This window comes from Schistocerca nitens, chromosome 6, assembly GCF_023898315.1.
Source record: "Schistocerca nitens isolate TAMUIC-IGC-003100 chromosome 6, iqSchNite1.1, whole genome shotgun sequence".
NCBI lineage: Eukaryota > Metazoa > Arthropoda > Insecta > Orthoptera > Acrididae > Schistocerca > Schistocerca nitens.
The window spans coordinates 257,729,283-257,873,461 of NC_064619.1; the positions used below are offsets into that span (position 1 = coordinate 257,729,283).

A 144,179-nucleotide genomic window follows, 5' to 3' on the forward strand; every position below is an offset into this window, starting at 1 on the left:
AAATCCCTGACAAAGCATATCAAATAAAACAACCCTAATCTTTGCTAACACACATGGGCCTCAAAAAAATCTACGTTTCTATCCGTTAACGCCGTACTCTGCCAGGAAGAATCAACAAGTGACACAGAAATCGCAACAACAAATGAATGAAAATACGCTACTGGCCATTAAAATTGCTACGCCAAGAAGAAATGCAGATGATAAACGGGTATTCATTGGGAAAATATATTATATTAGAACTGACATATGATTATACACTCCTGGAAATGGAAAAAAGAACACATTGACACCGGTGTGTCAGACCCACCATACTTGCTCCGGACACTGCGAGAGGGCTGTACAAGCAATGATCACACGCACGGCACAGCGGACACACCAGGAACCGCGGTGTTGGCCGTCGAATGGCGCTAGCTGCGCAGCATTTGTGCACCGCCGCCGTCAGTGTCAGCCGGTTTGCCGTGGCATACGGAGCTCCATCGCAGTCTTTAACACTGGTAGCATGCCGCGACAGCGTGGACGTGAACCGTATGTGCAGTTGACGGACTTTGAGCGAGGGCGTATAGTGGGCATGCGGGAGGCCGGGTGGACGTACCGCCGAATTGCTCAACACGTGGGGCGTGAGGTCTCCACAGTACATCGATGTTGTCGCCAGTGGTCGGCGGAAGGTGCACGTGCCCGTCGACCTGGGACCGGACCGCAGCGACGCACGGATGCACGCCAAGACCGTAGGATCCTACGCAGTGCCGTAGGGGACCGCACCGCCACTTCCCAGCAAATTAGGGACACTGTTGCTCCTGGGGTATCGGCGAGGACCATTCGCAACCGTCTCCATGAAGCTGGGCTACGGTCCCGCACACCGTTAGGCCGTCTTCCGCTCACGCCCCAACATCATGCAGCCCGCCTCCAGTGGTGTCGCGACAGGCGTGAATGGAGGGACGAATGGAGACGTGTCGTCTTCAGCGATGAGAGTCGCTTCTGCCTTGGTGCCAATGATGGTCGTATGCGTGTTTGGCGCCGTGCAGGTGAGCGCCACAATCAGGACTGCATACGACCGAGGCACACAGGGCCAACACCCGGCATCATGGTGTGGGGAGCGATCTCCTACACTGGCCGTACACCACTGGTGATCGTCGAGGGGACACTGAATAGTGCACGGTACATCCAAACCGTCATCGAACCCATCGTTCTACCATTCCTAGACCGGCAAGGGAACTTGCTGTTCCAACAGGACAATGCACGTCCGCATGTATCCCGTGCCACCCAACGTGCTCTAGAAGGTGTAAGTCAACTACCCTGGCCAGCAAGATCTCCGGATCTGTCCCCCATTGAGCATGTTTGGGACTGGATGAAGCGTCGTCTCACGCGGTCTGCACGTCCAGCACGAACGCTGGTCCAACTGAGGCGCCAGGTGGAAATGGCATGGCAAGCCGTTCCACAGGACTACATCCAGCATCTCTACGATCGTCTCCATGGGAGAATAGCAGCCTGCATTGCTGCGAAAGGTGGATATACACTGTACTAGTGCCGACATTGTGCATGCTCTGTTGCCTGTGTCTATGTGCCTGTGGTTCTGTCAGTGTGATCATGTGATGTATCTGACCCCAGGAATGTGTCAATAAAGTTTCCCCTTCCTGGGACAATGAATTCACGGTGTTCTTATTTCAATTTCCAGGAGTGTATTTTCACGCAATTTGGGTGCATAGATCCTGAGAAATCAGTACCCAGAAGAACCACGTTTGGCCGTAATAACGGTCTTGATACGCCTGGGCATTGAGCCAAACAGAGCTTGGATGCCGTGTACATTTACAGCTGCCCATGCAGCTTCAACACGATACCACAGTTCATCAAGAGCAGTGTATTGTGACGAGCCAGTTGCTCGGCCACCATTGACCAAACATTTCGATTGGTGAGAGATCTGGAGAATGTGCTGGCCAGGGCAGCAGTATCCAGAAAGGCCCGTACAGGACCTGCAACATGCGGTCGCGCATTATCCTGCTGAAATGTAGAGTTTCGCAGGGATCGAATTAAGGGTAGAGCCACGGGTCGTAACACATCTGAAATGTAACGTCCACTGTTCAAAGTGCCGTCAATGCGAACAAGAGGTGACGGAGATGTGTAACCAATGGCACCCCATACCATCACGCCGGGTGACACGTCAGTATGACGATGACGAATACACGCTTCCAATGTGCGTTCACCTCGATGTCGCCAAACACGGATGTGACCATCATGATGCTGTAAACAGAACCTGGATTCACCCGAAAAATAACGTTCTGACATTCGTGCACCCAGGTTCGTCGTTGAGTACACCATCGCAGGCGCTCTAGTCTGTGATGCAGCGTCAAGGGTAACCGCAGCCATGGTCTCCGAGCTGATAGTCCACGCTGCTGCAAACGTCGTCGAACTGTTCGTGCAGATGGTTGTTGTCTTCCAAACGTCCCATCTGTTGACTCAGGGATCGAGACGTGGCTGCACCATCCGTGACAGCCATGCGGATAAGATGCCTGTAATCTCGACTGCTAGTGATACGAGGCCCTTGGGATCCAGCACTGCGTTCCGTATTACTCTCCTGAACCCACCGATTCCATATTCTGCTAACAGTCATTGGATCTCGACAAACGCGAGCAGCAATGTCGCGATACGATAAACCGCAATCGCGATAAGCTACAATCCTACCTTTATAAAAGTCGGAAACGTGGTGGTACGCATTTCTCCTCCTTACACGAGGTATCACAACAACGTTTCACCAGGCAACGGCGGTCAACTGCTGTATGTGTATGAGAAATCGGTTGGAAACTTTCCTCATGTCAGCACGTTGTAGGTGTCGCCACCGGCGCCAGCCTTGTGTGAATGCTCTGAAAAGCTAATCATTTGCGTATCACAGCATCTTCTTCCTGTCGGTTAAATTTTGCGTCTGAAGCACGTCATCTTCGTGGTGTAGCAATTTTAATGGCCAGTAGAGTAGAAGCAAGCAACGTACAAAAATTTACAAACAGTAAATTATTTAGCACCAGCAATTCTTATGGTTACCCGTCAGCTGTTGCCAAATTGCTAGACTAAACTGGTCTTGCAGTTTGTTTTGAAAGACTGTGGGTGACTATATGATTACACCATGGGAACACCCACTTTAACTTGTAAGCCTTCCACATGTCTACCTGGCCATGCGGCTGCTAAATTGATTCTGGCCGTTGTCGATGGTGGTTGATGCTAGCCTGCATTAGAGATTATCACTTTTATCAGTCATAAATAAAACTTCAATGTAGGAGTAATTTAATGAAATGGTGTTCATGTTATTATTGTAGTCAATTATTGATGGCAGATGAATATAGGAACACAGGATTAATCTTTTATAAAAAAAAATTGGCAATCGTTTATTGATCATAAAATAAGACAAGCAACACAAGCGTGGTGACAAACAAATCACGAACTGTTGGCAATACAAATAGGCTCGGGGAGGCGGTTGGTTGGCAAAGACCAAAGTTTATCAGTTTCATCTGTTTACTCTGGCTCAAGACGAGGATAAGGCAATCTGAAAGTATCTAACGCTGAATAGACTCTGTTGGATTCATTCTAAGCAGAATACTACATTGCTGCAAATGAGAACAAGTGGCGAGACTGTGACTGTAGTATTTGCTCTGACAAGCCGGAACAGCATTACTACATCCCTTTCTCGATGCGTAGTGCTGTCTCAGGAAACCGTCGTGGTGCAAGCGTCTGCCGAGTAGCGGAGTGCGGAGCCGGCAATTCTCTATCGCGGGCAGCAAATATGCAAAGCTGCGAGCTGGCGATCGCATTTATCCTCTAATGGAGACCTGAAATCTTGGGAGATTCCAGCGTGTGGCACTCCCGGCCATATCACGCACCAGTTTCACTCACAGACACGCAGTCGCACAAGGATGTTTGGTTTTATGTTTGGATTGTGGATCGCTCAACTGCGCGGTCATCAGCGCCGGTACAAATTACCAATCTATACACAGTCCAATCTAGCCACTTTCACGACACGAATGGTGATGGAAGCGCACAAGGAGATCAAACGTCGCGGCGGCAGAATGATAGAAATAAGTTTGTCCTCGGTACAGCGAGTTGTCCGAGATGACTGAGGTCTAAGCTGTCAGTACAGCTAAGACTTCAACATAGTCTCCCCTGTCAATACCAATGCAGTGCGAAGTCAGACTCCAAACGAGCGTCCCAAGAACAACCCACTCACAACAAGAGTCAATCCAGCAGCTCGTCTCCAAACGGGAGTCTGAATCAAAAGGCTACACCATACTGGTGTCTGAATCAGAAGACCAAGTTTCCCAGCGTCTTTCTTTCCATCAAACCTTGGTAAACTCGCCAAAAGCATTCATGCCACCGCTCCTACAATGGTTTCATGCCGAAGACTCCATGAGCTCCATGACTCCCCTCTAAATCATTGTCCTATCCACTGGCCAATCCTAATCAAGGTTAATAATATTCTTTTCTTTTCTGGAGAAACAGCCAATCCCTGACTCGCAAATTCCAGTGTAGGGAGGAGAAGACATTACACCCACGACTTGTTTTTCCCACAGTCACTTTATGCAGCATGTTTAGAGTTTCCGTTTAAGCCTAAAGTGAACAACACATTTATCACAGAGATCATTATATGGGCGTGTCTGACCAGGGGCCCTGGCTAAACTAAGACAACTGCTTTTGTGTATCAACATAGACCATATCAGAGCTGCCGCAAATGTTGGCATTCCATCCTAAAAAAATTTCCGATGGCCTGAGGTTTCCAAAAACTCGGAAGGGAGAGGGGCGACGCCATCTGATGCTCCCTCGATAGCATCGGGCCCAAGCTGAACGTGGGAACTGGCGAATTTTTATGGCCGCAATCCTTTTATACAATGGGTGTTTAAGACTATTAAAACGGCCTGTGTTCCGTCCACTGCGTCACCTAGCTTGGAATACGTTTCTGGATATTTTCTCGGCGAATAGAATATACCATCATCTTTTGGACAAGCATTCTGAATAGTATTATTTCTTCTTCCAGTATTTCGGCCATCTCAAGATGACTCACCGACAGAATTTAAACAATACTCAATAGCAAATGCTCATGCGTCAGAGATAACGCTGACAACAACAAGAGCGTCAGTCGTAGATACGAGTATACTTCAAGCAAGTGTAGAGTCAATAAATGCACAGTGCATACGAGTGACATGAATGGCTTATGTTGGAATTCCAGGCAGTGAAGTCTCAGAAACAAATTTTCTCTGAAAGTGCAGAGTGGTTTTCATGAATTCTCGAACTGGAAGCCCTCGTCTGGGTTAAACAAGTCGACTGCTAATTGTATTTCTACAGCTGTCCTGACCGCTGAATCCTGGCAGCATGGGACTGTGGCCAAATATCTTGACTTTTCAGTGATCCACAGAATGGCAGTGGAAGTACAATGTTCAGCCACAGCAGATTTGATGATTTGTAGAAGGCGAGAGTGTCGCTGCTGTTCAACACTCCGTTCTTTTGCAGCAGATATATATATATATATATATATATATATATATATATATATATATATATATATATATATATTGTCTTATATAACTGCTCAACCGAGACCGGGGTTTCCAGCTCGATAAATCGTGGAAAACACTCATTTCACGTATCCACTGTCAAAGGTAATGTTTTTCTGATTCTTCACTACCTGGTATTCCCACACATGGTATCAATTTTAGTAGCCAGCCACTAATTCGTAAGCAGTGTAGATTTGCTGACTGTATACTTGCTTTCTTCTACTCTTAGAAGCATAAAGTATTGTCGACTGCCGTTCTTGTCGCTGACAGTGTTATCTCTGACGCAACAGCGTTACACAATAAACACAAAACAAGACAGAAAATTCATCGATGACATTTTTTGACCCTCTTTATGTCTGACCGCTTTAGTATTTTTGCCACTTTTGTGCTTTTTCAGAGAGCACTTATCCGCCTATGTAACTGAAATACAAAGTGTCCCACTGATTGCGCTATCATTTTTACGATGGTAAACAGACACTGACTCCAGCGACAACGACAGTGATAAAAGGAACTGCTCGTTCTATTCTATGTCCACATGGCTGAGTAAGTATTTAAACATTTTCTGAATTTCACTGCCTGACGATTTAAATACGGTGGCACGCACGATGATTTCTCCTAGAATTTCCATGACACTTAGGAACCTTGAGTTTAAAAATTGCAAACAAATTCTGTTATCGCTACATTAACATGTCAGTAATTATAGTTTAAAAGCTCTTAACAACACATGTTTTCCATATATTATATATGAATCATTACGTTATGTTCTGTCTTATATGCCGATGAAAGGTTAAAACAATCCGAAACTTATTCGTACTAATTGGTATACTTAAACGCATCTGTTACCCGAACATGCACTTACGAATCTCCTATACAGTAAACCTCAGTTGTCGTATGAAAGAAATTTTGCTTAAGAAACAATTCCATTTATTATCTAAATATATTAGTATAATTAGCGAGCTATTTTATGGTATTGAATAAGCAACTGATGGTTGTATTGTATTGTATTGTATGTTAACCGGGGACCTAGAAACGATGGAGCGGCTCCGTCTCCACGGCAGCCGCAGTGGTCCACAACCCCACGACGGCTACCGCAGTCCACTTCAACCCTCCGCCGCCCCACACCGATCCCAGGGTTATTGTGCGATTCGTCCCCCAGTCGCCCCCCCCCCCTACCCCCAGGGAACGTCTCACACCAGACGAATGTAACCCCTATGTTTGCGCCGGCCGAAGTGGCCGAGCTGTTCTAGGCCCTACAGTCTGGAAGCGCGCGACCGCTACGGTCGCAGGTTCGAATCCTGCCTTGGGCATGGCTGTGTGTGATGTCCTTAGGTTAGTTAGGTTCAAGTAGTTCTAAGTTCTAGGGGACTGATGACCTCAGAAGTTGAGTCCCATAGTGCTCAGAGCCATTTTTGAACCCTATGTTTGCGTGGTAGAGTAATGGAGGTGTACGCGTACGTGGAGAACTTGTTTGCGCAGCAATCGCCGACATCGTGTAACTGAAGCAGAATAAGGGGAACCAGCCCGCATTCGCCGAGGCAGATGGAAAACCGCCTAAAAACCATCCACAGACTGGCCGGTTCACCGGACCTCGACACAAATCCGGCGGGCGGATTCGTGCCGGGGACCAGGCGCTCCTTCCCGCCCGGAAAGCCGTGCCCGCACGACCAACCGGGCGGGCAACTGATGGTTTGTAGAAAACAATACTGCCCTCTGAGTTCCTGACGGGGACAATTTAACGTAGACAGAAAATTGTCCTGAAAAGAAAAAAAAAATAGTTAATGTTGGTGGAATATGCTACTTGTCACCGTAAGTATATTTCTAGAACACTATATTAACAGTCTAAAGGAAGTGGTTTTGAACCTGAGAGCCGGTTTCAGTACCCCAGTGTTTGCTAAGTGTAGTCCTAATGAAGATGACATGTACTTCGTCCTAACTTCCATCTCACACTATCAGCTATGGGAGATCTAGATATTAACCTTAAGTGAGAACCAAGTTGCGACTTGGTCTTTGACCCGAGACAAAACTTGTCTTTTCCTTGAGCATAAAATACGCCGAGAGGGAAAAATACAATACCCTATTTGATCAAAAGTGTGCAGACATCAGTGTGTAATGCGAAACTGAGCACTAGATGTTACTAGAGGCGCACCTGTCAGTACAAAAGGAGGCGGGGAGTATGGTGTCTCACTGGAGTAGCAAGACCATCAGGAACATTTCAACCCTTCTAAAGCCGTCCGTGTCGATTTCTGTGACTTTGAAGTGGAAACACGAGGGAACAATTACTGCTAAACCAAGAACATGCAGACGTCATGTACTGGCGCACATGAGACCATCGTAAAAAAATCGAATGCAATCAACGTAAGGAATCGCTCGCGAGTTCCAAAGTGCTATCAGCAGTCCAGGTGACACAGTAACTGTACCTAGGGAATTAAAACGATTGGAATACAATGGTTGAGCAGCTCTTCATAAGCCAGACATTTCTTTAGTCAATTATATGTAACGCCTAAGGTGGCGTAAAGACCGGCGGCACTGGACGGTGGATGAGTGGAAACAAGCGATTTGGAGTGATGAATCATGCTGTGCGCTATGGCAATCCGATGGAAGGGATTGAATTTGGTGAATATTTGGAGAACGGTACCTGTCATGATATGTACTGGCAACAGTGAAGTACGGAGTATGGAAGCGTTTTTTGTGGTGAGGGAGTGACCCCGTTATTGGGCTTAGTACAACGCTAAATGCCGAGAGATAGGAACACATTTTGCAGCATTGTGTTCTGCGTACAGTAGAGGAGCAGTGAGAAGACGATGACTGTTCACATGAGCATGAGGATGCACCCTGCCATAAAGAGCATCTGGGAGGCAGTAGTCTGTGGACCCTAACATTCCTGAAATGGACCGGTCTGCTCAGAGTCCCGACCTGAACCCAATTAAACTCCTTTAGGATGCGTTACAAACGATTTGTGCCCAGAAGCCAGCATCGGATATCGTTACCTTCTCTGGCTACGGCTCATGAGGAAGAACAAACTGTCACTCCTCAATAGACACTAGGATACGCCATTGAAAGTGTCTCCAGTAAAGTTCAAGCCATCACAAAGGCGAAGAGTGGTCACACCCCATATTAATGTCCACTAATACGTGCCTGGATGCTTTTGATCAGATAATGTATTAAAGAGTATCCCGGGGTATAAATTGTCAAATCTTTCAATGAGCAATATACCATTTAAGTACCTGAGCCATCGATCAAAGGGAATGACGTAAAAACAGCATTTCATGGTGCTGCTGATGGTTGTGGTAAGTGTGGTGTCACCGCCAGACACCACACTTGCTAGGTGGTAGCTTAAATCGGCCGCGGTCCATTAGTACATGTCGGACCCGCGTGTCGCCACTGTCAGTGATCAGACCGAGCGCCACCACACGGCAGGTCTCGAGAGACGTACTAGCACTCGCCCCAGCTGTACGGACGACATTGCTAGCGACTACACGTACGAAGCCTTTCTCTCATTTGCCGAGAGACAGTTAGAATAGCCTTCAGCTAAGTCCATGGCTACGACCTAGCAAGGCGCCATTAACCATATCTGGAGAGAGTCTCACTTGTATTATCAAGAGCAATGTACCGCAGAAGTGAATTAAAGTTAAGTAAACCTAAGCTCCGTTCTTTTCTTTATAGCATTCACTAAGTATCCTGTTTCAGACTTCACGCCAGTCGGCGTGTGTGTACGCGTGCCTTTCGGTTACCCGTCACTGTGGACTGGCCGCCTTGTCAGTCCACTACAGTAAGAGCTCTGTATGTAATGGCATCGCAGCACAAATGTGAGAAAGACTATCTGAAATGTTTAACTTTCTTACAAGGGAACCTCCCCATCGCACCCCCCTCAGATTTAGTTATAAGTTGGCACAGTGGATAGGCCTTGAAAAACTGAACACAGATCAATTGAGAAAGCAGGAAGAAGTTGTGTGGAACTATGAAAAAATAAGCAAAATATACAAACTGAGTAGTCTACGCGAAGATAGGCAACAACATGGACATTTAGAGGTAAGGATTTTGCTTATTTTTTCATAGTTCCACACAACTTCTTCCTGCTTTCTCAATTGATCTGTGTTCAGTTTTTTTTTTCAAGGCCTATCCACTGTGCCAACTTATAACTAAATCTGAGGGGGGTGCGATGGGGAGGTTCCCTTGTTAGAAGTATTTGCCCTGTTGGATGATCATGGCAGGCGAAAAGGAGAGAGAGAGGGGGGGAGGGGGGAATGCTGTAGCTTTGTGCATCAAGTATTTTGACGTATCTATGCGAGGGGCCACAACGAAGCAGAAAAGAAAGCATATCGCCAAACTGCCGTCCCAGGTGCCTCCACAAGCTCTACTGTAGCTGCTAGAGGGATGTCATGCTTGTGTATGGTCTGTGGTACTGCATAATGAATTAACCCTACCACTGCCTAAGCACCAGGAAATTGCTATCTTATGAAACATCGAGTTTTTCAGAGAGATATTGCTGAAGTAGTAATTGTTGTTGGAATAACTTCAAGAAAAATGAGTTTTTTTTTAGTGTGAGAACAGTGGGGGGGGGGGGGGGGGTTGCTCAAGGGCAGCTAAATATACTAATACATAATTCGATTAGAGAGGCAAGTAACTTTAGCCAGTCAAAATAATTGATAAGATAAAAGACGAGTATGCAGACTTTCATGAGAGACAAGAGAGTTTGATATAGATTGCTGCCGTTTACAAGAAAACGCTTATGCATCTGCATATTAAATTTTTATTTTATTTATGCAACCAGACGCGTTTCGCATTTTTACAAGCAAGCTTCAGTGAGTGTCAGAATGGCGCCAGATTCATTATCTGAAAACCGTGCAGCTCTCACTCATGTGAGAAACAGGTTAAAAGCCTTCACCTTTTCGTGTTGTCAATGTGGTTTTCTAACGTAACTTTTAAACTAACAGGGTGGCCCTAACCAACTGTTAACGAAGGTACAAACATACTGAGTAGATTACCAGACATGTGAATGACTCAAAGACTTCTTAAGTGCCGGCCAGAGTGGCCGTGCGGTTCTAGGCGCTACAGTCTGGAGCCGAGCGACCGCTTCGGTCGCAGGTTCGAATCCTGCCTCGGGCATGGCTGTGCGTGATGTTCTTAGGTTAGTTAGGTTTAATTAGTTCTAAGTTCTAGGCGACTGATGACCTCAGCAGTTGAGTCGCATAGTGCTCAGAGCCATTTGAACCATTTAAACTTCTTAAGTAATAGACGTTGTCTTCGACGGACAGTGTTCATCGGAGACAAGAGCATCATTAAAAGTGCCCCAGCGAAATGTGATAGGACCGCTCTTGTTCTATATATAGATAGATGATCTGACGGACAGCAGTCTGCGGCTGTTTGTTGATGATGCTGTGGTGTACGGGAAAGTGTTTCGTTGAGTGACTTTCGGGGGATACAAGTTAACTTAGATAAAATATCTAGTTGTTGTGATACTTCGCAGCCTGCTGTAAATCTAGAAAAATATGAGATAATGCAGATAAATAGGAAAAACTATCCTCTAACATTCGAGTACAACATTAGTAGTGTGCTGCTCGACACGGTCACGTCGATTGAGTCTAGGATGCTTCCACGATGATATTAAAAACTCTCATGGATGATGGAGAAGGGCAAATACACTGAAGCGCCAAAGAAACTGGTACAGCCATGCGTTTTCAAATACAGAGAGGCAGAATACGGCGCTGCGGTCGGCAACGCACGTATAAGACAAAATGTCTGGCGCAGTTGTCAGACCGGATACTGCTGCTACACTGGCAGGTTATCGAGATTTAAGTGAGTTTGAACATGGTATTATACTCGGCGCACAAGCGATGGGACACAGCATTTCCGAGGTAGCGGTGAAGTGGGGATTTTACCGTACGACCACTTCACGAATGCACTACGAATATCAGGAACCCAGGAATCCGATAAAACATCAAATCTCCTACATCGCTGTGACCGGAAAAAGATCCTGCAAGAACGGGACCAACGACGACAGAAAAGAATCGTTCAACGTGACAGAAGTGCAACCGTTCCTCAAATTGTTCCACATTTCAATGCCGGGCCATCAATAAGTGTCAGCGTGCGAACCATTCAACGAAATGGGGTTTCAGAGGCCCGCTCGTGTACCCTTGATGACTAAACTATACAAAACTTTACGACTCGACTCGGCTCGTCAACACCGACATTGGACTGTTGATGAATGGAAACATGTTGCGTAAATGGACGAGTCTTGTTTCAAATTGTATCGAGCGGATGGGCGTGTACGGGTATGGAGACAACCTCATAAATCCATGGACCCTGCTTGTCAGCAGGGGACTGTTCAAGCTGGTGGAGGCTCTGTAATGGTGTGGGGCGTGTGAAGTTGGAGTGATATGAGACTCCTGATATCGTACGTCTAGATACGGCTCTGACAGGTGACACGTGCGCAAGCATCCTGTCTGATCACCTGCATCCATTCATGCCCGTTGTGCACTCAGATGGACTTGAGCATTCCAGAAGGACAATGCGACACCCCACACGTCCAGAATTGCTGTCGAGTGGGTCCAGGAACACTCTTCTGATTTTAAATACTTCCGCTGGCCACCAAACTCCTCAGACATGACCATTATTGAGCATATCTGAGATGACTTGAAACGTGTTGTTCAGAAGAGTTCTCCACTCCATAGTACTCTTATGGATTTATGGACAGCCCTTCTGAATCCATTGAGTCAGTTCCTCCAGCACTACTTCAGACGTTAGTGGAGATCATGCCACGTCTTGTTGCGGCACTTCTGTGTGCCCGCGGGTTCCCTACACGGTATTAGGCAGGTGTACCAGTTTCTATGGCTCTTCAGTGTATATCAAATAAAGTTATAGGTGCCGGCACCTGTAAATGTATGTAAGTACAGGCTGATACCGTGATGATGTTACAGACTTTCAAAGATCATGGAAAAGGATAAATGTACCAATCTTAGGTAAGAGATCCTTGTCCGAAAACGACCGCATCGAACATTATAAGCGAAAATGGGTTTGATACCTCTGACACTGAAATGCGTGTACTGGTATTGTTATTGCGAAGATTGTGGGGCATACAACTTTCAGAGGCGGTAGTACGGACCAAAGGAAGAAAAAAAGTCCAGTAACCATGGGCTCTAAAGTGCATAACTTAAGAGATATGAGCACTTCTTCATCTTCGATACTGTGAAACAAAAGTCTTGCATTACAGACTCCTTGCCTTCCATATTTAGGGAGAAGGTAGTGTATACCAAAACAAGAAAAAATGTTCAGTAAACATGGGCTGCAAAAGTCATAACTGAAGAGTTATGAGCAGCTCTCCTTCTTCGATACTGTGAAAGAAACTTTTCCACTTCAAGCTCTTTGCTTTCCATATGCTGGGAGGAGGTAGTGTATACGAAAATAAGAAAAGAAGTCGAGTAAATACGAGCTATAATATACCTAACTTAAGACCTATGGGCACTTGTTCAGTGAGAAAGAACAAGTGTTCATAGCTCCTGAAGTACCGCCATGCATTTTAGAGACCACGTTTACTTGACATTTTCTTCTTGTTTTGGTCCATACCACCTCCTCTGGTCCATACCACCTCCTCTGAATGTTGCCTATTCCGTGATCTTGGCAACGACAATATTGGTACATGTATTCCACTGTCAGAGATATCACAACGAATTCGCTAATAACTTTCGAGCCACGTGGGGTAGCCGCGCGGTCTTTGGCGCCTTGTCACGGCCCGCGCAGCTCCTCCCGTCAGAGGTTCGAGTCCTCCCTAGGGCATTGGTGTGTGTGTTGTTCTTAGCGTAAGTCAGTTTAAGTTAGATCAAGTAGTGCTTAAGCTTAGGGACCGATGACCTCAGCAGTTTGGTCCCATAAGCCCTTACCACAAACTTCCAAACAACTTTCGACTCCGCCATTTCCGAACCTGGGTTCTTGCCTCAAATTGACACCTTTACCGTTCTCCATCATCCCCGAAAGTTAGTCCTCCTCCATCATCCCCGAAAGTTTGTAACATCGTCACAGAATAACCCCATATCTAAGTGTAACTTTGTAAGGCGATATGAAATGGGACGAGCACGTAAGGACGGTTGTGGGGAAGACGAACGGTCGAGAATTTTAGGAAGGCGTGGTTCATCTGTAAAGGAGACCAGTTGTAGAACAATAGTGCGACCCTTTCTTGAGTACTGCTCGAGTGTTTGGAATTCCCACCAGGTAGAGGGAAGACATCAAAGAAATTAGGAGACGGGCTGCTAAATTTATTACCGGAGTGTTAGATCAACAGACGAGTAGGAGACGCTTCATAAACTCAGAATGGTGTCTTTGAAGGGAAAGTAACTTTCTTTTCGAGGAACACTATTGAGAAAAATTAGAGGAGCGGCATCTGAAGTTGACTGCAGAACGATTCTACTGCCACCAACGTACATTCCGCTTCAGGATTACGAAGATTAGAGAAATAAAGATTTGTACAGAGTCCATTACACAAACGTTTTTCCCTCGCTCTGTTTGCGAGTAGGACGGGAAAGGTAATGACTAGTGGTGGTACAAGGTACCCTCCACTATTCACCATACGATGGCCTGCAGAACATGTATGTAAATATAGATTTTCGGTGTCGGTGCCATTCTTCTTACGTAGACTACTGCAATTTACATACAGCTGCACCGAAAAACGGCCACCACAAGAAACCTGTATTTGATATACCATGCTATGGGACACTTTGTTGCTAGAGCTGGCCTGGGACAGAGTAACATCTGCTGTAAGGACGCTCAGGACGTTAGTACTGGGAATAAGTAATGATAAACATTTGGTGTCATTGCTGATAAACACCTGATCAATTCTTGCTGGGCTGCAGGCACACACAGAACAGCTGGTGCCTGCCATCTCGCAGTGAAAGCTGCCAATCACTTTGCGTCAATACGCTAACCACTCGCCGCCTGATATGCATTAATACACCCAGAGTAACTAATACTCAGAGAAGCACCTCTGAGGTTAGTATTGGGAACATAATACTATTTTGAATCTTAATGAATGATGGAAATATGTTAGTTATTTTGGTTTAAACGCTTTAGTGTAATAATATGGGGTACTTCAGTACTTATCTACTACTCAAGTGATCCATTTTATCTGTATTGTGACAAAACTAACGCATCCAATGCAGTGAATGGTATGTACGATCATGTTTCTGGACATGTACTTACAACATCAATGCTTTCATACTGTCTGGTCTGCTAAGAGCCTGACAGTGACGTTTAACGACTCTGAAATCGATTGTCTTTGAATATATATCCATCAAGAACACAGATGATAATCGGAAATATATTTTACGAATAGGGATAAGTGAATTTTAGAATAAAACATGTAATAATGTTACAAAAATTAATTACCTTCTTTTGAGTCATAGTCAAAACTGAATAACTCGCGTTGAGGATCATGATACAAGTATACTGATAAAGGGTCCAAACACACATATACGTCTGACAGCCTTATAACTGCTTCATAGAAAACTCGTACAAAAAAAAGAAAAGTTCAAATGTGTGTGAAATCTTATGGGACTTAACTGCTAAGGTCATCAGTCCCTAAGCTTACACACTACTTAACCTAAATCATCCTAAGAACAAACACACACACCCATGCCCGAGGGAGGACTCGAACCTACGCCGGGATCAGCCGCACAGTCCATGACTGTCTCGTACTACACAACTACGTATAAGTCAAAGTGACTAGTAGATGAAAGAAGTAAAGATCATTGGACACACACAAGATGAAACTCCATATGTTAAATTTCCAGACGTACTGATGGATAACAAAGAGGATAAGTCAGTCAAAAAACTCCGTTCTGCCTGCTTTTCAGGGTGCCGTGCCTCAATTGGTGAAAACGGAAATCTTATATGGGTTCGTTTTGTTGACCGTCTGTCTGTCCTACTGTTAAAAAACATTTTTCTGAGGAAAGAGTAGACGTATCAAGTTGAAATTTATGTCACATACTGAGGTGCAAAAAACTGACGCTTCTAAATCAATGCGATCAAAATATACCGCCAATTATGTCATATATTTTGACACTCGCAAACTCACTCATCAAAACCTATAGGGTACTTCCTGTTGATCCAAAATGATGAACTCCGCAAGAAGTAAGATTTCACAGTACAAGTAAACGAAAAAATCAGAAAACAGTTAATTTGTAAGTATCCGACAAAAAATTTTCTTTTGTAATTCATTTTGCGACGTCAAACTTGAAATTAAAACAATCAGTTCTGCATTCAGGCTGAGTCGCAGTGGTAAAAGTCAGACATCGGCAAGGAATGACTTTATTGCTCATATGATGCGTATCGGAATTTATCCATAATCAGGTATCCAGGAACGATTACTGCACGTAGATATGGTGTTTCAAATTGTATGTGAAACAAATATTCGTAGACTAGCAGTACGTATCTGAATTGGTTCGATGTCTTCTTTTAATTCAACCTTGTAGGGAACCCAAATACTACGACAGTGCTTAAGAATGGGTCGCACAAATGTTATGTGCATCATCTCTTCTATAGTTAAGCTACACTTTCCTGGAGTTCTTCCAATAAACCAAAGTCGGCCATTCATCTTCCCCACTACCGACCTGACGTGCTCGTTTCCTTTCACATATCGCTTCGCAGCTTACGCCTATATATTTAGTCGACTTGGTTGTATCAAGCAGTACACCACCAATACTGATTTCGAACATTACAAGATTGTCTTTCCTACTCATGTGCATTAGCTTACATTTGTCTGCAAGCTTTCACTACACCAAATAGAACCTCTAAGTAAGTAATCCTGTAGCCTCATACAGTCGCTCAACGAAGTCACTCTCCAGTACAAGGTAGTGTCATAAGCAAACAGTTGCAGATTGATGCTCATCCTGTCAGATCGTTTAAGTTTACAGAGAACAAGAATGGTCCTATCACGCCTCTCTGTGGCACTCCTGACGATAACCTGGTCTCTGATGAACACTCACCGACCAATACAATGTACTGGGTTCTGTTACTTAAGAAGCCTTCGAGCCACTCAAGTATATGAGAACCTTTTCGTATTTCTGGACCTTCGTTAACAGCCTCCAGACTTAGTACCTTGATTTATAATGCATTTATAAAAGTTGTAAGGTTTCCAGATGTTTCCTGCTATTGTAAATAATTCAGCTATACTCTACTGGGACAAAGATCAATGAGCGATCTGTATGAGTTGTTGATAAGATCCTTGACTTTGTCTATAGTTTTACTTGTGGCTGACTTGCTTGTGAGTCAGTTGTGCAGCACTGGAGCATTCTTATTTGAGGCATAGTAGCAAGCAGTTGAGTTTTTCGGAGAATATGACCTGCTTCCTGTGAATCTGGAAGAAGATGTCTGTAATAGTTTGTTACAGAGATCGTTCTTTATATTGATGGGGAAGATTTTGAACGAATTTTAAAAGTACTGAAGGCATAAGCAGAAAAGAAATGTTTGTTGGAACATGGTTTTATGAGATGTTTATCCCTCAGGTAACTAATTACTTTCAATATTAGTGTTACTTTAATCTCTTTATTTTTCATTTTGTCACAAATAACTCAAGTGGTTGAAATGTTCGTAGTTTTTTTGTAATGATAGAATTTTGTAATTGTTAGAGTTTTCTCATGCTGTGCAATCTTTTTGTCAATAATCAGAGTCTGACTTCCCAAGAACGATTTTCTTTCGAGTAAAACCCACCTCCATGATTCACAGTAAAGTTGTCAAGATTTTCTTGTGTATCCATTGCACCTTACACAACACAAAGTCACAGTTTGTTTCTGTCAAGGAAAAGAAAGAAATTATTGGGTGAGTAGTTTATTTTCCTTTTACTGCTGATATATACTGTATTTGCTTTCGAGAATATCAGAACATCAGACACAAAACAGCAGGCTGAGCAAGAAGTAAGTCACGTTTGTTTCAGGGCAGATCTCACCTTCCAGATCTCTTGAGCAAGGTGTAGTAGGGATTTTCAGGTGTCGTGGTAGGAAGTAGAGTGATTTTCGGTGAACAGTATTGGTAATTTTCAACAGTTATTTTATTCTGAGTAGAGTAGTAATTTATTTTTGAGGATTTCCGAAGTCAAACATTGACTTTATGTCAAGCAACATTCATAATGTATTTCGGTGCTCAGTTTTAGTTATATAGTTTTCACTGAGTACACAGTTAGATTCTATCGGCCTTTAATTAGGACCATTTTCTTTATTTCAAATTTTGCATTTCATTAAGTTTAATTTTATTCCACACAACCGTTCACATGCACAACACAGAGCCAACCAATAGTCGGTTTTGCTCGCCAATTGAACACGCTATCTAATAAAGGAATCATTACATGAGAAGAAAGTTTTTGAAATCAATATATTCAGCTTTCTCACACACAGACAATTTTTTATGTAAATCTTGCAATGTAATCTGAATAATCTAGAAACTGCTCCATTAATGTTACCCTTTCTTAAGTTGCACGTGTAAGAGATGATGAGCATTCGGAGTCATTAGTGCCAAACACCTGATCAGGTCTTGCTCGGCTTGGGCTGCAGGCACACACAGAACAGCCTTCAGCTGTCAGTAGTGCAGGCCAGACATATCACTTTTAAAGAAGCGCTTTCGTGCCTTCAGCTTCACGTGTAACAGCGGTTTCTTTTTTAGACTTTAAGGTCGATTCTTCGTTTTTCTTTTTAACGCCCAGAAAGACGTTCGTGCGTCGCCGACGGCGGAGAATCTGCTGCTTTCCCATGAGTGCCAACTAAGCGGGATGACGTCCGGCGCCGGCGAGAGAAACTGCTCCACATACAGGGGATGTCCGGTGACTCGGCAGCCGCTTCCTTGTCGATCTCCGCTCTCCTCTGGGCCAGCTCGCACCGTGGGAGTATATGCTTGCCTTTCGCCTCTTTCGCACTCAGTTGCCATCCCACTGTATGATGCTGCAAAGTTTCGTTCGGAACTCTTCTGTAGATCACTTCTCGGAGAAAATGCACTACATCTACATGTCTCAAACATTAGGGCCAAAATTATGCAGAAGATAGAAGATCCTAAACTGAACACTTTGAGATAAGGAATTTTTGTTGTTGTTGTTCTTGTTGTTGTTGTGGCCTCCAGTTCTGAAGACTGGTTTGATGCAGCTCTCCACGCTGCTCTATCCTGTACAAGACTCTTACTGTTCCATTACATTTCGGACGTGCAGCCTCATAAATTTATGCGGCTGTACGCCCGAAATTTTATGGAACAGTTCTTGTGACGCGAAAATATGAAGATTCACAAGCCTTTTACTCTCTGCAAAACTACTGCAACGTACATCTTTCTCAGTCTGCTTACTGTACTCAAGCCTTTGTTTCCCTGTAGAATTTTTAACCCCATAGTTCTCTCCATTACCAAACTAGCACTAGGCGCTAAATGGTTGGATGTTCAAGACTCTTGAGAGAAAATATGTGCCCTGTAAAGTAGTATAGAAGGTTATCTGTCGCATCTGTGCCGAAATAGCAGAATGCTGGCGCACCCACAATTGTTTCGGAGCACACCGTTCATCGTAAATTGTTGAACATGAAGCTCCACAGCAGACCATCCCTATGTGTTCACATGCAGACCCAATAACATCGTCAATTACGATTGCAGTGGGCAAGGGAGCATCGGGGTTCGACCGTCCGTCAGTGTAAACATGTCGGTTCTCGGGGTGAACCACATTTTTGCTACACTACGTCGATGGTCGTCTCCACAAACACCTTCATCGAGGTGACCGGCGGCTCGAAACGTGCAGCGCACCACCGACGCATGGCTGATCGGAGCAGTATTATGCTATGGGAGACGTTGCGCGTGCATTGGACTTGTGGTAGTAACCGAAGACATGCTGACAGCTGCCAACCACCTGCATCTCTTCATGCTTGATGTCTTCCCCGTCGGCGATACCATCTTTCAGCAGTACAACTGTCATTGTATCGGAGCCAGCACAGTGCTACAGTGGTTTGAGCAGCATTACCGTGAATTCGCGTTGATGTCTCGGGGACCAGTTTCGCCCGATATAAACCAAATGGAACCCATCTGGGTCCCTATCGGGTGCCACCACAGCGTACGCAAATCAGCGGCCAGTTATTTATGCGAATTACGTGACCTGTGCGTAGACATCTAATGCCACATACCTCCACAAACCTACCAACAAACTGTCGGTTCCCTGATACGCATAATCAGTGATGTATTTTGTTGCAAATACAGTCAAACAATCTGTTAAGCAGGTGATGATAATGTTTCGGCTCATCGGTGTATACTCCGCTCCCTTCTTTTGTTCAAGTTTAGCCATAATTTTTGCCCCAGTTTGATGCATCTGTTGTTCGATCTACCCAGCTAATTTTCGGCATTCATCTTCAGCACCACATTTGAAAAACTTCTGTTACTATCTTGCCTGAACGCTTTACTATACATATTTCATTTCTGTACAAAGCTATACTCCAGACAAATATCTACAGCAAAGACTTCCTAACACTTAAATTTACACCCAACATTAATAACCTACTCTTTTTCGTAAATAATTTTCTTCCTATTGTCAGTATCATTTTATATCCTCTGTTTCGGCCATCATTAGTAATTTTGTTGCCCAAATAGCAAACTCATATACTAATTTTAATGTCTCATTTCCTAATTCACTCAGAAACCCGTGATTCAATTCGACGACATCGATATACAATTACCCTTGTTTTCTTTTGCTAGCTTTCATCTTATAATATTTTTTAATAATCTGTTTAAAGAAATCACTTGCAAATAATCAGCATGTCGCCATATTTGCAGAATAATTTATGAAGTGAATATAAAATGACTTGTTCCGCATCATTACAATTCATCATGCTAATGATCTATGGCGCATCAGATTAAGTAACCAACTAAATACCTAAATAACAAAACACTATCCATTCCATTCTGCTGTTTTTGACAGAATTAAGGATCATGAACCAACTTCAAAATTTTTACTTCTTCTCCTTGAACTTTAATTCGCTTTCTAAATTTCCCTATGGTTTCAGCCATTGCTTGCTCGGTGTACAGAGTAACAACATTGGAGAAAGGCTATGACCACATCTCCCTTTTCTCTTAACTACTGTTTACCTGGTCTGATGTACAAGGTAAGTTTTCGCTCTCCCTGCATTTATGCCAGATACCATCAAAATTTCAGGGTGTATTCCAGTCAACAAAGTCATTCTCTAAGTGTACAAATTCTGTAAGAGTAGGCTTGCCTTTCCGCAGATTATCTCCTAAGCAAAGATGGGAAAGCAGAAAGGTGGAAGGAGTGTATAGAGGGTCTGTACAAGGGAGATGCACTTGAGGGCAATATTACGGAAATGGAAGAGGACATAGAGAAAGAAGAGAAGGGAGATATGATACTGGGTGAAGAATTTGAGAAAGCACTGAAAGACCTAAGTATCAAGAAGGCCCCAGGAGTAGACAACATTCCATTAGAGCTGTTGATAGCCTTGGGAGAGCCAGCCATGACAAAACTCTTCCATTTGGTGAGCAAGATGTATGAGACAGGCGAAATACTCTCAGAATTCAAGAAGAATGTAACTACCCCAATTCCAAAAAAAGCAAGTGATGACAGGTGCGAAAATTACCGAACTATCAGTTTAATAAGTCACGGCTGCAAAATATTAACACGAATCCTTTACAGATGAATGGAAAAAACTTGTAGAAGCCAACCATGGCGAATATCAGTTTGGATTCTGGAGAAATGTAGGAACACGCGAGGCAATACTGAAGCTATGACTTCTCAGAGATGATATGTTAAGGAAAGGCAAACCTACGTTTATGGCATTTGTGGACTTAGAGAAATATGAATAGAAGGTGTCGTAGATGTGGTCTTCAGTCCAAAGACTGGTTTAAAGCAGCTCTCCATGCTACTATATCCTGAGCAAGCCTCTTCATCTCTGAGTAAGTACTGTAATCTACGTCCCTCTGAATCTGTTGACTGGAATACTTTCTTTCAAATTCTAAAGGTAGCATGGGTAAAATACAGGGATCGAAAGGCTGTTTACAATTTGTACAGAAGCCAGATAGTAGGTATAAGAGTCGAGGGGCACGAAAGGGAAGTAGTGGCTGAGAAGGGAGTGAGTCAGGGTTGCAGCCTATCCCCGATGTTATTCAATTTGGATATTAAGCAAGCAGTAAAGGAAACAAAACAAAAATTAGGAGTAGCAATTAAAGTCCACGGAGAAGAAATGAAAACTTTGAAATTTGTCGATGACATTGCGATTTTGTCAGAGACGGCAAAGGACTTGGAAGAGCAGTTGAACGGAATGGACAGTATCTTGAAAGGAAGATATAAGATTAAAATCAACAAAAGCAAAACGAGGGTAATGGAATGTAGTCGAATTAAATCAGGTGATGCTGAGGGAATTAGATTAGGAAATGAGGTACTTAAAGTACTAGATGAGTTTTGCTATTTGGGAAGCAAAATAACTGATGATGGTCGAAGTAGGGAGGATATAAAATGTAGACTGGCGATGGCAAGAAAAGCATTCCTGAAGAAGAGATATTTTTAACATCGAGTAAGGATTTAAGTGTGCGGAAGTCCTTCCTGAAAGTATTTGTACGAAGTGTAGCCATGTATGGAAATGAAACATGGACGATAAACAGTTTAGACAAAAAGAGAATAGAAGCTTTTAAATTGTGATGCTACAGAAGAATGTTCATGATTAGATGGGTAGATAACGTAACTAATGAGGAGGTACTGAACGGAATTGGGGAGAAGAGAAATTTGTGGTAAAAGCTAACCAAAAAAAGGGATCGGTTGGTAGCACACTTACTGCTGCATCAAGGGATCACCAATTTAGTACTGGAGGGAAGCGTGTGGGATAAAAATCGTAGAGGGAGACCAAGAGGTGAATACACCAGATTCAGAGGGACGTAGCTTACAGCAGTTACTCAGTGATGAAGAGGCTTGTTCAGGATAGAATAGCGTGGAGAGCTGCTTTAAACCAGTCTTTGGACTGAAGACGACAACTACAACACTTTCTATATATATTACAAAATGAAGGCCCCAAACATTTTTTCTGTCGCTTTGTGAAGGCTAATCTCAGGAACTACTGTAGGTATTACAGTAGATAGACTAATTCATGAAGAAGGTTTGTGTAAATAATTTATTAGCGCTGCTCTAGATACACTATCTGGTTGTAGATACTTTATGTAAGCCATGGGAAGCTGAGGCGGATCCCTAGTCTACGATAAGTAGTAGGGTTGGACAGCAGATCAAAGCAGACCGAAGGGCACCATTGACTTAACGCTGGTTGTAAAAGGTGACTCCGAGGCCAGGTAGGACAGCGTTCGGAGAAGGCTGCTGTATGTACTGGATAGGACGAGGTGGCGCCCGTCGCGAGCCGACACAGTGCAGACAGCAGGTAACATCAGGACCATGATGAGTAGTCATTAGAATCCTGCATGAGATGTCTGCCCTGATAGGAGAACAATATACCGGTTGACACTATGCTCGTTCTGTGGAAGCTACAGGTATGTAGGGCTCTATGCTCACGGCAGAACACGGTAAGCGAGTTGTGAAGATTCTGTAAGTACGAGATTACAACTTTCTTGCCCAAAAACTACCTCTAGCTGGCCCCACATATATACAATGAAGAGCCAAAGAAACTGGTACATCTACCTAAAATCATGAAGGGCCCCCGTGAGCACGCAGACGTGCCGCAACACGACGTGGCATGGACTCGACTAATGCCTGAAGTAGTGCTGGAGGGAACTGAAACGATGAATCCTGCAGGACTGTCCCTAAATCCGTAAGAGTACGAGGGGATGGAGATCTCTTCTGAACAGCACGTTGCAAGGCATTCCAGATATGCTCAATAATGTTATGTGTGGGGAGTCTGGTGGCCAGCGGAAGTGTTTAAACTCAGAAGAGTGTTCCTGGAGCCACTCTGTAGCGGACTTGTGGGGTGTCGCATTGTCCTGCTGGAATTACCAAAGTGGGAATTCACAATGGATGTGAATGGATGCAGGTGACCAGATAGGATGCTTGCGCACGTGTCAACTGTCAGAGTCGTATCTAGGCGTATCAGGGGTCTCATATCACTCCAATTGCTCACGCCCCACACCATTAGAGAGCCTCCACCAACTTCAACAGTCCCATGCTGACATGCAGCGTCCATGGATTCATGTAGTTGCCTCCATACCCATACAGTCAATCCGTTCGATACAATGTGAAACGAGACTCGTCCGACCAGGCAACATGTTTCCAATCATCAACAGTCCAATGTCGGTGTTGACGGGCCCAGGCGAGGTGTAAAGCTTTGTATCCTGCAGTCATCAAGGGTACACGAGTGGGTCCTGGGCTCTGAAAGCCCATATCGATGGTGTTTCGTTGAATGGTTCGCACGCTGACACTTGTTGATGGCCGAGCAGTGAAATCTGCAGCAATCTGCGGAAAGGATGCACTTCTGTCACGTTGAGCGATTCTCTTCAATAATCGTTGGTCTTGTTCTTGGAGAAGATTTGATGTTTTACTGGATTCCTGATATTCGTGGTCACTCGTCAAATGGTAGTACGGGAAAATCCGAACTTTATTGCTACCTCGGAGAAGCTGTGTCCCATCGCTCGCGCCCCGACTGTAAACTCACGTTCAGACTAACGTAAATCTTGATAACCTGCCGTTATAGCAGCAGTAACCGATCTAACAACTGCACCAGACACTTGTTTTATATAGGCGTTGTCGATTGCAGCCCTGGTTTGATGCAGCTCTCCACGCTACTCTATCCTGTGCAAGATTCTTCATCTCTGAATAACTACTTCAACAGACATTCTACTGAACCTGCTTACTGTATTCATGTCTCGCACTGTCCTCCAGTATTACATTGATAATCTCTTGATGTCTCAGAATGTGTCCTATCAACCAACCCCTTCTTCTAGTCAAGTTAACGCCACAAATTTCGTTTCTCCGCAGTTCTATTCAGTACCTTCTCATTGGTTACACTTATGAGCCAAAATATTATGACCATCTGCTTAATAGCTTGTTTGTCGTCTTTGCAACGAAATACATCTCTGATGCTGCGTATCAGGGAATTGTTAGTAGGTTTGTGGAGGAATGTCGCATTAGACATCTACGCACAGGTCATGTAATTCGCGTAAATAACGGGCTGCTAATCTGCGTACGCATTGATGGCACCCGATAGCGACACAGATGGGTTCCTTTGGATTTACATCCGGCGAATTCCGTCGTCGAGTTATCAACGTGAGTTCACTATAATGCTCCTCAAAGCACTGTACCATGGTGCTGGTTTCGAGACACGGACAGTTATATTGCTGGAAGATGACATCGCCGTCGGGGAAAACATCAAGCATGAAGGGAAGCAGGTGGTTCACAGTTGTCAGTATGTCGTCGATTACTACCAAAGGTCCCATGCAAGAAGAGGAAAATGTCTCCCATGAATAATACTGCTCCAACAACCATGCGCTGCACGTTTCGAGCAGCCGTTCACCTCGATTACGGTGTTTGTGGAGACGACTATCGACCTAGTGTAGCAAAAATGTGATTTACCTGAAGAAAGACATGAATCCCGGTGGTCCCTTGCCCACTGCAATCGTAACTGACGATGTCGTTGGGTCAATATGTGAACAAGTAGGTGTGGTCTGCTGTGGAGTTCCATCTTCAACAATGTACGATGAACACTGTGCTCCAAAACACTTGCGTGTGCAGCAACATCATGCTCTTTCAGAGATGCCACAGATTACTATCTGTTTACTTTACAGAGCAGGGAAGCCTCAGAATCCCTCGTTCTGTGAAGAGCTGCGGACGTCCAACCATTTAGCACCTAGTAGTACTTTCACTGTCATTCTACCTCTTTCCGTAGATGATCACGACTGCAGCACGCGAACATTCCACCAGCTTCCCCGTTTTCGAGATATTCGTTTACAGGTTCTGTGTAGTAATAATCTGCCCTTTGTCAAAGTCGCTTATCTCACTGGATTTCCCCATTTGCAGCCCATGTCTTCGCTAGAGTGATTCACCGTCCGCGTCTGCTTCGCTTACATACTTCTGTTATCGCGTCACACACCAGGCGGCATCCAACGTCGCATTGGTCAGTGGTCATATCGTTTTGGCTGATCAGTGCACATGATCTATCCATATAACCTGCAGTATTCTTTTGTAGCACCACATTTCAAAAGCTTCTATTCGTGCTGAACTGTTTGTTGCACACATTTCACTTCCATACAAGGCTACACTCCAAGGATCTTCAAGACTTCCTAACACTTAAATCTTTATTCAACGTTAACAAATTTCTCTTGTTCAGAAACACGTTTCTTGCCATTGCCAGTCTATATGTTATATCCTCTCTACTTGAGGCATCATCAGTTATTTTACTGCCCAAATAGCAAAATTCATCTACAAGTTTAAGCGTCTCGCTACCTAATCTAATTCTCTGAGAATCACTTGATTTAATTCAATTATATCCCATTATCCTTCTTTTGCTTTTGTTGATTTTCATCTTATATCCTACTTGCAAGACACTGTCCATTCAGTTCAACTACTCTTCCAAGTCGTTTACTGTGTCTGACAGAATTATAATGTCTTCGGTAAACCTGAAAGTTTGTACTTTTTCCCATGAACTGTAACACATTCTCCAAATTTTTCTTTGATTTCCTTTAATACTTGCTCAATGTAGAGATTGAACAACATCTCACTCTATTCTCAATCTCTGCTTTTCTTTCATGCTCATCGTCTCTTATAACTGACGCCTGGTTTCTGTAGAAGTTATATACAACCTTTCGCTCACTCTATTTTACCACTACTACTTTGATAATTTCAAATAGTGTAGTCTACTCGTCATTATCAAAAGCTTTCTTCAAATCTACAAAAGCTGTAAGCGTCGGTTCTCCTTTCCTTAACCTGTACCATAAGATAGGACTAAGTGTCAGTACTGCCTAGTGTGTTCCTGCATTTCTCGGAAATCCAAACTCCTCTTCGCCGAGATCGGCTTCTACCAGTTTTTTCATTCTTCTGTAAATAATTTGCGTGAATGTTTTGCAACCATGACTTATTAAACTGGTAGTTTGGTAAGACTCACACCTGTCATTACCTGCTTTCTTTCGAATTTTAATTATTACATCTTCTTAAAGTTTGAGGGTATTTTGCCTGTCTCATACATCTTGCATACCAGGTGCAATAGTTCTGATGCAGATGGCTCTCCCAAGGATATTGGTAGTTCTGAGAGAACGTCGTTTACTCCGGGAGTGTTGTTTCGACTCTGGTCTTTCAGTATCATCTCATCTTCATCGACTTTCTCTTCTCTTTATATAATAATGCCTTCAAGTGCATTTCTCTTGTAAAGTCCTTCTGTATGCTCCTTCTACATTTCCTTTCTTTTCTTAGGACTTGTTTTCCACCTGAGCTCTTGATATTCAAATAGCTGATTTTCTTTTCTCCAACTGTCCCTTTAATTTTCCTGTAAGCTGTTTCTACCTTTCCTTAATTATATATGCTTCTGTATCTTTGCATTTGTCCTCTAGCCATTCCTGTTTCACCATTTAGCGTTTCCTGTCAATCTCATTTTTTACACATTTATATTCCCCTTCGTCTGTTTCACTTGCTGCAGTTTTATATATTCTCCTGACATCAATTAAATCTGCTGTGATATCCAAGGATTTCCACTAGCTTTGTCTTATTATCTATTTGATCCTCTGCTGCTTTCCGTGTCTCGTATCTCACAGCTATACATTCGTCTTTTGCTATGTTCTTTTCCCATGTTTAGTCAACTGTTGCCTAATGCTCCCCGTGAAACTCTCAACAACCTCTGGTTCTTTTAACATATCCACGTCACATCTTAATTTCTTGCCTTTTTGCAATTTCTTCAGTTTTAGTCTACAATTCATAAACAGTAAATTGTGACCAGAATCCACATCTGCCCCTGAAAATATCTTACAGTTTACAATCTGATTGCTAAATATCTGTCTTACCATTATATAATCAGTCCGATATCTTCCGATGTCTCCAGGCCTCTTCCACGTACACAACCTTCTTTCATGATTTATAACCAAGTGTTAGCGATTATTAAATTATGCTCTGTGCCGAATTCCACCAAGTCGGTTCCTCTTTCATTCCTTTTCCACAGTCCATATTAACCTATCATTGTTTCTTCACTGGCTTTTTCTACTATCGAATGCAACAGTCCCCAATAACAGTTATGTTCTACTCTCCCTTAACTATCTGAATTTTTTATTCTCACATCAGTTTTGTTTTCCCCGATAACGTCATCCTTCCGAATAGTCCCCACCCGGAGATCCGAAAGGGCGACTATTTTATTTCGGGATATTTTACCCATTTTATTTACTCATTTCTTTTAATTTAAGCATACAGTGCAGCTGGCTGTCCTCGGTAAAAATAACATCTGTAGTATCCAGTAGAACTGCAGGCCTTGGAAAAAGATACCGGTTGAAGTTTCCTCTTGCTGTCTACCGTTCGTAGTACCAGCATAGCGTGACCATGTTAGTTGATGTTACAAGGCCATATCAATCACTCATCCAAACTGCTGCCTCTGCAAACTACTGAAAATGCTGTTGCCCCTCTTTAGGAACCACACGTCTTTCTGGCATCTGAATAGATACCCCTCTGTTGTGGTTGCACCTACGGTACACCTGTCCATATCGTTGAGAAACGCAACCCACCCCACGACGGTAAGGTCCTTGGTTCATGGACTGTGGAAATGAGGATAGGAAATGAATATTTCCTTTTTTTAATTGGTGTATACAACTTACAGCTTAAGCTCAGCATCTATTCATAATGACCACAGACAGATTCAACGACACATAAAACTTAGCCGCACTCATTCAGACACCCTTGTTGACCGTTGCGCCGCTGTGCAGTGAGTCAAGCAGCTAGGAACCTAGCGACTTTTTCGCCTCTAGTCTCTACCTGTGAGGGGGTTTCATAAATAAACGACAGAGTACGGTTTTGAAGAGCTTAAGGCACTAGAATCGCATTAAGGAGACCTGCGGTTCAAAGACATGTCCGGCCGTCCAGATCCAGGTTTTTCGTTGCCTCCCTAAATCAGCGAGGCAAATACCGGGGTGATTCTTTCGGAAAGAATAGGACCAATTCCTTCCTCATCCTCTCCCAGTCTGAGCCTGTCTTCTGTCTTCAATAACTTTGTTGTTGATGGGGCATTACGTCCTAACCGTCCTTCATAAACCAACGTCTTCCTGTAACATTATAGGTACAGAATCTTCCTGGGTCACATCACAGAAGAGTGTGTATTGTTTAGCGAGTTAATGCCATCAGTGTAGATGAAAAAGCCATAAGCACTCTATAAACATGTACCTCTCTCGCATTGGTTTTTCTGGTCCTCGGACCACATCAAACAATGATTTGTGATCTGTTGTTTCTATTCTCAAAACACTCAGTTTAAGATTGTCTACAACATGCTCAATTCTGATCTTAAATTATAGATGACTATTGATGTCTACATGGTGGCCCATAGCTGTGGAACCACCCTTCTAAAGCAAAAATATGTAAACATAAATTTAAAGTCTAGTAGTATGAGATGGGAGACGGGAAAGACTTGTGAGGCTGTGTCACCAACATAGCAGCCATTTTGGAAGCCGCTGTCTTGGATGAAACTCGTCATTTTGTGATAGAGAGGGGTCACGTGACATATTAAAGAGATACAGAATCACACGAGAAGAAAGTGGTGTCTTTCGTTAGAGCAATGCTCTGTTCCTTCTCGTGTTAGGTCGAATTTTGTACAGAATACAGCAAATGCCAATGCTGCAAGACTGTCTTCACATGTCGAAACAGACAGAAAGCTAATAGAGATAAAAATTACGAGCTGTATCTAAGTTAGCAGATTCCATAATGGCCAGCATGTTGCTAACATAGCCTCACAAGTTTTCACCTTCTTGGTCATCTCACACCACTTAACTCCAAACTTCTGTTTACCCATTAGTTTTGTGTTGAAACAGGAAGCACTTATAAAGGGCATTGAAATAGGGTCATTTTTGATCATCCATACCATAACGTTCGTTTTTACGCTATGGTGACAAAAGTCATGACTTAGCAATATATACAGATGGCTGTAGTATCGCATACATATGGTATAAAAGGACACTGCATTGTCAGAACTGTTGTTTGTACTCAGGTGAGTCATGCATGAAGATTTCTGATGTGATTATTACCACAAGATGGCAACTAACAGACTTTGAACACGGGGTGCATGGGAAATTTCATTTCGGAAACCGTTAGGGAATTCAATATTCCGAGATCCACCGTACCAAGAATGTGCTGGGAATACCAAATTTCGGGCATTACCTCTCACCACAGACCACAGTCTTCTCTTAACGACCGAGAGCAGCGGCGTTTGCGTAGAGTTGTCAATGCTAACAGACAAGCAACATTGCTCAAAATAGCCACAGAAATTAACTTGGGAGGTGCGACGAACGTAACCTCGTCGACAATGGAGCAAAATTTGGCATTAATGGGCTTTCGCAGCAGACGACTGACGTGAGTGCCTCTGCCTACAGCAAGTCTAGAGGCATTACAAGGACGCCCACTACACTTACTCACTGACTTTGATGTTTCATTTCCACGGCCATTTCTATGCTGCAACGTTTATTAAATTTATGGTGACATTGTTGTTTGGAAGCATGTATTGTATTTATTCATAGAATTTACAGCTTTGTAGATGTATACGTTCTGTTAACAAGATTAAATCAGTTGTACGAGGGTTGAATGAAAAGTAATGCCTCTACCTTCATTAATAGGGTTTGGATGGGAATATTTGAATAAATCAAACGCAGAAATAGTCCTTAGAATGTGATCTTTAATTATCAATATTCACTTTTCCACATATTCACCAGCCAATTGGATACATTTCTGCCAACGATGAACAAGTTTTCTGAAGCCATCACGGAAGAAGTCGACACTCTGTTTCCACAACCACAGTCTCACAGTTCTCTCAATGTCTTCATCAGAAGCATAATGATGTCCCCGCAGATCATCTTTTACTATCAGAAGCAGATGGAAGTCAGACGATGCTAAATCTGGACTGTATGGAGAATGCCGTACGGTGGTGGGATTCAGTCTTTGAAGTTCTGCTCTAGTGGCACGAGAAGTGTGTGGTTTGGCATTGTCATGATGCAGGAAAACATTTCCCTTTTCCTTTCGGACCCATGTTAGCCGTCGTTTCAGAGTTCGCGGTGTTGTGATGTAACGCTCGGAATTCATTGTTGTTCCACGATCAAGGAAATCAACATGGATAACACCATCTGCGTCCCAGAACACTGTGGTCATGACTTTTTCAGCTGAGGGCTGCGTCTTGAATTTATTTTACTGGGGCGAGTCTTTATGTCGATATTCCATAGACTGACGTTTCGTCTCCGGGTCGTAATGGTGTACCCACGTTCGTCTCCTGTCGCAACTGAATGGCGAAAGGTGTCACCTTCATTCTCGTAACGTGAGAGGAGTTGCTGGCAAATTTCAGGTCTGTGCGCTTTCATTTCAGGATTCAGCATCTGGGAAACCCATCATGCCCAGATCTTCTGATAGCAAAGCAAAGCAATAATGTGACCCACGCGTTCTTGCGAAATGCCGATCGTGCTTGCAGTTTCTCTCTGAGTGATACAACTATCGTCCTGAATCAATCTGTCAACATTTTGCTTATGAAACTCGGTGGTTGCTGTCACAGGACGTCCACCTCCTTGTTTGTCTCATAGGTCAGATGGTCCTGCCTCAACATTTTTAAACTTACTCGCCCAACGACACAAAGTACTCACATCAACACTATCGCCATAAACTGCTTTCATTCTCTAATGAATCTCCTTTGGGCTGACACCTTCTGCTGTCAAGAATTCAATGACTGCACGTTGCTTAAATCGCATTGACCGACCGTCTGCGCAGGGTTCCATAATTTATGTTGTAACAACTCAACTGGTTATTGCTAAGGCTTCTCGCCAAATAAAGCTAGAGAGAAGAGGCTACGAAACAAGCCAGTACCTGCTGCATACCTATGCTGCCAAAGGTTGAAGAGTTGTGAAGGTGGAGGCATTACTTTTCAGTCAACCCTCGTACAAAGCCTCAGACTTTGTTCCATGTTCAAGGATCAGTATTCGTATTTCACTTATTCATGGTATACATTACCATCCCATTTGTTTAATACCACTGTGGAAGTTTAAGATTATGTGTGACTCCTTTTTGTTCTGATCAAGTCCTTTGTGAAATTGTACTTCATGTGGTCTGTTAGAGGACAAATGTGACCTTGATACTGTATTTCTCTCTTGTTTATTGAATAATAATATGAAATTGTTCAAAATTTTCTTTAATTGCTTTGATCCCATAGTTATTTCTGAAAATTATTGCGTTTTTGGGGCTGTTTCCATGTGCTTAAGTCAGTAGTTGATCTGAGCCCAATGTAATACACTCCTGGAAATTGAAATAAGAACACCGTGAATTCATTGTCCCAGGAAGGGGAAACTTTATTGACACATTCCTGGGGTCAGATACATCACATGATCACACTGACAGAACCACAGGCACATAGACACAGGCAACAGAGCATGCACAATGTCGGCACTAGTACAGTGTATATCCACCTTTCGCAGCAATGCAGGCTGCTATTCTACCATGGAGACGATCGTAGAGATGCTGGATGTAGTCCTGTGGAACGGCTTGCCATGCCATTTCCACCTGGCGCCTCAGTTGGACCAGCGGTCGTGCTGGACGTGCAGACCGCGTGAGACGACGCTTCATCCAGTCCCAAACATGCTCAATGGGGGACAGATCCGGAGATCTTGCTGGCCAGGGTAGTTGACTTACACCTTCTAGAGCACGTTGGGTGGCACGGGATACATGCGGACGTGCATTGTCCTGTTGGAACAGCAAGTTCCCTTGCCGGTCTAGGAATGGTAGAACGATGGGTTCGATGACGGTTTGGATGTACCGTGCACTATTCAGTGTCCCCTCGACGATCACCAGTGGTGTACGGCCAGTGTAGGAGATCGCTCCCCACACCATGATGCCGGGTGTTGGCCCCGTGTGCCTCGGTCGTATGCAGTCCTGATTGTGGCGCTCACCTGCACGACGCCAAACACGCATACGACCATCATTGGCACCAAGGCAGAAGCGACTCTCATCGCTGAAGACGACACGTCTCCATTCGTCCCTCCATTCACGCCTGTCGCGACACAACTGGAGGCGGGCTGCACGATGTTGGGGCGTGAGCGGAAGACGGCCTAACGGTGTGCGGGACCGTAGCCCAGCTTCATGGAGACGGTTGCGAATGGTCCTCGCCGATACCCCAGGAGCAACAGTGTCCCTAATTTGCTGGGAAGTGGCGGTGCGGTCCCCTACGGCACTGCGTAGGATCCTACGGTCTTGGCGTGCATCCGTGCGTCGCTGCGGTCCGGTCCCAGGTCGACGGGCACGTGCACCTTCCGCCGACCACTGGCGACAACATCGATGTACTGTGGAGACCTCACGCCCCACGTGTTGAGCAATTCGGCGGTACGTCCACCCGGCCTCCCGCATGGCCACTATACGCCCTCGCTCAAAGTCCGTCAACTGCACATACGGTTCACGTCCACGCTGTCGCGGCATGCTACCAGTGTTAAAGACTGCGATGGAGCTCCGTATGCCACGGCAAACTGGCTGACACTGACGGCGGCGGTGCACAAATGCTGCGCAGCTAGCGCCATTCGACGGCCAACACCGCGGTTCCTGGTGTTTCCGCTGTGCCGTGCGTGTGATCATTGCTTGTACAGCCCTCTCGCAGTGTCCGGAGCAAGTATGGTGGGTCTGACACACCGGTGTCAATGTGTTCTTTTTTCCATTTCCAGGAGTGTATATGAATGTTAACATCAGCAGAATTGTTTACTATCATGAGAAATATTTTCAGTTATGAGCATTCATTTTACAATAAGTACAAGGCAGTTTTGTTGGAAGGTGTCAAACGCACCTTGCATTGAATTCCTGAAACAATTCTGGTTAAATCGACATGTCACATGACATAGTTACGTGAAAGTGTACAAATTTTATTGATATGCAGGTCAAACAAACAAACCAACATCTCGTGAATATAAACCACAAACACTCACGCTAGTAATTGTAGGCAAGTAATTTCCCAGACACTAGCTACGAGAAGCAGTTCTGAGCGAAGGATAATTTTACGACAGCACAGCCGTCTTGTATTGAGGTGAAACCTCACAGTGGAACACCTAACGGACACAATGAGACGCTGGAGCCACTGCGTAGGCCATCGGCAAAAGACGCCCCTTTTCCCTGCTTTTGACGACGACCCTCCAGAAAGCCTTTCTACAGGAACATGGCCGGAGATGGAAGGTAAACGTCCGGAGAAACCCAACTCAAAACACTGGTGACTCATTGTAACCACCTGTGTTAAAACTCGCATGAAAGAAAAAGCTGTTTATCTCAGTATTACGCAGCAGAAGTCGAACTCCGCCCTAAGAAAGGAACGACGTCTGCGATTGGCTACAAAAACTCTAGTGGGTGGAGTTATAACAAGTATGAAAGCTCTGATCGGCCAGAAAGAAAATGTGTTGCCACCAGCTTTGATATAAGCAAATTTCAAACAGACTAATTCTCTTCCCCTCTTGCAGAAAATCGTCGAATATTTGAGCACGGTGACTCGCGCTGGACTGACACGATTCCGAGAGTCATTATGTGAACACTTGTTTACAGGCTCATCTTAACTCATCACGAGTTAAACTGCAAAAGTCTCCTGGTATGGAGTTGTGCACCAAGCACTGACAGTTAACGCTTGTGAGCGATTTGAAGGCAACAACATTCGCACTATTCCAGCCAAATAGGGTGTACTTTGCCAATTAACTTAGCTATTGAGTAACTAGGAGTCTTGGCCCCACCGAAGACGTAGGAAATGTATTAGACTGATGTTTAACAGTCGAGAGAGATTTAGAATAGATTCTTAGGTTCACAGCTCGCGCCAACAGCAGCCACTGGCGCCTCCGACTAAAGATACACACTCGTGCTTGTGCTACGCCAGCAAGTAATATTCAATTGACACTCAGAACTGCGGTCGTCTTCATCTCTCTTATTTATTTTATTTATTTATTTTTTATTTATTTATTTATTTATTTATTTTTTTGTACATTCAACCATGACCTGTAGTCAAACATACGATTGTCGGGCTTAATTGAAGTAGAAACACAAGATATCCGATCTAACGAAAAGGATTGATCAGCCACTGTAGAGTGCTTTATATCATGGATTTGTTGAATTGTTTTAATCGTGTACTTCTTTTTGATTGCTCTCTACCTACCCCCATTCGATTTTGGGTATTTTCATTGTGCATTTTAGCGTAATTGATATCTCTGGCTACAACTGTATTTAATTTATTTGTATTTTATTGACCCCCAGACATGGTCATCAAGCACCTTCCCATTAAAGAACATTGTAATACAAGGGCCGTTCAGAAAGTAACCTCCGGTTGATTTAAAAAAATACACCAAGTTAAATAAAAATATTTTAATATATACATCTTACAACTACATCTTTGCACTATTTTCCTACATAGTCTCCATAGCGATTGAGGCACTTATCATATCTCTTCACAAGCTTTGAAATTCCTTCTGCATAAAAATCACCCGCTTGTGCCTGGAGCCAGCCTGTGACCGCATCTTGGAGCTCTTCGTTGTCATCAAACCGCTGTGACCCGAGCCATTTCTTCAAATGCATGAAGAGGTGATAATCACTTGGCGCCAGGTCTGGGCTGTAGGGTGGATGGTTGATAACGTCCCACTTGAAGGACTCAAGAAGGGCCGTTGTTCTGCGAGCAGAGTGAGGACGGGCGTTATCGTGCAAAAAAACGATACCGGAAGTCAGCATACCACGGCGTTTGTTCTGTATAGCCCGTCGTAACTTTTTTATTGTTTCACAGTACACGTCTTGATTAATGGTCGTACCATGTTCCATGAATTCAACCAACAACACCCCTTTGGCATCCCAAAACACCGTTGCCATCAGTTTTCTGGCAGAAAAATCTTGCGAGGCTTTTCTTGGTTTGGTAGGCGAATTTGAATGTGCCCACATCTTTGATTGTTCTTTTGTCTCAGGGTTCACGTACTTAATCCAGGTTTCGTCACCGGTCACGATTCTGTTTAACAATGGTTCTCCTTCGTCCTCATAACGTGACAGAAAGTCTAATGCAGAGGCCATTCTTTGAGTTTTGTGGGGGTCGGTAAGAATTTTGGGCACCCATCGTGCACAGTACTTACGGTAACCCAATCTTGCTGTCACTATCTCGTACAAGAGAGTCTTAGAAATCTGTGGAAAACCAGTAGACAACTCCGACATTGAGAAACGTCGATTTTCACGAACTTTTGCATCAACTGTCTGAACGAGTTCGTCAGTCACCAATGATGGTCTACCACTCCTCTCTTCATCATGAACGTTTTCTCGTCCACTTTTAAATAAACGTACCCATTCACGGACAACTCCTTCACTCATAACTCTTGGTCCGTACACGGCACAAAGCTCACGATGAATAGCTGCTGCAGAATATCCTTTGGCTGTAAAAAACCTTATGACAGCACGCACTTCACATTTGGCGGGGTTTTCTATTGCAGCACACATTTCAAACTGCCACAAAAACTAAACTAGCGCAGGTACGACGTTCACTCGACCACGGCTTGATGCCGACTGACCTGTTGAGTGCGTGAACGCACAGATGGCGTCGCTACTCCCCCCACAACCCGCACTGTGACCAATCGGAGGTTACTTTCTGAACCGCCCTCGTAGTTAGTAATTTCGCTTCACAGTTGTCAACACAAAATATCAATATTTTACCATCCTGTACCTAATTCTGCTAACATTGCTGTTTCATGAAGTCATACTCAAGAGTAAAAATAAACGTTAATAACGAAAATCTAAGATTTTCATTTTTGCTAACATATAGTTAACCTTGAACCCGTGCACTAATTTCTGTTAGCAATAACGTTTCCTCTACAGGGAGTGTAGTGGAACCAACATTTAGATCATTGTTTGATTACATTACTGTCCATACTGCTGCACCCTTCTGAACTCTGCATTTGTGAGATGGTATCTTCCTACCTAGCAGCCCATAGGTTCAACACCAAATTTGAAAACCACTCACAGAGTGTCCTTGTGCAACTGTGATAGGAAGATAGATCTGAACCAGTCTCACACATGTTATATTGTGCTGATGAGAATTTCTAAAACTCCTGCTGATCTTAAATATGTTTGGTGTGATTACTGTGATTCACCTTCCCCGAGAATATAAGTTAGACCATACAAAGTGATATTTTTCAACCCCATTGCACATACAGTATTTATAAGGTAGTTTACAGAAGTACTTTCAGATCCTGTCAGGAGGTTAGCGTGTGTTGATCGTAATGTTAGAGGCTCTTACTGTGAGTATTTCCTACTTCTGAGTATATCAACCATGTTAATCAAATAGATTCAGATCGCGTTATTATTCATTCATGGGTCAAATTTTTATATAAAAGAGGGAATATATCCAGGGCATTTTCACTGAAGTCATACCAGTTACGTATTCAGTTTAGTTCAAAAAAGGAGTAGAAGGCCTTCATCATGCACCCAAGCAAGCTGTTATTTGTCTAATTTTTTTAAAGTAATTTATGTAAGTGATGAAGAATGGAAAAGAAAGCTGAGGATGTGTAAGATGACGACCAGTTTGGCTTTAGGAAAGGTAAAGGCACCAGAGAGGTTGTTCTGAACTTGCTATTAATGATGGAAGCAAGACTAAAGGAAAGATCAAGACACGTTTATAGGATTTGTTGACCTGGAAAAAGTGTTCTACAATGTAAAATGGTGGAAGATGTTCGAAAGTCTGAGAAAAATAGGGGTAAGCTATAGGGTTCAAATGGTTCAATGGCTCTGAGCACAAACGGAACTTAACTTCTGAGGTCATCAGTCCCCTAGAACTTAGAACTACTTAAACCTAACTAACCTAAGGACATCACACACATCCATGCCCGAGGCAGGATTTGAACCTGCAATCATGGCGAACGCGCGGTTCCAGACTGTAGCACCTAGAACCGCTCGGCCACTCCAGCCGGCAAGCTATAGGGAAAGATGGGAAATATACAATATGTACAAGAGCCAAGAGGGAACGTTAAGAGCAGGAGACTAAGAACGAAGTGGTCGGATTAAAAAGCGTGTAAGACAGGCGTCTTTTACATCTTCTGTTCAATCGATACATCGAAGAAGAAATGACGGAAATAAAAGAAAGATTAACACTTTCAACACTGCCCTCTTTACACCAGGCACTTGGCTGTGAACTGGCATATTTAATGGATGTTTGAAATTAGATTGCAAAGAACAGGAAAATGATAGGAATATGGTTGTTGCATCATTTAAAAGGAAAAAGTAAGAGCGTTACATGAATGTGAGTTTATTTTACAATATAAAATACAAATTGGTGTTATAATTTAAAAAAAGAAAACACAAAAATATCGTGGATAAAAAAGTTTTACATGATCTCTCTCTTGAGCAATGCCATAATTACTGCATCGAAATTTAAAACAATATTTCACTGGACTGTCTAACTGCAAGTACCTGTAAACTAGAGTATTTTAATAGTTCAGATGCAGTTAGCCTTTGCGTGAAAATCCTGGTAACACTGTGAGACGCAAAGGCCAACGCCACAGTCCTTGCACCACTATCTACTTTCCTTCCTGATACGCTTACCTATATCTTTCTTCCCCCTGTCTGAACATACTTTGCAATACCTAGTAGTATTCACCTTGTTTGCAGTGGGTGGGACCTTCTCTGGAAAGTGCCTTGCAAATGTCCTCTCAATTTGTGAGGATGAAGCGGCTTGTTGCTGAAAAATATTTCCGCCCTTATCAGCCAATTTCTTCCCTACTCTGTGAATAAAGTCTACTAGGGATAAATTCTCCCTAGTGCTCTCTTTATATAAAATAAAACTGTTGACAGTTGACATGATAAACAAGTGGAAAAACAGCTTTTAACACCACTTCAAAGTTTTTCGGGCAAACGGATAGTAGCTGGAGAACTGATCTGCTCTGTCAACTCCAGCTTTATTCTTATTGTAATCAATAATAACGTCTGGCTTTACAATTTCTGCTATTCCACCTTTGGCCCTCACTTGAATGCTAGTGCTGGTAGACTTATGCTTTGTGGAAAGACAAAAAACATCTCGTTTTGACTTCCACTTCACTGTCAAGAGATAGTGTTTCCTTTCAAAAACTATCTTTTTTTTATAGTTTTAGTGTTCTGAATATTCGTCGCAAATCTTTCCTCTTTTTCATTATAGTTCCCACTCCAAGAGCTTTTTTTTTTCACAACATGTCCAAAAGAGATGGACTGGTGTAGCAACTATCCATATAAATGCAATGTCCTTGCCAAAGTACTGTGAACTAAACCTTTTTACAAGGCCTGGATACTATTGTCAACACTACCTGCAGAACCTGTATATACATCACAGTTTAGCATATAAGCAGTTGATGAATCGCAGAGAGCATACAATTTTATTCCATATTTATTGGGTTTGTTTTTAACGTATACTCTGTAGCATGTTCTACCACGAAAGGGACACATTGCCTCATATATTGTCAGATTCATGCCTGGACGAAAACTAATTTTGCTTTTATTCACAAAGAAATCAAACAAAGGCCTCACTTTGTGAAGTGGGTCGTGCTTTTCTTCGCCTCTGCTAATGAACGTAGCATTATCATACAAGTGTAACATCGACAATGTAGCGCAAAATCGATCGCGACTCAACAATTTACTCGCAAATCCTGTCTGCGGAAACGGGTCTGTTGACCAATAATCACTGATTTTCGACAATTTGACGACGCACATATGCAAAACAATACTGAGAGACCAGTAAACCTCTTGCAATTTTACTGCAGACCACTGATGCCAAACAGAGTTTATTTTCAGGCTACCTTTGCGTTTAATTGTCGTAATAACGTTACCAGCGTACCGATTCGTTTAGCTTTTGATGAGCCAAATAATGTCGTCATCAAAGAAATAACTAAAATATCGAAGCTCCTCAGTGGCATCTGAAAAATGCGATACTACGCCGACTACTTTCTGGAAATCCGGCAGTACTGGCTGATCGTCTAGTTCCGACCAATCTTGTGAAAGGTGGCTACACTGAGCCACAGCGCCAGAGATCGCTAGAGAGCATTGTTCCGCCGCCTCCACTGGCACAGTGAGTGTTGAGATGTGGTAGTAGTCAGTGCTTGTCCAGGACTCGTAGTAGTCAGTTCGTGTTGAGATGTGCTAGTAGGGTGTGCTTTCTGAGATGTGATACTGAAAGGTTCTTGTTGAGATGTGGTAATAGCGAGTCGGTGTGGAGATATATTGTAATGATTAGAGTGATTTTGGTCAATATATGAAGGTAACGAAACTTGATTTATTTTTCATTATTTCCATGTTAAATAATGCGTCATTACAGGTTCAGTCAACAAAGCATCTGGCTTGTGTTATTGTATTAGAGTGTAATTCTGGTTTTCTTGAGTAATTATGGTATTTTTATTTTCTTTAATTAATTCAGTATGAATGATATTTAAAATTTCTTGTGTTATTGAAGAAGAACCGTGCCAGATGCGTACGTTGAGTCATACTTCCACACACAGAACAGTTATACTTGTGCTTTGGTTTCGTAGGTTTTATAGTTGCTGGGGACTTAATTAATTAATTAATTGTGTTAATGAAAATTTCCATTTCATTCTTTGTTGTTGTTCTAAGCAGTCAGATTGCGTAATAATAATAGTCAGGGCCAACCGTTACGAGACTTCGTAATCGGACAGACAGCTACTAAAGCAAAAAAAATTAAAATTATTTGCATTAATATTTTTATTAAGCCCCCATGCACGTGGCGACCACTGCTTCGGATCGTCCCTTGGAATTCTTCTGATTGTAAAAATAGTGGACAGTAGCATTGTTGTTGTAATTTGTAGTTTAGTAATTATAGTCTATTTTGCATGTGTAGATTTGGTAATTGTCATTCTTATAATGGTATTTTTTTCTCTGAATTTGATTGTTGTCTTGTATACGCGTTGACGATTTAGCGCAATTATTTCAATTGTTCGTTAATCGTGTTTTTTGGGAAACATTTCGAGTGAATGGTATTGTTGATTATAAAGAGTCATTGTGTGTAATTTTCGTACTGTGACGAGTTTTGTATGTTTTGTAAATGATTACGCGATCGATGAAAAAGGCAAAAATGATGGATAGTCAGAATGACGAAATTGTTGACATGGCGAACTCGCCAACACAGGACAACAGTACGATAAATAATGAAGTTGAAAACAATTTAATAAGCAGGGAAAATAGTCCAGAACCCTTTCAAAATTTTGCTCAATCAGAAAATTTAGAGAATACGAGATTAACGATAGAAGATTCTGGAATAGTATCGAACACAGATAGCTTTACAGCTATGACGAAGGAAACTGGTTTTGCGGGAAATGTTAGGGGCGAAAAGAATTTCGAACCGGCTATTATGGAGCAGTTGTTGGGTGCAATATTAAATTTGGGATCACAGTTACGATCTGAATTGAAAACAGATAGGGAAACAATGGGATCACAGTTACGATCTGAATTAAAAACAGAGATTGGAACTTTGGCAACACGGTTAGACTCACAAATAGGAACAATTAAAACTGAGATAGGAACAATGGAAACACGATTAGATTCACGAATAGGGACATGTTTCAGAAACATGAAAGATGAATTAAAGAAAGAAATTAGAGAGGAAGTACAACCGATTTTGAATTCTCACAATAATAGATTAATTGCAGTAGAGATTAGACAAAGGGAACAGGATAGAGAACAGGAAGAAAGAGATCGCGTGATAGTACAAAAATTTTCAGAGCTAAATTTACAATGTGCACACGATAAGGAAGAGATATTTGAGAGAATCGAGGAATCCGTACCAAATGACAGAATAAATAATCTAACACAACAATATGAACAGTTAACTACCAAATGTGTCAACACTGAAACCCGAGTCGCGGCACTTACGGAAGACGTAAATAAACAGAAAGAACAATTAGGTGACTTATCGGAAAGAGTTGAGGAGATTTCAGATAAATTGACAAATCTTAGTTTAAATGGGGATAGAGATTCAGATGATACAGCTCCATTACCATTTGCAGAAACCGAAGAGTACCAGAACATAAATAAGCATGTTGAAAATCAGGGAAAATTTAATGAACGCGTTAAAAGGGAAGTTGAGGCATTACGAAAGCAAGTCAAACAAATTGAAGGCGAAATCGTAGGAAAAGACAGCAGAAGAAATTTAGAATCACAGATAGCAGAGGGGTTTGAAGAAAGTAATTTATTTCATTTACGGGACACAACAAGAGAGCGCCAGGCGCGCGAACTTGACAATAATCGACATTCAAACTGGGACAGACGCGGTAGGTCTTTGTCGCCACGAGGCGAAAACTTTGACTATAAACACTTTTTGACTGTTCGGAAATTTAAGATCTTCCGCAATTCTAAAAATGACATACATCCATGTGCATGGTTAGATCAATTTATGTATGCACTCCCACCAAATTGGCCACTAAGTCACAAACTGGAATTTATGTGTGGATATTTAGAAAACGAACCGGCGACGCGGATGCGTGCACTCATTAGAGATTGTAATAATCTGAATGATTTTTATCATGCATTTCTATCGGCATATTGGTCCGAAAACACGCAAGACAGAGTCAAACACAGTCTTATTATGCAGCGTAATTTCAAACAGTCTGAATTCCGCACGCCAGCAGAATATTTTGAAGACATGATTCGAAAGAATCAGTTCCTTTCCAACCCTTACAGTCCGACTGAATTAATTCGCATTTGTTTAACTAAGCTGCCACAATCCATAAGACAAATTGCTTTAGCCGGAAGATGTAAAGACGACATTGAGACTTTTAAGACTTTGCTACAAGAACTTGAGTATGACAACGACGACGGGACTTCTTGTAATTTTTTCAGTAGCAGTAATTACAATACATTTTCAGAGAAAAGGGATAGTGATCGGAACGGACGTTATTTGGGTAACTTTGAGAATGACAGACGTAACAGACAGGACAATAGATACCAGCCTTATGACAATAACAGACGTTCTAACAGAAATTACACAGACAATTATAATAACGGTAATTCCTACCGGAATGATCAACCATACGGAAACAGTAATCGGTATCATCAAGATAGAAATTATTCATACAATAACAGAAATTCTTACTACAGAAATAACCAGGGTAGTAGATACAACAATAATTTCAGAAGTGACAGTCGAAATTACACAAGAAGTAGTTATGCAGACAGACAGGAAAACAGAAATTTTAATAACAGACACAACCAAGAATTTGCATCTAACAGACAGGAAGGACCTAATTGGCATCCTCCACGTGACAGAACTTCAGAGAGACAAGTGCAATTAGTAGAAATTGATCCGCGAAATGACGCGAATAATCAAAGACGTGACGCAAACAATCGACAATGACTAGCAGCTTCGGCTTCTGGCAGCAATATAGACGGTTCAGAAAGTAATGACACTTCGACTTTACACTACGTACGACTGGAAGACATGAGAGACATTTTGTTAGACGAAAAGGAAAATAATGTAGACGCATTTTTACATCCTGTTATTGAAGTATGTGTGGGTAAGAATAAGTTCACTGCAGTTTTAGATTCTGGGAGCCCATTGAACGTCATTAGTGAATCAGTTTTTCGTATATGTGAAAGAACTATTGCCTGTCCTGTGTTACCTATTTCTAAAACTACAATTCGAGGAGCGATTTCTGGAAAAGGTGTGGAAGTTAAACAACAGACCAACCTAAATTTCATTTGTCAAGGATACGAATTTTCGGCTAATTTTATTATTGTTCCATTACTCAGTACACAGATTATATTAGGTATGGAGTTTCTTAACACACATAAGGCAATTTTGAACTTTAAAGAAGGAAGTGTGAATTTGAATGTTGCCGGTATGCCGAAATGTTTGAAATTTTTCGAGTGTTTAGCAAGATCTGAATCAGATACAAAATGTTTAAGGTTTCTTACTTCTGATGCTTTTGTTGAGCATTATGACGACAGTGTGTTTATTCATGACAATGACAATAGATACAGGGACGCGATGGATGATGTAATTAATAGCGAAGAATTAATTAATGAAAAGGTTAAGAAAGCTGAAGTGCCAGATGACGTTGCAAGAGAAGAGCTGCACCATATTTTGACTTCACATGCTACAGTGTTTAGTCATCACACAGGAACTATACAAGGCTTACAATATTTATTTAAAGTAAAAGAACACACACCATTTCGCGGAAAAACGTACGCTATTCCTTTGGCTTACAGAGACAAGGTTAAGAATGAACTTCAATACATGTTAGATCAGGGCATTGTTGAGCCAGCAGTCAGTCCTTATACCAGCCCATTACACGTTGTTCTTAAAAAGGATGGGTCAATTCGTTTGGTTCTGGATTCCAGACAGATAAATAATATTATTATTCCTGAAACTGACCGTCCACAAAATTTAGATGAACTTCTTCAACATTTCCATGGAATTAAAGTTTTATCCACGATTGATATGCGCGCAAGTTTTTGGCAAATAGAACTCCACCCTGATGGTAGAAAATATACTGCTTTTTTAGCCTTTGGTAACTGTTACCAGTTTCGGAAATTACCGTTTGGACTTACTGTATCTTCAGCAGCATTCATTCGTAGCTTAAATGAAATTTTACCTGTTTATCTTCGTGACAATATTACTTCTTATGTTGACGACATTCTTATTGCTAAACGTTCTTGGAGTGAGCATAACAAAATTTTGGATTCATTATTACGTATTTTTGCACGAGTTGGCATGACAGTGAACTTGGAAAAATCTGAATTTGGTCGTTCTCAGGTGAAATTTCTCGGTCACATTATTTCTACAGAAGGTATTCTCCCTGATCCAGAGAAACTAGACGCTATTCATAATTATGCTGTTCCTACCACAAAACGTGATGTTCGTAGTTTCCTTTGTGTCTGTAATTTTCTTAGACGCTTTGTTAGATTGGATGATTTGGCCACACCTCGTTTACACATTTCAGTTATGCACATTTTGGTCCCAGAAAATGCTTTCATAAATTACGAGAAAATTGCTACTTCAGTAATATGGAAAAACGTATTCGATCTGTTCTTGCCAAATGCAAATTATGTCAAAAGGCTAAGCCGCCAACAGTTTCTCACAGAGCACCGTTGTTTCCTATCATTCCAGCGAAATTAAAGGAGGTGGCTGCAGTCGATTTGTTCGGTCCAGTGGTTCGTTCTACTAATGGCTTTGCGTACATTTTCGTAGCAGTGGAACTGACATCAAAATATGTGTGTTTTACACCGTTACGCAAAGCAACAGCTCGTTCAGTATCTAACGCTTTCATCAAACATTTTCTTAAAGAAGTTGGTCATGTTGATAAGGTTATATCAGATAATGGATCACAGTTTCGCTCTAAAATTTGGCTTCGTACTCTACGGTGTCGGAAGATTAAACCAATTTTCATTTCACTTTTTCACCCTCAATCTAATGCTTCAGAGAGATGGATGAGGGAAATCAATAAATTGTGCCGTCTTTATTGTCATCAGAATCACAGAACGTGGGATCAGTATCTTCATATTTTTCAAAACATTCTGAATGAACTTCCTAATGACTCAACTTCTTTACCGCCTCTATTGATATTAAAAAATAAAGTACCAACAAATCGCATTTCTGAAATCGTTCCTTTTCCGCCTTCACGGAAACTGCGGCATTCTGAAGTTGTCAACCTGGCTCTACGAAATATTGCGTCTGCGGCTGCAAGAAGAGAGAAATCAGCTAAGCGTCCTGGTCGTTTAAAAATCTTGTCAGTTGGCCAGAAGGTGTTAATTAAGTCCCACCGTTTATCTCATAAAGGAAAAGGCTTATGTCGCAAATTTTTTCTGCTTTATAACGGTCCGTATAGAGTTCGCAAAATTATTCATGATAACACTGTTGAAGTAGAAACTCTTAAATCTCGGCGCTCTAAGGGAATACATCATATATCGAACGTAAAAATTTTTGTGGAATGACATACTTTTGAGAAACCAACAGCTACATGTAAACACGAAGAGAGTACAAGGATACCACGCTGTGTTTTGGCGGCGGCACATACTCAAAGCAACAGTCAAGTCGGCGCGCCGCACAAGGCAGTCGTTAACCGCAAACAATCGCTTCCTACGTCACGCGCCTACAGCTGATCGAGCGCTCAGTGCGAATGCACTGACAGACGTAAACAAATACACAGTCTAATTTCTCCAAGTAAATTCTGTATAAAGCTATGGTGACTTTATAAATTATGTTATTAACATTCAGTATTTTTCAGGATACGGTTGTGTAAAATATTTAAGACCTTCAGGTAAAGTCTGTGCGTGTCCGACGTTAAGACGACTTGCTATGGAGAAAATTTCAGGAAGAATGTAATTTCGAAAAAAAAAAAAAGTAATAAATTAAAAAGGGTAACTATTAATTGAGTTTATTTTTCAGGTAACATAATTCCACTTAGGTACGTACTTCAGACGTAATTTGCTGCTTGCGATTACGTGATTCATACTTTGTGCTAAATTTCATGTTCTATGAATTTACTTGTGAAGCGACGTGCTTGTGTACATTTGCTGATTTTGACAATTATTGATTAATGAACAGTGTTATTACTTGTGTATATTATGCATCGCTTGGCTGCTATGCTTTTTCACTGATGTCATATTTTTCTATTATGTGCCTGCTGTGCTTATTTATTTAAATTATAATTGTCACCTGATTAATTGTGCTGATGTGGTTAGATATGTAAGTTATACTTTGTGATTTATCTGCTTGCGCCTTCATGTTTACTTATTAAGATTACATATAAACATTTATTTGCTTATGCTGATATGATGCTAATGACCTGTTTATTATGATAGATAACATATTTGCTGCCTTGCTTATGGATTGCATATTTACACATTTCTGTTTTGTTGTCATAACTACTCTTCAATCTAGTATATAGAAATGCTGATATACTGTGTACAAATATAGAGTTTAGGTTACACTGTGGTATTAATTATAGATTGTTCACTTGGCAGAGCCTCGCTGTAGGGATTGTGCTGCATCCACTTGTTGACATTCTGTTCTCTACTGGTATATTTACTCGCTATTGCATGTTTTGCTTACGCTCAGTGCCTTATATTTTTAAGATACGAAAATGAACTGCTATAATTCGACGAACGACATTAGTACAAGAAAGTCATAGAAGTCACATGAGCTGAGGTTTTATGGAAGCTGTATAAATTTATGCTAATAGGAAGGAAGCTAACGACATGACAGACCAAAACTAGGTTTAGACCATTGACAGTATTACACTGCATTTTCGTGAGCAATTGAAATAGGAAGTGACACTTGACACAAAAAATACTCCACATGTTTGCTTCTGCTATGATTCTTGAAGTGGTGTACACACTGTGAAATATTATGATCATTCACACTCCGTAATCGTACTTAATTACTGAGAGTTATTCGAACTAAGTCTGTTAGAGGTCATGTATGCATTTCTTTTATTTAATGATGGACAAGGAACCAAAATGTATCTTATAATTTATAATGAGTAGAAAATTTGGGTCAGATGGATTACACAGAGGTTGTGTGTTGACACTGTATCTTCGGATTGTATGGATGATGAGGTTTGCATTAGGATTTTATCTGTACTGTTCGAGGAGACTGACTAGAGGAAGGAGTTGCTGTGGAAGCGAAATGATATTGGTGCTGAGGTTTATATGTTATCGACGTATTATTGAGGTATTGAGATTGGGTGAAGTTGATGATTATTGGAGTTTTGGTGGATAAGAGGTAAAGTAAGTGAGGAAGATTAAGTGATGATGATTGGAGTTTTGGTGGATAAGAGGTAAAGTAAGTGAGGAGCATATTCTTTTTGTTGGTCCATATGGAACAAGGAGGATGAAGATGGCAGACTAGAACACCCAAGTAGAAAGAAGATTGCCTACACACACACTTTGTTAAATCAATAAGCAGTATACACTTTTTTTTTGAAGAGAGGAAGTATTTGCATATCTTGGCTCACTGACAGTTGTTCAGCAACAGTACAATGTGATCTGGCTTGGCAAACATTGGTCTTGACATGATGACTATGACGTTGACTTAACTATTATTGACTGTTATACATTGCTGCCACTAGTACTTGGTACACATGATGAACATCAAATCTTGGACAGAGTTACATTTACACAGTTAACACTATTCAATTACACAGTAGTACTTAATGTGGATGAAAGATGAGTGGATGTGTTTTGTGTGTTTTCCTTTTCTAATCCTACCCACCTATCTCCTAAATATTATTTTATTTGTTGGTAGTGGCTTGCACTGACACCCATAAATGTTATAGGTTTACTGGTATTTGTGTATTGTAATAGTTAATGTGACAATTAACTGATATCATTTGTGTGTTTATTATGATTTGTATGTTTAGTGTAAGAGCATTGATTATATTTTGTTAAAGAAATTGTATGTGCATTCAAACTATTGTTCATGACTGAACTGTCTCAGTAGTTATGGTGAATAGTATGGACTGTTACTTGCACCTTTTCTACATGATTGGTGCTACAAGGATATGTTTAATTTCTGCTGATGAACTGTGTGATCAGTGATTGTAAAAAAATTATGGACTGTTACTTGTACCTTTTCTACAATATTGGTGCCACTAGGACATGTTTAATTTCTGCTTATAAACTCTGATGAACAGTGTGATCAGTGACAGTGTATTTTATGGAACTGCTTCTGCTGAGAAATGTGACTTGTTGCTGTGTGTACCTGCTCAACATTGCTGGGTACCACTGATGGACTGCTTCTACTCAAATGGTGTTACTTGTTGATGTCTGCACCTGCTCAACATTGCTGGGTACCACTGATGGACTGTTTCTACTGAAAAGATGTCACCTGTTGATGTCTGCACCTGCTCAACATTGCTGGTGCCACTAATGGACTGCTTCTACTGAAATGGTATTACTTGTTGATGTCTGCACCTGCTCAACATTGCTGGGTGCCACTGATGGATTGCTTCTACTGAAATGAAGTCACCTGTTGCTGTGTGCACCTGCTCAACATTGCTGGTGCCACTAATGGACTGCTTCTACTGAAATGGTATTACTTGTTGATGTCTGCACCTGCTCAACATTGCTGGGTGCCACTGATGGATTGCTTCTACTGAAATGAAGTCACCTGTTGCTGTGTGCCCCTGATCAACATTGCGGGTGCCACTGATGGACTGCTTCTATTGAAAAAATGTTACTTATTGGTATTTGCACCTGTTGACCATTGCTGGGTGCTACTGCTGGAACTGTCAACTGCTTATTCTTGGGCTATGGAAAGCGTTTATGTTAATATTTGTATAAACTGATTTTTTGTGTATTACTGTTTGTGGAAAGTTATGAGACCCTTACCTGCACATATTCGTCATTGCTGACGCTATTGATTGAACTGTTTAACCACATAATACTTGTATAAACTGTTATGTAAAGTCACATGTATGAAAGAATTTGTATTGCTTACTGTATTCTATATAATAGGTTATTGAAAGGTCAGTGCAAAGCCAAAATTTTATCTAGTTATATGATATTTACATATTAATATTATCTTTTATTTTTGTCTATATTTTTTTGACGAATTTGGTGGTATTTTCACCACCAATGCTGGCAAAAATACCATCAAATTCTAGCCGTGGAGGAAGGGCATATGAAAGGTGGCTACACTGAGCCACAGCGCCAGAGATCGCTAGAGAGCATTGTTCCGCCGCCTCCACTGGCACAGTGAGTGTTGAGATGTGGTAGTAGTCAGTGCTTGTCCAGGACTCGTAGTAGTCAGTTCGTGTTGAGATGTGCTAGTAGGGTGTGCTTTCTGAGATGTGATACTGAAAGGTTCTTGTTGAGATGTGGTAATAGCGAGTCGGTGTGGAGATATATTGTAATGATTAGAGTGATTTTGGTCAATATATGAAGGTAACGAAACTTGATTTATTTTTCATTATTTCCATGTTAAATAATGCGTCATTACAGGTTCAGTCAACAAAGCATCTGGCTTGTGTTATTGTATTAGAGTGTAATTCTGGTTTTCTTGAGTAATTATGGTATTTTTATTTTCTTTAATTAATTCAGTATGAATGATATTTAAAATTTCTTGTGTTATTGAAGAAGAACCGTGCCAGATGCGTACGTTGAGTCATACTTCCACACACAGAACAGTTATACTTGTGCTTTGGTTTCGTAGGTTTTATAGTTGCTGGGGACTTAATTAATTAATTAATTGTGTTAATGAAAATTTCCATTTCATTCTTTGTTGTTGTTCTAAGCAGTCAGATTGCGTAATAATAACAGTCAGGGCCAACCGTTACGAGACTTCGTAATCGGACAGACAGCTACTAAACCGAAAAACTAAAAATATTTGCATTTCATATAATTAAGCCCCCATGCACTTGTTCTTTGTGCTCAGTGAGCCACACACGACCAGGTACCACAGATGGTGACTGATGGTCTGTACCACAGTTTGCATAGAAAAAAATAATGCTAAGATTGGTACTAAAATGTACTAAATGCAAGTGAAGTAATGAACATTACTCACAATACAAAATGCGGTAATGAACTCTTCACTTTATGAACAATTGAGACATATACATAACTGAATCATCACTTGTACTTTCGTCTGGAGAGTACGAATCCTCTTTGCCAGAATCGTCAGTTTTGGATCCTCCATCTCCATAAAGAATATCTAAGATCTCCTGCCTCCGTCAACTCGCTGCGCGATATTTTCACGATCGTAAACACCTGTGAATGAACTGCAGGTAACTTCGTCTTTGCAGTGCTCACAGTCGCTCCCAGGATGAGATAGCCGATAAGTGCTTGTCTCTTGCGGATGAAGAATGAAGTACGTCCACATTAGTTGACGAAACTGCTTCGGAGACGCGCTAAACGCGCTTACGGAGCCAAATAAAGGCTCGCCCGTACGGTATACGGGCGCCGTCGCCAACGTCAGGGCGTCCGCGCTTGTATGGCGTATGGGCACCGTGCTGTAAGTGTTAAAGAGTGGAATTAAAATTTAAAGTGAAAAGACATCAATGATAAGATTCGGTGACGACATCGCTATCCTCAGTGAAAGTGAAGAAAAATCGCATGATCTGATGAATGGAATGAATAGTCTAATAAGTACAGAGTATGGATTGAGAGTAAATCGAAGAAGGATGAAAATAATATGAAGTAGCAGAAATGATAACAGCGAGAAACTTAACATCAGGATTAATGGTCACTAAACAGGTGAAGACAAGGAATTCTGCTACCTAGGCAGCAAAATAACGCATGACGGATGGAGCAAGGAAGCAGACTAGCAATGACAAAAAGGGCATCCCTGGCTGAGAGAAATCTACTTGTATCAAACACAGGCCTTATTTTGAGGAAGAACTTTCTAAAAACGTACGTTTGTAGCACAGCATTGTATGATAATGAAACGACGACGGTGAGAAAACCTGAACAGAAGAGAATCGAAGCATTTGAGATGTGGCACTACAGAAGAATGTTGAAAATTAGGTGGACTGTTAAGATAGGGAATGAGGTGCTTCTCTGGAGAATCGGCAAGGGAAGGACTTTTTCAAAACACTGACAAGAAGAAGGGACAGGATGATAGGACATCTGTTAAGACAGGAGAATAACTTCCATGGTCCTAGAGGAAGTTGTAGAGTGTAAAAACTGTAGAGGAAGACAGAGACTGGAATACATCCAGCAAGCAACTGAGGACGTAGGTTGCAAGTGTTAGTCTGAGATGAAGAGGAATTCGTGGCGGGCCGTATCAAACCAGTCAGAAGGCTGATGACTCAAAAATAAATAACTGATATTCACTCATGACGAATATAATTAGAGATATCAGCTATGTAGTAGAGAGAGCGCTCCCCTGGCCAAGTCGAATGAAGCAGTTCGGCGTTTCCACTTGGCTGGAATGTTGTCATTCTCGCCGCCAGCGAGGCAATTGAGTTTAAGATGGGCAGGAAGTGACATACCAGCGCATCCGGCCGCGTCCGCTCGGTAGGACTGGGTGATGTGGCGCACTGATTAGGCCAACTGACTCACAAGTAAACCTTCCCAAGCGATGTATTTCAATTTTGATCAGCTTTGAGCGTGTTGTAGTGTAGAGCGTGATAAGAGACACAAACTTCCTATACGAGACCATATAATCGTTAAGTAGGTGAAACACCCCCACACCACCAGTTCATCATATATGGGTGTTGTGGTCTTCAGTCCTAAGACAGGTCTGATGCAGCTCTCCATGTTACTCCATCTTGTGCAAGCCTCTTCATCTTCACGTAATTACTACAACCTACATCATTCTGAATCTGCTTACTGTATTCATCTCTTCGTCTACCTCTACGATTTTTACCCCCCGCCCTTTCCTCCAGTACTAAACTGATGAACCATTGATGTCTCATAATGTGTCCTTTCAATCTATATCGTCCGCTGTACAGGTTGTGTTACAAATTTCTTTTCTCCCCAGTTCTACTCAGTACCTCCTCATTAATCACATGGTCTACCCATCTAATCTTCAGCATTCGTCTGCAGCACCACATGTCAAAAGCTTCTATTCTCTTTTTGTCTAAACTGCTTATCGTCCAAGCTTCAGTTCCATACACGGCTACACTCTATACAAATACTTTCAGAAAAGATTTCCTGTCACTTAAATCTGTCTTCGATGTTAACAAATTTCTCTTCCTCAGAAACGCTTTTCGTGTCATTGCCAGTCTACAATTTATATCCTCTCTACTTTAGCCATCTTTAGTCATTTTACTGCCCAAATAGAAAAAGACATCTACTGTTTTAAGGGTCTCGTTTCCTAATCTAATTCCCTCAGCATCACTTGATTGAATTAGACTGCCTCGCATTATCCTTGTTTTGTTTTTGTTAACTTCATATTACAGCCTCCCTTAGAACACTGTACATTCCGTTCAACTGTTCTTCCAAGTCCTTTGCTGTATCTCACAGAATTACAATGTCATCGGAAAACCTCAACGTTTTTATTTCTTTTTCCTGTATATACAATTTTGCTATGAGCAAAAGTCGAAATGAAGTACAAAACAGTGAGTTAAAGGTAAAGCACTCCGTTTTCAGGCCACAAGTGGCCTATCGGGACCATCAAACCGCCGTGTCATCCTCAGTTGAGGATGCAGATAGGAGGGGCGCGTGGTCAGCACACCGCACTCCCAGTCGTTATGTTGGTTTTCTTTGACCGGAGCCGCTACTGTTCGGTCGAGTAGCTCCTCAATTGGCATCACGAGGCTGAGTACACCCCTAAAAATGGCAACAGCGCATAGCGGCTGGATGGTCACCCATCCAAGTGCCGGCCACGCCCGACAGCGCTTAAGTTCTGTGATCTCACGGGAACCGGCGTATCCACAGAGTGAGAAGGGGGGATTTCGAAAACAATGACTTTTTCGACACGTCTGGGTGCACCATTGTAATGTGCATTAACAACCATAGTGCTTTTATTTGATTTTTTAAAATATCTGCTGCCGTTCCGACGGTATTCGTTCAGAAATATTAAACTAATTTTTTCAAGTGTGTGTTTCATCTCCTTAACGCCCATAGGGGCACGGTTAAAAAAAGTATGTGTCTCCCTACACTACAACATATTCAAAGCCGATCAAAAGCGAAGTGTATCTCTTGAGTAGCCTTGCTTGTCAGATTCGAAATGTGAACCATTCAGATGCCTGCGCAGCCATTCAGATCTAAGCTTTCCGTGATTGCCATAAAGAGGTCAAGGCTAATGCAGAGATGGTTCTTATGAAAAGGACACAGTCGATTTCAGTCCCCATTGGATCTTCGCGCACTCTCTGGTACCCTTCTACCCCGAGGATCAATTTCTAAATAAGTAACGTATCTATACGAGTGACATACAGTTATTATATTAAAATGCATATTCAGAAAGCAGACGAGTTGTACGACGTAAAGGGGGGGTCAATATTTATGAAGAGAGTCAGACAGTGTGACAACCTATTCCGCATGTTATTCAGTCAGTACACTGAGCAAGCTGTAAAGCAAACCGACGAGAAATGTGGGAAGTGTGGGACGTGACAGCGATTATTTCAGTTCCTTGCTCTCAGTCATTCAGAAGATGAGATTACATAATCCCTTATGTTCAGGGAAATCATAAGTTCCTGTGTAATAGGTTGGAAAATATGCTACAGGAGAGGCCTCAATAACATCATACTGACTAACGTTAAAACTAATTAGTTAAATGGTCACTGTCTTTAACCGTTATTAGGTATAACATTTACGAGCTGTTAACACATTCACACGCATATAACTGAAATAAATTAAACTAAAATTACATTTTTTTGGATGCAGCTTTGTATCCCAATCCTCTTTCCTTTCACAATATAAGTTCCCGACTCACTGAAAACTTCATCTTCGAATCACGCAGGTACTGGTAGATTTGCATGTTCTGTGCGTACCTCCTCTGGGATAGAATTCAACTGTCGTGGGTTCACTTCCACTATCACCGATTTTAATAATGTACAGACGTGTCACCAATGGTGCAGGAGTAGCATATTTGATTAGTAATCAAAACATTCTCAGTCCCGGGTTCGAAACCCGCCAGCACTTAAATATTGAAGAAAAATCAACAGAAATGGCGGCCGAAGGCTTCTGGCACACGAAGTCACCCTCATTGAGCCAACGGCCCGGTCAAAAAGGGCGGAGGGGAGGACAGAGGTTCAGGGCACCCTCTTGTCCTACGGGTTGGAAACTGTCCCTAAGGGCGGAAGAGACAGCAATGACCAACGGCATGAGGATGCAGAAGGCAATGGAAACACTGCATTAAAGGCAGGTAATGTGTATCCAAAGGATATGTGGCCTGTAATTGGAAAAGTGTCATGATGATCTCTCCATTGGCAAGAGATTCCGGAATAATACCCCATCGGATCTCCTGTAGGAGACTGCCATGGGGGTGGTGACCATGAGAAAAACGATGAATAAAGAACGCCAGGATAACATTCTACGAGTCGGGGCATGGAATGTCAAAAGTTTGAACACGGTAGGGAAGCTAGAAAATCTGAAAATGAAAAAGCCAAGGCTCAATGCATATATAGTGGTGGTCACTGAAGTGAAATGGAAAGAAGACAAGGTTATCTTGTCAGATGAGTATAGGGTAATATCAACAGCAGCTGAAAACGATATAACTGGAGAAGGCAGTAAGAATACAGGGCAGAGAGTGAGTTACTTTCAGTAGTTCAGTGAGGGTTATTCTCATCAGAATCGACAGAAAACCAACACTGACAACGATAGTTCAGGTTTACGTGCCGACATCGCAAGCCGAAAATGAATAAGTAAGGAAAGTAGGTGAGGATACTGAAAGACTAATTCAGTACGTAAAGGGAGATGAAAATCTAATAGTCGTGGGTGATTGGACTGCGGTTGTAGGGGATGGAGCGGAAGAAAATGGTTACGGGAGAAAAACTAATTGAGCTCTGCAATAAATTTCAGTTGGTAATAGGGAATACTCTGCCAAGAATCTCAAGAGGAGGAGGTAGAATTGGAAAAGGCCTGTAAATACATGATAATTTCAGTTACATAACAGAGATTCTGAAATCAGATATTGAATTGCAAGGCGTATCCAGATGCAGACAGAGGCTCCGATCACAATTTAGCAGTGATGAAGAGTAGGCTGAAGTTTAAGAGACTAATCAGGAAGAATCAATCAGCAAAGAAGTGGAATACCGAACTACCAGGCAGAGACTATAGACTCTGCAATAAGGAATAAATCACTAGACAGTTCAGTTGAAGAGGAATGAACATCTCTAAAAAGAATCACGGAAGCTGGATAGAAAAACATAGGTACAAGAAGGTAAGTGCGAAGAAATCATGGATAACAGAAGAAATATTTAAGCTGATCGATGAAAGAAGGAAGTACAAAAGTGTTCAGGGAAATTCACGAATACAGAAATACAAGTCACTTAGGAATGAAATAAACAGGAAGTGTAGGGAAGTTAAGGCGAAGTGGCTGGATGTAAAATGCGAAGAAATCTAGTAACAAATGATTGTCGGAAGAACTGATTCGGCATATAGAAAAGTCAAAACGAGCTTCGATGAACTTAAAAGCAAGGGTGGTAACATTAATACTATAATGGGAATCCCACTGTGAAATGCAGAGGAGAGAGCAGATAGGTGGAAAGAGTTCATTGAAGGCCTCTGTGAGCGGGAAGACTTCTCTGATGACGTGATAGAAGAAGAAACAGGACTCGATATAGAAGAGATAAGGAATCCAGGATTAGAATCAGAATTTAAAAGAGCTTTGGGAGACTCAAGATCAGATAAGGCAGAAGGGATACGTAATTCCCATCAGAATTTCTAAAATCACTGGGGGAAATGACAGCAAACGACTATTCACTTCGGTGTGTAGAATGTATGAGTTTCGCGATATACCATCTGACTCTCGAAAAAACGTCACCCACACAATTCCGAAGATTGCAGGAGCTGACAAGTGCGAGAATTATAGAGCAATCGGCTTACCAGCTCATGAATAGAAGTTGCTGACAAGAATAATATAAAGCAGAATGGAAATGAAAATGGAGGATGTATTAGATGACGATCAGTTTGGTTTCAGAAAAGGTAAAGGCACGAGAGAGGCAATTCTGACGTTGCGGGTGACAACGAAAGCAAGACTGAAGAAAAACGAAAACTCATTCATAGGATTTGTCGACCTGGAAAAAGCGCTCGACAATGTCTAATGACGCAATATGTTGGAAAACCTAAGGAAAAAAGAGGTAAGCTGTAGGGAAAGACGGGTAATATACAGGAGGGGACACTAAGAGCGGGAGACCAAGAATTAAAAGAATAAAAAAGTGTGTAAGACAGGGGTGTAGTCTTTCACCCGTTCTGTCCAATCTATATGTCGTGGAAGCAATGATGGAAATAAAAGAAGGGTTCTAGACTGGAATTAAAATTCAATGTGAAAAGACATCAATGATAAGATTCGCTGATGACATCGCTATCCTCAGTGAAAGTGAAGGAGAATTACAGCATCTCCTAAATGGAATGAACAATGCAATGAGTGCAGAATATGGATTAAGAGTAAGTCGAATAAATACGAAAGTAATGAGAAGTAGGAGAAATCAGAACAGGGAAAAGAACAGGGTGATCACGAAGTAGAGAAGTTAAGGAATTCTGCCACCCAGGCTGCAAAATAACGCATGACGGACGGAGCAAGAAGACCATTAGAAGCAGAGTAGCACCAGCCAAAAGTATATTCCTGGTCGAGAGAAATCTGCTTGTATCAAACATAGGCCTTACTTTGAGGAAGAAGTCTCTGAGAATGTACATTTGGAACACAGCGTTGTATGGCAGTGAAACATGGTCCTTGTGAAGGTCGGAAAAGAAGAGAAGCGAAGCATTAGAGATGTGGTGGTACAGAAAAATAGGTGGACTGATAAGCTAAGGAATGAGGAGCTTCACTGGAGAATCGGCGAGGAAGGGAGTATAAGGAAATCACTGACAAGAAGGGACAGGATGGTAGGACATCTTTCAAGACATCAGGGAACAAATTCCATTGCACTACAAGGAGCAGCAGAGGGTAACAATTGTAGAGGAAAACCGAGACTGGAATACATCAATGAATGAATTGAGGACGTAGGTTGAAAGTGCTACTCTGAGATGAAGGGTTTGCACAGGAGAGGAATACGTGGCGTGCCGCATCAAAACAGTCAGAAGACTGATGACTCAATAAATAAATAAAATAAAGATGGTCCACAATACAGAACATCATTAACTACTTTAGTGCTGGCAACACCAAAGGGACAGCAGCCATACACGTAGAATAACCTCCTCATACTCCTCATACGAGGTGCAGCAGCTATCTGCCTGGATATTTATGCCTGTTAGCCACAAGGCGCAGACGTAGGGTGGTTGAGGAACACTTGGAAAAGCATTTGGAGAAGATCCTCCTGAACAACTACAACGAACTATAACGAACAAAATGAGATTAAAAAGAAAAAAAAAGTAGAGCAATGGTTAACGCAACTGTCTAGTAATCAGGAGATCGCGGGTTCGAATCCTGGTGCGGCAAACATTTTTATTCGTCGCCGCTGATTCAGCAAAAAGTCCTGATGCTGCTGACATCAATAGTTTCCTCCATTTTCTTTGCTTTCTCTCTCCTCCACTTTCAGTTTACATACCATTCCTGAGTGCTGCTCCAGTGTTCGAGATCCCCAACATGTTCAAAGGAAGACATCGAATCAATTCAGAGGCGCGCTGCTACATTTGTAACCGGTGGTTTCGATCGACACTCAAGTATTTCGGAAATGCTATGTCGATCAAATGGGAAACCCTGGACTGAAGACGAAGTTCTGTTCACGAAACACGGTTGAGAAAGTTAACCGGTATTTTCAACAGACTGCACAACGATCCTACTGCACCCAACATACATTTCGAGTTAGGACCACGAAGACAAAATTAATCAGGGCTCGTACAGAAGCATACAGACAGTCGTTTTTCTTTCGCACCTTTTGCGAGTGGAACAGTGGTAGAACAAAGTACCCTCTTCTGAGGACCGTATGATGGTTTGCGAAGTATATAAGTAGATGTAGATGGGGTGTTGCATCCCGCAAGCCAATAGGGCAACAGTCAGGCAGGTGGTGGATGTTTCCCCGTGTGGCGGATGTTCACATGGGATGGTTGAAATGGTTCAAATGGCTCTGAGCATTATGGGACTTTACCGAGCGAGGTGGCGCAGTGGTTAGACATTGGACTCGCATTCGGGAGGACGACGGTTCAATCCCGCGTCCGGCCATCCTGATTTAGGTTTTCCGTGATTTCCCTAAATCGCTTCAGGCAAATGCCGGGATGGTTCCTTTCAAAGGGCACGGCCGACTTCCTTCCCCGTCCTCCTCCAACCCGATGAGACCGATGATCTCGCTGTCTGGTCCCCTTCCCCAAAACAACCAACCAACCATTATGGGAGTTAACAGCTGAGGCCATCAGTCCCCTAGAACTTATAACTACTCAAACGTAACTAATCTAAAGACATTACACACATCCATGCCCAAGGCAGGATTCGAACCTGCGACCGTAGCGGTCGCGCGGTTCCAGACTGAAGAGCCTAGAACCGCGCGGCCACAACTGCCGGCTACATAGGATGAAATCGGCACCTGATATGTCTCCCGTCGTCTCTCATTGTCCAACTATTCATTCCATATCTTCAGATCAAGTGCTGCGCCTACAGCAACCCGCAGGCGAGCAACATCGGAATGAACTGTGATTCACGGCCTCAACAGACATAATTCCACGCTGGAAGATCATAACTGCGTGACTGACGTGGACTTGATCCTGGAAAATTCCCTGTCGTGGGAGCTGCTCTTATCGAGTGAGCTTCACGAGCAGTCCGTAAGGTCAAGCCTTACCACGAAAGGCAAGGATCCAGGCTGTAACCTTGATCCATCTCTTCTGAAAGTGATTCAAAAGTGCCAGTTACACAAACTGGACAGCGTAATTGGTAATTCCGTTCCAAAGTGATAGGAGCTCGTCCCCACATGAAGAAGCCTCAACTTGTTTTCTCCTGGGTTTCATATGGAGTAGACGGGGATAGCTACGTAGTAACTTCAGGAAGTAGGTTAAACATGTTGTGCCATGTGACCATTGTGAAACAAGAATGGCACACTGTCAGAAAAGTGTATATATTCCAGGTTTGCTTCACATGCAGCTCAGCTGCGGTATGTATAACTGAAATGTGGCGGCAACTGGAAACATACTCCAGAGTTAAATAAGTCGGAAAGTACGGTTCTTGAGGAAAAACGTCTAAATTGTGGTGTCACCGCCAGACACCACACTTGCTAGGTGGTAGCCTTTAAATCGGCCGCGGTCCGTTAGTATACGTCGGACCCGCGTGTCGCCACTATCAGTGATTGCAGACCGAGCGCCGCCACACGGCAGGTCTAGAGAGACTTCCTAGCACTCGCCCTAGTTGTATAGCCGACTTTGCTAGCGATGGTTCACTGACAAAATACGCTCTCATTTGCCGAGACGATAGTTAGCATAGCCTTGAGCTACGTCATGTGCTACGACCTAGCACGGTGCCATTATCAGTTGCTATTGATATTGTAAAGAATGTACAGACAAGAGCTACGTTCAACATTAATGGATTAAAGTTAAGTATTCCACCAGCTACATCCTTTTTTTCTAGTCTAAATTCCTTGTCCTGTTCCAGACCTCACGCCAGCCTGCGTGAGCTAAAACGCGTGCCTTTCGGCTTCCTCTCAATTTAGTGGGTTGGTCTCCAGCCAATCCACAACATAAATTATACACAGATTCACCGTAAAATTCTGGCGGTGTATGGACCAAATGCGGTGTTGCTTCAAGACGTAGTGAAATGATGACAGCGATTTGACTAAGACGACAGATTCGTACGTGTTGTTGATAGGGAAGTCCAGATCTTGTACCATTTGATTTCCATCTTTTCAGAAAGTTGAAAGAACATCTGGGAGAGGGAAAGAGACTTTCCAACGAGAAGGAGGTTCACACAGCGATTATCGAATGGCCTCCGGGACCAAGGAGTGGGTTTCCGTCGTCGATGAATTGAACTACTGGTGGAACTTACCGACCGTTGTTTGCAGAGACTTGGTGACTGTGTTGAAAAACAATGAGACCTACGTGTGTCACGTTGAGGTGTAGTGCGGGATTCAATAAAGATTACTTGTCCTTTCACAATAATGTGTAACTTAGTTTTCGAAGTCCTCTCGTGAATTCTATCTCAGCCACCACATTCTGCAGATCTAACGTTATGGCATCTCCATCTCTGGGACTTGACTAAAATGCCAACTTTAAACAGACGCAAAATCCCTAAGATTGGCGATCTTTTACAGAAGCTCGAAGTTTAGCGCGTACTTCAATGCAAGATGCTTGTAATAGTTTTCACAACGAAACTTTCTCTCGAAACCTGGCAGAAAATCGAAAGAGATTCTGGTCGTATGTGAAGTATTTTAGCTGTAAGACAATCAATGCCTTCTCTGCGCGATAGCAATGGAGTTACTCTACAAGAAAGTGCTGCCAAAGCAGAGTTACTACACACAGCCTTCCGAAATGCCTTCACATAAGGAGACGAAGTAAATATTCCAGAATTCAAATCAAGAACAGCTGCCAACATGAGTAACGTAGAAGTAAATATCCTCGGAGTGTTGAAGCAACTTACGTCACTAAACAAAAGCAAGTCCTCTGGTCCAACTGCATACCAATTAGGTTCCTTTCAGAGTACGCTGATGCAACAGCTCCATACTTAACGATCATATACAACCGTTCGCTAGACGGAAGATCCGAACCCGAAGACTGGAAAGTTGCACAGTTCACACCAATATTCAAGAAAGGTAGTAGGAGTAATCCACTAAATTACAGGCCCATATCATTAATGTCGTTATGCAGCAGGATTTTGGAATATATGTTGTGTTCGAACACTATGAATTACCTCGAAGAAAACAGTCTACTGACACACAGTCAACATGAATTTAGAAAACATCGTTCTTGTGGAACACAACTAGCTCTTTATTCGAATGAAGTGTTGAGTGCTATTTACAAGGGATTTCAGACTGATTCCGTATTTCTGGATTTCCGGAAGGGTTTTGACACTGTATCCCACAAGTGGTTTGTCGTGAAATTGCGTGCTTATGGAATATCGTCTCAATTATGTGACTGGATTCGTAATTTCCTGTCAGAGAAGTCACAGTTCGTAGTAACTGACGGGAAGTCATCGAGTAAAACAGAAGTTATTTCTGACGTTCCCCAAGGTAGTGTTATAGGCCCTTTGCTGTTCCTTATCTATATAAACGATTTGGGAGTCAGTGGAATCTAAAGGTCGTAACTTCAACTAAACACCTAGGAATGACAATTACGAACAACTTAAATAGGAAGGAATACATAAAAAATGTTGTGAGAAAGGGTAACCAAAGACTGCGTTTTATTGGCAAGACACTTAGAAAATGTAACAGATCTACTAAGGAGACTGCCTACACTATGCTTGTCCGTCCTCTTTTAGAATACTGCTGCACGGTGTGGGATCCTTACCAGATAGGACCGAAGGAGTGCACCGAAAAAGTTCAAAGAAGGGCAGCACGTTTCGTATTATCGCGAAATAGGGGAGAAAGTGTCACTGAAATCATGCAGGATTTGGGGTGGACATCATTAAAACAAAGGCGTTTTACATTGCGCCGGAAACTTCTGACGAAATTCCAATCACCAACTTTCTCCACCGCATTCGAAAATATTTTGTTGGCACCGACCTATGTAGAGAGAAACGATCACCATGATAAAATAAGGGAAATCAGAGTTCGTACGGAAAGATATAGATGTTGGTTCTTTCCGCACGCTGTACGAGATTGGAATAATAGAGAATTGTGAAGGTGATTCGATGAACCTTCTTCCAGGCACTTAAATGTGATTTGCAGAGTATCCTTGTATATGAGGAAAATCAGTGTTTACGCATCACCACCGCATATATCCACTGAGAAACTTACGGATACATCCATAAGCCCAGTAAACCTAATGACGGCAGACATAGCCCACAGTGTTCGGAAAGAGACTGATTTCTGTGTATATGAGTGTCTCGTGATGCAGGGAGCGCAAACTGAGGTACAGGAAGTACTTTGATGTTTGCCGCTGATGATGGTGTACTCTGGAACCGTGTTGACACTTGAGACACGGTTTTGTTAACTTCTACAACAGGTTCATTGTTTGAGCGTATTATGTGCTAAGAAGATGACGGGTATCCACTGCCTAAACCCAGCCACATGGGAACGGGTCACGGCTCCGAAGCTACAACTAGCAGTGGGTGCAGCCGCCTGTAGCTTGCAGGCCAGTGGGCGGCACGGAACACCTACCGCCCACCTCCAATAGTAATAAGGGGGCTCAGCCCACATCCTGTGTGAACCGGAAGCACCGACGCGGAAGTTCTTCGGGAAGCGTTTGGCGCTCATAATACGTCCTTCCGGACGTAGAAACTAGTCTATATAATTTTGTGCCTTTAGGCTTCCGTGACAGTCATCATATACTACAAACTCTTCTAATTTGTCAAGGCACACTACTTTTAAAAACCTTAATTTGACTGATATTAGTTTCCTGTTACAAAGCGAACAACTTTATTTTTCCAAACAAGTTCACTCTTTTTGAGATACCAAAAATCCAATATATTCAAAATATCTATAGTTTGATACTAAAATGTAAACTTTCACGGCCGGAAATATCATGTCCATTATAATTATCCGGGCTGTTATGCCGTGGTCGGTTGATGAATTCTGAGGTGATTCCCAACGTTTCGTCTCCGACTGCGGGAGACATCTTCAAGGGGGTCCGTAGCTTGATGGAAGGTCCAACACACACAGTAGCGAGCCAGTGTGTGTGTTGGACCTTCCACCAAGCTACGGACCCCCTTGAAGATGTCTCCCGCAGTCGGAGACGAAACGTTGGGAATCACCTCAGAATTCATCAACCGACCACGGCATAACAGCCCGGATAATTATAATGGACATATCTATAGTTTGCATTCGATACATCGTCATCATCGGCATCGCTCAGACGAGTTAGTGAAAATTGACACATCCGTTCTTTTCGACATCTCAAAACAAGAGCGAAAAGCGATATTCTGGCAACGTCCGTAGTTCCGTGAGGCTTTTAGCATGTGATACTCTATGTGGAGGCAAGTCACGACGTCAAAAAATTGTAGCGAAATGGAATGTTATCTATAATATAGAACGCATTTTGTTCTTTAGCTTTAACAAGCTATCCCACTTGACCAAAAATCTCAGGATATCTCATTGTACGGGCTGAGTGTAAAGTGGTAGTACTCGTACGACCATACGTTAGTGCCAGAGTAATACGTAGTCATCTTATCTGTCAGAATAAAACAGTGAAGAAAATTGTTTGGCTTCACGTGGGTGTGACAATAGAAGGGATGTATGTCCTCGAATGAACTGTATGCTGTTATTGAGGAGTGGAAACCCGAGAGACGCATTTTAATAACTCGCGGGTTTGCAGTTAACCCACCGCTTAGGAAAATGTTTTATTCTGTTTGACACTGGACATTGCTTTACAAGTTTTAAGCAAGGAATATTGCCGACCTTACTTGCAGAACTTCCTCGTGTTACGCTTTTATTGAATGAATTAACACCTCATTTGTTTGGAATGGTAACAGTCTAGAAGAGTGTGTAATCTCCCCACGGAAAATTACCCTCTACCACGCAATAATTAATAATGGTCAATCAAATCATCCACAATTATTCACTTTTGAAAAGTATCTGATCGGATTTTCTAGTAATATATGCGCCGACAGCTCGTCGACGCCAAGGTATTTTTCTAGTACGTTTATTCTTTGGAATAACAGAGATACAGAGATGTATGCTCCATGGTTATTATAGAGGGATAAGGGAACAGCTTCGGAAGTATCGGTTGGAAGATTGTTGTGTTGCTAAAAGAGACATATTTACTCTTCTTCTCGCTAAAGCGAGTTATTAACGTTTGTGCCACTAGCGGGATAGGTAAAGAGAAAGAAAAAACTGTAAAAGCAAATTACATGAGACTTGGAATCAACAGAAAACGGAACATGTAATGGAGATGGATTGAATAGACAATTTTCCTCAGAAATAAGGTTTGTGACCATTTTATTCTAGAGTGAATGACGAATGAGTTCTCTGTCTGAATCATTGATGATTGTCTTGGCCCTGTAATTAGTGGGGAAGTTTCAGCTGTGACGAAGAGAACCTGCAATCTCCGAGTCTTTATAAATCGTCCAAAAAGGCTTCGTCCACATCTGAAATTCTAAATCTGTCGTAAACTGAACGAATTGTTCAAACGATCGATTTTCCCAACTGAATGCAGCGCTTAATAATAATAACAAATGTAAAAATCTTTTCCAGCAAGCCAGCCGCTGAATATTAAGACGAAGGGCTCCACCAGAGATTCTACTAGGCTGATTTCACGTAAATAATATATTTAAACTGTACAAGTAATAAAGGCGACAGATACACCTCTGTACAGACAAAACATTACACCAAGTTAGCGGCAAGCTGCATTCACATACTTTCATCATTTACAGTAGAGAATTCATTATAAGTGGTAGTTAACCTGGTCCCCATCGCCCACTGGTAGGCGTTCCAGCTTTCATGGGGGGCGGTAGGCGATTGGGTGTTACAGATATTTTCATTAGGTTTTCATAAAAGTTTGACATAAAGTATTTGCTAAGTAATTATTATTATTACTATATGCTTTAACTTACTGCAACTATGTTCTATAAATTTTATAACGTAAAGGTACAAGTTGACAATTATTGATCTACATGAAATAAAATCGTCATAACTCCTAAGCGGTTTGCGTTAGGACGTTCAAACTCCACAGGTGGCCGCGGACCGTGATAGGAATTAGTATGAGCATGCATTGCTTGGTTTAGCGACAAAGCCCCCTTTCATTTGGATGGGTTCTTCGATAAGGAAAATTGGTGCATTTGGGGGACTGAGAATCCGCATTTCGCGATCGAGAAGTCTCTTCACCCTCAACGGGTGACTGTGTGGTGTGCAATGTCCAGTCACCGAATAATCGGTGCGATATTCTGTAATGGCACGGTGACAGCCGAACGGTACGTGAAGGTTTTGGAAGATTATTTCATCCCCATTATCCAAAATGACCCTGATTTCGACAACATGTGGTTCACGCAAGACAGAGCACGACCCCATCGAAGCAGGAGAGTGTTTGCTGTTCTGGGGGTGCACTTTGGGGACTGCATTCTGGCTCTGGGTTACCCAGAGGCCACTGTCATGGGCCTCTTTTGGCCGCCATATTCTCCGGATCTGAAAATACGCGACTCTTTTCTGTGGGGCTATATTGAGGATGTACAGAAATAAGCCCAAAACCATTGCTAAGCTGAAAAGAGCCATTCAGGAGGTGATCGATAGCATCGATATTCCGAAACTTCAGCGGTTCATGCAGTATTTCGCTATTCCCTGCACCACGTCATCGCCCATGATTGCTGGCATATCGAACATGTCATAACCTAAATCCGAATATCTGTAGTGACGTTTACATGTTGAATAAAATGTGTGCACGCCATAGTTCGTAACTAATTTATGTTTTCTTTTTTCATTTAGTTCGATTATTGTCACTCTTACTTCTCTCCTTTATAAACCACCACTAATGTGGAACTAATGGGCGGTTAGAAAATTCAACTAACAAAGACACAAAATTGGGCGGTAGGTAAAATGATCGAGTGTCCGTACTATAGAGCCTCTGTTTCGACAAAGTACAGTGGTAACAGTCTGAACGAAAGTTCAAACGCGTATGGAATTATTGGCTGGGAGACTCCGCCTTAATCGAAGGGCTTTTCAGCCGCTGTGCATGATGATTTTCTCACACTGCCTCGTCGCAGACTTATCACTGGAAAGTACAGGTCCACCATTCGCTTATCACGTGACCAGAGAGACAAAGGCGGGGACTCGATAGAAGTCGCCTAACGACTGCGTGATTCATGAGCTGATGTCATTCAGTTCCGCAGCTTTCCTTGCGTCCAACCGCAGTCGTTCAGTGTGTTCCGTATAGTCTGATGAGATTACCGGAACGTGCGTTTCTACGTGAATCGGATGTCTGTTTTTGCGTTCGCTGCTGAGACGCTTTCGAGCTGTTAGTTAACACTGGATAGTTTTTGGAAACATCGTGGAGCGCATTGACAGTCGTGGTTCATCAGGAAACCCGAGACGCTGTGTTTGGCGAGGCACGACTCCTCCGTCTGGATTAACAGCAACTCCCCCTGCATGACAGAGCCATGTGTTCGGAGATCGGCGACGTGGCTCTGTCCGCTGCTCTGACCAACTCGGGCGGTGAAGCCAGCAGTTCATCGTATCGCCCCTGCAGACATTTGAAATGTGCTGCCAGTTCCGCAGTGATGGAAAAAACTGTCCGCTTTCAAACGCGTTTTGTGGAACTTTTAAAATGTCACAGCGACATTTTTAACAAAACACAGCCGCCGGAATCAAAAAGGAAGAAAGCTAATGCTATGGCTAAAATAAGAGAAGCCCTGCGTACTGAATTTGGTGTATCATTAACAGAAAATCAGATTTTTAAAAGAATTAGAAACATGAAATGTAGGGTGAAACGGAAAGCAAATGTGAGAGGGACAGGCAACAAACCAAAAAATCTAAAAGACTGGGAGAAAACATTCCTGGGCCTGTTGCAACTAGAAAATTATCCATCTCTAGAAATGGCAGGTAAGAAACTTTGGAATGAACGATATTACTTTTTCATTAACTTGTGCAGCCTGCATGAACAGAACTATACCAACTTTGGCTTTTTCAGATAGCTATGAAGTTGCTACTGAGGAAGAAACTTCTTCATCTCAGAATGCGGTTTTTGGCGAGGTGGAGCCGGGTTCGAAGCCCAAGATGACCCCTGAGGTAGCCAGCGGAAGTGACGGGAAGAGAAAACTCGATGACTACGAGACTGAGGAGACGAGAGGAATGACCCTAATTGAGTTACAGAGGTTCGTCATGCTCAAACAGTTGAAAGTCCTCGCGGCACATGAGGAAAAGAGTAAGCTGCAGTTAGAGGTGTTACACTTAGAAAAGGAAAAACTCCTCTGGGAGAAAGAACAAAGGCAGGCGGACTGAAGGTGATTGCATCTGCATCACTATGCAATTGTTTGTAATTTTTGGTTTTGACTAAATTATTATTGATTGAAGTATGTTACCAACAATTTATACGTTTCTTGGCCACGAGTATTTTAGCAGACGTTCTGGTGACCGAGTGTACTAAGAGCTATTGACGTTGTCAGTTCTAGTCTGGTTAAGGGTATGGGACATTTTGTCCAGTGTTCGTATTCGTAGGTATCTCAGGAAGTAATTGTTTAGAAAATTTCTTGATAACGATTCTAAAAGTAGTGCTGATTGTTATAATCACATGTATTGTTCAAACATTCTTTTTTCAGGAAATGAAAAATGAATTAAGAATGAGCAGTCTTGTAGTATGAAAACAGTGAACATCCACAGCATTGACATGCTCAGTTCCACTGCTGCTGCTTGATGTCCCGCCGTTTTTCTTCCATTTCCGGAATTGTAAAATATTCGTCCTTGATGTGCTGAGCTATATAGTGGGACTTTCTGTGTCGCCAATCGTATTTTAGATCCAAGAATTGGAATATGCCGCTCCACATGTCCAAAAGAGCGTTCTGTTATAACACTTTCCATTTGTGATACATTTACTCTAACCTGTTTGTTCTGCAGTTGTAGGACTCTTCCAATTAGCCATAAGCCAATGTGCAGTTACATAATTTACATCTCAAAGAAGAAGTGTGCGCTTGTGTAGTTGCCAGCCATAAATCTGCTAAAATCGGAATTTCTCCACATCCTTGGCTTTCAAACTAACGCTAGTGAACCACTTTGCCACAAATATCTCGAATATTGAGGCTAACAGTTGTTTTTCTGTTGATGCATTTATCGTTCTGTGCATGTGATTTTTTAATTAACACGTGTTCGCATCCGACTGTCCAGATAGAGTAGAAGAATGTATAGCGCTCTCGCCATTTGATCTTCGGGTTTTCAAGAGCGATCGCAGTGGTAACTTTGACCCAACTGTATGACTTACTTTTTATTGCAGTTTTCAGCTAAATGTCGTGTGATAGTGTGTTGGGAAAAACGCCGAAGTCTTCTGTAATCCTGCATGGAAAATCATTGTCTCCCAATTATCCTTGGAACGTTTGGCTGCTTCTTATCAATCAGATGACTTCTCTATTGGCTCTTGATAAGGTTCATGTTTGAAAATGATTGTTCACATGACTTCGTAGACCTGACTAAGGAACGAACAGCAAACACTTGTGATTTCGGCTGACTACATGAGTGAGAAATACTATTCCAAGTGTTATAAATAAACGTAATATGTTCCTTTTAGAGGTCTTTCAAAGCAAATCACTTTTGCTGTGACCTTAAGCTCCGCAAGTTTTTTTTTTAAATCCAGCATTGCATTTCAAAGCTGTCAGTGTCAACATTAAAGCGAGAGAAATCTAACACTATTACAGTAGCATTAGCAGAGTTTTTAGCAAAGGGCAACGTTGCTTTGCCGTTCGTGAAGCTCTGAAGTCATTTAAGTAATGCTTCCCTCCTATTTGAAAGAGTTGTCAGTATCATTATTTTCTTGGTGATGCTTCAAGAGCGTTGGAAAATGAGTCAGAGTTTCTCTTTCAAAACCTTGAGCAAGAAGATCATTTGTTTTCAGAGAAAAATTTCATCTAACTTCGGAAAAAATTGTTTCCTTTCCCCTGTTGTACACGATTAAGCTTATTTAGATGAGACGTAACGGGTACTATTAAATAAAATTTATCGATCCACTGATCATTCGTTAATTCCGGAAACTCCATATGCTTATTCCTTAGTTTCTTTTAATATGGAAGCAAAACGTTTTAAAACATTTTATCTTGATAACCAGCTGCTTACTGACTCTCCATTTCAACCAAAAAGCTCTTTAAATTGATGATTAAGAGCTGTAGCCATAATGGGGTTCATAAGCTCTATACACTAATTCCATAACTCTGTAAACATCTTCCGGAAATATCTGAACACAAAGCGTTTCTTGATGATTGATGCAATGGTAAGTCTGTATCTCGTGATTAACTTTTCTTTCAAAATAGCAACAAACTCGTTTCTTAAGTCGCACAGTGGGTCATAATCCTAAAAACCTTGATAAAATTGCAAAATCTGCTCCAATATGGTCAAAAATAAGTGTAATATGGTTTACGAGCCTTATGGAAACGAATTTTAAATCAAAATTGAAAAATTCGAAATGATTGTTCCAAAATGGTGAAAGGAATCTGAAAAAATTAATGAAGTGGGCAAAAACATTTCCGGTCGATATTTATAATTTTAATGGTAAACCTTATCATAAAACCGCCTCCATTACTGTCTTTACTACAGAAAATATAATTCCATTAGTAACAAAAATTCAAAATTACATAAGACTTCTTAACCTTCTTTCTCTTGTGCTTCTTATACTTCATCTTCAGTTCCTTCTTCTTCACCAACATTTGTATACACTGTATCGTCCTCAGCATCTGATTCCTCGTAATCCTCTGCAGCAAATACCAAGGAGGCAACAGCTTCTGACGACCAAGTTTTCACTTTTCTTGAAGATGGGTTCCTCAAAAATATATGTAATAGTAAAATATAGTTTAACAAAATTAAATTTTTCCCGAGAAAAGTGCTTATAGACATGAAATAATGTAATTACTTTGTAAAGACTATTTTTTATATTTTTAATGTATTTGAAATATGCTTCTATACACCGTAATTATGTTTTAATTTTGTAATAGCTTATTAGCAATGTTACAGAAATAACAGCTGCATTATTATGTGTTTATTTGTGTTTCGTTCGTAATTCAGTAAAGTTTTAAATCCTATTTTCTCAGTGTAAATAATGACATTTTGCAATTATCGCTTAAAAAAGGCTCACAGGTGGAGTTGCGGCTAGTAGCTGGAATGTAAGGCTGATTCGAGAAGATAATAGTACAAACTTCAGGACGGACTGAAAAAGAAGGCGCAATTTCGTGGAATTTAAAACTTATCTCTTTTTTTCGCTCGCGTTTTATAATCTTTTTTGCCTGCACTCCGGTAAGAAGTTAATTAACAAAACTCAATTGTTACTTAATGATTACAAAGTGAAATAAGTGTTCGCACTGAAGTACATTCCTTCTGGAATAGCCTGCATTTAAAAAAAATCAGTCTGATTACGCTGAAGAAAAGTGTTTCATACGAAAGAAATTCAGCGTTCGGAAGAAAACCTAGCCGCTTCTAAGACCGGCATTCAATAGTCGCAACATTACTCTAGTCAAACTATTACACGAAACTTCTTAACTCTGAACTTTTTCGGGATTCTGACCCAATCTACGTCGGTCATACGTTTTGCCCCTTCTGTTGAAGATACAACTTTACGACACGCGGCTGCATTTTAAGTTTCTGGAAATACACATGCGCGCCCTCATTCTGCGGAAGAACCACAATCAGGAGGCCAAAGAGTCTCATGTCGCTCGCGATCACGGTTTGGCGACCACTGTTGTTAGAGTGTTCTTGTCCCAGGCTAGTTACTAGTACCTTGTTCTGTGTCTGTTTGACAAGTACTTTCGTGAAACTATTCTCTCTGCTTCTGTTGCCTACATTACGATGACCTAACTGACGGCCGGCCGGAGTGGCCGAGCGGTTCTAGGCGCTACAGTCTGGAACCGAGCGGCCGCTTACTGTCGCAGGTTCAAATCCTGCCTCGGGAATGGATGTTTGTGATGTCCTTAGGTTAGTTAGGTTTAAGTAGTTCTAAGTTCTAGGGGACTGATGACCTCAGACGTTAAGTCCCATAGTGCTCAGAGCCATTTGAGCCTAACTGACGAAAATATGCCTGGCGCGTATGTAATTGGGGAATGTGTTTCTGCCTTGAGCAAAGACAATTATTCGTCGCGGCACAAAGTAACGTAAAGACATTAGCTGCCAGCGGGCATTGATCTATGTCAGTGGGACAACATGAAAATTTGTGCTAGACCGGGCTTCGAACTCAAACACCACATTGACAATTATTCTTCTTTAAATCGCCATACAAGCTACGGAGAATTTCCTCATATTCAGTGGTTTTTTATTTATTCTTTTAGTAATACATAAACGAATAAATACATAAATAAGACCCACTGAAGATGGAGAAACTTCTCCAAAACACATAGGGCTACTAACGGAAGAAAACTTTTTTTTTTCCTCGAGGAATAACAGCATTTCCTAATTATATATATACTCGCCAGATAGTTTTTCAGACGCATGTTCGTCAGTCGATTAATCGTTATGTAGACAGCAGAAACAGAGAGTAATTTCACATATTAGGAAGTAAACGGAGTAAAGAAAAAACCACAAAATGATTATCTGGCGCATACTGTAAAAAGAGACGAAAATGAAAAAAACGACGACTATGAAAGTTTGTATATTTTTACGTCACCTTATACAATTAGCGAAAAATCTTGTTATGAGAAATAGGGAAATAGTAAGAGCTTAAATGATGGTCTTCCTACAGCTACAACTGCGTATGCAAGAGATGAACAGCTGCTGGTGCAGGTAAGACGTTATTTTATTTATTTATTGCCAAACTTAGTTTCTTCTTTTTTAAAAATTACGAATTTTGTATGAGTAACTTAGTTTTATTACGTAATTCTTCATTATTACAGATAGCAGATAGGGTTGCAATCAAGGAAAAGTAATACAGCACAAACTCGACTATCTGACTCGCGACAAATCAGCCCTCCCCACACTACATGCTCAAATACCTCATGAAAACGGCTTCTCCGTATTTAGGTAGTTCTCGCAATGGACCAGAAATTGCTGCATTATTCACGTCGCAACAGATAGACAAATTGACAGCACAACACAATTGTAACTATGTAATGGATTATTATTATTATTATTAATGGCAGTGTTCAGATACGAAGTATGGATAGCCTTAAGTCTTCCAATTACTGTCAGTTCAGAAGTAATGAGTCAAGCAATCAAGAAATTTACAAACAATTTATACAGTGCACACATTATAACTTGATTGACTTGAAATGGGGGTGCAGGGAGTAGGTGAATCAAATGTTGAAACATATATCACTAGGGAGAGCAGTGGTATATACTTTACCCTCAATAAAACAGGAAGACCATTTATTGTCTACATAAAATTTCGTAATCTGACCTGAAACGTAAATGTATATAACACATAAGGGCGAATTTACAAAAAATCTCTTAAAAGTTCTTGGTCGATTAACATCAGTTTTCTACACGATTCCCGAATACACATTTGGGCGGACATAAGCTATGTATTTCTCTAATGCACAAAATATAAATATAGACACAAAATATGTAAAGGAGAAACGTTGTTACCAAAAATCTCGAAAAGTACTTGACCAATTTACTTCACAGTTCTTGTCCTAATTATGCATATTTCTAAGTTCAAATGAATCAATGAAGAAAATTAATGAAAAATTAAATGTCTAACAAACGAAATACATCCCGATAAACTGACTGTAGGAATTAATGCGAGAACAAATTATAGCCGCAATAGCCGTCTTGGAGATAGTACCATGAGACGACGCTAGATCGCGGGACGAGTCAAAGCTCGAGAATTTGACAGAAACATGATTGCAAACTCTTATGTATTGATTAGTTGTCGTTGTTACACGTGACATACCCTAGAAACTATTAGTCCATGTTTCAGAGTTACTTTTTATTATTAAAATCCACAGTCCCACACAAACACTAATGCAGGTCATAGGTATAGTACCAACAAAGATCACTAGATCGCAGGCCCATCAAAAGGTCGAATAGAACTCGAGATTCCCGAACTGTTCGAACAGTTTGGATAATGCTCAAACAGAGCCCTATTTGAAACAGTGAAAACTGAGCTGAAACAGTAGATGACGAATTCTCCAAAAACACACTAAGATACTAATAGCAAAATGTAGCAACATATGATGCAATTAACGATCTTTTCATATAAAAGAGAAAATATAGAGTTTGTGAAAATTTGCTTGAAGAAACGAATCAAAAATACTAATAGGCACAGGGCCAATCACATTGTTTGGCAAATATTAAACATCCCGGGCAACTCCGCGCACTGCAGCTAGTCATTCAATAAAAAAAATTGTTAGAAACAAGCAGTGTCAGTTGTCTCACTGGCTCAGGAGTTTGTGATTTAACAAAACACCTACAGACAATAATTATCATTTACATTTAGTCATTTTAAAAATGAAAGTGTTCAAAGAAAATTCTTTTTCATTCCAACGTTTAGTTAGGCTCTGATGATGATCGTAGGTGGAGAGGAGTGTTAGCTAATTATCTGATTACACCGATTGGTATTGGTCTCAGAAAGGTTGGCAACCACTGCTCTCTAACTTTCACCAAAACATAGAATTGTGACTGCATATAGCAAGCGGGCGTCTCTTAATATTTAGCGCTGGAATAAGTTTCAGAAATTTATTGCTGCTACAGAGGAATGTATGTGTGGAGCTTACTCAACGATCACTGGATTTAAATTTATTTTAAATACCTCACTAAGAGTCCAAGGAAAGGCAACTAACGTCTGAGGAAAAGGGGGAGGGTGCAAATGATATGTCGCTTGTGTAGAAAAAATGTTCTGAACCGGTCCTGGCAAGGGATATAGTTGCATAACCAACATCCTCCATAAGTCTGATAGGTCATTTAGTCCTTTTTTTCTCGATCCTGTTTTATGTTTAGCCGCAGTGTGCTTTTACATTGCCATGTTACAATACTGCCAAGTTTTCACGCACATTTCATTTAATGTTTACGCTTTTCAGATACGCCAGAGTGCTCATCCTCGCCCGCCGAATGCCACAGCGTCGGTTTCTAACTTCCACGTTAGCTCAAAGTGTGCTGTGTTTGCGACGTCTTACTGTTTATCGTCCGATATTTGAGAATGGGCTTCAAAATGAAATTAAAATTCAACACAGTGTTGGACTGCGGAAGACAGTCACGGCTGTAAGAACATTAATTGTGAATTCACTTCCTCCAATAGGTACTAAAAAGTTGAAACTAAAACGAGGCGGTGCTTGAAGTCCTAGACTCGAAAATCTACATATTTTAAACACGAACAGAACTTATTCTCTACCCACAAGATAAAGGTAGTGTGTTTTGCTTTCTTTGCGAAGTTATAGGTCTCGAATACACATTTGTCATTGTCGAAAAGGTTTTTAACCGTTTCCAGCCGAGATATCATGTTGCATTAGAAAAACAAAATTGAAATATTATTTTTGACTTGTAAATTTTTCTATCAACACATTAAATATGATTTCAATTCTTTTTTGAATTTGTGCAGTTTTTTGTCATTGTCTTGTTAGTGCTGCCATCTAGTGATCTAGTGCCATGTTGAATCAGTGGGTTTTCATAGGTATTGCAGAAATATCGAAAACCAGAAATGGGACTCACTGAACTGGAAAGCATCAAAGAATGTAAGTATAGTAATATTAGTCTAACTCGACGTGAAGAAAGTTTGGTACACAAGAAAAATATAGTTGTGCTGTCAACTCTAAACAAGAGTGATGAGTGCTTCGGCCCACACTTGTCAAATACAAGGAAGGGAAGGAACAATAGCCGGCCGCGGTGGTCTCGCGGTTCTAGGCGCATAATCAAAACGTCTTCGGTCCCGGGTTCGATCCCCGCCACTGCCTAAATTTTGCCGGCACGGTAGCTCAGCGTGTTCGGTCAGAGGGTTAGCTGCCCTCTGTAATAAAAAAACTGAGTGAATGGACCAATAACGAACTTCAGTGGGCGTCAGGTGACGTCCGCCACGAACAATTGAAACGAACAACAACGAACAAAAATGAGATAAAAAGAAAGGCGCGCAGTCCGGAACCGTGCGACTGCTACGGTCGCAGTTTCGAATCCTGCCTCGGGCATGGATGTGTGTGATGTCCTTGGGTTAGTTAGGTTTAAGTAGTTCTAAGTTCTAGGGGACTGATGACCACAGCAGTTGAGTCCTATAGTGCTCAGAGCCATTTTTATTTATTTTTTTTTTTTTTTTGGAAGGAACAATACAGGCGAAACATATTTGAGTGTGTACTTCAAATTATTCAGTTTTTATCAAAACGTGGTCTTATTTTAGTTGGAAGACTCTCTGACAACAATTATCTAGGAATTCTAGAACTGCTCGCGTGCCCACAGCGTGGTAGAGGTTTTAAAATAAAGTGAAACCTACATAACAGATTCTATAATTCAAAGTATTACAATGTCAGAAGATGTGACCATTATCAAAGAAAAATGTTTATATTTTAAATATATACACCACACACTGCTTCGAACATCCTTCAAACTTTAGGAAAATTCGCAATCAAATGTTGTTCATAAGATGACCACTTTTATATGTAAGCAAATCTCATCTTCCTCAAGCGAAAATATTGTCAAATATTAGGTTTTGGCCAATCTCTTTTTTTTTTTCTTTGAGTCATCAACCTTCGGACTCGTTCGATGCAGCCCTCCACGAATTTCTCTCTTTTGCCAGCCTCTTCAGTTCAGAATAACACTGGCATCTTAGTTCCTCAATTATTTATTGGATGTATTTCACTCTCTGCCTTCCATTACAGCTTTTACTCTCAACATCTACTTCTAGCACCATCAAAGATATTCTCTGATGTCTTAACACACGGCGTATCGTCCTCTCTCTTCTTCTTGACGGCACTTTCTGTATGTTCCTTTTTTCACCGATTCATTCCTTAACTTATCAGTTCACCTGATTTTCAACATTCTTCTGTAGCACCACATCTCGAATGCTTTGATTCTCTTCTGTTCCGGTTTTCATACAGTTAATGTTTCACTACCCAACAGTGTTGTGCCCCAAATGAACATTCTCAGGAATTTCTCCCTCAGATAAAGGCTGATGCTTGACACTAGCAGATTTATCTTTGGCCGGTAATGTTCCCTTTACTTGTGCTAAAGTACTTTTTATGTCCTGCTTGATTCGTCCGCCATGTATAATTTTCTTCTGCCGTTGCAGAATTCCTTAACTCCAGCTACTTCACGATCCCCAATTATGATGCAAAGTTTCTCGATAATCTCATTTCTGCTGCTTCTCATTGCTTTCGTCTTTCTCTGGCTTTCTCTCAGTCTGTATCCTGTAGTCATTAGACCGTTCAATCCCTCGAACACCTTCTATAATTCATCTTCACTTTCACTGAGTATAGCAACGTCATCATATAATCTTATCATTGATATACATTCGCCCTGTATTTTATCCCATTGTTGAACTTTGTTTTATTTCCGTCATTGCTTCTTAGATGTACAGATTGTCTGCACGGACGAAGAACTACACATCTGTCGTATACTCTTTTTAAACCGAGCACGTCATTCTTTGTCGTCCAGTCTTATTGTTCCTTCTTGATTGTTGTACATACATGGATATTCTCTCATAATGATGTTTTCGTAGATATTTCCGGGGATACTGGTTTGAAGGCAACAGTCCGTGTACTGTTGCATACAGTGAAAATGCTGGAAACGGGAATACGTGTTAAGATACGGGATAAGATACTGCAGAGGGAATACGTGTTAAGATACGGGATAAGATACTGCAGAAGCTTCTGACCACCAATGGTTGATTACAGTCTCGAACAAAGCTTGCATTCCGTCTGTGTATTACCCAAATGTTTGTCTCAAGGAATTGCTAATTTTGAGAATAAATGGAAAGTTTTCATTCACAATAGTCACTAATGAAATGAAATGTCGTGTGGCTAGGGCCTCCCGTTGGGTAGACCGGTCGCCGGTTGCAAGTCTTTTGAGTTGACGCCACTTCGGCGACTTGAGCGTCGATGAGGATGATATGATGATGATGAAGACAACACAACACCCAGTCTCTGAGCGGAGGAAATCGCCGAGCCAGGTGGGAATCGCACCCGGGCCCCTTTGCACAGCATTCGGCCGCGCTGACCACTCAGCTATCGAGGCGGACAGTCATCACTAATGAGAAAGCATCACGGCAGAAGCAATGAAACCGAAAGCCTGGCGATTTTAAAGACATTATTTCGAAGATCATCATCTTGTACAGTAACAGCCCATTAGCAGGGTGTGCCTGGAACAAGTGTATCCTCTCTTGTCTTCCCACGACCTCTCTGTCGCTACTGCGACCCAGTTTTCTCCTCTGTTCCGGATTCTTTGTTCTCATGCTTTCAGCCACTTGTCCCTTGGCCTTCCCCTTGGTCTCTTGCCATACATATTCACCTCGTGCATCTTCTTAGGCATCTATTTCTCATCCATGCTCTTTTTACGCCCATAATGTTTCAATAGTTTCTCCTCACTCTTTTCTTGTACAGGTTCCTCACTTGTTATGTCCCTTATTTCACTTCTCATCGCTTTCCGTTCTTTTTACACCTACCATACTCGTCAAAAACTTCATTTCATTTGCTCGCCACTTACTTTTTCCTTTACTCCATGACCCTGGTTTCTGCAGCGTACAACAGAATTGGTAACACAATATGTTTGGTATATCGCTTTCTTACTTTTTTTTGGGACTTCTTTGCTCCATATTGTTCTCTCACATTTCTCATAAAGCTTCGAATGATAATGTTTCAAAACATTAGAAACCATTTAAAAATTTTTTTGGTGTTTATTGGCCGCTTGATTGCCGTTTTATCACGAAGATAGGATACTCGAAACCTGAGGATAAATTTGGTTTCCTGCAAAGTAGTGCACCTAAACTGATTAGAAATTACGCCGAAGATACTGCAGAGATTCAAAACCCAACGCGCACTGAGGTGACAGGAGTCATGGGATAGCGATATGTACGTAACAGATGGCGGTAGTGAATTGGCGGAACTGTCAATTGTATTCAGGTGATTCATGTGAAAATGTTTCCGTCGTGGTTATGACCGCACAACGGGAATTAACGGACTTTCATACGCGGAATGGTAGTTGGATCTAGACGCATGGGACGTTCCACTTCGCAAATCGCTAGGGGTTTCAGTATTCCGAGATCCACAGTGTCAAGAGTGGTGTCGAGAATACCAGATTTCAAGCATTACCTGCTACCATGGACAACACAGTGGCCGACGGTCTTCACTTAACGACCGAGAGCAACGGCTTTCGCGTGAAGGTGTCAGTGTTAAGAAACAAGCAACAATGCGTGAAATAACCGCAGAAATCAATGTGAGACGTACGACGAAAGTATACTTTAGGACAGTGCGGCGAAATTTGGCGTTAATGGGCTATGGCAGCAGACAACCTATGCGAGTGCCTTTGCCAACAGCACGACGTCGCCTACAGCCCCTCTAATGGGATCGTGACGATATCGGTTGGGCCCTAGAGGACTGGAAAACAGTGGCCTGGTCAGAGAAGTCCCGATTTCACTTGGTAATAGCTGATGGTAGGGTGGGAGTGCGGCACAAACCCCACGAAGTCAAGAACCCAGGTTGTCAAGAAGGCACTGCGCAAGCTGATGCTGGCTCCCTAAAGAGGCATCATGGCTCAATATTTCTGAAGGGGACTTCCAACGGCTTGTTGAGTCCATGCCACATCGAGGTGCTGTACTACGCCGGACAAAAGGAGGTCCGACAGGGTATTAGGATGTATGGCATGACTTTTGTCACAACAGAGTAAAATTGTACTACTGCAGTGGTAGTTGGCTTTGTATCTGCCTTGGCTGCGATAACACGTTCAGTGTGATGTTCATAGTAATTCATCCGCATTCGTATTTTCTTCCGGCCGCTGTGGCCGAGCGGTTTTAGGCGCTTCAGTCCGGAACCGCTGTGCTGCTACGGTCGCAGGTTCGAATCCTGTCTCGGGCATGGATGTGTCTGATGTCCTTAGGTTAGTTAGGTTTAAGTAGTTCTAATTCAAGGGGACTCGTGACCTCAGATGTTAAGTCCCATAGTCCTTAGAGCCATCTGAACCATCTTATTTTCTTATTCATTATTAGACTACTCCTGCATTATCCCAACTTGATTCTGTGTTGCCGTCTGTACGACCTTTCGGCATGCTGCTCCCCGTCATGAACATTAACCTTTCTCTGAGTGCCGTCTGGAGATAGAAATGGGGGAGATAGAAATGGGGGACTATACAAGCTCCGGAATTTTGTACACAAGAGGATATCAGCCATATAGTAGAACTGCGTTTCCTCAGGGAAATATAAAAGCTGTAGTTTATCCTTGCTTTTGCAGGGCCTACACACAATGGCTACATCGGCTAATGTTACCATGACAAATCAATTATCCAGACCGCTGGCTGCCCCTGAAACTGCTAAAAAGGCTGGTGCCCGTCTTTATTAACCAGATCAGAAGGGGGCCTCTGGCAAGATTTGTACATAGTGCATACAACAATTACTAGCAAAAATTGACGGAGCGAGGTGCCGCAGTGGTTAGGACACTGGACTCGCATTCGGGAGGACGACCGTTCAATTCCGGGTCCGGCCATCCTCATTTAGGTTTTCCGTGATTTCCCTAAATCGCTCCAGGCATGCGGGAATGGTTCCTTTGAAAGGTCACGGCCGACTTCCTTCCCCGTCCTTCCCTGATCCGATGAGACCGATGACCTCGCTGTTAGGTCTCCTCCCCCAAACAACAGCAACAACCCAAAAGCAAAACTTGAAACAGTTGAAAGTGTGCGACGGAAAAGGGGGAGGTGTAGGGGGGGGCGCCAAATGATAAATCACTCGGATACCGATGTATTCTCTAACCGTCCCTGGACACGCCACCTCACTTCAGCAAGATCTATGGTTAGAGTTATTTGTTAAATCAAGCCATTCCCACAGATGAAGAAATTTTTGTTTGGTCATGATGGCTATTGGATGTGACTAACGTTACTGGAATTATTCAGGCGGAGATCACAACGTTGCATGACCAGAGGAAGTGCTCGTGTTTCCTACAGCCATCTCCCAGACTCAGAGAAAGGTTAATGTTCATGACGGAGCATCATGCCGACAGGTCGTACAGATAGTTAGCAATAGTGGAACAAAATGGAATCAGGAAAACAGTGTGTCAGGAAGAATAGGCTCGGACTTTTCCAGAAGGATTGCGCCACGAGAAGACGGTGCGACTGCTCTACTGTCTCTGACGAATGGACAAATTACAACAGCTGAAACACGGGCAGAAGCTACAGGCAGAGTGCTACCACAGACCATCGGAAACAGAGTACTGGAAGGTGAATTGATATCTAGAGTTCCCAAACGTTGTTCACCGCTGGCACCATACCACAGGCAAGAGAGACTTGCACGGTACAGAGCACGGGTGGACAACTGGTGCGTCGGATCCGGCCCGCGATTGGTATGAATCCGAACCGTGGAAGAAATTCGTGGGAGAGACCGAGGTGTTCACATTGTACTCCGGTCGGGGCTATTTTAGGATATTTCCGTATTTTATGTGTACTGCTCGTATATTAATAACCGGTGTAACCAAAAATGGTTCAAATGGCTCTGAGTACTATGGGACTCAACTGCTGTGGTCATAAGTCCCCTAGAACTTAGAACTACTTAAACCTAACTAACCTAAGGACATCACACACATCCATGCCCGAGGCAGGATTCGAACCTGCGACCGCAGCGGTCGTGCGGTTCCAGACTGTAGCGCCTTTAACCGCTCGGCCACTCCGGCCGGCCCGGTGTAACCTCCAGAATGTCTAATGCAAGCATGCATGCATTGTGTTGTACAGGTGCTGGATGTGAGTTTGTGTGATGGTGTTCCATGCCTGTTGCACTTGCTCTTTTAATACAGGGATGGTTAAAGCTGTTTGCAGATGACGTTGGAATTGTCGTTCGATGACGTTCCATATGTGCTTTCTTGGAGAAATATCTGGTGATCAAGCAGGCCAAGGCAACATGTCGATACTCTGTTGAGTTACAAAAACGGTAAGTGGCTGAGCGTTATCCTGTTGGAAAACACCTGTGAAAAGCTATTCATGAACAACAGGTCGACTCACCAGACTGACATACACATGTGCAGTCAGTGTGTGTGGGATAACCACAAGAGTGCTCCCACTGTCACACGAAATCGCAGCCCAGACCATGACTCCTGGTGTAGGTCCAGTGTGTCTAACACGCAGAAGGTTGGTTGCAGGCCTTTAACTGGCCTCCATCTAACCAACACACAACTATCAATGGCACTGTGTTGAACTAGCTTTCTTCAGTAAACACGACTGACCTCCACCCTGCCCTCTAATAAGCTCTCGCTTAACACTACTGAAGTCGCAAATGGCGCGTGCTACATGAGGAACATCTTCATGAAGTTTGGTAAATATCGGACTGGTGCTTCAACGTGCGATACCTTCCATTTCCATCAGTGTAGGTGCTGAGTCATAGAGTATTATTAACCTTTACTGTGTCCCAAAACAGAACTTGTAAAATTTAAATTATCAGTTCATGTCATGTAAATGGTGCTGAAAAATGTAAATTTTAGTCCAGTTTTGAAAGTTAGTCGATCTATTATAGTTTCAGACCTTGTAGCAGAAAATGCGTCTGTGTAAAGCGCAGGGAATAATGAAAATATTCGTAAATGGTCCCTGTTAAAACACAGCTGGTAACTGGTCTGCAGTTTTAAAATTCATAGCAATTTTGGTTTTCAGAGCCTCAAAAATTTACGAAAAAGTAAAATATCATGAAAATATTTTCCGAAATTATTTAAAATTTGACGTCTTTTTTTTTTTTTTAAATTCACACAGGCGTGCATTGAATGATACAAAAATGTGTGGGTTATAAATCAAGAAACTCAATGATGTGTCATTAGACAATACTTCCCATCAAGCAGTGTACTTGATGGGTGCATGGCCTACTGCACGCCGTCTGGACAACTACTATGCACAGTGCTTTCCAGTAGGGCCACACGTCGCAAGGCAGTGAGGCTTTCAAACCATTCTTCGGTTGGACGACAGCTTTGTCGTCATATCGGGGGAATTTATTGGTGCAACAGAATAAACACAAAATTACTCAAATATGCTGAAATATTATTCCATCAACTTTTGTTAAAATTTTGTATCATGTGCTGGAATAATCATAAAACCCACAAAAAATAGTGCTAAACAACATTAACCTCTATTTTTACCGAATAAAACAAATCACAGGCTAGTAATTACCAATGAGTAAGACAATTGGATATGTCTAATAACATATATACTTAAATTTTAAATCTAACTCTAAAAACTAACGCAGACATTTTAATCTCTAACAAATATACAGGTTTTTAAAAAGAATGGTCGAGTATATTATATAGTCTTCAATCTAAAAAAAAGTAACAGAAAACGAAAATAATCCATTTCTAAAATACATGTAGCATTTTATTGATTTTGAGAAAACCTTTGACGATGCAGGCAGGACAGCGTTGTAGAAGATTTTGAAAAAAAGAAAAAGGAAAAGTCATCTGATGGTTGCTGTAAGATACCCCTATGACGAAAGAACAGTTTGTATAGGCGTTACTGGTACCCGAAAATAAACGAATGAGACCAGTGTGCAGCCTGTGGCAAATACTGTTCAGTACACAGGGTGTTAAGAATTACTCCGTATTTTGAGAAGAGGTGATAAGGACCAAAAAAAGTAAAAATATCCAGTATAGATGGGTTCTAAAGTGCATACCTTAGCTATGAGCAGTGGTTCATCTTCGGGACTGTGAAACACGGTTCTCCTACTGAACAAATGTTCTTAGTTCTTAAAGTATGCATTTTAGAGCCCACGTTTACTCGGCATGTTGTCTTGTTTTGGTCCATACTACCATCTCTCAAAATGTGAATACATTTCTTAACAACCTGTATGCCCGAATGATATGCTCAGAATATAGGGAAAACATTTCACTAAATGGAATACTCTCTACATAAGGCTATTAAGATGAACTACCACATACAGATTTTTAAAAATCATACAGTAGCAGTATATGTTTACAAAATTAGTGCCACAAAATAAGGCCAATGGCACTTAAAGGAAAGATGGGGCTTCTCTCGGGTATAGATCTTTCACCTGAGATCGGAGAGGGCGCTATTTTGTAATTTCCTGAGAAGTAAAATCTTTGTGCCACACTGGCACTCGAACCTGGAACCTTGTCATCTGCGTGATTTCCCTAAATCACTCCAGGCAAATGCCGGGATGGTTTCTCTGAAAGGGCACGGCCGACTTCCTTCCCCATCCTTCCCTAATCCGATGAGACCGATGACCACGCTGTCTGGTCTCCTTCCCCAAACCAACCAACCACCTTGTCATCTGCGGAAAATGTTCCTCTCGGTTGAGATATCCATGGAAAATTTACATCCGCCCCCACCCCACCCATCCTCAATTCTGTCAGCAGCTGTCCACTCGCAGGTTCCATGTCGATGTCCTAGTTCAGCACGGAGTTGTAACCTGCGAAGAAGATTCCAGTACGATAACGAGTTTCATTTTCTCCACAACAGCAACGGTTCAGCACCATTTGTTGCAATGAACGAGGATTCACTTGTGAACCTTATCGTGGTTCACGACGCTGGCCCCATCCAAAATATGGAGTGGGCACTTTTAACTTGGCAGGGCGACACATGGGAGTCAGTGGGTTCCATCTGTGAATACAAACCTAAACTGTGAAGTCATTATGAAATGTTTCTGACGGAAATGTCGCCGTCCGAAGTACAGCCAAGCTCTAAACTAATTTATGCAGTAATAAGAGACGTGAAGTTTTTGGTTGTTTCGGTTGTAAGTAGGCTGTTTAGGTTTTCTTATTGGTAACGCCACGTAGCGCTCTGTATGAAAATCACTGGCTGTGCTGTGTGCAGTCTGTGGCTAGTTTGCATTGTTGTCTGCCATTGTAGTGTTGGGCAGCTGGATGTTAACAGCGCGTAGCGTTGCGCAGTTGGAGGTGAGCCACCAGCAGTGGTGGATGTGGGGAGAGAAATGGCGGAGTTTTGAAATTTGTAAGACTGGATGTCATGAACTGCTATGTATATTATGATTTTTCAACACTATTAAGGTAAATACATTGTTTGTTCTCTATTAAAATCTTTCATTTGATAACTATGCCTATCAGTAGTTAGTGCCTTCCGTAGTTTGAATCTTTTATTTAGCTGGCAGTAGTGGCGCTCGCTGTATTGCAGTATTTCGAGTAACGAAGATTTTTGTGAGGTAAGTGATTTGTGAAAGGTATAGGTTAATGTTAGTCAGGGCCATTCTTTTGTAGAGATTTTTGAAAGTCAGACTGCGTTGCGCTAAAAACTATTGTGTCAGTTTAGGCACAGTCTTGTATTATTGTTCTAACAAGGGAACCTCCCCATCGCACCCCCCTCAGATTTAGTTGTAAGTTGGCACAGTGGATAGGCCTTGAAAAACTGAACACAGATCAATCGAGAAAACAGGAAGAAGTTGTGTGGAGCTACGAAAAAAATAAGCAAAATATACAAACTGAGTTGTCCATGTGCAAGATAGGCAACATCGAGGATAGTTTGAGCTCAGGAGCGCCGTGGTCCCGTGGTTAGCGTGAGCAGCTGCGGAGCCAGAGGTTTTTGGTTCAAGTCTCCCCTCGAGTGAAAAGTTTAATTTTTTACTTTCAGACAATTATTATCTGTCCGTCCGATGCGAGGTAACCGCGCCGTAGTATGGGGACGTTACATCTAAACAAACATCGAAACATCCACAAGAAAACCTAAATCGGGCAAGGTAGAAGAATCTTTTTACCCATTCACCAAGTGTACAAGTTAGGTGGGTCGACAACATGTTCCTGTCATGTGACGCAGATGCCGTCACCAGTGTTGTATAGAATATATCAGACGTGTTTTCCTGTGGAGGAATCGTTTGACCTATGACCTTGCGATCAAATGTTTTCGGTTCCCATTGTAGAGGCACGTCCTTTCGTCTATTGATCGCACGGTTTTGCGGTGTGGTCGCAAAACACAGACACTAAACTTATTACAGTGAACAGAGACGTCAATGAACGAACGGACAGATCGTAACTCTGCGAAAATAAAAAAAGTAAACTTGTCACTCGAGGGAAGATTTGAACCGGGATTAGGTCCGAAGTTGCTCGCGCTACCCACGGGACCACGGCGCTCCTAAGCTCACACATCTCCTTGATGTTGCTTATCTTGCGCATGGACTACTCAGTTTGTATATTTTGCTTATTTTTTCATAGTTCCACACAACTTCTTCCTGTTTCCTCGATTGATCTGTGTTCAGTTTTTCAAGGCCTATCCATTGTGCCAACTTATAACTAAATCTGAGGGGGGTGCGATGGGGAAGTTCCCTTGTAAGGGGACGTTTCATATGTCGACCTTTAGCCGAGGATACCTCACTGGAATCTTCTGACTTTTTCTTGTAGTTTGTGTAATTAGTGTAGCTATTGTTTATTGCTAGCGCGTAATTGTAGAGAGAATCTCCTTTGTAGTTGCAGTCTTTCATTGTTGTACAGTAAAACAGTTGTGGCATGCATGTAGATTTGCACCAAGTATTTTGCAGCTGCGCTTGCAATTAACTAGATATTATTTTCAATGCTATGTTAATGTTTTCTCTTATTTTTGCTCTTCAAATTGTGCTTTTCTGTGTTATCGTGTGAAATATTGTGACAGTAACGGCGTGTGAAAAACGTAACACTGGGCTCCAAAGTAAACTGAGAAATAATAGTGACAATGAGCTAGTTTATCAGCAACACTGTGTAATGAATTAACTAATGTTCAAAGTAGTAATTTGGTAACTGTGCATAGGGAAATGGAGCGAGCGGCAAATAATGGTGTAGACAGTGAAACAGGTAGTGAACAGGGAAGCATTATCGATCGATCGGTCGGCAACAGCTCGCCTCAGGAATCCGGAATGACAGAACACAATATTGCAAATATTGTAGACTCAGGTTTTGGGTCCTCACCGTTTTCTCAAATGAGTCAAGACACATTTTCTGCTTGTCAAAACGTGAAAGTTGCCGGTGAAAATGCACTGCCAAAAAGCATAGAGAAACACATTCCAAACACTAATACATTATTATTGCAATTAATGCAACAAATGGAACAAAATCAGAGACAAACACAGCAAAAGCTTCAAAAGTTAGACACAATGGAACAAAATCTTCAAAAGTTAGACCCTTGGAACAAAATCAGAGACAAACACGGCAAAAGCTTCAAATGTTAGACACAATGGAACAAAATCTTCGGAAGTTAGACACTACGCTTGAACAAACACGTGAAGATTTAACTACTGAGTTACATAACATTGAATCGAAATGTCAAAAAGTCTGTAATGACGTAAAAACACAAATTTGTGAGCATTTTCAACCTATTTTTTCGCGGCATGAAAATGCATTACAGAATAACGAAGCAGCCATAAAAGAACTGCAAATTATTGTTCATGAAAATCATGAGACCTTGCAAGCTAAAATTGACTCAGTTGCATCTACCGATTCGGTTACGCAACTTGCAAAAACTCAGGGAAACTTAAAGGACACAGTAGATACGATTTCAACACAAATGGACACTCTGAAACTTGGTTCAGAAAAACACAGAGGAAATAATTTCACTATCGGATAAAGTAGCCGAACTTTCGGGTCAGGTAAATAATTTATCTGCGAAGGTAGATGATAATCTGAATGACACAAAACCGGTAGTCTTTAATGACACAGAAGAGTGCGAACAAATTAGGAAATTCAAACAAAATCAGAATCAAATTAATACGCAACACCAAAGAGAAATCCGGGAAGTACAAGATCAGCTGACACAGGTAATACAAGAATTACGTATTTCAGAGGACACTCGCGCCGCAATACGGGAAGAGGGACATAGAAATATGGAACAGCCACAAAATAATAACACAGCGCATTTCAGAAATTATGAAAGAAATTGGCAAGGTGCACCGAATTTTGAAATGGAACCGCCGAAACGACGTAACAATGACCGATATGCGACTCGCCGACATGATGATTTTGACTATAAATTGTTCATTACTACACAAGCATGGCTTCATCAATTCTCTCATTGTTTTCCTCCCAACTGGTCATTGGAGCATAGGTTAGGATTTATGTGTGGCTACTTAGAGAAAGAACCAGCTGTAAGAATGCGATCGGTCATTCACGATTGTCACAGTGAAGGAGAATTTTACCATGCCTTCCTCTCAGCATATTGGTCTCAAGGTACACAAGTCCGAGTAAAACATAGCATCATAATGATGAAACATTTCGAACAATCTGAATTTTCCAGTCTTGTGAAATATTTTGAAGACATGTTGCACAAGAATCAGTACCTGTCAAACCCATACAGCCCCTCAGAACTCATCCGCATTTGCTTAATGAAATTGCCTGAACATTTAAGAAATATTATTTTGTCAGGACGTTGCAAAGACGACATTGAAGCTTTTCAGGGACTCTTACAAGAATTAGAAATTGACACAGACAGTCGTGGGATGCGAAAACAGGAAAACAATCACTACAGGTCAGATCCGTCACAATTCCGTGACGACAGCAACAATAACTGGACACGACAAGTCTATTCTTACAACGCAAATCGTGACCAAAACAGACACCACCCATATGACAACCACTGGCAGAGTAATAATAGTTACAGAGAAAGATCGCATTTCCGTAGTAATGAATATGACAGAGATTACCATAGAAACAGACAATATGGGAACAAAAACAATTATTATCAAGGGAGACAGAATAACTTCAGACGCAACAGTTCAGCGTGCAGTTACGATTCCGGGAGAAATTCTCCGCCACATGACCGACAAACAAGAAACTATGTAAACTACCAACAAAACGACAGACCTGAATTCCATCAGAACTGGCGGGATTCAAACAGAGCAGGGCACTCTCGACAAGGTGAATTTGTAGAGGTTAGGTCTCCTAATCCCAATAACGACGCACGCCAACAAAGAGATAGCAGACAATAACTCGTACTGCAGGGAGCCACGTGCGCCGGCTGGCTCAGAGAAAAATAACATAGACGCTAACCTTGAGAAAAATTTTAGCATTCCTTACCGACGCATACCACATGATAATTGCGTTGAAGTTGAAACTCTGCGGACTAGGAAGAGTAAAGGTTTACACCACAGTTCACATGTAAAACCGTTTATTGAAAGATAATCTGTTTTTTAACTTAGTCTTTGCCATAAAACTTTTCACTTCACGCTACTAGTACAATTTGTCACACTGAGAAACTGTTAACATGTAACAATGTGTTGTAGTTAACTATCCAGTCTAGAACCTAGGGAACATATTTAGACAGTATTTACGAGTGCATTGTTATAGTGAACAGATGACACAGTGCTGTTATTTGTACATTCTTGCTTGTTAGTTGCACGATTACGTAACGACTATAAGGCTCACATACTTAGAACATTTACCAGTACTGCTAACTAGATTTTAATGCAACATTTTGGTTTAATTGAAAATACATTCTGGATTTAGAGTACTTTCTGTGAGATACCAGATGACACAGTGGTTAGTTTATGTGACAACTACACGGTTTTATCACAACGCTACTAATGAGTGACAATTTACAATGTTGCTTTTTCAGTGTTTTTGTTTTATATCTGCACAGTTTTTCTGTGTTATTCTGGAAAGTAAAACATGTTTTAGTAGTAAATTTTGTGGTATAGCTACAATGAGACAGCCTTCTTCATAGCACAACAATACGTTACATTATAGTACTTTCTTGATCATGGTAAGGTACGTAATAACTACGATATCTATACTCAAAGAATTTCACTTTCGTTTATGATGAGGTAAGTACATTGACTTCTGCAGAACTTATCTTACGGAGGACGATAACTATGACACTTCCACACAGATTATCTTACAACAAGACGCACAGTTTAGCGCTACAGTACACGTATTTGAGTGATTAATTTTGTACTTAAAACATTTATTTTTAAAGCTTTTTGAATTACAAAGATACAAAGGTTTTCCGTGATACATTTCATTCCATTGCTGTAATCTGTAACACCTGAGGGTATAATTACATTAATCCTCAGGTGGGTACACGCTTACTTTGTGTACCATATGTTTGGCAAGCCCTAGCTAATATGGTATTTGCTTATACAACTTAACACGTCGGTACCATATTTCTCCAACACACAAATTACACAGCTATCTGATCATTTAACTGAGAGATAAACATTTTTTTACTACATCAGTGACACTTGTTTACGCATTTACACAGTTGGGTAACTTCACGCTTATGAAATTGTATTTTGTCTGTACTTTGTGAACTGTTCATATTTTTTTGGAACCATTGTGATGCTATGAGAGTTTTGAATGATGTATTTGATAAGGGAGCATGATTTTTAAAGTACGTTTGATGTAGATGACACTATTGAAATGAGCAGAGAATTTTTTTTAGGTTTTGACATTATTGCAGAAAGCTACGCCTTTTTTGAGATTTGGCTGAGGTTTTATGATGTTATGATGACGATGTGTATTACGCCGTTGCGGTATGTTTATGATCAATAAGCTGATGCTATATGAGGAATTTGATTATGCTACATATTTATTATGATGAAATATTGAAGAAGTGTCGACGAATATGTATATGTGTAATAAGGTAAGGAATAATGAGTAGTGGTTAGGGACTCTGACTTGTGAAAAAGTATGTTGGAAACCAAGAATCGTACTTTAAGAGCTATGAAATGTGTCTAAATGCGTGAATGTATCACAATGCCGACGAAAATTTTTTGGACAGTTATAGCAATAGGATTTTGTTTCTACAAATTTGTAACCAAATTCTCAACCCATGAATTTTTTTATATGAGACTGCCACTGTAGCGGAAACTGCTGTCGTAAATATTTCAGTAAGAAAGGTAAGTGACCGTGACGTAATGCGTTTTGGGTGCCCAGCTGAGAGATAGTCGTCTGACAAAAGAAAGCCATTAGGTGGAGAAAAAAAAGGGAGGCCATTATCCTCGCTATTGACATTCCTTTGTAGAAAGCATCGCAAATACGACACGCTCAAACTTGAAAACATATGATTATACTGTGGAGCTCTTAATTTATGATATTTACTGAAATGCCTAATGAAATGACGAGAAATATTTTTATGTCTATACACCTGTATATGACTACTGCCTTTCGAGAATTGAGAGAATTTCTACTAACTTATGAAATGCCACATGACTATTGAATGATATTTTTATGCTTTGGTTTGCGTAATTGCTTATTTCATTTGATATCTGTTTTCCAGCTGTGTTGCAGCATTGGTTTTATAAAATTAAATTAAATGCATTTGCTAATGTGAACACTTTCTGTCAACAGATCTATTAAATAATTACTTTATGATCCACATTCTTCGAAAAAGGAGCTCTTGGAATGGAAAGAACAATAAGAAGGGACTAATAACAGTAACTGCATATATAATTTTCTTTTCAAGTACTTGGTAATTTTTTGTAGAATTAGTTTTTGTGGTGCACCACTTTAATTACATAGACATTACGATGTAAATATACATTTCCCTTGTCTGCATTGTTGTCTTTAGTGTAATATTTTTTTCTGCTTGAGCTTTGTCATGTTTAGATATAAGTTATTGCATTTGCTGCTGCTGTTTGCCAGGCATAGTGCTACTAAAATTCACTTTGTATTACTCTGTTAAGCCAGTTTTACTACGAATTTATTTTTCTTGTTTGCTGCGCATTGCCTTATATTAGTTGTAATATTGCATTTGCTTTGCTAATTTATGCTGCTTGCTTTGCCTTTTGTATTTTTTATCATTGCTGTTTGTGTTAATTGTTTTGTGCTGCTGCATTGCCTCGTCCCTTAGTTTAGCATCTGAGCTCAGTAGATTTAAGTTAGCTTAAGATGGGGTAGGCCATATAAGAGAACAAGTTGTGATGAATTAGAAGAAATGCATTGAGAAGCTATAAGAAAATGGTTTGGCCAAAAAAGTATTTTGAAAGAGGATATGAACAAAAAAAGTAGGGTTTAGGGACAACATGTTTAGGTAGGATTTTCTTGGAAATAAATGGTGAGGTAAGATAATGGAAAATAAATAATGAGGTAAAAAATGTGTGAACATATAAATACAGAAAGCATGCTTGGATAGAATTTTTCTGGTGGAAACAAATGTTGAAATAAGAGGAAAGATATATGGAATGAAGTTTTGGGGTGGACTGCAGTACCAAATGTCACACTGAAAGCAAACCCTGTCCTGTATTTTTGTGTTATTATGCTATGTGAATTTGTGTTTTTCCTGTCTTAATGTGTTTAGCTAATAAGAGTTATGTTGTAGAATTTTTCTGATAATATGTTATTTTCTTTGTAAAGATGTTTAGACATTATTTATTCTGTTCTGTTTTAATGCTCATGTGTGAAGTTGATGTTTCAAAAGTTATTCTGATCTTTATGTATGTACTCATGTCATAATTCCTGTAACACTGATGTATATGTTATTTCGATTCTTTTGTAAAGCCTGTACTACAAATGTTATCTGTATTGTTATGTTCTTTAATGATGTGTTTTGTACCTTTGTAATTGTATTCTTATGTTATAAAATTGTAATTGACACCAGTTCATCAAATTAAGTATCTTGAAAGTTCCATTTCACTGCACACGTTTCTGTTGGTCATATTATATGGACAATATGTGAGAAGTAGGGACTGTTAGTGTTTGCACATGTGTTAATAATTCAGCAAGGGACTCGTTAACAGCATTGCTGGTTTTAAGGACAATTCCAAAAACTTTGTGAGTGCAAAAGTGGTGGTTATGGACTTGCTATATTATCCGCAAGACTCTTCAATGGTGATTGTGCACCCGCACAGTCACAACAGATGGCTGCTGGCCATCTCTACACGGACTACAGTGGGTCTGCATCTATGATGACCCACCAATACCATTATTTCTACAAGGACTACAGTGGGTCTACACCTTTCATGACTCACCAGTACCATTATTTCCACAACGACTGCAGTGGGTCTGCACCTCTGGTGGCCCACCAATACCGTAATCTCTACCAGGACTACAGTGGGTCTACACTGTGATGACCTACCTACCAATATTCTTCAAAACTTCGACTGACTCTGTGGTGGGTTTGCTCTGTTGTGGCCCATTACCTGTCTGCATGTCAAGAGTCAACACTGTCTTTCCGTTGGAAGGACAGCACTACTTCTTCAAGACTGCATGGAAATCCACTACTTCTGTGTGCATTTTCTTTTACTGCTCAGACTTTGACAACAAAAAAACACTGCAATTTTACTGTGATGAATGATCAGGACTGTCTTTATGGACTGTGAGAAAATTTTAGCTTTTGACCAACATTGTATCAATAAGTGTGTGCATTTGATTTCTTTGTTATTGTAATTATGAAAAATTTTACCAAATAATTATTGGGCACTGCCCAAAACAATTTGTAAAATTTTTTGTGGGGAGCATGGGGGCTATGTAAGTAGGCTGTTTAGGTTTTCTTATTGGTAACGCCACGTAGCGCTCTGTATGAAAATCACTGGCTGTGCTGTGTGAAGTCTGTGGCTAGTTTGCATTGTTGTCTGCCATTGTAGTGTTGGGCAGCTGGATGTTAACAGCACGTAGCGTTGCGCAGTTGGTGAGCCGCCAGCAGTGGTGGATGTGGGGAGAGAAATGGCGGAGTTTTGAAATTTGTAAGACTGAATGTCATGAACTGCTATGTATATTATGGTTTTTCAGCACTATTAAGGTAAATACATTGTTTGTTCTCTATTAAAATCTTTCATTTGCTAACTATGCCTATCAGTAGTTAGTGCCTTCCATAGTTTGAATCTTTTATTTAGCTGGCAGTAGTGGCGCTCACTGTATTGCACTAGTTCGAGTAACGAAGATTTTTGTGAGGTAAGTGATTTGTGAAAGGTATAGGTTAATGTTAGTCAGGGCCATTCTTTTGTAGAGATTTTTGAAAGTCAGATTGCGTTGCGCTAAAAAATATTGCGTCAGTTTAGGCACAGTCTTGTATAATTGTTCTAAGGGGACGTTTCACGTTTAAGTAACTTCTCCACCTTGCACAGTTTCCATCAGGTAAACGAACACCTGTTCCTCGGTTAACAACCGATTTCATTTGGCATTGCACTTAACCCTTTATTTTGTAATACTTTAAAATTTTGAAAAAAAACGTTATTTAGAGTTTTTTTAAAGAAATGGGTCTTTTCGAGTTGAAGAATTATTTATACATATTTATTTATTTTATAAAATAGAGGGTGTTGCTCGTAAGTAATTAAGTCCTTCCGTGCCTAAAACATTATTTTATTTTTATCTTGATCAATTTAAACATATTAACCTACAGAAACCCCACTTAAAAATCAAATGGAAGGAAGAAGTAAAACACCTACTATAGTCCCCCCACCCCGTTCCCTAATCAAAATATTTTTGAACCTTCGTGAGGTATTTTAAAGGACAAGCTGTGCAATCGTTTTCACCTCGAAGAACACTTTCTATATTAGGTACCTTTTTGTGGATCGGGTTGGTATGTATCCCTATGAGAGTTTCACTTGACTTGTAGTTATCCATGCCATGTCGGATACAAGCTTCAGTTCATGCTGAACGAGGATCAATAGCCTACTAATAAGATTTTGTCTCTTTTCTGAGATGTTTAAATTGTTTTGTCCAGTGCCTGTAGACGAGCCCAGTAGGGTGAAACGCTGCTAAACGAGACAGTGTTGTTCTGGTAAAATCCTTCTGAGTAAATTCAAATACGTAGCTATGGTTAGATGAAAAGTGCACCACAGTTCTGCCTGCCTCCATCGTACCAGTTTGGGGCATTGTACGGAGGTTCCTCTTTCCATTTATGAGGTGACTTCAAAAAGTAAGTTATACATTATTATTGGAGACCAAGTAATTTTTACTGAATGCTGCACTACACCTCGAAGTCACGTAGATGCATGACACTAATTTTCAACATTGTCACCAAGTCTCTGCATATAACGACCAGAACGTCCTGCCACTCTTCCTACTAGTAATATTTGAGAACATTTCCCATAGAGAATATCAGTGGTCTCGATAAAATATTGTAAAACTGAATTAAAACTGTCTTGACCACAATAAAATATTCATTGGCACTAGTAAACGGTTTAGGTCAAAATGTGTCATCTTCAGACCATAAACACTATGATGGCAGCTGGTTGCGGATTCACGATACCTGCTCCGTTTGGCACCACTGCCTGTCGCCATGGTGTATAAAGTCTGAAGATGGGCACATTTTGACCGGCACCGCTTACAATTGCCAATAAATATTTTATTACTGTCAAGACCGTTTTTAATTCAATTTTAAAACTCGTTCTACTCCTCGACGATAGAATCCGCTTCTCGGTCATGCGGCCACTCGAAACCCTCCATGTGAAGATCTTCATCGTTGGAAAATCTTCCTTCCCACCCTTCACAGATGTTCTTTTATTTCACTAAGGGTGGACGCAACATTGAATTTGATCCATATACTGCCAAAATTTCACAGTGAATGCGCTTTGCCCGCAAGAATCATACTGTCCCTCGTACTTCAAATCTGGAGGACGTTTCCATTTGCGCGCAGTTTGACTTGAGTGCTGTGGTGCACAGGTTATTCGTAACGCAGAACAACTGTGTCTATAGGAAACCGAGAACGTAAACTCTCTTCTGACAATGCATCAATGTTGTTGCGCCACTCTTAATGTGCAACGACATGTGAGTGGTTACTTTCCAAAGACAAAAACATACCAAAAACACAACAGCTGCCCAGGGCGAATACAGCTAACCCGTTAGCATTCAAAACAGCTTCTAGTCGTCTCGGACTGGATAAATACCGATCCTATATAGTTTTCAAGGGGAACTTATATCATTATTCTTACAAAATAGTGGAAAGTTAAGGTAACGATGATGGGGAGGGGTAGCGATCATGCATTCTTCTCTCCAAAGTAGACCGCCAGATCTCAAGAACATTAAATTTTGGCGACTGTGATGACCAGGGGAGATGCAAAAAATACACACAAAAGCGGTCCAGGACGATGCGAGCTGTGTCAAAAGAGGCCCTCCCGTTTTGAAACACAGCTTCACCATTGGGCAACAAACACTGTACCTAATCAGCTAAAATGGTCACATAATCATTGGCAGGAATGTGACCTTGCGGGGTACCCATGGGGCTCATGGAACACCGCGATATGGCTACCCGAATCAACACGGAACCTCTGCCAGGTATAACTGTTGGGACGTAACCTCGACCAGAAATCCGGGAACAGTGTGAAACAAGACTCACCCCACAAACTGACTTCGTTCCATTGCTCTGTAGTCCATCTTTTATGGCTTTTAGTCCACGTGTTCCTCTTATGGGCATTTGCGTCACTGATGGGTTACGGAAATGATAGATGAACTCCAGTGGAAGACTCTGCAGGAGAGACGCTCAGTAGCTCGGTACGGGCTTTTGTTGAAGTTTCGAGAACATACCTTCACCGAAGAGTCAAGCAGTATATTGCTCCCTCCTACGTATATCTCGCAAAGAGACCATGAGGATAAAATCAGAGAGATTAGAGCCCACACAGAAGCATACCGACAATCCTTCTTTCCACGAACAATACGAGACTGCAATAGAAGGGAGAACCGATAGAGGTACTCAAGGTACCCTCCGCCATACACCGTCAGGTGGCTTGCGGAGTGTGGATGTAGATGTAGATGGGTGGTTTTGGAATTCCAGTTCGCCCTTCAATTTCCAGCATGTGGAGCTCCCTTCGTACTGTGTTAGTACAGAAGACATTCTCTTCTGCAATTACCTTGGCAGCTGTCGTCCTCTTATTTTTCCATCACAATCCTCTTCATCGGCTGTCTGCCACGATCACTCAACACACAGTTTCGTCCGCGTCGTGACGTAGCGGGTGACTTTTTTTTTCTGCTTTCCTTGTATTCGGTCCAAGTCTTCGATATGGTGCCTGTTGAAACACTAAGCACTTCGGCTACCTTGCTTACGGAAGCACCCACCACAGAAACACCAATAATTTCCCCACGTTCGTATTCACTTAGCTCCGACATAATTCACTTAGAACCGCACAGAACACTGTTCTGACCACCACTGACACTTACGACGTATTGAAGACGTTGCACAGGTGCCGTTCGTGGTGAAACACAATAGCGCAACCTGTACATTTGACTAGCGTCCGCATTTATGTTCGAGCATCCATTTCTCGCCGTGTTTCCTTAGTTTTGTCCATTCACTGTATATGCTTATACCGATGTCTATACGCCATAAATCATCTTACGTTGTGTGGTGGACGCTACCTCTCGTACCACTATCATTTTCCCCCCTTCTCCGTTCCAGTCGTGAATTGTGCGTGGAACAGAACGACAGTCGATAAAAATCCGTTCAGCTCTAATTTTTTGGTAGTGGTCATGCCGCGTAGCATATATAAGAGAAAGTACTACACTATGTGATCAAGAGTATCCGGACACCTGGCTGAAAATGACTTACAAGTTCGCGGCGCCCTCCATCGGAAATGCTGGAATTCAGTCTGGTGTTGGCCCTCCCTTAGCCTTGATGACAGCTTGCACTCTCGTAGACATACGTTCAATCCGGTGCTAGAAGGTTTCTTAGGGAATGGCAGTCCATTCTTCACGGAGTGCTGCACTGAGAAGAGCTATCGAAGTCGGTCGGCGAGGTCTGGCACAAAGTCGGCGTTCCAAAACATCCCAGAGATAAGGTCAGGACTCTGTCCAGGCCAGTCCTTTACAAGGATGTTATTGTCGTGTAATCACTCCGCCACAGGTGCTTGATCTTGTTAAAAGATGCAATCGCCGTTCCCGAATTGCACTTCAACAGTGGGAAGCAAGAAAGTGCTTAAAACATCAATGTAGGCCTGTGCTGTGATAGCGCCACGCAAAACAACAAGGGGTGCAAGCCCCCTCCAGAAAAACACGACCACACCATAACACGACCGCCTCCGAATTTTACTGTTGGCTCTACACATGCTGGCAGATGACGTTCACTGGGCATTCGCCATACACACACCCTGCCATGGGATCGCCACATTATGTACCGTGATTCGTCACTCCACACGATGTTTTTCACTGTTCAATCGTCCAATGTTTACGCTCCTTACACCAAGCGAGGCATCGTTTGGCATTTACCGGCGTGATGTGTGGCTTATGAGCAGCCGCTCGACCGTGAAACCGTTTTCTCACCTTCCGCCTAACGGTCACAGTACTTGCAGTGGACCCTGATGCAGTTTGGAATTCCTGTGTGATGGTCTGGATAGATGTCTGCCTATTACACATTGCGATCCTCTTCAACTGTTGGCGGTCTCTGTCAGTCAACAGATGAGGTCGGCCTGTACGTTTTTGTGCTGTACGTGTCCCTTCACGTTTCCACTTTACCACCACATCGGAAACGGTGGACCTAGGGATGTTTGGAAGTGTGGAAATCTCGCGTACAGACGTATGACACAAGTGAAACCCAATCACCTGTCATTTTCGAAGTCAATGAGTTCCGCAGAGGGACCCATTCTGCTCCCTCACGTGCCTAATGACTACTGAGGTCGGTGATATGGAGTACTTGGCAATAGATGGCAGCACAGTCCACCTAATATCAAAAACGTCTGTTTTGGGGGGTTTCCGGATACTTTTCATCACATACTGTATCTCACCTAACTCTTTTTTGAAAGTACGCTTTCGGAATTTCAAAAGTAGTCTCCTCCGTGGTACAAAACGCCTGTCTTGTAGTGACTGTCACTGGAGTTTGTTAAACTTTCCCATGACACCCTCAAACTTACTAAATGATCCGTGATGAAACGTGCCGCTGTTCGTCGGATCTCTATGTCGTGTTAATCCTACTTGGGAAGGGTCACAGACTGGACAACAGCCGCGCGGGCTAGCCGCGGGGTCTATGGCGCCTTGCCACGATTCGCGCGGCTCGCCCCGTCGGAGTTTCGAGTCCTCCCTTGGGCATGGGTGTGTGTGTTGTCCTTAGCATAATTCAGTTTAAGTTAGATTAACTAGCGTGTAAGCGTAAAGACCAATGACCTCAACAGTTTGTTCGCATAGGAACTTACCACAAACTTTAAAACAATTTTGATGAACAGTACTCAGATGTCGATCGAACAACTGTTTTGTAAGCCATTTCTTTGTTGGACGAATTACATTTTCTTAAAATTATTCCAGTGAATATCAGCAGAGCACCTGCTTTTCCTGCTATTTGTTTTACGTGGACGTTCTTCTTTAGGTCTCTCCAAACAGTAACTCCTAGGTGTTTTACGATGGTTACTGCTTCCAGTGATTTTTCACCAATAGCTTAATCGAACAGTAACGGATCTCTTCGCCTACTTACGCGCAGTATGTTCCCTTTTGTTGGCATTCAGTGTCAACATACAGTCTTTGCAGCACACATCTATCGTCTACAGGTCATTCCGCATTTCACTACAGTCTTATAGCGTTGCATCCGTCCTGTAGATAACAGCATCGTCTGCAAAAAGCATCATACAGCTTTCTAAGTTATTCACCAGATCATTTATACATGCTGTAAACAGTAATGGTCACATAACAGTTCATTTTGGTACTCCAGAAATTGGCTCTACACCTGTGTATTTTATCCAGTTGAGAAATATTGAGTTCTGTCTCTTAAAAAATCTTGAATCTAGTCACAAATCTCGTAAGCTCGTAGCTTGTTAATTATCGAATGCCTTGCGGAATTCAAAGAACACATCGCCAAAATGGGCGCCTTCGTCTACATCTCAAAGACGAACCGAGCGAGCTGGGTTTAGCAAAATCTCTGTTTACGAAATTGGACAGAAAGTGACTAACGTTACAGGTAAGTACCTTCCAACATGCACTCTAAAGCTGCACGCTGAATAGAGAATATCACGAGAGAAGTGTCGTGCTCAATGTACATCCCGCTGCAACGAAACAAGCAACTACTTTACGGTAAACAACTCGAGATAATAGCCCGAGATCTTGTCAGCAGACAGCGGTAGTGCAAGTCTCTCGCGAGCGATGTTTTAATTACAAGAGACAGGGAGATAACCGCAGAATACGCAGCTAGACAGGGCTCTGCCAGACACGCTCTCTAGGCTGGGGGCTGAGTCAGACGGACGTCGACCGCTCTCGTTTCTCCTCTTATGTGTGCTGTCTCCGTCCAGTGGTGTTGAAACGTGTCTACCAGGCTACAGCAGTGCTAATAAATGTACTGAACAATACTGCACGTGCATTAAATTTATAATGGCTTGTAGAGCTCGCTCTGTTCATCCACGAAATCCTGGGCGCCGTAGACAAAGGCGCCCATTTTGACGACGCGTTCGTTGACTTCCGGAAGGCATTCGATACAGGGTTCAAAATGGTTCAAATGGCTCTGAGCACTATGGGACTTAGCATCTCAGGTCATCAGTCCCCTAGACTTAGAACTACTTAAACCTAACTAACCTAAGGACATCACACACATCCATGCCCGAGGCAGGATTCGAACCTGCGACCGTAGCAGCATCGCGGTTCCGGACTAAAGCGCCTAGAACCGCTCAGCCACAACGGCTGGCATTCGATACAGGGCATTCGATACAGTTCCGCACTGTAGTTTACTGAACAAAATATGACTTTGCCGAGACTCGGACCAGATTTGAGACTGTATACAGGACTTCCCTACAAATAAAAATCAACATGTCGTTCCTAAAAGTAACAAAATCGACAGAGGTAAAAATAATTTCTGGTATAACCCGTCGGAGTGTTGTAGCGTCGTTACTGTTTACAATTCATAGTAATCGTCGAGCGGATAGCGTAGGAAGCTCCGTGTTGCTATTCGTGAGCGATGCTGTTGTCTGTAGGAAGATCGCAGCGCCAGAAGATTATAGCGAAATACAGGAAGTCTTCTTTCTGTGGGGATCTCTGAAGGACAACGTCTAGTCCACAAAGCCACATACGCTGGATGACACGAGTGAAGCGACTGTAGTAGCTACCTGTAAATCCATTCCAATGGCAACCATAACACATGAGTGCCGATTTCTTCCTCAGCGTTGAAGACGCTGTATCACTGCCGATGGAGGAAATTTTAAAAATCTGCGACAGTAAAACATCATCAGTAATGTCGCGACTACCTATGTGACTTGAAAATTCATAGTTTTTGTTATTTTTCTTCGAGTTACTAAGTTCAGTGTATACCGTTTGTGGGTCACCTTATGTGCCTCATCAATCTTTTTATTAAAGGACTAGAGGTTGCAACATTGAATAGGGGCCATCTTGTTAAACCTTATGGCATCACTTAGTGGATTCGCATTCGGGAGGACGACGGTTCAATCCCGTCTCCGGCTATTCTGATTTAGGTTTTCCGTGATTTCCCTAAATCGCTTCAGGCAAATGCCGGGATGGTTCCTTTGAAAGGGCACGGCCGATTTCCTTTCCCATCCTTCCCTCACCCGAGCTTGCGCTCCGTCTCTAATGACCTCGTTGTCGACGGTACATTAAACACTAATCTCCTCCTCCCTCCATCACTTAGTGATCTACAACTACTCAGGGTGTATCGGAAATCGATCACTCAATTCCGATCTCACAAGATATTAGTAATAAGCGACTTTTCTTTGCGTGCTATTAGGTTCCAGGTCCAGTCAAGACAGATGAACAGGAGCTATTTCACCGGTTGCTGTTGATTACATATCGTGCAGATAGATTTCGAAAATTATCATGATTATACGCCAAAGTGATAGTCATCAATTACATTTTGTGGCCGATGGTTTACAGATTCTTTAAATACTCAGGCAACAACTACAAAAGTAATGGAACGACCTCTTCGCACCGCTGGATGCTATGAGCAGAAAGCTAACACATGTTCAACTTAATTCACAGTCCGTTACATATCGGTACTCACCATGCAATATTCAGGTATTTTCTACACAAACCCATTTCTTTTCCCTTGTACTGAATGATGAAAGTACGTGTGTGTGTTACTGTTTGAGTTCATCTATACAAGTTAGATAGAGTTTCCAAATTGTTTTTATTGGGGATGAGAATTATACTTTTTGCATGGTTTGAAGGGTTCAGGGCTTGACTACCACTGCTATTGTGAGTAGTCTTTGCTTTTTATCACAACACATGTGTTTCAGTGCCTGGAATTTTGTTATATCTTCCATAGTTTTTCTGCAAAGTGAAAACTGTTGTACGACTTTTTGCAGTTAGTACAACACAACTAAACTTACAGAAACTTCTAAATACAATTGGTTAATCTTTGTTATGGAATTTGATCTGATCTTTCACGTGGTATTGTCAAACGATTGTGTATCGCACCGTTTGTGAGAGACCACCCTAATTTACTTAATTAACGATACATATAATTCAACAGTTAGCAGTGTTCAGTGGTTGACATTTGATACATCGTTCCTCAGTGAATATGCTTCTTTCAATTGCTATTATTTTTACTGTGATTGTGGAAATTATAAGAATTCAGGCATGTGTAACTCCTAATGTAAAAAACGTACAAATGGTACCCATGTGCCACTAACCATGTTCTATAAATATCTTTACTTTTGTGGATCTGTCACTATTGTTGCGAATGTAATTCTATGAGTTCTTTTGTAGTACATAAAAGTAAGTTGGAGAACTGATCTAACTAGCGGCGGTTAACCCAGTATAGAGGAGTGTGTCAAACACGCACACTCATTTTCTATTAAATCAAGAGCTTAAGAAAACCTGTTAACTTTTCAGTGGTGAAGAATGCCGCAGCGTTGTGCAGTAAACTGCTGCCCGAGGTCAGACGGTGGAAATAGGTTTTTCCGAAATCCACAAAGAGAAAGGACTGCGAAAGATGTAAAACATGGCTGTTTCGAATTGAAAGTAAGGATGCATTTCTGTACGAGTCTGCTAGATGTATTTGAAATAAACAAACGTTTCTCTCATTGTGCATTACTTAAATTTACGTATTCCATTCCATAGTATGTAGAGCGTATAAACAGCCGTAGTGTCAGTGGTGGCGTGCTGGCAGAAAATTTAAGGTTTTACTGTATTCTTACATTTACTTTATTCGTACCACAATCATGGACGTGTTTAAATTCTGTATCATATTACAATGCAATACCTATTTTCATTTATTAGCTTTATTTTGCACCTGATTAATTTTAGGTGAATCACAAGGATGGTGTTAAGAACCTGTATATCATGCCTGATATAGCTCTTATTCTGAATAAACTGAGAAACCATTTAAGAATTTCCGAACATTTTATGCTTCCCAAACTATTTGTTCAAGGCGATAATTTGCCACTTACAATTGTCTCCATTGAGCCTGTTGTAAGGCTGCAGAATTTTCACAAAGAGTAAAAGATTGAACATTGCTTGAAACCTACGAGAAATTGTTACGAAACCAGGGCATTACATTAAATGAAAGTTGATTCTGCTTGAAACTTCCTAGCAGATTAAAACTGTGTGCTGGACCGAGACTCGAACTCGGGACATTTGCCTTTCGCAGGCAAGTGCTCTACCAACTTTTTTTTTCTCTCCGACCTTTTTTGTAACATTTATTTACTGGTATTCTATTTGGATACAAAATTAGGCAGTTCACAAACACTAAGTGAAATGCATCCTCTGCAGCACAAAAAAATTCATTTTAAAACAAATCACAAATTTGAAGGAACAGGGATGTTGTTTTGTTTTATTTATTTATTTATTTATTTTCAATAAAGATCACTCTGTTAAAAGGAACATGTAGTCATTTCATCGTGTAGTATGTGCATTACATATTGAGTGGTGAGAGAAGCGTGAGGTTCATTATCAGCTGTCAAATGTGCACAACGACTGCACCCGGCACATCCCAACTGCCTGGGGGGGTCAAGGAAGACTGCCTGAAGATAGTTGGCAAAGGTTTTCCGATAGTGTGACCATCTATGAACCTCATTGTGGGCTTGCTGCAAGAAATACCAAAAGTCAAGTCGTGACTTGGCAGCATCCCCATAGAGGTATGCGATCGTCCAACCTTTGACCCAGATGATCGACTGTGATTTAGTCGCCGGAAAGTAGTCACTCTCCGGATGTAAGAAGGAAGCAGGGGTAATATGTTGCGGGGTCACACGGAGGTAGCAAGCCACCATCTGTCTTCCTAGGAGCCAGACGTCCTCCACCGCGATACAAGTTAAGCGGTGATGGTCGTCATCCACTTGGTGACATTTCGGGCATAGTGGAGTGTCCACTAGTCCAACTGCATGGAGCCGTTGGTTGGTGTTGAACTTGCCACAGGCGACAGAGAACCACAGTGCCCGAACGAAGGTAGGAAGGAATTTTTGGTGCACATGTCTCCAAATCTTCGGCCAATACAACCTCAGGTGTTTGAGTTCAATGACATTACGACTTATCCGTCGTAGCAGCCAAACATAAAAATCCTTCGCGCATGGCGGTCTCGTGAGCGGAAGCCCGTCTCTGATATGACTAAGTTCCACGATAAATGTTGAGACATGCGCAAAATGTGACGTAATGTTGCCCACCGCCACCGGAGGTGTGAGGGACGCTGGAACCAGGAGATTCAGTAGGCGGGATGTAAGGGAATCACGCCCGCTACGCCTTTGCTTGTACATCGTGGCTAGAAGGAGCGCCGTCGCTCGGCAGTGAACATTCGTAAGTCCGAGTCCCCCTTGTCCGTAGGGAGCGTGAGCGTTGCGTATCGCACCTTGAGGAGCGATCCAATCATCACAAAATAGCCTAGTGCTGATTGAAGTCGACGTTCGAGCGTGAGTGGTAAGGGCAGGATCTGCTAAATATGCACCATTCGAGAAACCACATAAGTGTTCAGATACTCGACCCGCTGCAAAGGATCAAGGCGCCGTAGGAGATGTTGTCGGACCATGGTACGTGTTGTGTTTAAAATACGTCGGTAGTTAACTGCCGCAGTATGTTTTACAGATGAGGTAAAGTCTATGCCGAGATAGCGGAATCGTTGCACATAAGGAAACTTACTGATTTCTTCCGGCGTAAGGCCCCTTCCAACCGGCATTGCTGCCGGTTTGTTCATGTTCACTGCACTACCCGCCATCACTCTGTGGTCCATCAACAGTTCAAGGACCGTCTTCACCTCTTCCTCAGAACGAACGAGCAGCAGGAGGTCGTCCGCATAGGCACGACATTTGAAGGTGTAGCCCCGTAGTTTACCAGAAAGAGAATTGGTTAGCCTCCCAATTAATGGTTCCAACGCTATCGCGAACAGCAGCATCGAAAGAGGGCAACCCTGGCGTATGGATCGTCGAATTTGAATGGGCTCTGCTATACGCCCATTAACCTGTACCAAGGATTGTGCGCCCCCATAAAACCTTCTAATGAGACCAGCAAAACGGTCTGGAAATCCCATTTGTTCCAGTACAGCGCACAGATGGTTGTGGCGCACCTTATCAAAAGCACTGTTAAAATCAACCGCCACCATCGCCGCTTTAAGCCGGCACTCCTCCGCCAGCGCTATCACATCACGGCATTCGCCAGTAGCTGTTTGCACATTCACCGATCCACCCGGTGTCGTCTGTTCTGGAGAGAGAACGCTACGAATTAACGTACGACATCGGGACGCTAGCAACCGTGCAAAGATCTTATAGTCGGCATTAAGCAGGGTGATGGGGCGATAATGTGTGACCGTAATTCCTGGCTTCGGTTTATGTACTGGCACCAGGAGGCCTTCCATAAAAGCCGGTGGAATAGGCGCATCGGAATATAGATCTCGTTGTACATTTCCGTCCATCGCGGTGCCATTTCGTTGCGAAATTCTCGATAAAATTCAGCAGGAAGCCCATCAATGCCTGGGGACCGATTCAACGCACCTTGTGCGATCACATCAGCTAATGGCTTCCAGTAACGTTCCCGCGGCTTCCACCGTCAGTGTACGGGAGACGTACGTGGCTATACGGTCGAGGTCATCGACATGGGCTGCTGCTTCTTCCCGATAGATGTGTTGGTAATCGTCGGTGCTTTCGTTCCTTCACGACGTGGTGCATGGAAGGAATCTCGTGCCTTATCGTATCGTGACATCTGGCGCGCACCATGGTTCCCCGAAGATGTTTCCGAGCTAGAGCCACTAGTTTAGCTTTTATCCTTTTGCGTTCGATCCAGATGTCCTGTCCCGGCGGACCATCATCCAGGTCGCGCAGTGCTGCAAAATAAAAGTCGGTCGTACGGCGGCACCATTCTGCCATCTCCCTGCTATATGAGATGAACGTACGGCGAAGCGTCGGTTTAGCACAAGTCAGCCACCAATCAAGCATCGTCGTATACCTTCCAATCCTTCGCTCGCACATCGTCCATGTCTCAAGGACCATGTAGATGTTGAATGTTTAGTTTCCACGGGGCCTTACTGTTCCACACCTCTCTACGGGGAAGAAGCACCGTACAGATGTAAGCGCTGTGATCGGAAAATGCCAATGGCCAGCGTTCCGCGTCGTGGACATCATTTGCATGAGCCCGTGAGATATAAATGCGATCTAATCTGCTCGCCGAATGACTTGTCATATAGGTGTATCCCGGTGCAGCTCCACGTCGTAATTCCCACGTGTCACTAAGTACAAGGTCGTTGACAACGATTCGCAACTCCTGGCTGATGTTTGCTTGCGGCCATTGGTCTTTCTGGCTGAGAACACAGTTGAAATCTCCACCAATCATTACACATTCATAACGTCCATGGAATAGTGGAGCAATGTCTTCTGCATAAAATCGCGCCCTTTCCCGCCGCCGATTATTTCCCGACGGTGCATAAAGATTGATGATGCGTGTCCCAAACGTCGTGAAAGCCATTCCCCTGGCCGACGGAAGGTAACACACGTTTTCCACTGGGAAGCCATCTCGCACGTAAACTGCCACCCCACTCCCATTGTGATCTCCATGTGACGAATAGGATTGGTAGCCTGCGATGTATGGGAGTGAAGCTATGTGGACTTCCTGCAGCAAAGCAATATCCACATCAGATGCCCAAATCGTTTCCTTCAGTAGGTGTATTTTGGCCGGTGAACGCACGTCATTTATATTTAATGTCGCAATACGGTTCGCATGGCGTTGAATCCCACTCTGTCGAGGCGCAACAACATCTCCCTGCATCGGCGCTGGGGGCTGAGTTAGAAGACGTTCTCTCGCCACTCTCCCTTCACCTTCAGCAATTATTAAGCCGTCTTCGTGAGTGCCGGCTGCCTCTGTATGACGTCCGGCGCCTCCTCAATATCGTCATACCACATCTTTTCAGGCTGTGATATATTCGTGTCCATAGCCACAGCATCTGCGTCTGGAGAGCTAACTGGCTGTGATTCCTCTTCAGCTTCACCACGTCCCGGTACCGTCAATGTGACAGACCGCTGTGGGTCTGATCGAACAATTCCCATTGCCTCATCCTGTTTCGTAGAGGCTGTTGTGTCGTCTTGGTCCACAGGCACAAAAAAAAAAAAAATGGTTCAAATGGCTCTGAGCACTATGGGACTCAACTGCTGTGGTCATCAGTCCCCTAGAACTTAGAACTACTTAAACCTAACTAACCTAAGGACATCACACACATCCATGCCCGAGGCAGGATTCGAACCTGCGACCGCAGCAGTCGCACGGTTCCGGACTGCGCGCCTAGAACCGCGAGACCACCGCGGCCGGCTCCACAGGCACATCGTCATCGGGGCAAGGGGAGTCATCCCGAGGAGATGTCGTGCGACGCCGCCGTTTCCTCCTTTTATGGGAACGTTGTTTGCGTGATCTTCCTTCCGTGTCCTCAGATTGTAGGGAATCACGGCTGCCCGACAGAAAAGCATCCGTAGGAACTGGAAGTGTTTCGAGTCCCATCGTTGTACTTGGCGGGAGTTCGGTCGAAACTAATGTTGTCGTCTCAGAGTGCGTTCCAGACGGAACAGCATCCGTAGAGGCTGGAACTGCTTCTTGTACTATCGGTGTGCTTGGTTTTAGTTCGGTCTCATCTGATGTTGTCGCCGTAGATTGTACGCTCGATGGAGCAGCAACCTCTGTCATCCCGACGTCTGCGACAAGATTTTGGAGAGTGCCATCTTGATCTTCCACCGGGGCTGTGTCCTTTCGGTCACCAGCGGACGCAGTGAGGGCTTTGGCATAGGTGATCGGTAGGACTGTCATCGCCGGCGATGGCTCCCGCACATCTGAAGGCAGTTGCGTAATCCGCCACTGCATACAGTTCGACCTGAGGTGTCCCCCCTGGCCTCAGCCAGAACATGTACGTGGTTGACCATCGTAAATCACAACCACGTGACAACCACCAATTGTCAGATAGGACGGTACATGCTTCTGAAGATCAATAGTGATCTGTCGCACTCCGTTAAGAACGGGGTACGTGGCGAATTGTGTCCAGCGTTCTGCCGTGTGACCATGTACCGTGCCGTATGGCTTAAAAGCCTCGATAACTTCTCCAGCCGGGAGCTCAAATGGCAGCTCAAAAACACATATTGTCCCTACACCCAGACCATCATGTTCTACAGTTACCGTGCCGACATTCCCGTCACTATGGCAAAATCGGAGACCTGCTTTTGTCGCCTGTAGAATTCTCTCACACGCCGCGCCATTTACCATCTTAACATACACTGTATGACTAATGATGGACAGGTGAATTCCGACAATATCGTTTGGCGGTATCTTGACTTCCTCTCGAATGAATCGTTCCACTGCTAAAGCCTTTGGGCGTTCGTAGTCTTTGCAGAAATTGAATCGTGGTGTAGTTTTTCCTGTACTTGTTCGCCATGATCGTTGTTACTAGCCCGCGCGCAGACTAAGTCCACAATTAAACAAACACTCGCACACGCCGCACAGGCGGAAGTATCGGACCTCCGCTCCGCACGGCCGCTAGCGCCGAACTGGGCAAGTGCTCTACCAACTGAGCTACCCAAGCACGACTCGCGCCCCGTCCTCACAGCTCTACTTCTGCCAGTACCTCGTCTCCTACCTTACAAACTTAACAGAAGCTCTCCTGCGAACCTTGCAGAACTAGCACTCCTGAAAGAAAAGATATTGCGGAGACATGGCTTAGCCACAGCCTGGGGGATGTTTCCAGAATGAGATTTTCACTCTGCAGCGGAGTGTGCGCTGATATGAAACTTCCTGGAAGATTAAAACTGTGTGCTGGACCGAGACTCGAACTCGGGACCTTTACCTTTCTCGGGCAAGTGCTCTACCAACTGAGTTAAGTTTGGAAGGTAGGAGACGAGGTACTGGCAGAAGTAGAGCTGTGAGGACAGAGCGTGAGTCGTGCTTGGGTAGCTCAGTTGCTTCGCCGCCACGGTAACTCAGCGTGTTCGGTCAGAGGGTTAGCTGCCCTCTGTAATAAAAAAACTGAGTGAATGGATCAATAATGAACTTCAATGGGCGTCAGGCGACGTCCGCCACAAACAATTGCAACGAACTATAACGAACAAAATGAGATTAAAAAAAAAAGTTGCTAGAGCACTTGCCCGCGAAAGGCAAAGGTCCCGAGTTCGAGTCTCGGTCCGGCACACAGTTTTAATCTGCCAGGAAGTTTCATATCAGAGCACACTCCGCTGCAGAGTGAAAATCTCATACTTGATTCTGCTTACCATATTTAAGTCATAGTAATTAGCAGGAGTTAGGTATGCAGTGGAACAATAGACTCTTCACAGTTCTGCTGCATCAACTGCATATTTTATAGACATAATTTTCCAATGGTTTCATTTAATGACCTGGACAAATAGAAAATTACAGTGTGTAAATCTGTTTAAGGCAAACTCTACGTTGCTCTGCACTTCCCCGTGAATGTTATTTCGCTATTTGAGTACTTAAAAAATTAGAAAACAGGTACATCTACATCTATACTCTGCAAACCACCGTGAGGTGCATGGCAGAGGGTACGTCCCATCGTATCAGTTATTAGGGTTTGTTCCTGTTCTATTCACGTTCGAAGCGTGGGAAGAATGATTCTTTGAATGCCTCTGTGCGTGCAGTAACTGTTCTAATATTTTCTTCACGAGCCGTATGTGAGGGATACCCAGGGGGTTGTAGTATATTCCTAGAGTCATCAAGCCGTTCTTGAAACTTTGTTAACAGACTTTCTCAGGATAGTTTACGTCTATCTTCAGGAGTCTCCCAGTTCAGTTCCTTCAGTATCTGTGTGACACTCTCCCACGGATTAAACAAACCTGTGACCATTCGTGCTGATCTTCTCTGTATACGTTCAATAGCGCTTGTTAGTCCTATCTGGTACGTGTCCCACACACTTGAGCAATATTCTAGAACTCGTCGCTTGAGTAATTTGTAAGCAATCCCATTTGTAAACTGATTGCACTTCCCCAGTATTGACCAGTAAACTGAAGTCTACCACCTACTTTACCCACTACTGAACCAATGTGATCATTACATTTCATATCTCTACAAAAATGTTGCAACCAGATCTTTGTAAGAGTTAGTTGGCCGATTCCAGCAGTGACTCATTGATATTATAGTCATAGGATACTAAGCTTTTTAGTTTTATGAAGTCAAAATTTTACATTTCTGAATATTTAGAGCAGTTGCCAATCTCTGCACCACGCTGAAATCTTATCAAGATCTGACTGAATATTTGTGCAGGTTCTTTCAGATAGCGCTTCATTATAGATAACTGCATCTGACTGAATATTTATGCACTTTTTACTTGCAGGTTATTACGTTCACATATAGTTCCGTTCACTTCCTAGTAAATGAGAATATAATAGTTCTACCCATAGCGCTGCTGTAGCCGCTTGGGTCCAAAATGGCAGCCGCCGCCGAGTTGGCCATACTTCCTTTATTCAGATATTTAACGTATTCTACTTTTCTTCTCACAAGATATGCAACTGGTGCATCTGTTAGCACTTTGTATTCGGTTGTTGTTGCACTCATGCACATTTTAACAGGCTACCCTAAAGTGGCGCTCAACATGTTAACATGTGCGTCCGCAGAAATTTATCAAAGAGGGGGCAAGATTTAAAAGTTTTCATTTTTTATACATCTGATCAGTCGAGTTTGAGCATGTGTCACACACAAAGGAATAAATTTGACAAGAAGTACACAAAACACAATGTATCTTGCCTGCAATACCACGAAGGGGAGGGGGGAGGGGGGGAGGTAGTGTGGCGGGGGTGCTTTATACCCACCTTTTGAAAATAGTATATTCCAGACAGGCACTATACATTTCAAAAATTTTTAAAAAAATTATTGGCCTTAATGAAGATTCCATAAATGGTTCAAATGGCTCTAAGCACTATGGGACTTAACATCTGAGGTCGTCAGTCCCCTAGACTTAGAACTATCTAAGGACATCACGCACATCCATGCCCGAGGCAGGATTCGAACCTGCGACCGTAGCAGCAGCGCGGTTCCGGACTGAAGCGCCTAGAACCACTCGGCCAAAGCGGCCGGCATTCCATACGTGTTTCAGTTTTACTTAGCCCAAAAATTCAAGTCTTAGTACTTGATACAATTGCGAATACATTTAATGTCTTTCATAACGGCTGTAGTCGCCGAAGTACCTGTTCCTTTGGACATGCATGCATGTCCAAAAAACATTGCGTCGTAATTCGGATAACACATGCAGTGCAATATCATATTTATCCGTTAACACTGGGCAAGCGACTCAAGAAAAGTGTCACGCCGGTACGAGAATGTACATAATGGTTGTAGAAGTACAGGTTGTAGACACATGAAGGCAAATAGAAGTTTGGGTGTGGGCGTGAGTCGTACTGTTCCTTTGGACATGCATGCATGCGCAAAGGAACATTAAATCGCAATTCGGAATAACACAGGCACTGCAATATTGTAAAATGAAGAAAGTTCGAACAGGAGAAAAAATTCGTGCACGAACAGAATTTTGTACAGTGGTAGGAAAGAATGTTATGAACAACATACTAAAAATCCCCATCGGTGGGATGTGAGCGTGCGGGGAGGGGCGTTTAAAGAACATATTTTGTAAGTAGGCTGTTTATGTTTTCTTATTGGCAACGTTACGTAGCGCTCTGTATGAAAATCACTGGCTGTGCTGTGTGCAGTCTGTGGCTAGTTTGCATTGTTGTCTGCCATTGTAGTGTTGGGCAGCTCTATGTGAACAGCGCGTAGCGTTGCGCAGTTGGAGGTGAGCCGCCAGCAGTGGTGGATGTGGGGAGAGAAATGGCGGAGTTTTGATATTTGTAAGACTGGATGCCATGAACTGCTATATATATTATGACTTTTGATGACTATTAAGGTAAATACATAAGTTGTTCTCTATCAAAATCTTTCATTTGCTAACTATGCATATCAGTAGTTAGTGCCTTCCGTAGTTTGAATCTTTTATTTAGCTGGCAGTAGTGGCGCTCGCTGTATTGCAGTAGTTCGAGTAACGAAGATTTTTGTGAGGTAAGTGATTTGTGAAAGGTATAGGTTAATGTTAGTCAGGGCCATTCTTTTGTAGGGATTATTGAAAGTCAGATTGCGTTGCGCTAAAATTATTGTGTGTCAGTTTAAGCACAGTCTTGTATAATTGTTCAAAGGGGACGTTTCAATTTTTATGTTTTTCTTCAATAACTCGAATACTGCGGCTTCTAGAGAAAATGTTTTCTGGTACAAAATTAAACTATAGGTAGTTTCCTACAAAGAAAGGTCACACTCATTTTTTCTCTGGGACTAACAGTTCCTGCGTTGCAGGGGATGGAAAAATCGCATATTATTAATAATAGCGTTTCAATGGAATAAAATTACTGATTACTGTTAAATGACATGGGTTAAGAACAAATATTAAATCTATGTACCACTTCTAAGTGCTTTAGAATTGCATTAAGGGGTAAATAGTGTTCTGGGGATGAAACAGTGTGGAGGGGGCGGGGGTGGACAGTAGAAGCGCGAGGAAAGATAGGTCGCCCGATTGCGGTCTTGCAATTTCCTCCTTCATAGCTCTACGAACTGAAGAGCGAGCAGATGTCTCCCCACTCTTAACTAACGTCCGCGGCTCGTGGACTAGTAGCGAGCGTTGCTGCCTCTGCATCACGGGGTCCCGGGTTCGATTCCCGGCCGGGATGGGGATTTTCTCTGCCCAGGGACTGCGTGATTGTGTTGTTCTCATCATTTCATCATCATCATCATCATCATTCATGACAGTGGCTAGATTGGATTGAGTAAAAAAAATTGGACTGTGTAAAAATTGGGACTTTGTACGGGCGCTGATGACCGCTCAGTCGAGCGCCCTACAAAGCAAACATCATCGTCATCATCACTCTACCTAACCCAGTGCGTCATAGGAAGCAACGACAGGTTGTTTTACAAATTTATATCGACCCTCTCCAGTGCGCCTTAAGAATCGCTGGTGACGCAGTGCGCAGACATGCGCACGATGTTTATTTTCCTCGAAGTGCCTTAACGGTACATGGAATACAGGTATGAATTACTAGTAATATTAACGCAGGAAACGCGTGTGCACAGGATCTGCGTAAATCTCTGCACACTCTTCTACATTGCTATAGAGGAAATTGATCCTTAGTCATACTGTACGGCAGCAATAATGTTCTTCCAAGAAAGGCAACTTTACCCACTAAGAGCGCTGCTTGGTTTCCAGTTTACAAACTAAACGTTCACAGCATTTGCTGTTCTGTTCTCTTATGTGAGTAGACAAAATAACTTCACAGGGATCGTGTTTATATACGTGTAGTGGAGTTATTGTCTGTAACGAATACTTATTTCCAGTTGTTAAGTGAGCTATTATGTAAAATAGCTCAACAGCTGGAGTTGTCAACTGTCTACTACACCAAGGAGCCTGCCCAAGGAGTAACAAGCTGTCAGTATGTATTCGAAAACGTCGATTTCATGGTCTCCACTATCCACTGGAATGCTTTTCACAGCATGAGGTCTGTCAAGGTTCAGTTCTCCCAACATCTGAAGAGGCCCCTGTGGCTTAAACTGTCTCCCTCTGCAACAGAATTAGATCACCCAAGCGTTATGGAACTTCAGATACTTCAACTTACGTCAGCAGATTATGGCTCCAGATTTGAACACTATCAGCCCCAGTCCATCAGTCAGTCGTATCCATGCCTCACCTGGAGGATGTGCTGTGGATGTGTGTTAAGTAGTTCCGTTCAGTACAGCCCATTCTACAACTTAATGGAAGAGATTTATGGAATGTACCAGTAACACAATTAATCGTGAGCGAAGTGCAGTAGCTTTCTGGTCATTCATCAGTTCACGTCTAAATGACTACAACACAATTGTTTAGCTTTATAATACGGTCAGCGATAGGGAGCAGCAATGTGGAAAATTTACCAATCCAATCCCTTTCCCAGCAAGACTACAAAGGCCACTGACAACACCAGGAATACAAATTATACACTTCTCAGCCATCGTTTACAGGAATGTATTTTACGTAATAGCTAACGTAACAAGTGGAAATAAGTACTAGTTGAATTGACTGAAAATAGCTCAACTGTACTCTTATAAACACGATCTCAGTGAAGTTATTTTGTCTACTCATATAAGAGAACTGGACAGCAAATGCTGTGAACGTATAGTCTGTCTGTAAACTGAAAAGCAAGCAGCACTCTTGGTGGGGAAAGTTGCCTTTCTCGGAAAAACATTACTGCTGCCGTATAGGATTACTAAGAATCACTTTCCTCTCTAGCAATGTAGTAGAATGTGCAGATATTCACATAGATCCTGTGCAAAGGCGTTTCTTGAGTTAATATTACTAGCAACTCACATCTGTATTCCATGTACTGTTCAGGCACCTTAGGGAAAATGAACACCCTGGGCACGTCAGCACACTGCCTCACCATCGATTCGTAAGGCACACTGCAGAGGAATAACACCCTTTGTAAAGCATCCTGTAGTTGCTTCTTGTGGTGTAGTGGGTTAGATAAGAGGGGGGGGGGGGGGGGGAACATTTGCGCGCTCTGCAGTTCGTAGACTGCAAGACCACAGGAAATTGCAAGACCACAATCTGGAGATCTGCCTTCCGTTGTGCTTCCACCGTGCACCTGCGCCCACTCCACTCTGTTTCATAACCAGAGCATAATTTATCCAAGCTATTAGTCCTACGAAAAAATTAATATTATTTTTATCTAAGAAAGTGAATGTAGTTTAACTTTGCACTAGAAAACATTTTCACCAGGTCCGGCCAGGGTGGCCGAGCGGTTGTAGGCGCTACAGTCTGGAACCGCGCGACCGCTACGGTCGCAGGTTCGAATTCTGCGTCGGGCATGGATGTGTGTGATGTCCTTAGGTTAGTTAGGTTTAAGTAGTTTAAAGTTTTAGGGGACTGATGACTTCAGATGTTAAGTCCCGTAGTTCAAAAAAGGCTCTAAGCACTATGGGACTTAACATCTTAGGTCATCAGTCCCCTAAGTCCCGTAGTGCTCAGAGCCATTTGAAACATTTTTTGCCATTTTATCCTATTCCAGAAAAAACATAATTTTTTTTAATTGCCCTCTCATTCACGTTCACACCACACCGGTGGGGATTTGTAGTATGTTGTTCATGACGTCCCCTCCTATCACTGTACCAGGATTTACGACTACACAATTTTTCCTCTTATTTTCCCTCGTGACTGGACTACAACATGCGCGCAGTCGAGGGGAACGTTCTTGTGGGAATTCTGGACGCGTGTCAGGCTGATGTAATGCAACCATGTCCTAGGTATTTCAACTGACTCTTTCTGTACAAAAAATCGACAGAGAAAAGATCGGGTGCTCTATTTCGGTAACCTGTATGGTAAACCTGTATGGTAATACAATGCTGAAACCGCTACCATAACAAGAGAATGGTACAACTGCCCGTGAAAAACCTGACAAACTAATAATGTAGTATTTACCAAGGCCACTGTGTTCCCCCTTGCATGCAGTTGAGTAGAATCAGAGACAGTCATTTCTAGAAATACGTGAGAATTTTGAAATTAAAGAAGGTACTAAAGATTCCAGAAAGGTGGAAAATACCCCATATTGCCCCTGCCCCCCTCCAGCGCCCCTACCCTGTGCATGCTTATGAACGTGTATCAATGTCGCCAAGAGATATGCTACACTTTAGTAATTATTCCAATAGCGCATCAGTAGTTGGTTGTAGGCGACTTGTTTGTTTCTGTTCTATTGTTTATTTCGTATGGAACAGGATTCTGCACTCGTTGCCTGTATAGTAGAGTACAATGAAATAAATTCCCTTTCATGGAGTGTTGGCGATTATGTATGTGTGACATGGAAAACATTCAGAAAAAGTATGCTTGTATGTATCTTTTATGAACGTAGTAAACATGGAGTGCTGGAAAACGTTTCTGCTGTGCTTTGGCCCAAACATTTCAGTTCTTCTTCCCAGGGGAATTATATTTCCACTTGCAAACGAAAGATAATCTTTCAAACCTCGGACTCTCTGATTCTAAGCCGGAGATGTGGGAACACCATACACGTCAACTTTGTAACAATTGTGCTGGCTGTTCATCTGTCCCAAGGGTCTCATATGAATAACGGCGGACCATTGTACTGACTTTTATTTTTCTGAGATATAAATATTTAATGTAAGACAGCAATTCCTACCCTTTCGACACCATTCCATTGAGTCATAGATAGCATTAGCAACAATTTTATGCGACTTTCGTTTTACTGATTTCACCCTGTCATTCGCATGAAAAGTTACGCGGTAAGAAAGCCATATTTAAATATACAGTTTGGCTTTAGCATTGTCTGCATTTCTATTTAGCAAGTTAAATGGCGGCAAATAGCTCTGAGTCTATGGGACTTAACTTCTGAGGTCATCAGTCCCCTAGAACTTAGAACTACTTAACCTAACTAACCTAAGGACAACACACACATCCATGCCCGAGGCAGTATTCGAACCTGCGACCGTAGCGGTCGCGCTGTTCCAGACTGTAGCGCCTAGAACCGCACGGCCACTCCGGCCGGCATTTTGCAAGTTACAGTGCAATCTATGACAGCTGATAGGGGCAATATCAAAGCGTCGTTTTTTTTTCTTATTTTTTTAAATTCCTATCGCAGATCGTGTAAGATCAGATCCACCCTCTGTAGGCCTCCCTATAAGCTCAAATTTCTGTAGCGCACCCACTTGATATTATGAGGAGTAAGGAGGAAGTGACTGTTTCTTGGCTTTCCCTGAAATTCACGATCTTCAGTTCTAAGAGTAATTCTTTACATGAAGCATAAAGAACGAAGGAGAGAAGGAAGGATGATAATTTATGTTGCCTACAGACGGAGCAAGACACCGGATTCCATAAGAATGGGTAAGGGAGTGGGCCTTGTATTTTTGAAAGAAACTGTCGCAAGTTGAGTCTGTTGTACTTGCGATCTCGTTATCGTGTTCTTGTCCACAGTGAGAATAAGATACGTGCGACGTATAATTCTGTTCAACACTTTATTTAGACGAGAAGTTTCATTTAAGCACACATAACAGCAGGAAAAACATTATTAAACATTTCCAGTTCAACAAATATTACCAATTTTTGGTAACTAAGTAGGTGATGGGAACAGTAACAGTAACAGGAATACTAAAAAAGTCAAAGCAAACGATAAAATTCATGGAGCGCGCGGTGCAACAAAAAGCGTCTCACAGCGCTCCTGTAGGTCAGCGCGCGAACCCTGTTGACATGCGCCGGCAGATCAGCTGATCAACTGACATCTGTTAAGGCTGACGCCCGACGTCGCTACAAAACCACACTGGCGGTCACCTAACACTACGCTGGCGGCAAAAAAAAAAAAAAAAAAAAAAAAAAAAAAAAAATTGGCGCCATGAAGTAGTTGTACGACAGGCGTGTTTCTACATCTGGAAAATGGTCTCTCTTCAAAATTCGCGCCAGTCGCATAAGAGTGGAGCTAGTAGCGTTATTATGAGGATGCAAATCAGGTTCGCTTTAAATACAAACTGTAACGGTCGCAAGCATTAGCTACCTTTTAGTTTGGACATGATATTAGTCAAGAATGCCTTTAAGGCGACTAAGTCGCCATTATCAGCGCCTCACTGAGTTTGAACAATGTCACGGAATAGGGCTACGAGAAGCCGGATGTTCCTTCTGAGATATATCAGAAAGACTTGGCAGGCATATAGCCACTGTACATGATTTCCGGTAGCGACGGTCACGAGAATGTACAGTCACAAAGGAACCGGGCTCCGGACGGCCAAATCTCGCGACCGAAAGGGAAGACCATCGAATTCGGCATATGGCTATGGCGCATCGTACTGCATCTGCAACACCAATCTGAACAGCAGTGGGTACCACAGTGACACAGCGAAATGTTAGAAATCGGTTGCTCCAAAGGCAGCTCCGAACCAGACGGTCCGTAGCGCGCAATCCACTGAAACCACATCACCGCCATTTACCACTTCGGTGGTGTCAAACGAGAGCTCACTACAGAGCAGGACGGAGGTCTGTTGTGTTTTCTGTCCCGTTGGCTGTGATGGCTGCGTGTTGGTTAGCAGGAGGTCAGTTGATGGCCTGGAACTAATCTGTCTGGGTGCTAGACACTTTGGACCTATACCTGTAATTATGGTCTCGGGTGAGATTTCGTATGACAGCCAGAGCACTCTCGTTGTTATCCCACGCACCCTGACTGCAAATTTGTACATCAAACTGGTGATTCAACCAGTTGTGCTGCCATTCATAAACAGCATTACAGTGACTGTTTTCCAACAGGATAACGCTCGCTCACATGCTCGTGTTGAAACCCAACATGCTCCACAGAGTGTCAACATGTTGCCTTGACTCCATCATCAGGTTTGTCTCCTATCGAATATACACTACTGGTCATTAAAATTGCTACACCAAGAAGAAATGCAGATGATAAACGGGTATTCATTGGACAAATATATTATACTAGAACTGACATGTGATTACATTTTCACGCAATTTGGGTATGTAGATCCTGAGAAATCAGTACCCAGAACAACCACCTCTGGCCGTAATAACGGCGTTGATACGCCTGGGCGTTGAGTCAAACAGAGCTTGAATGGCATGTACAGGTACAGCTCTCTATGCAGCTTCAACACGATACCACAGTTCATCAAAAGTAGTGACTGGCGTATTGTGACGAGCCAGTTGCTCGGCCACCATTGACCAGACGTTTTCAGTTGGTGAGAGATCTGGAGAATGTGTTGGCCAGGGCAGCAGTCGAACATTTTCTTTATCCAGAAAGGACCGTACAGGACCTGCAACATGCAGTCGTGCTATATCCTGCTGAAATGTAGGGTCTCCCAGGGATCGAATGAAGGGTAGAGCACGGGTCGTAACACAACTAAAACGTAACGTCCACTGTTCAAAGTGCCGTCAATACGAACAAGAGGTGACTGAGACGTGTAACCAATGCCACCCCATACCATCACTCCGGGTGATACACCAGTATGGCGATGACGAATACACGCTTCCAATGTGCATTCACCGCGATGTCGCCAAACACGGATGCGACCATCATGATGCTGTAAATAGAACCTGGATTCATCCGAAAAAATGACGTTTTGCCATTCGTGCACCCAGGTTCGTCGTTGATTACACCATCGCAGGCTCTCCTGTCTGTGATACAGCGTCAAGGGTAACCGCAGCCATGGTCTCCGAGCTGATAGTCCATGCTGCTACAAACGTCGTCGAACTGTTCGTGCAGATGGTTGTTATCTTGCAAACGTCCCCATCTGTTGACTCAGGGATCGATACGTGGCTGCACGATCCGTTACAGCCATGCGGATAAGGTGCCTGTCATCTCGACTGCTAGTGATACGAGGCCTTTGGGATCCAGCACGGCGTTCCGTATTACCCTCCTGAACCCACCGATTCCATATTCTGCTAACAGTCATTGGATCTCGACCAACGCGAGCAGCAATGTCGCGATACGATAAACTGCAATCGCGATAGGCTACAATCCGACCTTTATCAAAGTCGGAAACGTGATGGTACGCGTTTCTCCTTCTAACACGAGGCGTCACAGCAACGTTTCACCAGGCAACGCCGGTGAACTACTGTTTGTGTATGAGAAATCGGTTGGAAACTTTCCTCATGTCAGCACGTTGTAGGTGTCGCCACCGGCGCCAACCTTGTGTGCATGTTCGGAAAAGCTAATCATTTGCATATCACAGCATCTTCTTCCTGTCGGTCAAATTTCGCGTATGTAGCACGTCATTTTCGTGGTGTAGCATTTTTAATGGCCAATAGTGTATGTGGGACATCATCCGACAGCAACTCTAGCGTGATCCACAAACAGCATCAACCGTCTCTGTATTGACAGTCGTGGAACTCCATCCCACGGAATAACGTCCGCCACGTTACAACACATCGCATGCACGTTTGCATTCTTGCTTTCGACATTGTAGCGGTCACACCGGTTATTAATGCACGAGCATTTCACATTTGCAATGAATGGCTTATCGTACTTACATTAACCTATGACCTTGCAATGTTAATCACTTAAATATGTTACCTAGACAAATATATTCCCGAAATATCATTGCTCTACATTAATTATTTTTTGGTGTTGTGATTTTTTTCCCGATAATGTATTCATGGAGGTCACCAACTTAATTTGGATGAGTGGACAAGAGTCCGAATGCGATCCTTCCGAATGTGAATCCAGTGTCTTTGCCACCCTACTCGGCTGTGAAGCAGTTTCGGTTCTAACTAGAGATTATGGAAATTTCTAACATCCTTAGGCGTCACAATGCCGTGACGCATCGCCAGTCTGTGCGTTGTATTTCTGTTCTTTTCCAGTTAGGTAAGTCGTACCAGCAACATCCGGGAAACAGTTTCGTGGATGGCTTAGACATCACTCAGCATTCTTTCAACGAATCTATCTTGCTTTCGCTTTATCCACAGCTATAATCCCACTATCATTCCGCCTCAAAATCGCTCCATATGGCCGCAGCTAGACATTAGACAGTTGTGACTTATTTTATTGACTGCCCGGTGATGGGTTAATAAAACAGTGTCGTATCTTTTTGGTCTACTTATGCGCGTTGCATAATTTAGGGCGTATTGAGGGTCAGCTGCTAATCATTACACCAAACAGGGCTTCTTGCGTTTCTTGCTAAATTTATAAAGATGCGTCCTGTATGCGCCGTAAGCGAACAGCCACAACTGATGGTCATGAAAATAAACAAATACTGAGACTCAGTTCTCTAAGACTGAACAGGTTATCATTGGCGTGGAATGTAGTTACGGCCACAGTCTAAAATAACAGTCGCAACACGCCCCCTCGTTTTTGTTACAGCGACAGCAACGCTCCAAACGGCCAGTAAGCGACACTTCAGAATACGATATCGAATGAGTGCGGATATTAACGCTTATATTGATTTGTAACATAGATTTTAAAATAGGGAGCCCATGTAGTTCCATAAAAATCGACAATAAATACAGAATGTCACCACATTTGCCATTCTCTAGTTTCCAAAGGATCTTGGGATGTACGAATAGGTACATTACAGGAAAGTTCATTTACGATTCTCTTGTAGCTTATAGGATTTACTGAATAAAGTCGTTATCCTTTAATAACGAACAATTCCTACTAAAAACCAGAAGACTTAATCTTTTGCAAAAATCGTATAGCCAACGAAAAAAGCGGAGTTTTGATCTCTACACTTTGCGCCAAATCTGTGAATGTGGAACATAGAAAACATCTGCATTATTTAACGTACCAAATAATCCACCACACCTGTAGCTTAAGGGAAAACCAAGCAGCCTTCATAATAAATTATCAAAAACAATAAAATTGTTTCTCAATACAGAAGAAACCAAATCCACAACTGTTGCTAAATCTGAATCACAAATGGGTAGAATATTTAACTCGTTCACTTTTGAAGCAAATTAAAAAAAATCAGTGAACTGAATAGGCAAACCGTTAGAATCCATGAAAATTTTTAAGTTCAGAGGAAAATGTCTGTGATAATAAAAGCAGACAACAACAGAAATATTAAGCCTCTCATACATGGTATATATATTTTTTATTGCGTTAAGCGGGATAAGGTGCAGATGTACAGAAATTCGAAAGTATTTCTTCATTCAATAAGTTGTACCTTATGTCATTGAATAGTGTGATTCGGCTGTTTTAACATAAAATTCATGTACCTTCATAATTTACGAACGCATAGAAAGCAAAAATGTAATATGTATTTCGTTAATTAAATAGAAAATAATTAAAAACAAACATTGTCTTTACGACCCATGTGACTGTCTGGTTTCTCACCACTTGTAGCGCTAGTGTCGCTCCTGCTAGCGCTAGTGTCGCTCCTGCTGTCGATTGGTAACAACTTTAGCACCAGAGAGTGTCGCGACTGTATGTATTAGACTGATTCACAAGTGTGAATGTTAATCTGTGGCTTTGAGTGAAGTTAGTTATCTACGTCTGACATGGCGGGAACGATAAGGAAGGTTCTTTTTTATGTTACTTTTTGTTTGTTGTTGTCTGTCGTGATCGCTGTACCGTTGTTCTACATGATGGGTGCATCATCTCACGCTCCAGACATTTTCTGGTTTTTAACAGCGACGAGCCCCTACATGTGGGCCATAACCGGCATAGTATCTTCCGTGGCAGTGTCCATAACTGGAGCGGCATTGGGCATTTATACGACTGGAACCAGCATCGTTGGTGGCAGTGTGAAGGCTCCGCGCATCCAGACGAGGAATCTCATCTCGATCATTTTTTGTGAAGCAGTTGCTATTTATGGCATCATCACAGCTATAATTCTCAGTGGGGCAATGAAGGAATTCCAACTGGATGAAGCAGAAAGTAATCCAGCATTTAAAGAGAGAAACTGGTTTTCTGGTTATTTGATTTTCGGTTCTGGGCTCAGCGTGGGGCTTGTGAATTTGTTTTCCGGTTTGTCCGTTGGGATTGTTGGATCAGGAGCAGCATTAGCAGACGCCGCCTTTCCAATAGTATTCGTCAGAATGCTCATTATTGAGATATTTGCGAGTGCAATTGGATTGTTTGGTCTGATTGTTGGAGTTTATTTAACTTCTAAAATACATATGGGTGACTAACAAAGAAATTGGGTGAAATGTTAACGTGTCTTGTCACAGAACGTAATTACTATTACTTCAGTAGTTATCTTAAAGCTGTAGATACTAGTTATATAAGAGGAATTGAAGATGTAGGATTACGTGTACTCGGTTAGTTCAGTTAATCATTATGTATTGTCTTCTATTAGTGTACTATATAATACTTTAATTTACGTATATGGAACTCCGGAGAAAGTGTGTCAACTTCCAATCATTAATACGATTTATGTTTTCTCAAGTATCGAAAATATACTAACGCTTTTATTATTAAACGTTCTTTAAGCTTTTTCTGAAATAATATCTTGTTGAAATGGACCTGTCATTTTCGTAACTTGTCTTTTTTATGAGTCGTAATTCATATGTACCATACATTTTGACGTCCAGTTAACGTCTGGACTTTACATAACTTTATTAGTCATAGTAAGGTTACTTTCTTCATCACAATGTCATCTCTGTGTCTGGAAGATTCTGCTTTGACGGACCATATTTAGCACAAACAATGAGGCATATGCTACGCACCTGTTTGTTCCAGGAAATACATTTTTAACGAAATATTTGAAAAATTATATTCCTATTATTATTCATCTTTTTGAAGATGTATGCATGTCCCTTGTGTTATCAGAAATACATATTTGTCTGCTGTGACGTTTACATGACAGTAATACCGTAGTATGAGGCATAGTATTAGTAGGAAGCGTAATGTAAGAAATAAGTATTTCAGATATTAGGTACTACATACTTTGTTACACATTCACACTTTTCTTTTCTCCAAAAATTTTTGATCTTTTCCCAAAATCTTTTAAGGGTCAAGATCCGAAGTGAAAACACGTTGTCATTTAATGTGTTTTTATTTACAATATTGACTACTAAAATATTTGTAAAAAAATTTTAATCTTTGAAAATTTAGATCGCTTGTCTCCATCTGATTGTGTTAGGAATTAAGATTTTTTTCCGTACGACACCGTTATGTTTTGTGCTTTACAAGCAAGATAGCCTGTTCGCGTACCGTCGCTCTCTGAATAACAGTCTAAAGGAATACACATATGGTCTTCATGGGTATCAAGCGAAAATTGTTGCACAAAATCAGTCCAAACAACAGTGATATTCAATTAACTGTTACCAACTTTGCGATATTATACATTTCAGAAGAATCAGTCGGTCTCAAAGAAACTTTATGACCCATTTTCGTTTTACCAAGTTAAATTTTTTTGTGTCTGTTTCTACCTAGGGTACACAGTTTAAAATTTGCATATGTTTTCCCTTTAACTGAAATTAATCTGAACGACGTTACTCATGCCAACTTTTTTTATACGGTACTGGCATCTTAACGTCCATATTCTCGTTCTACAAAGTAACAAAGAGCGTTGTAAATTCGGAGGCTGCTCTGTTGCGGAACAGTAGGGAATATCAATACTGAAATTGGTAATAAAAGAGATTTCATTTTCACAGCTGGTACATTAGTGTGTTTCAAAACACTATTAAAGCTATGGTTTTCTTAAAGAATAAATATGTTTTATACAATTGTAAAACATTCAGTGAATGGAATGAAACGCAATCGAACTGTTACTTTTGATATTACGAGCATAGACTGTCGAGTGCACACTTCTTCCTCATGCGATTCTCAATTCTCATTTAAAACATTGCAAATTACCGCACTTGTTCTCTGCCCTCGTCCCCCACCATGTTCCCATCTCAAACCACTTGCAGCAGTGCGCTTCTCGCTGCTAACAAAGACTCGTGATGTTCCATACAAAAAGTCATTATTTTCGCTTCGTCATTTCTACACGTCTCTAATAAAATGATTTGACTTCTTCAATGGATTACAACACTGCACCTTTTACTTGGTTCCATATTTATACAAAAACCACTTCTAATGCAGACTACATCATCATGGCTCCAGTCTCTGAATTATTGTACAGACATCAAGCCCTATGTATACAGTCCTCTACTGACGTACTTCCTTAAAGGTCAGTTTGGTCAAACTAGGGCCGTTAGTGAAAAACAAGAGTCCGGAATAATTTTTTTTAACAATGAACCTATCATCATCCCACATTTATATTTTGCCATGTGATGTATAACAGTATGAAGTAGTTATGGAAATATTTTGAAAATTTTCAATTATGTACTTTTTGAAAAAAAAATAAATCAAAATATTAATTACCATTTTGAGAAAGGTTATTAATTAGAAGCTATTGTCTATCACTGGAAAGAGCATGAAAAATGCTGCAAAATGACACCTTTCCCAGTTCTCTAGCTCAATTAGGGCAGCTCCTAGGGCAATTTAAAAAAAGTCCGTTCACACTTTTTGGCCAGTTTTTGAAAAGTTTACATGACCATTTTTCAGGAATGGTTTGAGGTAAAAAATTGAAATTTGGTGTTTTTCTTAGTTTCAGCACCCAGTGTAAGTATACCAACTTTCAGCAAAATCTAAGAGGGTGAGGTAAAATTTTTATTTAAAGTGCGTTGATTTGACATGCAATGACACGTGTAACATTATGTAAGAACTGTACTATCTGTCAACGTTTTCTCTACCTCTCGACTCCTTCGTTACGAATCTGCAGAAATTAGGACAGCTAGGCTGACCACACGTCCCGGTTTTGCCGGGACAGGCCGGTTTTCACATAATTGCCCTCGTATCCCGAGAAAATCATTCGGGACACCCAGCTGTCCCGGTTTGTAATCGAGAAACAAAATACGTTCAACAATATTCTCATTTAATTAAATACTTGTGAAAAACTAGTTTCCTAAACATAGAACGTTATAGAAATACATATTTTTACAATACCTCCTATAGACTTAAACGCATTTAACTATTCTTGTGCCTAAAGGAAGAGTAAGAGATACATTGAAAAGAAAAGCCTCTTAACTTGCCGACCTTCCACTTTATGGCCCTCAAGACAAGTGAAAACTAAAACCAAAGGAGGTATAAAGGTACATCATTTAAACCATTTCTCCTAACGAGACTGCAGCCACGTGGAAGTTAATTTTACGAAGAATGTGTGCGATTCGGCATGTGTTAACAGTGCTTAATGAATATTACTTCGCACATATGTACACTTGCCCCACAATCTGCAGTCAAACGAAATATTTAAATTTTAGTATGAAATGTATATGTATCTGATTACTGACTGGTAACATTACACAGTTTCTAGGTTTAACAAATTGTATCGACGTACCTAGTAAGTGACTAAATATTGCAGAAACCATATCCGGGCCATGACAACGAAAAGTATGTAGCAGTCTTTTTTATTTCTAAAGAACAGATTTTATTTAGGTGTAATGTACCTACTTATTCCTTTCGAACTCGCAAAATGGAGATAAATGCTTGCTATGGATTTTCCACATGCTGCATCGTCTTAGGCCTAGTATCGATTTCAAAATATCACAAAAGCTGACGAAAAAGGTAAGCGTAAGTGTAGCAATGAAGTTACCCATAAACACAAACGTTTGTGTTTTTCTCTTTGAAATTTGGTCAGACAAGACTTAGCGCAAAAAAGCATATTTCCCAACGTCTGCAACCAAACATACAGCACGTTAGCAAACAAACGAGTATTCTGAGCGAAAACAGTGACGTAGATCTTCTATGCCGGGAGCCATTTAGAATCAGACCTCCAGGAAGAAAAAAAATGGTTCAAATGGCTCTGAGCACTATGGGACTTAATATCTGTGGTCATCAGTCCCCTAGAACTTAGAACTACTTAAACCTAACTAACCTAAGGACATCACACACATCCATGCCCGAGGCAGGATTCGAACCTGCGACCACATCTGCATTTCCGGCGGGACGCTCAAAACAGGTTCTATTAATATTGTTGGCAGACATTGGTGAAATTTTCTGAGATGTCCCTTTCCGCTCTTTGAAGAGTCGTTTCGTTGTGTGGAGCACCTTTTCTCAACTCCCTACATGGCCCCTCAGAAAGCATAAAAATGTTAAACTCTTCGTGACAACAACTTATGGATCTTAAAATTTTTAACAACGCCCAGTCATTATTAAAGGTTTCGTTAATTTTATTATTGTTTTTCAAAAGCGTTACTGGGTCCAGAACAGTACATCAGCTCATACAACCACCTTGACCAATTGCTGATAATTTTACTATGTATGCACTAGAGCAACTGGGAACTCGGTATTTTCTTGTGTAAGATACGTACGTAACAACGTATCTTGTTAGGAGCCCCTGGGATTCGTTCATTTACGAGCGAATACGTTTACTGCCTAATGGCATAACTGGTTCGTCGCTGCAAAAGACCTTAACAAGTTGCGGCCAGACATTGGGTAGAAATCCCCAGGCAATCAAAATCCAGTAAACCATGGTTTGTTTAAAGAATTGAACTCCCATGTATAAAAAAGCTTTTAAAGTCTGATTACTTTAAAAATTAGTTAAGGTGTTAAATATTTGACGCAAAGCATGTAAGCGAGAAAAAGTTTAGAAAAGATTTGAAATTTTGTTTAAAGTTTGTTGGACATCGCTAAGTGCTCTCATTGTGAAACACCGGATGAATATATGCTGGGTAATTTCCGCTCCATTTCGAGCAAAAGCTAGTCTTTCACGCATCTCAGTGTTTATGAATTCATATGTCCTGAACTATGTGTCGTACAGTTATATTGCAGGTACATTCAGTGGTACACGTAAATACTATCTGCAAAGTGTGTTGAGAATAGAGTTAGTAGTAAAGAAGTAGCAAATTGAAACGTCATGCCTGACACTGAAGTTTTACTGCAACGCTAGCTTTTCACGCATGTCATTGTTTATGACGTCATATCTATTGAACTAAGCGCCTAACTATATCATTTTCCTGGTACGTTCAGTGGTATACACAGGACTCGCATTCGGGAGGACGACGGTTCAAACCCGTTTCCGGCCATCCTGATTTAGGTTTTCCGTGATTTCCCTAAATCGTTTCAGGCAAATGCCTGGATGATTCCTTTGAAAGGGCACGGCCGATTTCCTTCCCAATCCTTCCCTAATCCGAGCTCTCTAATGACCTCGTTGTCGACGGGACGTTAAACACTAATCTCCTCCTCAGTGGTATAGGTGGATACCGCCTGCAACATGTGTTTGCAAACAGAGTTGGTATTAAAGAAGTAATAAATTAAAACATCTTGCGTGATGCCGAAGCTTTACTGCATACTTTGCTTCCATTCATTCTGTTATGTCATATGGAATCATATTTTGGGGCAGCGTGTGAAACCGAACAGCAGTCTTTTGAGTGAAAAAGCGTGTAATAAAAATCATTTTTAGTGTAAATTCAAGAACTTCATATACAAACCTGTTCAAGGACCTGGATATTCTAACCATTGTTTTTCAGTATTTTTATTCCTTAACGAAAATTTTGCAAATAATATGTCCCGATTTTCAACCAATGATTCAATACATAGTATTCTACATCTACATCTACATCTATACTCCGCGAGCCACCTTACGGTGTGTGGCGGAGGGTACTTATTGTACCACTATCTGATCCCCCCTTCCCTGTTCCACTCACGAATTGTGCGTGGGAAGAACGACTGCTTGTAAGTCTCCGTATTTGCTCTAATTTCTCGGATCTTTTCGTTGTGATCATTACGCGAGATATATGTGGGCGGTAGTAATATGTTGCCCATCTCTTCCCGGAATGTGCTCTCTCGTAATTTCGATAATAAACCTCTCCGTATTGCGTAACGCCTTTCTTGAAGTGTCCGCCACTGGAGCTTGTTCAGCATCTCCGTAACGCTCTCGCGCTGACTAAATGTCCCCATGACGAATCGCGCTGCTTTTCGCTGGATCATGTCTATCTCTTCTATTAATCCAACCTGGTAAGGGTCCCATACTGATGAGCAATACTCAAGAATCGGACGAACAAGCGTTTTGTAAGCTACTTCTTTCGTCGATGAGTCACATTTTCTTAGAATTCTTCCTATGAATCTCAACCTGGCGCCTGCTTTTCCCACTATTTGTTTTATGTGATCATTCCACTTCAGATCGCTCCGGATAGTAACTCCTAAGTATTTTACGGTCGTTACCGCTTCCAATGATTTACCACCTATGGCATAATCGTACTGGAATGGATTTCTGCCCCTATGTATGCGCATTATATTACATTTATCTACGTTTAGGGAAAGCTGCCAGCTGTCGCACCATTCATTAATCCTCTGCAGGTCTTCCTGGAGTACGTACGAGTCTTCTGATGTTGCTACTTTCTTGTAGACAACCGTGTCATCTGCAAATAGCCTCACGGAGCTACCGATGTTGTCAACTAAGTCATTTATGTATATTGTAAACAATAAAGGTCCTATCACGCTTCCTTGCGGTACTCCCGAAATTACCTCTACATCTGCAGATTTTGAACCATTAAGAATGACATGTTGTGTTCTTTCTTCTAGGAAATCCTGAATCCAATCACAAACCTGGTCCGATATTCCGTAAGCTCGTATTTTTTTCACTAAACGTAAGTGCGGAACCGTATCAAATGCCTTCCTGAAGTCCAGGAATACGGCATCAATCTGCTCGCCAGTGTCTACGGCACTGTGAATTTCTTGGGCAAATAGGGCGAGCTGAGTTTCACATGATCTCTGTTTGCGGAATCCATGTTGGTTATGATGAAGGAGATTTGTATTATCTAAGAACGTCATAATACGAGAACACAAAACATGTTCCATTATTCTACAACAGATTGACGTAAGCGAAATAGGCCTATAATTATTCGCATCTGATTTATGACCCTTCTTGAAAATGGGAACGACCTGCGCTTTCTTCCAGTCGCTAGGTACTTTACGTTCTTCCAGAGATCTACGATAAATTGCTGATAGAAAGGGGGCAAGTTCTTTAGCATAATCACTGTAGAATCTTAAGGGTATCTCGTCTGGTCCGGATGCTTTTCCGCTACTAAGTGATAGCAGTTGTTTTTCAATTCCGATATCGTTTATTTCAATATTTTCCATTTTGGCGTCCGTGCGACGGCTGAAGTCAGGGACCGTGTTACGATTTTCCGCAGTGAAACAGTTTCGGAACACTGAATTCAGTATTTCTGCCTTTCTTCGGTCGTCCTCTGTTTCGGTGCCATCGTGGTCAACGAGTGACTGAATAGGGGATTTAGATCCGCTTACCGATTTTACATATGACCAAAACTTTTTAGGGTTCTTGTTTAGATTGTTTGCCAATGTTTTATGTTCGAATTCGTTGAATTAATACCAGAAAGAATAACAATTTACATAAAGACCTAAAATCACTTATGTTGGTTCGGAAAGGGGTCCAATACTCAGGAAAGTCTCATTCTGACAGTGTATTAATTCTGTAAATAAAAGCGATTCCAGTTTACTCTAATATCTTGACAATCTCCTGAAAAATGATCAGGGAAGTGAGTATTATATTCAAATGTTCTATGCTTTTTATGGTATACCTTCTGACATGCTCCACACTCGGTAGAATCATTTCATTTTAGAATCCATGGAACGAAAACTGAATCTAACCCAAACAGCGAAAATGTAGTAAGAGATTTTTTTTCCTTTAGTCATTTTGTGGAGGGTTTCAGCGAGAAAAAGTTTCATAAAGGTTTGAATTTATGTTTAAAGTTTGTTGGAAGTCGCTAAGTGCTCTCATTGTCAAATAATGCATGAATATATTCTGGATAATTTGCGCGTAATGAAGGGCATAACACACTTGCTAAGTGTAATACTTGTCTCGTTGTGTAAAACCTGTAACATAAAATTATACCTCTTAATGAGTTGATCATGACAGCGTTTTAAATTAAGTCAATAATTATATGAAATACTGAAGATCAAATTTTTGTTGCGCTTGGAAGAAGTTAGACAGGCGACCTGCAACTGTGACAGTAAACCAAGAACCGCGTTAGTGGGTTAGTAATACAGATAAAGTAAAAGAGCACATAATTAGCCATGCCTGTAATAGTTTTATGGACTTCCATATGTCAAGTCAGATTAAAACTTTTGCTTTGTATACAGGGCGAAGAAAAAATGTCGCACTTGGCCAAGAACACGTAGCATGAACTCCACACTGTCCAGAACTGTCCTATTAGCTCATTAGCCGGCACGGTAGGTCAGCGGGTGCAGTCAGAGGGGTAGCTACCCTCTCTAATAAAATAACTGCATGAAGGGATCAACGTAGAATCTGAACGCGTGTCATTGGACGTCCGCCCCGAAGGAACTCAACAAAGAATATAGAACAAAATGAGATTTTAAAAAGGAAAGAAAGTTAGACAAGGCAGTGCCCTGGGAAAGTTCGCTGATATTCAAGAGACGTTCGTGCCAAACTTCCTTTTTTCAGTTAAAGCATCAAACTTTATCCAATTTACACCTCTACCAAGTGATATATTGTTTATTTCTTTCTGTTACTGTTACCTTTAGTTAGACATTAAGACATAACATAAACTTCTTACAGACGTAAACGACCACTTCGTGTCGTTCATGATACAAATAGAGCCTAGAGAAAGTAATAGTCGAAACAGAACACCATCTGTATCCATTGAGGTACAAAAAACACAGTAGGTAGGCTACACTAAGTGATCGCACTTTATGCTACGCACAATAATTCAATTCTGTATATTTGACGTCTAGGCTTATCTTCAGAGAGCAGGTACATATACGTACGCGCAACACTTGCTTTAGAGATGTTCAAAGCGACTGCTTTGCATTTGTCAACACATTGCCATTCGATCATACTTCACAGGACACCTGTATCCATCACTGCCGATGCAGCATGCACTCGAGCTATTAGGTCGTGCACATCCATGGGTGGAGTACTATAAACTTGTTCCTTTAAGTGTCCCCACAAATAAAAATCTAGCGGTACAAGATCTGGGGAACGTGGAGGCCAGAACATGGACCTCCACGACCAATCCATTTCCCTGGAAACACTTCATTTAAATAGTCATGCACATTCATTCAAATGTTTGGCGGAAGACTACCATGCTGAAACCACAGCTGTCGCCGAACACCAAGTGGAACGTTTTCTACTGATTCAACGTAGTGCAAAGAAACGTTCAATACAGGGACACATACACCTTGTCTGTCACTTGGTAAGAGCCCAAAAACACTCCTTCCACGATTTAAACTCACTGGTTTATGTCAAAGCGTGCCTGAAAGCCACATTTACAAGTGTTCAGTTAACTTATAATGATCCCGATGCAGTTCTTCATAGTGCAGCACTTGAACTATCAGTCTTTGAGATATCTGGAACTGCGTTACAGTACCACGGGTATTTCACCGAGGTGACTGGTGAACGGATACAAAAATCATGTCCTCTGTTTGTGAGAACGTCTAGTCCTTACGCGCCCGTTGTCCATTACTTGTGAATGAAGATTACTAGTTTCCCTCAGGCGTTGCTCCAGGCGAGGAAAAATATTCAAATATCATAATGGAGCCTTTGAGGGTTCCGTGAAGCATACGCACGAGCAGCTGCAGTTTGGTTATTGGATGCACCCAGCACCTAAAGCATATTGACGTATTTTGTGTATTCCATCGGGAAGCCAACCTACATGAACCGGACTCGACCGGTTGTGGTTGAGCACTGCGCGGGTAGTACATACATGCAGCCAGTTTAATTGATCTCATTGTAATGCGATAGGCTATTGTCATGAGACAAAATGTTGTCCTGATTACAAACGACAAGAACTAGAGAACGGACGTCTAAAAAATAAAGAAAAGGAACCCAATAAGTATTGGAACATAGCTCCAAGGGGGATTTGGGGTTAATATCGGAACAGTCTACTCAGTGAGCTAGAACAGCTGATAACACGTTCGTTTGTACATTCCGACGAGCTGCACGATGTGACAGTGTTGCCAGCTCCTCGTTTTCATACATGTATTTTCAAAATGCACCGATGTGATATTGCTAGATAAGCTTTTGTCTTGAATCTGGATGAGGAATTGCATACCGAACTCGAAGTGAGGTATTTTCTCTTTATCTTACATATATCTGATACCACTCTTTGAAGTCAGTAGAAGTATTTAAATGCTTAGTATTTAGTAGTAGATAAACAGAGCAGCTGAGTAGTGCAAGATGAAGAACAGTGGCTTTTTCGAAAGCAGCTGCATTTCAACTGATACACATGCCATACAAATAATTCTCGTAATTTACTGAGTAGTTTAAACACTTATTGACACTAGTTCATGATATACACATATCAAAAAAAGTTTTACATTACCCTGGTTCCCAGAACTCCCGAGAATCGTCATTGACTGTGGATATTGTGGTCCGACAGCCTATCAGTTCCAGTCATTCCACCAGGAACACGGCTCGTGTTGTCTGTAGTTCAAATATGACTGAGGGTGAATACCGCGGTGCCCGCATCTCGTGGTCGTGCGGTAGCGTTCTCGCTTCCCACGCCCGGGTTCCCGGGTTCGATTCCCGGCGGGGTCAGGGATTTTCTCTGCCTCGTGATGGCTGGGTGTTGTGTGATGTCCTTAGGTTAGTTAGGTTTAAGTAGTTCTAAGTTCTAGGGGACTGATGACCATAGATGTTAAGTCCCATAGTGCTCAGAGCCATTTGAACCAATACCGCGGTTCGATCGCGTCCGCATTGTTACTTCGTGCCAGGAAGGGCTTTCAACAAGGGAAGTGTCCAGGCATCTCGGAGTGAACCAAAGCGATGTTGTTAGGACATGGAGGAGATACAGGGAGACAGGAATTGTCGATGACATGCCTCGCTCAGGCCGCCCAAGGGCTACTACGGCAGTGGATGACCGTTACCTACGGGTTATGGCTCGGACGACACCTGACAGCTACGTCACAATGTTGAATATTGCTTTTCGTGCGGCCACGGAACATCGTGTTACGACCCAAACTGTGCGCAATACGCTGCATGAAACGCAACTTCACTCCAGACGTCCATGACGAGGTCCATCTTTGCAACCACGACACCATGCAGCGAAGTACAGATGGGCCCAATAACATGCCGAATGGACCGCTCAGGTTTGCCATCACGTTCTGTTCACGGATGAGTGTCGCATATGCCTTTAACCAGACATTCGTCGGAGACGTGTTTGGAGGCAACCTGATTAGGCTGAACGCCTTAGACACCCTGTCCACCGAGTTCAGCACGGTGGAGGTTCGGTGCTGTTTTGGGGTGGCATTATGAGCACCGTAACGGCTGTACGATACGTGAATGCCATCCTCCGACCGATAGCGCAACCATATCGGCAGCCATTCGCTTTCATGGACGACAATTCGCGCCCCCATCGTGCACATCTTGTGAATGACTTCCTTCAGGATAACGACATCGCTCGACTAGAGTGGCCAGTATGTTCTCCAGACATGATCCCTGTGCCCGGGATAGATTGAAAAGGGCTGTTTATGGACGACGTGACCCACCAACCACTCTGAGGGGTCTACGCCGAATCGCAGATGTGGAGTGAGACAATCTGGACCAACAGTACCTTGATGAACTTGTGGATAGTATGCCACGACGAATATAGGTATGCATCAATGCAAGAGGACGTGATACTGGGTATCAGAGGTACCGGCGTGTACGCAATCTGGACCACCACCTCTGAAGGTCTCGCTGTATGAGGGTACAACATGCAATGTGTGGTTTTCATGAGCAATAAAAAGGGTGGAAATGATGTTTATGTTGATATCTATTCTATTTTCTGTGGAGGTTCCGGAACTCTCGGAACCGTGGTGATGCAAAACTTTTTTTGGTGTGTGTATTATGCAGAAGTAGCCTACGATGGCGCCTTCTGTCTGTCAACGTATAGCTCGACTCTTCAACATCCATGAAGGTTCTCATTCACGATGAGATTAACATAAAGCGATGTTTAAAAGAATTTAAGTAAATCAATTGCAATGACAGTAAACGATTACTCTCCGCATTCATCATAATACACAGAGACAAAATCACAAGCTACTTCAGAATATAGGAATTGGTAATGCTGAATATAATGTCAGAAGTTATTGTGATAAGTTTGTTTCCTGTTATTGATACCAATTGACAAAAATCGTGAGAGAAAATGACTGTCTTACATATCTCTCTTTGTTCAACGCATGTTATTGTTTCATAGGTGTCTGATTATACCCCACGGTTTCTTCGATTTTGGTTATATCATACATGGATCAAGAAATAACTGCAGTTACGTAATGCCCTGCAAATATTTGTAAAGGTTTTGTGGTTTTGGGCATTACATCAATCAGTCACACGAAACTATATGTGTTACTCTTGATATATCCATTTACGAGGCTTTATCCTCGTTTGCAGCATCGAGAAGGCTACACAGCAACAAAACGGCGTTCGTCATAATCTGGCTTCCAGATAAACTAATTTATCTAGCTCAGACTTGAATGGCTTCGTATTAAAGCCGGACGAGTCTCGATAAAACGTTAAGAAAGCCATATTTCGTTGTTGCCGCAGTTTGATCCATTTCTACTTCAGTAAACTACGTTGTCTCTTTTTGTGTAATAGCTGTATCAAAAGGAAAAATTTTATATACTGTAATAAGCCTATCCTAATAGTCATAGTAGTGTTATACATCTCGAAACGTTTCGTGTATTGTAAGTAATCTGCAATTGATGAGCAGGCAGCATTCTCAGCGGTCACTCTTGTTATTTTTCGGTGCAGCCTTAAGTACAGAGACCCATGAAAGTAAATATTCTGCACAGTATCACTGCCTACAAGAAGTACTTGTTAATTACTGCTACCAGAATAAGTCAAAGAGAACTAAAAATACGGTAGAGAGAAACGCGAACGTAAGTGAACTGAATTAAATGCACTCAAATGAAACGCGAGAATGGGTCAAGACGAAGTCAGTGAAGATACAGTCAGACGAAATGATTCAGTGCAAACTGACCTTATATGCTGAACTTGAAAATCTAAGCAGTATGTAGTGACAATTGAAAATTCGTGCTAGACCTGGATTCGAACCCAGCTTTCCTACTTGCAGCAAACAGTCGGTATATCAACGCATTCAGGTCCGTCTGTCTCAAGTTCCCGCAGAAACGGGTTCGAATTCCGAATGTCGAGTACTTTTATCTCATTACCACACTTTCTTAAAAAAATGGCTCTGAGCACTATGGGACTTAACTGCTGAGGTCATTAGTCCCCTAGAACTTAGAACTAGTTAAACCTAACTAACCTAAGGACATCCTAAACATCCATGCCCGAGGCAGGATTCGAACCTGCGACCGTAGCGGTCTTGCGGTTCCAGACTGCAGCGCCTTTAACCGCACGGCCACCTCGGCCGGCACACTTTCTTACTCGATACGTTTATTCACAACAGTACTTCATAACAGGTGACGTATCGAATGACCCTAGTAATGATTAGTTATATTTTCATTATTTACCGAACGTTTTGGCCGCATGACTCAATTCCAACAAATGGTTCAAATGGCTCTGAGCACTATGGGACTTAACATCTGAGGTCATCAGTCCCCTAGAACTTAGAACTACTTAAACCTAACTAACCTAAGGACATCACACACATCCATGCCGGAGGCAGGATTCGAACCTGCCACCGTAGCAGTCGCGCGGTTCCGGACTGAAGCGCCTAGAACCGCGGCCGGCAGTTCCAACACTTTCAACAATTGAACGTGCGAACACCAACAGACCAATCACCGGCGTGTGTTCAAGAGACAGAGCGAGTGTAGGGAACCATTTGCGACACTTCGTCAACTTGGCAATGTTTCGTTTCCAATTCTTTCACATTGGGAAATAAAACCCATTCTCTTCACAATTCGACGTGCCTCTTGTGTATCACTGTTTAAAACAGTTGAAGTACGAGAGTTTCTGAATCAGCATACAGAATAGCTCCCATTAAAAAATGAAACTTGTGATTATTTTGATAAACTCGATAATAATGAAGTGAGGGGCAAAATCTGTTTAAGAAATCTCTAAGAAATGCTTCAGATACGGAAAAGAGTTTAAGAAAACATCCCATTGCAAAAGCAATATATGCCGACATGGTTGGAAGGAGGTCTTCAGTCAAAGAATGTACTTTTGAGACAGTCTAATTTGAAAATTGCAGTATTTCAAAGCTGTCGTCGGAAATCATATCTTAACAATGCTATGCGCCATGCTAAGCTAAGCTGTCTGGGAGAATTCACTTTAAATACTTTTCTAAATTTTGGAGTAACGGGCTGTTTTTTGAGTTGGAATTACGAAATTCTTCCGTAAACGAGCATGTGTCATACTACTTTCCATAAAAAATGGATCACCACGGGAAAAACGTGTACGCTCGCCCCAAATTCAAAAGTATCAATCTGACTAGAATTAATTTTCTGTGTCGATAGTACCCATGAAGGAAGCCTCAACCCTGCTATTGCGGTTCCTTAATAGCATATTTCAAGTTTCAAATTAAAAAAAGAAAGTTATCCGTAGAAAACCATTGCTTGATTTAACGCTTGTATTTAAAACTTGCTGTAAGTCAACTGAGAATGCCTGGGAGGGGAGGGAGAGAGAGAGAGAGAGAGAGAGAGGGAAATAGTACTTCCTCTCACTTCACCCGCCTCGCGGCTGCCGACTGCCCGTGATGTTGGCCGTCCGAAAAATATTGTCGAAGGTGGCCAGACAAGTAACTGCATACTTGCGCAAATATGCACAAATTCCTAGCACATCCACACTGCTCAAGCTTGCTCTTAGAAGCATCAGTTTAATTGCTGTACCAGAAAATTACAAAAGAGGAAACGTGATAAGTGAGTTAAAGAGTGGTTAAAGAAAAGAAAATATACTGCAGTGCCAAAGAAACTGGTTTAGGCATGCGTATTCAAATATAGAGACATGTAAACGGGCAACGCCTATATAAGACAAGTGTGTGGCGGGTGTATGCAGTTGGAGTGATATGGGACCGCTGATACATCTAGATACGACTCTGACAGGTGACACGTACGTAAGCATCCTGTCTGATCACCTACAGCCTTTCATGTCTATTGTGCATTCCGATGGACTTGGGCAATTCCAACAGGACAATGCGACACCCCACACCTCCAAAATTCTACAGACTGGCTCCAGGAAAACTCTTCTGTGTTTAAACGCTTCCGCTGGCCACCACACTCCGCAGACATGAACATTATTGAGCATATCTGGGATACCTTACAACGTGCCGTTCAGAAGAGAGCCCCATTCTCTCGTACTCATACGGTTTTGCTGGCAGCTTTGCAGGATTCATGGTGCGACACTTCTGCATACTCGCGGAGGCTCTACACGATATTAGGCAGATGTACCAGTTTCTCTGGCTCTTCATTGTATTATTTCCAAATTAACTATTCGCGGTGGATATGCTTCGGAAACTGTCTCACGGCATGGCTGTTTCTCTTCTCTTTTTCTCCATGAAATATCGTGTTTTTTGACCTTGCCTATATCACAGAACAACCTTTGTACAGAATGTAATTCAACAGGAACAAATAAAAATTAAATCAACTCAATGAGGAATGTTTTCACAAGCCAGCCTGGTCTTGGTACACACGCTCAAGCGTGCACACACTTCAACGCTTTCACAACCGTGCATAACCGAAATCCAATCAAGCATCAAGTCGTAGATATCGTTCTTGGGCGGGATGTCGTTGTTCAATTTTCATAATATTTCAATATTCAAAGACCATCATCAACTGTGCGAACATACTGCTGAGGTTGTGGCCTATTTATGCCAATGTAAGAAGAAATCGCGCACGTGTGAACGTTTCAAATTTCACAGGTATCCTGAACGGTAGCGAGAGAAACAGCTACGTCACCTGTCGGACAATGAACCAACAGCTTCGACGCACGCGCAGAAGCTGTCAATCACACTGTACACTCTCGCCCTCTGACGGAAGGCGTCTGCCGATAAACGTGTCCGCGCAGGCGTATGCCAATCCTCGGAGGTTTTCCTCCGAACTTCTGCAGGTGTAGAAGCATGAAACCGGAACTTCCGTATAGATGGTGCTAGCTGTCAGTGTAGGCCCGTGAGACCGCGTCTGCAGCGCCATCTGCTTCCTGCAACGGCTGACGACGAATGTCAACACACAGTAACCAAAGTTCCACACATCGGCATCTGTTTCAAACCCGTAAACAAGTCGAGCTTTGTGCCTACGAACTACGATTTGCGGACAGCATTGGTTTTCTGTTATCATTTGAAGAAAATTGCTGCAGAATTGCATCGAATGCTCGTGGAAGCTTCCGGCGAACATGCTCCTGGGAAAATACAGTGTTTCCAGTGGTTCAAAAAAATTCAAAAGTGGTTATTTTGAAGTGAGAAACGACGAGCGCAAGAAACCACCGAAAAAGTTCGAAGACAATGAATTGCAGGCCTTTTTGGGTGAAAATGATACTCAGACTCAACAGGAACTCGGAGAACAGTTGAATGTGACGCATAAAGACGTTTCTCTTCGGTTGACAGCTATGGGAAAGGTGCAGAAAGTGGGAAAATGCGTTCCTCACGAACTGAGTGGAAGACAGCAAACAATTAGAAAGACCACTTGTGAAACGCTGCTCGCCGGATATAAAAGAAAGCATTTCTCCATCGAATAGTGACAGTTGATGAAAAATGGATCCTAAGCGTCGTAAATCATGGGTGAATCCAGGCAAACCGTAAGTCACGGTTGAATCAAGACAAACCATCGAAATCCACTGCAAGATTAAATCGCTTTGGAAAGAAGACAATGCTCTGTGTTCGGTGGAATCAGAAGGGTGAGCTGCTAAAACGTGGTAAAACCGTTAACACTGATCGCTAGCAACAACAAATGATCGATTTAAATCGAGCATTACGTGAAAAACGACCGGAATATGGAAAAGGCAGCACGAAGTCATATTGCTCCATGATAACACCCCATCACACACAGTAAAACAGGTCAGGATAACGATCGATACGTTCAGTTGGGAAATACTATGGCATGCGGCTTATTCTCCAGACTTGGCTCGTCCGATTACCATATATTGGCATCACTGGGACACGCTCTTGCTAACAACGCTTTAATTCGAATGTGAATGTACTAAAATGGCTCGTTGACTGGTTCGCTTCAAAAGAACTGTTTTTTTGGCTTGGCATTCATAGCCTGCCGGAAAGGCGGGAGAAATGTATAAATAGCCATGGAGATTATTTTGAGTAAAATATTGTTTGTCAGTTTCAAACAACAGACGTGTAATTCCGGTTTCACACTTCTACACCTGGCATGTTGCCTCCGCGGCGTCGACCCTTGTGCGACCCACAGTTCCTGTTTGGTGTTCCTGAGATTTTAACACGGCCAGTGCTGGATCCCATGCTGTGCTAGACTGGAATCCTGTGTCCCTCTTCAGCAAATTAGTCGAGCTGCGAATTTCCACAGATTCTTTAATAACGCCGTCCCAGTACAAAGACATTGACAGGAGAATTTTGGTGTTTTTGTAGTCAATGCTATGTCGTATACTGAGACAATGCAGAGCCACTGCAGATTTCTCTGGCTGGTTCAGACTTGTGTGTCTTCTATATTCCACGCATCTGTTTCACGGTGCGACAAGTTTTTCCAGTGTATGACAACCCCCAGTTACAGCTTATTTTACAGACACCAGGCCTTCTTAAATCAAGATCATCTTTCGGGACGGAAGACGAATTTAACTTTATGTTTCTTAAGTAATCTTCCTATTTTGGAAGAAACACCGCAGGCGTATGGCAAAACAACCATTCCTCTTTGTTCTCCACTTTCTTCCAGCTCCTCACTTTGTCTAACATACGCCAGGTGTAAGGCGTGGCGAATTTCCCGTTCAGAATACCCATTCCGTATGGAGATGACGTAGTTCATTGGATAAGCTATGAATCTGATGTGGCTTGTGCTCTGTGGACTAACGCCCTAAGCACCCAACTTCATTGTGCAGGACGGCGACAGCTGGTCGTCTGTAAGTATACACTGAGGTGATAAAAAGTCATGAGGTACCTCCTCATATCGTATCGGACCTTCTTTCGCCCAGTGTAGTGCAGCAACTCGGCATGACGTGGGCTCAACAAGCCACTGGACGTCCCCTGCAAAAACATTGAACGAAACTGTCTCTATAGCCATCTGTAATTGCAGAAGTGTTGCCGGTGCAGGATTTTGTGCACGAACTGACCTCTCCATTATGTCCCATACCTGTTCCATGGGATTCATGTCGGGCGATCTGAGTGGCCAAATTATTCGCTCGACCTGTCCAGAATGTTCTTCAAACTAATCGTGAACAATTGTGACCCGTTGACATGGCACATTGTCATCCATAAAAATTCTAACGTTGTTTGGGAAAATGAAATCCTGAATGCCTGCAAATGGTTTCCAAGTAACCGTAAATAATCATTTCTAGTCAGGGATCGGTTAAGTTGTACCAGAGCACTCAGTCCATTCTATGTAAACACAGCCCACACCATTATGGAGCCACCACCAGCTTGCAAAGAGCCTTGTTGACAATCTGAGTCCATGTCTTCATGGGTTCTGTGGCATAGTCGAACACTACCATCAGCTTTACCAACTGAAATCGACGATTACTTGACCAGGCCACAGTTTTCGAGTCGTCTACGTTCCAACTGATATGGTCACGCCCGGAGAGGCGCTGCAGGCGACGTCGTGCTGTTTGCAAACGCACTCGCATCGATCGTCTGCTGCCGTAGCCCATTAACTCCAAATTTCACAGTACGTTCGTCGTACGTCCCACATTGATTTCTGCGGTTATGTCCCGCATTGCTGATTGTCTGCTAGCATTGACAGCTCTGCGCAAATGACTCTGCTCTCGGTTGCCGATCGTTGTGGCCGAGCGGTTCTAGGCGCTTCAGTCCGGAACCGCGTGACTGCTATGGTCGCAGGTTCGAATCCTGCCTCGGGCATGGATGTGTGTGATGTCCTTAAGTTAGTTAGGTTTAAGTAGTTCTAAGTTCTAGGGGACTGATGACCTCAGATGTTAAGTCCCATAGTGCTCAGAGCCATTTGAACCATTTTTTTTGTTTGTTCTCGTTTGTTAATTGGTTTGTGATGAGAGGTATTTTCTTCACACTCATGACAATGTGGATCTCGGAATGCTGAATTCCCTAACGATTTCCGAAATGGAATGTCCCATGCATCTAGCTCCAACTACCATTCCGCGTTCAAAGTCTGTTCCGTCGTGCTGCCATAAACACGTTGGGAACCTTTTCACATGAATCATCTGAGTACAAATGACAGCTCCACCAATGCACTGGCTTTTATACCTTATATATGCGATACAACCGCCGTTTGCTTATATGTATATCGGTGTCCCATGACTTTTGTCATCTCCGTGTGTGTAGGTTTAGTGTATACAGAGTGCCCCTAGGACCATCCAGTATTCTTCACGTCACGTCCAGGATTGTGCCCCTAGGACCATCCAGTATTCTTCACATCACGTCCAGGAGTTGAAACCTATGTGCTTTTGGCAATATGTGAGTGGGGCACCTTTGTAAATTTGCCCCAGTGGCACTGTAATGGTGGATCTGTTTTTGCAGCAAGGATGGGCGACGTCAGCGCGGACACGTTTATCGGCAGGCGATATCCTACAGAGATCTCTGGGGCGACCGACGGCAGCGCACAGTACGATTGACGGCTTTTGCGCGTGCGTCGAAGCTGTCTCTCTCTGTCTTTACCGATCAGGATATCTGCGAAGTTGGTCACCGAACTTGGCGCGTTCACGCCTGCGCAGTTTCTTCTTAGACTGGAATAAATAGGAAATTTTGGTCACAGCCCGGCAGGGATATAGTGGGCTACTTTCTGCGCTCACACCCACGCCTCCCGCCACGTCAGAGGCTGGCTGGCCCAGCCTACAAGCCACAGGACAAGGCAAATGCTCTTGCGGACAAATTTGAAGCCAATATGGGCGAGCCACAGGATGTTCTGCATGTACAAATGGTTGAGGTCAAATGTCCACATACGTTGCTGCAGCGGATGCCGCCGACACTGATGCTGAGGACCTCATCCCGTCTGTTACTCTGCAGGAAATTTTCCCCTGTCTTCAGCCTCTGCCCATATCCAACGTTCCTGGATATGACGCAGAACCGAGACAGGCCCTGACGGCATTAACGATTCACATTGATCACCCAAACCAGGACGTACCATCAACCGTCGAACAAGCTCCCATTTTTGCCATCTGAAGCCAGGCAAAAATAGAGCCATCCTAAGAACCATTGTGCATCCCTTTCTGATCTTCCTGCTACGGATCTCTCAGAAAATTACGGAAGATGAACTTCCACCCCAAGAACGATTTGGGTTCAAACATTCAACGACACTCGTTTGAGTGGTTGAAGAAATCACGACTCCCTCCAACTACAGGGAATATTGCGGTGCCTTCTTTTTGGATGTGAAGCGGCAGTTTGACGTTTGGCATTGCTGTACAAACTTCTCGCCTTTGGGTTTGATGGTCACTATGTTCAGCTGATGGAAAGCTATTTCCAGGTCAGGATGTTCATAGTCCAAGCAGATGAGGGCACCTCTATTATCCGACGTGTCGAGTGTGGTGTTCCGCAATGATCCGTCCTTGCACTGGTTCTTTATTCACTCTATGCCTCAGATCTACCCAAGACGCTTCAAGTTACTTGGATAGTTTAAGTGGACGAACTGCCCTTCTTACGATAAGTCGATCACCACTAGTCATAACCGACGCTTGCAGGTAGCGTCGTCCGACCTTGAGGATTGAGTAGTGAAGTGGAAGACAGGCTTCAACACAACTAAGAGCGATGCTGTACTGTTCACCAAAGGATGTCGTCCAGCAATGCTGCAACTGCAGCTCTTCGGCGAGGCTATACGGTGGACTGATGACGCAAAGTACTTTGGCATCACCCTTGACCTCACGCTCACGTGGCACAAGTACATGTGCAATGTTAAATGGAAGGTGCAGCAACAACTCGGCGCGCTCTACCCTCTCCTGCATGAAAGATCTACCCTGACAGTCGACTGTGGCCTCACACTCTTCCAGGCTTGTGTCCAGCCCACCATGGACTATGCGTGCGAGCCATGGGGCACCACAGCTTTCTCCAGTAGACGCAGAATGTCGCACCATTTCTTGCATAAGACCAGGCCCAAAGGAAAACATTCTAGTTTAACGTGCAATCAGACATAATATACACATTAACCCTTAGTTTCTCAGGTTAATTTTTGGTCACACATTATCCCAGGTGCGGTCTGAGTGACCGCTCTATTTAAATAGCCATAAAGATTGAATTCAGCAAATCCAGTGGAACAGTTCAGATTTTGTGTAAAAGGTTATATCAATACCACACAAAACATATGTATTCAAATCAATTTTAAAGTTTACTTTCACGAAAAAAACGCATTAAAAAAGAAAACTAAGCAAAATGAACATAATAGTACGTGACAAAAATATTAATGCTATTAAAACTCAAATACCCTACACTACAAATTTTACTTTTGCCATATTTTTATCGTTTATGACAACTGTAATAATAAAAACGTAATAAACTCCCAGAAAATTACGCTAGTACTTTTTAGGTGTTTAGTTTTTTCCTCCTCAGAAGTTATCTCTGCACTCTCTTTTAAATTTTTGTAGAGATTTCAAGTCAGATTGGCTTCTTGCAACAATGGCAAATACAAGATATATTTCTCTTCTTTTTTGGGTTACAGGTGGAGCACGTTCTGCGTTTTTCCAATCGTTCTATAACGACTTCTACTCGTGGCTCTACACCAAAAACACGGAGAAGGGTGCACGAACTTCATGGGGCATGTGATACTTTTTGACTCGCTTTTTGTCCATGGTGTCACCAACGAGTTTACAAACTTCTTCAGAAATTAAAGCGTTCACCAGAGTATTGTTTTTGTAGGAATTGTGTATGAGAAACGCGCTCACCCCACTTATGTCCAACATGCGGAAAAATAATGCCTTTGGCCATCACTGGAAGAGGCTTCGAAGAGCAGCGATATTTGTTTCGACCAAATGTATTTCTAGGAGCACCTCCAGCTAAAGATTCAGCTCCCACACTTCCTTCTTCATTACTTTTATCACTTGTTTCATTCAAAGAATTCATAGGTGGCAAAATAAATTAATCTTCACTTTCGCACTGTTCACATACTGTATTATGTTCACTTTCAATTTCGTTGTCGCTATCTGATCCAACAGCGCTTGCTATACTGTCCTCAAACTATTTTAAAACAGTATACTCAAAGTCAGGTAAACGTGAACAGTTGACGAAGACCTGGCTCTGAATCCATAGCGCAAAGTCCCAGATGCGGTCTCAGAGACTGTTAGCACGAAAGAAGCATTAATAGTAAGGTCCACGTCACATTCAGGTGGCTACTGAGAAAAGAAATCATGGAAACTTCGGGAAAGAACAACTAGACGACGCTATACTCTCCTGTCCCACCATAAAGTATCAGCAACAGAATCACAGAAAACGCTAGCGGTCTGTGAGAAAGCACCTGGAACGTTGAGGGTTAAAAGCAATAAACCAACAATTGGCGATGTTTTAAGTGAATAAAGCGAGACGTGTATACAACGAAAAGACACTTTTCTCTAGCTGCTTGCTTTTTTTACATAAATGAGTTGGTCAGCTTTGAGCCACAAG

General features: G+C 42.2%; 1 protein-coding gene across 1 annotated transcript; it reads left to right on the forward strand.

Annotated features, from left to right (window-relative positions):
- The first annotated feature begins 121,196 nt into the window (after positions 1-121,196).
- On the forward strand, positions 121,197-121,742 carry LOC126263316 (V-type proton ATPase 21 kDa proteolipid subunit c''-like). Its single transcript, XM_049960406.1, has one exon. It carries the CDS (start codon positions 121,197-121,199, stop codon positions 121,740-121,742), a length of 546 nt encoding a protein of 181 aa, XP_049816363.1.
- Positions 121,743-144,179: the final 22,437 nt, after the last annotated feature.

Excerpts from the sequence above, each read along its gene's own strand:
- LOC126263316 (XM_049960406.1), top strand. The coding sequence starts at position 121,197 with ATGGGTGCATCATCTCACGCTCCAGACATTTTCTGGTTTTTAACAGCG.